The sequence below is a fragment of the Aythya ferina genome (assembly GCF_964211825.1).
Source record: "Aythya ferina genome assembly, chromosome: 17".
In the NCBI taxonomy this organism is placed as follows: domain Eukaryota; kingdom Metazoa; phylum Chordata; class Aves; order Anseriformes; family Anatidae; genus Aythya; species Aythya ferina.
In genome coordinates this window covers 3140922-3251597 of record NC_140316.1, presented here as the reverse complement: position 1 = coordinate 3251597, position 110676 = coordinate 3140922, and the positions used below count along the sequence as shown (strand labels likewise).

The following is a 110676-nucleotide window of genomic DNA, read 5'->3' as shown; positions in this document are numbered from 1 at the left end:
TTCTTTTTTTTCAAACCGTTACCCTATCAAAAGTAATTCTGAAAGAAAGTATTTAAAAATAGAGGCTGCTTCTGCACCTAGCGGCAAGAGCTGCCCGGCTGGGTGTAACGGGAAGCGATTTGAACATATTTTTTTTCTGGGAGGCAGGAGCGGTTGGTGCCGTGGGTACACGCGTAGTGCTTGTTGCACACAGTAACCAGACGGCCGGGGTGCTGGTATCTCGGTCCGTATGTGAGGGCTGCCTTGGAACTACAACGAAATCAGCCGCGGAAGAAGGAGGAGGAGGAGGAGGAGGAGGAGGAGGAGGAGGAGGAGGAGGCCGCCCAGCGCCACCGCCTCCCCTCAGCGAGCGGCCGCGCGCTCCCGCGGCCCCGGCAGGCACGCGCCGGCCGCCTCCTCGCCCGCGGGCACGCGCGGCGGCTCCCCCCTCAGGAGCTCCGCCCGGGGCCGTACCACCGCCGCCCCACAGGGGGGCAGCACAGGGCGGTGCCACCTGCGGGATGGGGGGGGAACGCGGTACATGCGCGGGGCGCCGCTAATGGCGGCGGTGACGGGGCTGGGGCCTGTGCCGGGAGCTGAGGGAGCCCCAAAGAGCCCCCAGAAACCCCAAAAAGCCTCAAAGAGCCCCAAATTGCCCCGGATCCCCTCGCTCCGGCAGCAGCCGGGCCGCCGGCCCCAAGCTGAGCGGGCACCGCCGTCAGCCCGCCGCCCGGACAGGCGAGCGCCCCACACACACCCCAGGGGGCAGCTTCAAAGCCTGAATCGCTTCAGGGCCTCTGTGTATTTGTACGCACACCCCGAGCCACAAAGCCACTTACCCGCACTGAAACCGGAGCTCAAACACCCAGCTCACGGTCCCCATGAAACAGAACAGCACGCGTTAACAGCAGGTAAGAAACACCCCGGGTTTATTTTGTTTTCTCCATAGGCTACCAATAGAAATTCCTGTTGATTTCAGCTGAGCCACTGGTGTCAGTTTTGATGCCTCTATTTTTAAGTAAATAAAGGCATTGTTCTCAGATCAAAAGGGACAGAAAGACAGAGCTTTGGACAGAAGACTAATACAGACTAGGTCAACAGTATGAGTTAGCAAGGGATGTGAAAAGAAAATCCAGGTAGAGTCCCTCTCCAGAACACTTACACTGCTGTCATTCCTACACAGTCAGGCCTTCACATAAACAAAAAGCTCTGATTAAAATCCAGATGAAACAAGCAAATCCCTTTTCAAGGGACAGCTGTACTTTGGCCAAAAAATAAAAAATCCAGGAGGCATAAAATCAGAAGGCATGGAATGAAGGCGCAAAGAACCGTCTCCTATAAGAAGTAACTACCGTACTCAGTATGGACCCCCAGTTTTGATGCACATCTTCAGGCATGGGACTAGGCTGTATCCCAAGTTGACAGGACAGAAAGGAGAACTCCAGAGTATGCAGATCTCGGAACACAGAAAATTAAAACAATTTCCCAGAGGAAGACAACACTCAGACGTGCTCTTCCCTTACCACTGATCACTGCACACTCCTCTACTCTGAGCAGCTTGATAGAAATTACAAATTCACACATACAAAGCAAATGCAGACTTGATTAAGCCCCGAGGAAGTCAGCACCATTCCTTTCACACATGCTAAGTTGGATCAACCCAGAATCTAGCAGATGGCAAGCTAGTTTCCACTAGAAACAGAAATACTAAACCAGCAGCAACACATCTAGTGAGCCACCCCAGGGAACACTAGAACTTTCATAGCTGCACGCTTTGAATTGCAGTCCCGGCAATTAATTTACATGTGTTCCTCACATCTCAACTGCACGCCTGTGAAACGACGCCTCAGGCAGTGGATGCCCAACTACGTACGTAGCTGCGGATCTACCTTCTTGAGCCTGCCCAAGCATGAGGACAATAAAGGGAGGATGACACCTTTCAAATAAAAGGTCTTATCTTAAAATATGTGGTTCGTTCCATGTTCCAACATTAAGACCTCTCCCTGAGTAAGGAATCATTTCCTCTAGGCTTGCAAAGCTTTACAAAACATGGAAAGTTTGATTCAATAGCAAAAGAATTCATAGCAGTTAGCATGATAATGAACACGTGTTATTCGACAGGAAAGCCATGGATGACATGGAAGATAAAAGCTTAAAATGATGTTTAGAGATCAGGTTAATTAAAGGTGAAAGGAAAATAAAAACTAAATTGAAAGTTCATGGAGTTCATAATAATCATCAAAAAAGTATATTAAAATGGTTTTCCCCATCTTTATGTAAAGATTATACATATTTAAAATACTACTTCCAGGTAAACACGTAATAAAAATGTTATTCAAATAGCAATTAAGACATTCTGCATTACAAGAATCTTTTAGAAAGCTTCTTTCTTGTTACACTTTTTTCAAGTATACCAGGCAGGTGGATCAGTCAGTGGTACCAACAGCTTCTTTTACTCTTTCTACAGCACTGTTTTCCCCGCTCAGTTTTTCCTGGGTATCCAGTTCTTGTCCTGCATGCACGCAAACCTCTGCTTTACTGGGTTCTTGGACTAGGAAGGCCACTTGTTTGTAGACAAAGTGAGCTGCAGGCAGTAAGGGTCCCAGGTCCAGACGCTTATTGGCTCAGTCAGAATCATCACCACAACCATCACTGCCTTCAAGATCGCTGCTGTTCTGAAATGGAAAATGGAAAACAGTTTGTCAGTATTTCATATATAGCCAGAGACGGACCTAAGTCAAAAGACACTGACCATTGACTTTAAACTTCCCCAGAAGCATTGGAAAATGCAGCGAGATTTGCCAGTGTATGACTCTGCAGTCAAATCAGCCAGTGTTTCAAAGCATTCCTTCCTTCCTTCCTCCTTCCCTCAACTGCCCCATGCAAAAACCTGCGTAAGTAACCCTCTGTCTAACTCATGCCACCAACATCAAGACCGTGCAGACTGAAAAGATAAAAACATTTTATACTCCAGATGGCTGTCCTCTTCCACAGTCTGTTCATGGAAAACAAAAATATTAGTAAGCGAAGAGCCATTTTAACTTGCAGCTTCTGTTTGAAAACAACAATGGCTTCAATCATTACCTTTGAATTTTGTTGTTAGCTTGCACCTCAGCAGTAGAAGAGTTGAAGTCATGGATGGAGAGGGTGCTTAGCCAGTTCATCATGGATTTCTCCTCCCTTTCTGTGTTAATAATAGTAGGATAGATATACTGCTCTTTGAAAACAGCAATCTTTTCCTCCTCCTCTGTCCACTCCAGAGGCTCATGCAGCCCATCATTTCCAAACCGTCTGTTGTACTTTTCAAAGTGTACCCTTTCCAAGACCAGACCGAGTCCGGGAGCTTTGGGGACATCTACTTTCTCCTCTCCCCAGCTGCGCTCTATGATAGATTCAGCAGCATAACCTTTCACGATAGCTATCACCAGCCCAATCATCTTCCTTATTTGGTGCATCATGAAACTCTGACCTTTCACTTTGATCACTGCAAATTCGACGTTTTCCCGCACAAAGGGCTCTCCACAGTACATCTCCATTATGTACCGCTTGGCGCTGGGGTCCTTGGGTCCCTTCTGAGACGTGAAGTTGTGGAAGTTGTGTGTTCCCTTATAGCAAGCAAGCAGCTTGTTGACTCTTTCAAGGGTCTCGTTGTTCAGTCGATACGCCTCTTCTTGCACATCCTCGTCTTTATGGGCAAAGGTAAATGTTGGCAGCATGTAGGAGTAGGTTCTGGCATCACATTTGTTCTTGGAGTTGAATCCCCCAGTGACTCTCTTCAGCCCTTATTTTAAAAAGAGATGTTAAATTTCTGAATCAGTAGGCCATAACCCAATTGTGATTTCAACTTTACCAACAAATGTATTTTTTTTAAATAAAATGCAATTCAAATATACAAAGATTTATTTTATAGGACACTAATTTCAAAATAGCAGAAACATAGATTCTTGTTAAAACTAAACTGCTTTTGAGGAAAATTATAATAGTAAGGGAGAGACTTTGTGCAGGATAAGGCTTCTCTTTGAAAAGTTTTCTTTGCCCATTCTGGCATCCTTACCCAGAATTCTGATGTGAGAAGGAAGATGGTTATTGATCTTTTCTAAGATGTCATCTATTAGCCTGACCTTTAGTGACACAATCTGTCCAGCTGCAGACACACCCTATAAAAATCATAAAGCACATACACAGATAATTATGTACCTTGGAGGGTCTAGGATAGCACTTGAAGAACTGAAATAGCTAAAGAACAAGTTTTTTGCACAGGTCATTTCAGGCTGCAGAAAGGCAAATGCAAGGTCACAGGCAGAAATCCAAGTAAGAGTACTCCTGGAAGACCTGCTGGTGTTGTACGGCCACCCAGCACCTTAGCAATCTTAGAGAGCGTAATATTGCACTCCCTTTCCTGACGTATCTCGCTGTATTTGACTAGTAAGTAAAGCACCAGCAGAAAAGAAATGACTGGTACATAAGATCAGCCATGAATTCCAGTTCAGACTTAGAATCCTGCTGTGGCAGGGTTGAAAATCAACTGTGATGCAGTTACATTTCCAAGCTCTGCATCAACCAGGCAGCAAGAGCAGTGAGGAGCAGCAACAGGTTGGCAAGCTGGAGCAGATGAATGTGACAGCAATGCAAAGAGACACAGGGTAAGTGTGAAGCACCAGCTTTACAACCGCCATATAACCAGTATCTCACTCTTTCTAAATATTTGCTTTTTACTTAAATTTAGTAATGAATGAAGGGAGAAGTTTCAAGTAACATTCACTGCAAATAGGATTTGCTGTTGGATCTCATGCTAAACAATGCTTTACCAGGCAATCACAACAGCACTGGTGGGAACAGACCACATTTTATGAGAGCACAGGCCCTAACCAATGTACCTTATCTGTTCGAGCACACCGCTGAAAAGACATTTTCTTCATGTTTTCTCCATGGTTTTCTGGGATGCAGCCTGACTGAACAAGGGCGGATACCAAGTCGTCTTCAATTGTCTTGAACTGTGAAGATCCCATATTCCTCTAGAAGAGAATATAAAATCAGAAAACAAATAGTAATAATGGGGTAACTGTTCTGAAGAACATCATTGAAAAATGTTAATTGAATATCACCATGCAATCTTTTTTAAATCTTCCCTTCATAACCCTAAATTATTTACCAGTGCCTGCAACAGTACCAGCTGCTGTTCCAAACCTGGCCTCTGCAAATCGGGCTTCCAGAAATTAGTGGACTCTTTTGGTCAGGTAGCCCAAGCTGTTACATAACTCAGACTACTGTTTGCTCCAGCAACTTCTGCACTAAACTTGTAGATGAACTATGACAGAAGCATGCAACTCTACCTCTGGAAGGCTGCTTGGCACACCCTCCAACACACACCACTTGGGAACAAACGCAGTAAAGCTGAAATGCACTTCTACAGACATGCCCATGCATGTTGTTCACTGCTGTTGAACAAAGCTACTTTGCTGTGTAAGCATGAAAAATTCTTCTGTGTTCAACCATTACCAGTTATCCTGTAGAGCTTTTAAACTACACCTCAGCAATGTGTACAGAGCATGCAGTATGCTGAGAGGAGCAGCAGATGGAGCAAAACCACGCTGTTGCTGCTAAGGCTGTACCACGAGACCATTCCTGCATGAGCAAGTCGGGGGCACTTTGCTGCTGCAACAAAGCAGCATCCCACGTGCAAGTGTAACAATCTCACAGCAGTTTTCCTGCTCCTAAATTGCTACATGTCACCCTATTGAGTGCACTAGAAAAGGGACAATTTACAATGTCTTTGAGTACAAACAACCTTTTCATAAATCCAATAGCTGTCAACACATACGGCAATTTGTTTCATTTAAATACACAGCTCAGTTCTCCAGGACCTACACATTTTGCAGAACACAGTGAGACAACCTGAGGTCTGACCTAAGGAAAACTGCCCAACTGCTTTGAAGCGTGAAGCTTCAATCTGAAGCTGGTGCACGGGTCGGGAGGGATCATGAGACAGCACATCAGGTGCTGACAGAACTGCAGTGCCCGTGCTTGCAGCCTCCTCAAGAGCCTTGTCTGCAGCACAGCTTTTGGAAGGTCTGCTGATGCTCTGTGCTGGAAGGCACGGTCAGTGGCCCTGGGACACACCAGATGTGCAGCTGACAGCTCCCCACGTGCAGCTGCTACCGCAGCATTCGGCCCCAGGAGCCGCTGCATTCGCCTGTTCCCGCAGCCCCCCAGCCCCCCCCGCTCCTGCAAACCCCGCAGCCCCCAGGTGCGGCCGGGCGCGGCGCGTTGCCGCCCCCCCACCTGCATGCCGTGGTAGCCTTTCCCCGAGTACGCCATCAGCAGCACGATCTTCCTCTTGGGCGACTTCTTGCCCTGCTCCTCCTCCTCCTCGCCGCCGCCTCCCTTCAGCCTCTTGCTCTGCCGCCCGTTCTCCTCCGGCCTTCCCGGCCCCTCGCCGCCGCCGCCGCTCAGCCTCTTGGCAGCCGCCGCCCGCAGCCCCTCGGCCATGCTGGGAGCCACCTGCGGGGAGCAGAGCTCAGGGGGGGGCCCGGCCGCCAGCCCCGTCCCGCCCCGGGGAGCCCCCGCTGAGGCGCGGGGTGCCCGGGCCCTGCCTCCCTCCCGCCTTGCCTCCCCCCGCGGCCCCCACGCACGTTACGCGGCCGGGCCCCGAGCCCGAGCCCCGCGGGGCCGCAGCCGAGGCCCAGGCCCCAGCCCCAGGCCCAGGCCCGCGCCCCCCAGCGCAGCATCGCGGCCCGGCCCCGCCGCTCACCCGCCCGGCGCGGCCCCAGCGGGCCCGGCCGAGCCCTACGGAGGCCGCGCGGGGCCGTGCCGAGGCGGCGCTGGGGCCGGGGCCGGGGCCGGGGCCGGTGCTGCGCGGGGCGGGGCGGCGCCGAGGGGAGGCCGCGGGGCTGGCAGGGGCCTTCAGCGGGCGCTGGGACCCGCGGCCGACCCCATATCACAGAATCACGGAATTTCTAGGTTGGAAGAGACCTCAAGATCATCGAGTCCAACCTCTGACCTAACGCTAACAGTCCCCACTAAACCATTTCCCTAAGCTCTACATCTAAACGTCTTTTAAAGACTTCCAGGGATGGTGACTCCACCACTTCCCTGGGCAGCCTGTTCCAGTGCCTCACAACCCTTTCAGTGAAGAAGTTCTTCCTAACATCCAACCTAAAACTCCCCTGGCGCAACTTTAGCCCATTCCCCCTTGTCCTGTCACCAGGCACGTGGGAGAACAAACCAACCCCCACCTCGCTACAGCCTCCTTTAAGGTACTTGCAGAGAGCGATAAGGTCGCCTCTGAGCCTCCTTTTCTCCAGGCTGAACAAGCCCAGCTCCCTCAGCCGCTCCTCGTAGGACTTGTTCTCCAGGCCCCTCACCAGCTTCGTCGCCCTTCCCTGTGTCGGCCTGGCGCTGTGTCGCCGCAGGGCCGCTCGCACACAGGCTCCGTGCAGCCAGCACGTGTGGAAGGCGTGAGGGGTTGTTAATCCAAGCAGGGGAAAAGGCAGAGGAACGAGCGCGTTCCTGTGATAAGCATTGCCCATGTGAGCAAAACAATTTGTGCCTCACAAACTCGCTTGGTACAGCAGCAGCACTCGCAGCAGTTCAGTCACGGTGAAACACAGCAAAAAGTGGTGGCATCACTGTCCTGGGGGTGTTGAGGGAAAGGTCGGACGTGTTGCTATGGACATGGTTTAGTGGGTAACGGTGGTGGTAGGGCATGGCTGGACCAAACAATCCCAAAGGTCTTCCAGCCCTAATGATTCTATTCTGTTCTAAACACCTCACGTGAAGCACGGGTCACTCACTAAAGCTCAAGGTCGCCCTCCCAGAGGGGTCCCTGCTGGGCAGTGGTCGCTGTCCCTTCATCATGCAGCTGCCACCCGCACCAGCATTGCCCACTGTTGAGCAGAAGCCCCATGCTTTCACTTTCCTGTCAGGTTTTCCTCCCTCCGGCTTTCTCAGGCAATCATTATTTTCATGTCTCCTCCAACGAGTTTTATCTGCGCTGATGTACTTAATGGGAAAGCTTAGTACAATAGGCACCCTTATCAGGCAACAGCATGTACCTCCTAAAAAGCCAAATGCACCTGGAAATTGTTTTGTTATGCTGTGAGCTTCAGTGCTTTACGGGAGGGAGCTACCCAAAGAGGATGCTGCTCCCCTGGCATGGCTGTGAGATTAGCCTAAGAAAGCTCCATTTATTCATTCAGATGGAAAATGGAATGGTTGACAATTCCAAGCAGGCCAGATTATCAAACGCAGGCTTGTTATTTCTGCTAATAAGGGGAAGAAATGCAGCACATCCTTTTTTGAACTGACACATCTGAGTTATTTCAGTAGCGGGACAGGGCAAGGGAAGATTTATCACATGTTCCCAGCTGCACTTTGTTTAGAGAAGTGATAAAAGATAGGCTGTCAAATAGCAGCACTGCTGCCAATGGAAACAGGAATATAAATGTCTGTATTGCTTAGACTGGGGCGTCTGAATCCCTTTTTGCCTTGCTTCCTTAGGAAGTGAAGCATGTGCAGTCACACTGCCTGTCTGTACAACACCGTCTCTTCCTCCTCCCTTCCTGCTGTGATTGCTGAATTTGGCCCATTTCGAGAGAGGGAAGAAGGCCTCAGCAGATAGGATAAAACAATGGTATGACAGGAGAAGAACTTACATGGATGGGCCCAAGATGGAAAAAGCTTTGCTATCCCAGCTCCTTATCCATTCTAAGGGCAACAAAGGGGCTTCAAAACAGCACAAACCTTGCTCTGAGCCTGCCAGAGCACACACTGACTCTTTCCCAAGATAAAAATTAGGCAGGTGGAAAGGAGCTGGAGAAAGTTGTTGGTCCCAGTGCAGAGTTGTAGGACACACAGGTGCCTCACTGCTTCACTGTTTATAAAATGACTTGGTTCGTAGTGTGAACCCCATTGTCAGAAAATATTATGAGTGGTTAATGTCATCTTCTTGCTCAGTCCCTTCAGTCAGTCTTGCTCAGTCCCCTCCATTCCCAGGCAGATGGGAATCACCTCTGTGATCTGCCTACCCTGCCGTAAATCCCTGCCCTATCCCTGAGCATGTCACACCCCTGCAGCTGCAGCTGGCCTCGGGTCATGAGGAGCACGGCCACCAGCGGTAAGCAGCACTGGGGATATCGTCACTTTACTCAGTTAAACGTAATGACAGGAGTCCGGGTGACAACAGGAATCAAAGAGGAGGTGCTTGCTCTATGCAATTAGCCAGCTTCTTACAGCCCACCAGTAAAGTGCTCCCTACGGCACCACAGAGAATGACTGACTTGGATTTTCTGAATGATTCATTTAGCCTTCAGGTTTTCTACCAGAGCAGAACTGATGAGCTGCCAGCAACATCAGAGGTCCCAAATGAGGTTGGGACCATGCTGCAGCACCTGTCAAAGGAGCATGCTTCTCGCAAGGAGTTTGCAGTCTAAATCCTCCAAATGAAGGATTATTGTCCTGTTTTCATTGGTATTTTATTTTATTTTATTTTATTTTATTTTATTTTATTTTAATTTTATTTTATTTCCAAACAGTAGATAACAAAGGCAAGGAGAAATTAAGTGACTTGCCAGAGCTGCCACTGTACATCAGTTCCGTGGGAATCTGCACTGTGAAGCCAGTACCTCGGGGGTGTACATCTTGAGTGAAAAGGCAGCAGAGCCAAGGCTGCAGTTGCTGGGGTAGTGCAGAAGGTCCAATTGCAGATCACTGCGTGAGGTCCACAAAGCCAGTGCACTTGCTTGGATTTAATTTGCATCACACTTACCTAGTGTCTTCAGGAATTTGCCTAATCTTCAAGAATTAAATTAGCAGGGGTTTCCTTCCTCTCGCAGCCGTACCCAGGGTTAAATTGGAATAGGCACAAACAATTCATGAAACTCCCTGCTGTTTGTGTGAGGAGCAGAACATGTCATGCATGTTTAATAGGACTGGTGAAATTAAAGTACGCTTGGCCTTAAGTGAGAGTGCTTCCATCAAGTTTACTCAGCAGTGAAATCATCCTCATAAAACGTTTCCAGATATACAAGTGACCCTGGGGACTGCAGCCTGTAGCTCCAGGAATGGGCCATCCTTGAAGTTTCAGGACAAGCACACCTGCTGCTGCAGAACTGGTGGCTGAGCTCTATCTCTAACAGGTGATTTAATACCTTCGTGCCCTGCTCTGATGAATCACTCCAATGTCATCTTTACAAGAAGAGCAACATTAACACCCCAACAAACTACCACTGCAGCTTCAATACCCAACCCCTGGCCCAGCATAGTCCGTGCAATGCCCGCCCCGACAGAGTGGTCCTGTGGTGCCATCTCTGGCAAAGCCCCCGTGCCTTGTCTGTGGGGTGCCCAAATCCCCCCCTGGCCAGTAACAGCGTGGGCCAGAGCACAAAGGCTGCCCACCGCCGGGAGAGTGAAACCTCCGGGGTGCAACCCCGCATTTGTGCTTCCTCCACCAGACCCCCTCACTCTACCACAGGCCCTTTCTGGCTTGGAAGCGACGTGACTGCCTGAAACGAGCCTTGAACTGAGAGAAGCGTGGCAACAATTCATCCGTGGTGGCGTTGTGACTACCTGCAGCAGGAGTCCCAGCAGGCCTGTAGTTCACCACCAGAGTGCGTTGCTGATCCTGCTGCCAACATTAACAGGCGCACCAGGTGCTGAGAAGCTGAAGGCAGGACCCCCACGTGCTGTAGGCCCGCAGGGTGCTGGGGGTGCAGAACAGGCCCGGCAGCAGCACCCTGACTGCTGGCAGCAGAGCTCCGGGCCCGTGCTGCCCACACAGACATCGGGGTGGAACTGGTGTAAGCCCGTGGCTGCTGGGACCAGCACCGGGGGAGCTCTGACAGCACTTGGGTGCTAGCGGGGGTTCACGTCAGAAAACCATTTGGAAACTCGGCCACCTCTGTCCACAGTAAGGAAAGAAGCCCACATTTGACTTTATTTTCTTAAGCTTATTCTAAGAACTGTATTATTTAATGCATTTTCCGAGAGCATCCTGCCAGATTTCAGCTCCCAGGAGGAGTGGTTCTGACTCCATTGTCCCTAAAAATGCTGTTTTTAGAACAGAAACGTGCCAGGGACATTTGTATCCCTGCCCTACGTGCAGTTGCTCAGCCAGGGAATGGCACCTATCCTCAGCGCTGCATTTATGGGCACAGATTAAGGGTGTCGAGAGGCCTTTAAAATCCTCCTGCGGGGATTTGTCGGCAGGGCATTAACTCCAGCTGAATGAGTTAACTCCTCCCATGGAATAAAGTTTTTAAAGGACAGGGCTTGGTAACAAGAAGTGGGGTACTTGATCTTTTTATCGCCTTGGTGTGAAGCACGCCCACCCGTTTGTACTTCCTTGATGTCACCAGGCTACGTCTGATCTCTGGGAGCTGAATGAGCAGGTTTTTGCTGACGTACTTGCAGCAACTAAATATAAAACATGGGAACAAAGCCAAACACACTGGAAGAATCGCTTGGGTTTGGTTTTCTCCTAGAATCAACAGCAATGCAACGTCACCATAAACATCTTGAAAGTTGTGCAATTTTTACTGGTGATTTTAAGCTGCTCAGGCCTGATGGTTTGGAGCTTTTAGAAGAGACTTTATTTCTGTTCAGCCTTCCAGCCAGCTCTAGCCTCCTTTGTTGCTGCCCATGAAAGAGCCCTCTGGATCCAGCTGGGTGTTTTCTCTCCACATGTGGCATGTGGCGCACACTGCCCGCCTTTCATCTGGCTGTAGGTTTTCCACATGAACCCTTAAACTTCCTCACAGACAGCTCCAAACCCAACCCTTTAGCTCAGCATCTGAAACACGTTTATTTAAGTGTTCTTTAGCCCAACCCCACGCCACAGGGAACAAACATGATGTATGATGTCCTCCCCCAAAGGGTGCTGTTCACGTTAAAAGCAACACAAAAATCCCAGCGTGCCAAGCTCCAAATGCTACGCACCATCAGCAGTTGTGTTTATTCCGCTGTGAGCAGCTTCCCGAGGTCCTGCCCGGGTTGTAGCACAGGGTTGTACCATGCCGTGCCCCACGACACGCAGCTGTCCCCGTGAGCGAGGCAGTGTTAGTGGCAGCACACCCGGGCACGGCCTCCCTGGCAGGACCGTTCTCACGGAGGGACCGCGTGCTGCCCCGTTCCCTCGGTGGGAAAGGCAGGGACAGGAAACAGAAGATATAAATAGGGCTGAGGAAGAAATAAAAACAGTTCCAGCTCAGGGTAAACTAAGATTTTGAAATAGGAACTTTTCTTACAGAAATACAATACAGCCCAGTGACCGCATGGGGTGATGCCGAGTCAGACAGGCCGGCAGGCGCGACTCTCCCCAGGGATGCTCACGGCCAACAATAACACGCGTGGCACAGCAAGCTGAGTTTTGGGAAATGTTCGATGGCATTACAGTATGAGGCTCCTGAGAGATCACACCTCTGTTGCTTAGTTTCTGTCAAAGTGGAAGGACTGGAATAATTCACATCCCAGATGCAGAGCTTTGCTTTTCATGCTAAATATTCTGCTTCAGAGAAGACACTACAACTACCAGCCCTGCACCAAAAGCCAGGACCAAGGTTGGCAGCAACCTGACTGTGGTGCTGAAGGGCTGCTCATGTCTACCTGTCAGGGATAAGGATGAATTGAGCACTCAATGCAGTGCCTCCTACACGCAGGTTTCACATAAGGCTCAGAATCACAGAATCACAGAATTTTCTAGGTTGGAAGAGACCTCAAGGTCATCGAGTCCAACCTCCAACCTAACGCTAACAGCCCTCCACTAAACCATATCCCTAAGCTGTACATCTAAGCGTCTTTTGAAGACTTCCAGGGATGGTGACTCCACCACTTCCCTGGGCAGCCTGTTCCAATGCCTCACAACCCTTTCTGTAAAGAAGTTCTTCCTAACATCTAACCTAAAACTCCCCTGGCTCAACTTAAGCCCATTGCTCACATGCTCCATGCTGCTCACAGGGCATCCTTCTCTCAGCCCACAGCTGCACATTCAGAGAAGATGCCTGCACTGCTCTGGCTGCTCCCTGCTGCCCAGGGAGCCATACAGTCCAACCCCTGCCTTGAAAGCACATCTGAAGTCTCCTCAAGCTTCTTTATGGTGTTCCTTGCTACCATTACCCAACCACTTCCCATGCCTCAGACACCCCTTCGGCAGTGCTGGACTGCACAGAGATAAAGAGCTGCAGCGGGTTGATCTTGCAAATCTTGAAACATGGACGAAGCTTCATGCATCAGCCTAATCGGATAGGAAGGGGTCTGCTATCAGCTCCTTATACATGTAGTTTCTATCAGTAGCAGCAAGAGAACACAGCCAGATAAGGACAGATGTACCAGTGATTACAGCCCCAGACAAGAAATGGGGTTCATTTTTCTTAACTTCAAAGGCTGTCTGTAGCTTTAGGCAACATAGCTTTTTTGTCCCAAGCTTCACCCTCTTTGAAAAGAAGGTAACAGCACTTCTTCACCTCAAAGTCACGGCTGGTAGAACCAAACACATGAAATACCATCCTCAGATCCTGTGCTAACTGCATTATGTAAGTACTGAAATCAGGCCACTAACAATTTCAAAACATTTTTTATTTCTTAAATTGGTGTTGTACAATTTAAAGCCAAAAAAAAGTCACACAAAACACAAATAAAAAATGTTGACAAAGTATCAAGCATTACCTTATAAAGAACATCATCATACGCTCTCACAAACCTGAAGATACATGTTATTAGACTGAGGTTTCTTGAAATCTATTAAGACGCTACACACAAACGCTGCAACAGTAACAAAGCCATGACAATAGCAAGTGGACTATGCTAGCAACTTCAACAATGGTTGGGGATTTTTTGTGTATTGTTTTCTTTTTTTGTTGCCTTTTTTTTTTTTTTTTTACTTTGCATTCCTTATTGTCTACAAAGCAATAAATATTTTTCACCAAAAAAATTGGTTTCACGCTACATGCAATTAGATAAAAAATAAAGTCACCAAAGTGATGGCAAAATAAATCACCTGATTTTTTTTCTTTCTCCTTTTTCTTTTTTTTTTGTTTTCTTTTTTTTTTTTTTTTTTTTAATTCAAGCACAGTGGCTAAGTTTCAAGTATCGAGAGAAAACATATATACACGTTTGTGTTTGTGTGCATATATATACATACACACACATACACACACATACTTGTATGTATATATACAAACACATACATATATATATTGGTTGTAGGTCTGTAAACCACAATATTTTGGAGCAATATATACTTGTGTACATTGAATGTGGACAATTTTGATACATTCAAGTAATTAAGTACAGCTGGAAGGTTAGTGCTGAGCTTGCCACGTACAAGGATCGTTAAACCTGCGGCACAAACGTGGGTCCTGGGCTGCGCTTCTCCTGGGCAGGAAGCTCTCAGCGTACGCTCGTGGGATTGCCGGGAGGGTTCAGGGCAGTAGCAGGTGTCTGTATTGCAGAGTCAGTCCTGGCTCGGTGCTTTTGTGCTGCATCCCAGTGCACTCATCTGCGGCATAGCCCTTTGCAGAACTGGTAAAATCCTTTCAGAAGCAGTCTGGGTCTCTTCAGCATTTCTTGCCACAGGCTGGGAGGTTGTTTCTTTGCTGTTATTTTCTTTTTTTCCTCCAGGCACAAGCATAAACAGCCACAGAAGCAGCAGGCTGTGAACGTATGATGTAACAGAGGCCCAATACTGAAGCATTTGTGTAAGCTACGCTTAAAACTTCCCTAGTAGGGGGAATCAAAAATTTTTTTTAATTTCCTTATTGGCATTTCTGCTCTGCTATCAGAAGTACCCATGTTGCCAAAGACGATGCCAGCTCAAGCCAACTAAGTTGCTCCTGAAACCCTTGTAAAGTATCACACTGAACGTGCCAATATTGAGAGAAAAAGCAGTGAGGATTTAACCACCATGTGCAAATTATTATTAAATCCCCAAAAACAAAGCCTGAGGTTTCAAGTTGCTTTCAAAGATATTTTTCTGCCCAGCACTAACAAAATACTGCCATGACTCTGATAAATTAAGACACACACTTGCGCACGCAGACAGACAGAAAGGCAGCCAGCTATCCTCTCACGCACATGCTCACAGCATCCGAAGCCTCAACCAGAACTCGAGCCACTCGCACCCGCAGTCTCATTTGGCTACAGAGTCTCCTTAAAAGAAATGCTGAACATAAAACCGAACACTACAAGATTTCTTTATAAAAAATGTAAGCAGCAAATAAACTTTTTTTAAAAATGCATTTCCAATTGTAAGTGTGTAGGATCTTAACGCCTGTTCTTGAGCTCTTAAAAAGCATGGAGCTGTATATTGACTGTCCTTTAAAGAACATTTAAATAAAAAAAAAGAAGAAAAGAAAACTATCTTGGTACTGCCAGACTGCAAGTCAGCTTTGCCTGGTGTGGAGGAGGAAGAGCACAGACTCCGCAGTGCTTTTTGCCTCACACTCACAAGATACAGTACAGTTAAATACGTACAGTTACACACAAACCAGATATATCAATATATATTCACCCTTAGGAATACATATTAATATATGCACACACGTAGTGCAATAAAACAACCAGGAAACAAGGGAAGGAATAAAAAGAACAGCATTCCTAACAGTCGTGATGTTCCTGGGTTGTTGTGTGATGCAAAGTCAACTTCTCAAAGTTCCCATAGTGTGTAAAGTGCTCCTTTGATTCACAAAGCTAGTGTTTTCAGTTTCAGGGGAGGGTGAGGGATACAGGAAAGGGCTGATCTAGCCAACAGCTGAAAGCAGGACAGCGCTAGTGCTTCCTCGTGGTAGATATGTACTGACAGGCTGAACCAAACAGCCAGGAGTCTTTAATGCTGATCCCAGTGAGCACAGGGACCAAGAGAGGAACGGATTCATTTTGGCTTAGACATACAGGAACATTGCGTTTTCCGTCATCTTCCTGTTCTCCAGGCAGAGGCTCTGTCCCCGTGCCATGTGCCCGTCTGCAAACAGAGGCAGTCCGCGTGACAGCCACAGGAGGTGCAGACTTCCCCAGCAGCAGCACGCTCTCAGCCTTGCTCAGTAAGTCTGTAGAAGGTGGCAGCAGCTTCAGCAAGGCTCAGGCAAAGTAGAGCAGATTCCCTCCTCTCGGCCATTCAGCAAGCACTCCAAGGCGGAAATGAGTATGAGAAAGGATAAAGGAGAAAAAGGCAGGGAGCCTCGGGTTGCCAGGAAGCTCGAAGGTGCCTGGCTATCAGCTGGGGTAGGGGAAAGTACACAAACTGGCCTTGATTTCTGAATGACATCCTCCAGCATGAACTGAAGCCAGCAGTTTCAGCACATCCATTGCCTGCAATGGAGACAGCACGGAATACCCTGTTCTTAAGCAAGAGGACAGGCAGCAGTCTTTATCCTTCAAAGTGCTGGGAAGAAGCAGACTTCTATCCTTCATCCCTGCTGCCAATGAGGGAAACCTTTCCACATCAGCTACGTCTTCGCCCAACCTCTGGGCAGGGAAGTATTTGTGCTTGCTGCAGTCACACCTCCCCACAGAAGAACTTAAGTCTGTGGAACAACTTCCCAAAACAGCAAAATACAGAACATCGAGCAGTTCATCCTCCAGGTATCCTACTGCCAAAATTGATTCCTGCCACAGCAGCAGGCTGTCAGAAACAAAAGTGATCAGCTGGGATGAGGTGTGTGGAGAAGAACACAACTGAAATCAGGCGCAGAACCCCGACAGCAGGGCTGACAGCCTGCGCTCGATGCAGAGTTTACCTGGGAGAGAAAAAAATAACACAACAGATCAGCTTCTCAATTTCCTGGCAATATAAGGACCACCAAAACATGCTGGAGATTTGGAAAACAAACAAACAAAAACACAAGAGAATTTCAGCATGCCTAAGCAACCCTTCTGGAATCACTATCACGTACTGACTTAGACTAGGTGAGGACCCAGCCACAACGATCGTGCTGGGAAGCAACAGACCAAAGAGCTGAATGATCAGAGATCCAGGACCGAAAGCAGCGAGGCAGCAGTTCTAACACAGTTATCACCATGTTCTAAAGGACCACCACCCGCTGGAAACAATTTATTCATTTTTATTTATTGGAGAGGCTTTTGTCAGCAGTGAAGATAACTCACGGTCTCCTATACCATTTTTAATGGCTTACAACTGAGAGATGGAGCAGCCATAGCCCAGCACAGTCAGGGCCAGATTTTCACTGTCTGAGCCTGAGACCCTCTCAAAAGCTAAACATTTGCTGTATTTCTACATTCATCACTACTTTTCTGAAAAAAAAAAAAAGTAATCAAGTATCTAAGATCTAAAATGCAATGTGCACGTGCTGCAGCCTATCAGAGAACAACTCAATCAGGAAGCTGTAACACTGGGTAAAACAGGGAATACCAGGACATTGGCTGGGAAAAGTAATCCATTAGCTGCATTCACTGTACCTCTGGACAAAAGACGTGATTTAGGTTTGTTAAGAAACAGCACAATAGGAACTACTTGGTGTTCCCTATTCACTTAGCCCTCCGGTACCACACACCACCTGCCAATCTCCTTTTGCTCTCCTTCAGCGAGCCTCATGTCAGCTGTTAAAGTTAGTGATAATTAACTGACTGATTGCCTGGGAGCCAGAAAGCTCTTCTCTCATTACCTATCCAAGAGCTCTGTCCACACGGACGACTAGAGCAGTCTGGCAGCACTTTGGATGCTGGCCCAAGAAATGCACTCAGTAACCAGCAGAGGGGGAGAGGCACGGTTTGCCAGCTGCATCTGCTCCCCTCAGCTGCACTGGCACGGATGGGCTGGTTTAGCTGTGATGGAGCAGGGCTGAGGGTGGAAGGGGATGGGGAGCAGGATGTGGCCCTCATTATCCATGAAGAACTGGTTGGTGACCTACTACGGCACTTAGATGTGCACAAGTCGATGGGGCCAGATGGGATCCACCCAAGGGTACTGAGGGAACTGGCAGAGGAGCTGGCCAAGCCGCTGTCCATCATTTATCAACAGTCCTGGCTATCGGGGGAGGTCCCAATCGACTGGCGGCTAGCAAACGTGACGCCCATCTACAAGAAGGGCCGGAGGGCAGACCCAGGAAACTACAGGCCTGTCAGTTTGACCTCAGTGCCAGGAAAGCTCATGGAGCAGATCCTCCTGAGAGTCATCATGCAGCACTTGAAGGGGAAGCAGGCGATCAGGCCCAGTCAGCATGGCTTTATGAAAGGCAGGTCATGCCTGACGAACCTGATCTCCTTCTATGACAGAGTGACGCGCTGGGTGGATGAGGGAAAGGCTGTGGATGTGGTCTACCTTGACTTCAGCAAGGCTTTTGACACCGTCTCCCACAGCATTCTCCTCAAGAAACTGGCTGCTCTTGGCTTGGACTGGCGCACGCTTCGTTGGGTTAGAAACTGGCTGGATAGCCGGGCCCAAAGAGTCGTGGTGAATGGAGCCAAGTCCAGTTGGAGGCCAGTCACTAGTGGCGTCCCCCAGGGCTCGGTGCTGGGGCCGGTCCTCTTTAATATCTTCATCGATGATCTGGACGAGGGCATCGAGTGCACCCTCAGTAAGTTCGCAGATGACACCAAGTTAGGTGCGTGTGTCGATCTGCTTGAGGGTAGGAAAGCTCTGCAGGAGGATCTGGATAGGCTGCACCGATGGGCTGAGGTCAACTGCATGAAGTTTAACAAGGCCAAGTGCCGGGTCCTGCACCTGGGGCGCAATAACCCCAAGCAGAGCTACAGGCTGGGAGAGGAATGGTTGGAAAGCTGCCAGGCAGAGAAGGACCTGGGAGTGATGGTGGACAGTCGGCTGAATATGAGCCAGCAGTGTGCTCAGGTGGCCAAGAAGGCCAACGGCATCCTGGCTTGTATTAGGAACAGCGTGACCAGCAGGGCTAGGGAGGTGATCGTCCCCCTGTACTCAGCTCTGGTGAGGCCGCACCTCGAGTACTGTGTTCAGTTTTGGGCCCCTCGCTACAAGAAGGACATCGAGGTGCTTGAGCGGGTGCAGAGAAGGGCGACGAAGCTGGTGAGGGGCCTGGAGAACAAGTCCTACGAGGAGCGGCTGAGGGAGCTGGGCTTGTTCAGCCTGGAGAAGAGGAGGCTCAGGGGTGACCTTATTGCTCTTTACAGATACCTTAAAGGAGGCTGTAGAGAGGTGGGGGTTGGCCTGTTCTCCCACGTGCCTGGTGACAGGACGAGGGGGAATGGGCTTAAGTTGAGCCAGGGGAGTTTTAGGTTAGATGTTAGGAAGAACTTCTTTACAGAAAGGGTTGTGAGGCATTGGAACAGGCTGCCCAGGGAAGTGGTGGAGTCACCATCCCTGGAAGTCTTCAAAAGACGCTTAGATGTAGAGCTTAGGGATATGGTTTAGTGGAGGGCTGTTAGCGTTAGGTTGGAGGTTGGACTCGATGACCTTGAGGTCTCTTCCAACCTAGAAAATTCTGTGAAATTCTGTGATTCTGTGAAGATGCTGTAACGCACCAAGGCTGTCCCCCATCCCCTCTGCCTCCCTCCTGTAGAGAGGGATAACAAAGGTGATTAAACCCCAGCTAGAAAGGCAGGGAAAGTTCAACTCTGAGCAAGTGAGGTCAGTCATTTCCAGGCTGCATGCATTAGTTGTGGAGCCTGCAGCAGTGGAGTACAACCCCGCCTCAGACACACAGCAAAGCGAGGGTACAAGAGAGGTGACAGCAAAGAGCAGCCAACAGAGGGATCCATCTGTCTCTGGGAAGGGAAGCCAAACGACAGCAAGCAGGTAAAAGCTCAGCTTTCACTGCTACTGCAGTCACTTCCTAATGAGCAAAATACTTGTTTGCTGCCTTCTTGGCCTGTCCTGGGGAGCGCAGACGGGTGAGCAGTCTGCCCCATGTTAGAAGGGCTGGAAGGAGCCCGTGCTGTGCTGATCAGCCACCTCTGCCTGACAGCCGCTGCAGTTTCACGTTCCCAAGTGCTCTGTGCAATCGGATTGTTCCGGCTGGAAACCAAACCCGTGTCTTTGCTACTGCCAAGTCACTTCCTTCAGCAAGTTCTTTCACACATCAAAAACTCCAACAAAGCCCTGGCAATTGCTCTGCATTGCAGCTCTCAAAATAAGGCTCAGAACAGGGACCTGCATTTCTAACATTTTCTCCCTGGGAAAATAGGAGGCCGGGCTGCTAGGAGCTGGAACACGTCGAGAGATCTGTGCTATGTCCACCAAGATGTAGCCAAAGGAAAGGCAGATGATGGATACTCAACGTTCCGATCCATGCAGCTATAAAAACACAGCATGACCTAATGAGGGGAAAAAGAGCCACCGAGCACTCACATTTATTGATGTTTTCTATGTCCCCCTGTTCAGTGATGATGTTCAGGAGCCCTTCCATCAGCAGCAGAGCCTTGTGGTACCTCTGTGCGCAGTCCTCTCTGTGGTGGAACATCTCATCCAGGGCTGCAGACTGCACCTGCAGGCAACACCCCCATACAAAAGGTTACTCCCAGACCAAACCCAGCTTTCCCAACACGGCCCCTCAGCTGTGCAAACACCTCCATCATCCAGCCCCCAAAGACTGCACACAGCTTCATGAATGAAACCACCTGCTAAGGCCACCAGCAGGAACTGCCAGTGCTTAACGCCTGCTCTGTGCCAGCCCTGTTCCCAGGCACTGCATGGTCATTACCATTTGCACGGCGTAGCTGAAGATGAGCTTCTCTGCTGTGATGCTGTTGATCCGATCCATGAGTTTCTGTTTGTCTAAGAAGAATCTCTGCAGTCTCATGTTGAGGCAGTGGCAGGACGATACACTGGATTTATAAAGTTCATTCAGCTTCTTCACAACTAGAATAAAGGAAAGAAACGCATTGGACATTCTTCTAGTTCTCCCTATGCCTCCCAATCTCTGTGCACAGGACCCCAAATGAGTAACTTCAAGACAATCAGGTTATATTAAGGCCAAATGTAAGTACTTGCTGCACCGATACAGGGTCTTTTTCCTTTCCTTTGTCAGCTTCACCAGTTACAAGCCTGCATGTTGCAACACCTACGTATCTATTTCACCTGAGGCCAGGCCTATTTTTGCTTCCTTCAGCTGCCACAAGCTACAGAGCAGTTTGCATGGTGCAAGATGTCTCACACATCACCAGAAGCAGCAGACAGGCCAGATACAAAGCTTCTGTTACTTGACGGGTGATGACGTGCTGTGAAGAAGTACGTGACTTGTATGTGGTTGCTGTTGGAGCTCAGTGTGGCTGAGCAGTCCTGAGCAAAAGAATCTCTCTCCTGGGACAATGCTGTCCCAGAATGAAAGGTCACCTCCTTTCCTGCACCGTGGCAGCTAGGACAGGAAGGTTGTGACAGAGAACCAGGAGTTAAATATGATCTAAGAGATTAAATAACCCAAAACAGCAAGCGAAGCCATGAGCTTGAGTCTCACTAGCTGTCTGGCATGACCTACACAATGTACCTAGCACAAAGCAGCTGATGAGTATTAACCAGTACGTGCATGTTTGAAATCCCACCCTACTGCACAACTTGCTTCTGGGGGAGGGAAATGAACCCACACCACGAACACACCTATCTCGGGTACTGTGCAGAGAGGCAACTTCACTGCCAGCCAGGCCCTGTGACTAAATATAGCCTTCCTACGTAGAGATAAGAGAGCAGAAAGCCAGAAAAGAGACTGGCTCCATGAACAAAGGCAGTTGAAACTCTAAAGGACTAAGGCACAAAACCTTAACCCTGTTGGGGTCAGACTATCACATTACCCTGGTTCAGAAGAAATTTGAAAGCGAGTTGGAACCCCAAAGCTCGTGGGTGACATCAGAAGGGCAAAATGAAAACCTCCACAGGAGAAGAGAGCCAAGACTATTTAAAAACAAACAAACACACCAAACCAACCAACCAAAACCCAACAACAACAAAAAACATGCAAATAAAGCAATATCCTCCGCCGGGGAATTCAGTCAGAGCTCTGGGCTGGGTCCAAATTACCAGGAAAAAGCTCATGGCTGCAAGGTGAAGACCCTGCTTGACACGCACTGCCCAAGGACACTCCGGGGCAGTGTCTTGTTGCACTTCCACCTTTTTTTCCATACACATGTGAAGAAGTTACACAACTGCCTTGACAACCCTCTTGTCCTCACCGTGCCCTAGAAAATCTCAAGGGAGCAGTACTTTGTGGGGAGGGAAATAAGAAAAGCCAGCCTTATCCAATTCCCACACACTGAAGGAAGAGTTATGCTATGAATCTACAAGTTGCAATTGGCCTGGAAAAGGAAGAATTTATTTGGGTTACGTTAGCCCACAGGGCACATGTGGAAGATGCGTAGCTAAATCCATACATTTTAGTCCATATTGCCCCCCAGAACATGTGTGTGCTCACTGTGCCAAGCTCCTGCTTTTTGCAGCCCCACCCCAAGTCAGCACGGGTACTTCCACAGACTAAACCCATGGGGAAGGAGGCTGAGGGGTCAAGTACTTCAAGTGTTTCAAAAAGCTGCCTCAGTAATAATGCCATTGTAGTGTTAAAATTATTTTTTCTAATCGCTGAATCACAGCCAGCTCACATCACAAGCCAGCCAGTCAGATGCAAATGTAAGGCTGTGAGACTAGCAAATCAGTGACTCCTGCATTACCAGGGTTTTACTTCCTGTGTTTTTGTTTCAGTTGAAAACCTTCATTGCCAAGACATGTCTCAATTTGCCAAGTAAGCACTTACTAGGCCAGGCACTGTGTAATTAAGTTAGATTTGCGTCGAGTACAAATAAACACCTGAGATAGAGAGGTACAAGGAATCAGATAAGACGCATTCCCCTCTCACTAATTAGCAACAAAGATTCTCACAGGGGCATGGGCAGGAAGGAGTTTGAACCTGAGGCAAGCACGGAGAGAGGAAGATTCCTCTCAGCAGGAATGAACAACATCCCAAAGGGAAGGCCTGGCCATGCAAGGGCACAATGAGGACTAAGCCCGTGCACTCACAGCTGGGGGATCACGCTCACTCAACATCCTCCCTGCCTTTGTAACGTTTCCCATTCTTCCATCCCAGGCCTTTGTACCGTGTGCCAACGGCCCCTTACCTTGCTTGACAGTGGAGGACAGGCACAGCTTGCCAGCTTTGATCTGCTCTATGGCTGTCTGCAGGCCCGACGACAGCAGCTCTGCGACTTTCAGGTACAGCACCAGCTGCTCTGCATAGCTGCAAAGAAAGCATGTTGTAACACAAACACACCAGTGGAGCAGCACTACGTGTCCCGAGGGCACAGAGCGACACGCTGGGGTGTCAAGGAGTGACCTGGGGGCTCTCTGCCCGGTCCTTACCTCCACTCCCGGCTGAGAAGGCTGATCTGGTCAGCCACCACGCTCTCCTGCAGCTGGTATTCAGACGCCGCCGAAGCGCTCATCTCGCTGGAGTTGCCTTTCAGGGCAGCGATCTCCATCACGTAGTGGACAAAGGCCAGCGTGAAGCGGAGGCTGCGCAGGATGTCGGTGTGCTCTTGCTGTGGAAAGAAATGGCAAGGTGGGGTTACAGAGGGAAAACTGGCATGCAGGGAGGCTGCTTACATGGAGCTGTGCCAGTGGCTCATCCCAGCTTACAGAAATAACACCTGGGCCTGAAATCCCCCCACACCTCTTCTTTGGGCAGGGACAGCCCAGCTCAGCGCTGAGCCCACACACCCCACCAGTTCCTCCTCCACATTAAAGGCAGTGACAGCCCCAGGCCAGAAATTCCCAGAGCAGTCCCTGGAAAAGCCGGTGAGACCTGCTCCAAAATGCCACGCTCCCTTGTTAAGGAGCTTTCCCAGCAACGTGGGACTGTTTCAAAGGTCAGCCAGGAAGGGGACGAGACCGTGGGCACAACTGCACAGTCCTGGTCCACACCACACCCGTGCTGGTACACAGTGAGGAGTGTGGATTTCATGAGACCGACAGCCTCTTGCAACCCCAGCCCTCACGTAGCTGGGTCTCTGCGTGCTCCCAGCCCAGTGCAGGAGCCCTGGGTGAGGTCCTCTTAAGGGACAGCAAGGACAGCCTTTCAGCTGCAGCCCCTGCCCAGTTAGTGAAGGGAGAGACTCGCACTCAGATCACTGTGTTCATTTCAAAGCAGTTTTTCCTCTGCTATTACAAACCAAAGGGTGTTATCCTGTTTCTGGGAATCTCTGTTGCTTAAATCATTGCAAGCATTTTGGGGAAGTTAGTATTTGTGGAAAAACTGCATAGTTGTGGGTCCTACAAAACGAATCGCTGCCTGGATCAGATGCAACTCCATTGTTTGCACCCTCTGCAGAAATGCAGCTAACCTGCTTGACCTTCAAACACGTAGTGGATCAGTTCTCTTAAAGGGGCTTGGTAAGGATGTTTTCTACATGAATTGGAGGGGAAAACAAATAAAAAAGCACATGCTCAAGTTCTGCATGCTTTTGTTTTTCATTCACCAGCTCAGGCACTCAGCTGCTAAAGGAGCTTTGACTATCTGAAATATTAATCTCTCCTCTATCTTGCAACCTGGAGAGTCCAGTAAGGTAAGGCAGTCTCAGACTTCCTCTGTTTTCTTTAAAAGCAAAGGAGGAACTCAGGGATTAAGTAACTGCCAAGTCATACAAGAAGTTTGTGGCAAAGCAGGAACCTGCTGAGATCTTGCAAGTCTCAGCCTTGTATCTCTCACCAGTGCACAGCCCTTCCTCTCTGCAAATACAGTTGGCCTTATTTATTACACTTGTGTTTCTGGCCTTATTAGGCATCACAAGAGTCTTTCCTTCCATAGCCATCTCTACTGTGTTTCCAAAGCACTGCAAAACAGACTAAAATTTAGCATTCAGTTTGCCTTGTCTGCACCTAAAGAAACTTTTCCAAAAGATTGAAGAATGACCACCTATCTGAACACAGCAGCTCTGCTCAGGATAAAAAGGGGTGCTTAAATAGCAAGATTTCAATGCCCTGACAGCATCAGAAATCAGAAGATCTGCCAGGTTTGTATTCTGGCGAACCCCACAAGAGCACAAAGGAGTCTCCAAATATGCCGAAAAGGTTTGGTGCCAGAAAGGTTTTGTGACGTGGATCAATTATTGTGCTCAGCAGAAATTATGAGCAAACTCAGATGACTCCTTACAGACACGAAGCTGAACTGAATGGGTTTAATAAGATCAAGCTGATAACTTCTTTAGCATGCTTCTCTTCAGACCCTGAAAAGCAACAGCAGCTGGCAGGGCCCCATACTTCTGGGACCTCAAAGACAGGATGCTCAGTTAAATTCAGTGCTGTTGTGATACATCAATGCATACCAATCAATCCCAGCACTGGGGTAATACAGCAAATTGATGCAATTCAATGCATAATTAACAACAAGAGAAAAAAGCTAAATAAAATCTGAAGCAGAAAAGCAAATCCACATCCTTAAAATGACGTATGAAGATCTTCGTAGGTATCTAAGGGGTTTTAGCAACACCAAAAAAAATCTGATATGAAGAGCCTTTCCCAGTCCTGGGCAGCCCAACGCCGTACCACGAATGGAGCTGAATCCATCGCTGAATCTCTCTCCTACCTCTACCGCAAATGGGCAGCCTGACCTACATTTCAAATATATCTCAGCTACAAAAGCATTTGTGTTGCTTCAGCTGGTCTTCAGCCCGCAGAGGGGGAGCCTGGCAGCCTTACAGCTTGACAATCTGGTTCAGCTGTTCTGGTGCAGAGCATATCATGTCCCCTGCCCTCCATCAATAAACGTGTCAGGTTTACTTTTATTTCAGACTCTTTGGACAGGGGCTGTATCACTGACTGACTCCCTAAGTGCATGCAGCAGGCAGTCATTTGATACACCAAGCTACTCATTCTCTCAAGTCAGCTCTTCTGATGCTGAGCCTTCTAAAAAGAAGAAGGCCTGAAGTAACCACATTTTATTTAGAAACTGTTCATGCAGGACACACCAGATAACTGATGTTTCCAACGTGCAAATGCAGCTTTTGAAATGGTAAATTTTAATCCTATTCATGGGCAGTCCCAAGGACTACACGACTTGATAATAGGCTCAAAAACCACTTTCCTCAATACATCCTGGGCTTCCTGAGCACTGTGTTACCTACCTCTCCTGAAGCCAGCTCACATTGTCTTTGGAAGCGATGGCCTTGGCCACAAACATGAGCCTCTGGATGAACCAAACACTGGCCCTCTGGATTTGCTTTCCCTTTATTCTTCCGTCTTTTGCCCCCAGCAAGTCCCTGGGGGGATATACCCACCTCCATGAGGGTCTCTTCAGGCAGCTCTGGAGCCTCGAATGTAACAGCACTTTCCAGGTTAGCAGTGATTGGATCAGCAAAAGCGTAGCGGAGACTCGAAGGGCCTTCCACAGCATCCCCACCAGTTCCCACTGCCAAGTGCCTGCCGGTGAATGAGCCTCCAGAACTGAGAGAGCTGGAAGACCCCACTGGGAAGAAAAACAGGCAACGGGATTACTTCAGATGTTAATATTAGGCCAGGTATTCCTTGACCAGCACAGGGGATAACTGTAACTGTAGGATCCAGGCTCTTATGAGAGCCAGCAACAGGCACTCCAGAAAAGACACAAGGACTCTTGATGCAGAAAAACCACTCCGCATGCAAGCTCCTCAGTGACTCAGCTAGACAGCTTACAAGCACAAGCAAATTTAATGCACCTTCCAGATTGCCTGTCATTTTTTGGGAACAATTCCTGAAGTACCTCCCCTCCCTGTCCCTAACCCTTCCTGAATCCTGCCACAGTATCTTGGGCTGCATTTTATTATACACCACCATAAGCAACCTCCTTATCATGGATCAGCGTGGCTTCAACCTTGATGCCTTAGTTTTAACACCATCACCGAGTAAGCACTTCTGGTAAGTGAGGTTTTTATCATGGTGTTAAATCATCAGCCACTTGCATGTAAACCAGGAAAGCTTTCTGTTATATGCCCTGCGCTTCTGCCTTCCTCTCTTTACAGACAGGAGTTTGGACAGAGTGACTGCAGCTCAGTCAAGAACCTAACCTCAGGATTCAGGAGTAAGCACTGTGCTCACCAAACAATTCCCTCATCATCATCTTTTCCCTTTCTTGGCCACTGAATCCACCCTGAGTATATTGCATTTAAAAGATACACACTTCAGAAGGAGTTTCTGTCTCAGGGTATCAGTAAGACATTCCAAGAGTGCCTCACACCCTGCTGCAGAGGGGTATATTCTATCTATCAGAGGGATGCTAATAGCAGCTGTGATACTCTGCTAATTCTCCACCATCACCGATCCTCTGGAGGCAGATAGTTCTCTTCTACCCGTGAATTTCATTTGCTGCCTACCCTGACTTCAGAAGGTTTAGCAATATAATGCACATTTGAACAACTAATCTACAGAGACGCACAGCCTCCTCTCCTGAAGATCTCTCCCAGTTGGCATGCTTCAAAGCTAAACGGATCATTAAAAACTGGTAGAGTACTTCCAGATCTTTCAGACAAAGACCAACAATACCACATTCTGGATGCCCTGTAATTCTGAGACGCTGCTTGCAGAAATTGTTATGACAACTCCTGACAAGGCTCTGCCTTTGTATCTGTCAAGTGATCTTAGTCACGGATTGTCAAAGCACTTGGGGTGTAGAGTTCTAGCTTGCAAAGCTCCCCTTTTCACCGTTCTGTGCATTAACTCTAACATAAGGAGCTATTACACAGAATAAAGCTTGTCAAGCAGCATTGCTTTGGCAGCCTTTACCCTGTGCTGTGCATGAGTTGTGGGCTCACTGTTCATCAGCCTTCTTTACCAGGGACTCTTTGCTACTCAGCAGACCCTCAAGTATCCAACCATCAGCCCACTAAAAAAGTAGTACTTGGATCTGCTTCCCAAATGTTATTATCCCTGCAAAAGCAATACAGGAAGGCTGAATTCTCTATTCACAGCGTTTCAGCGGTAGCCAGAGGCTCTAGCCAGGATAGTAGCCCCTTTGTGCTATAGGGCAGTCAGGCACTTTGTGTGAGTCCCTGCCTGCTTATGAGACAAAGGAAGGATTATGGTCCCAACTTTCCAGACAATCAAGGATCTGAGTGAGTTTAGCTATGATGGAAATCCAAGCCATACCCAGGAACTGAGCCATGTGTCCCCCTAGTCCCAGTCAAGCAGCTTATTCATGGCTACATCCAAACCTTCCCTGCAGTAATTAAGAACAGTTGACTATGTTCAGATGAGGAACAGTCAGGACAAGAACCCAAACAAGCCAAAAAAGCAAACAGAAGCGTCCAAATATTTTCTTAAACTGAATATAGGCTCCAGCTCCCAGACACACTGTCCCAATAGGCACAATTACCACAGCCTCAACTGTTGGCTGCTGAGGCCAGAGTGCTGGCATCTTAAAAGACATATCTGTCCACCAGGAGTGCACTTCCCCATTTCCTACTTAAGCAATTCACAGCGTAAGTAACACTGCTTGTACTTCAGCATATAGAGCCCTTTCGTAACGGTACTCCTGCACTGAAATTGTTGGGCAAGGACGGTCATGCTTGCCTTTTACAGCTTATCTGCAGCCCACGAGGAAAACCATCAGAATAGAGAACATTCTTTATCTTTGTTGACCTATCAGCAACAGTGGATCTATGAACAGCTGCAGTGTTATTCCTGAAGCAGATAGAAACGATGTAAAAGGACGGTTTGCCTCACTCTTCCAGTCCTGGAAACTCCTAGCAGGCACGAGTCCTTGTGCCAGTGTGGAGAGTTACCAGCAATAACTGGGGCTGGCATGAGCCAGCACGGGAGACCTCAAAGGCATTTAGACCAGCTGAGCTCTCTTTGAACAGCCCTCTGCCACCACTGGTACGCAGCAGCAAAGACGACAGCACGTTGCTCTGCCCCCAGACATTCCCACTGGAACAGGCAGGTATCAGCCCTTTACCTGAAAACATCCTGGTCCTCGTGGTCTGTGGGGGGGTTGTTCCACTGGGAGGGGATCCGACAGTAAAAATCACTGGGGATGGGCTGGCAGAGCCCCCAGCCCGGGCACCAGAGTGCAGGGTCCCTCCGTAAGCACCTGAGGGAGCTGGGGAGACAGTTGAAAGGCGCAGACTGGCATTACAGGAAAGTTACTCTGAGCACAGCGTGCCTCACCAGGCGGTTTTACGTTCCTGTAGACTCTCACCGTGGTTACCAGCACAGGGCAGCACTCCCTTTAGAGGCATCCTGCGATGGCACAACCAGGCCAGGCCGGCGCTGACCGCAGGACGTGAGCCTGGCAGCGTCACGCACTGCTGCAGCTCTTCTCCCCTCCTCGCTTCCCAACCTGCACGCGCAGGAAGACCCACCCCTGCAGAGCCACTCACATTCAAGCTGACTGGCAGGAAGTCCCCACTTCCACAAATCTCATTCAGAAGGGGCCAAGAGAGGAAGCCTTGCCTGCCTACAAAATCACACCGCTAGCCAGCAATTACACAGCACGTGGAAGCCCGCAGACCTTCGAGCGCTCACAGAAGAAAACAAGCAAACGTCATTGCACTCCTCATGCACAGCAGTCAAAAGCCATCAGAAAAGAATCCTCCCTTTCGTGGGAGGCACCCAGCCAAACTCTTCCGCCACCCAACGCAGCCCAGGCCATCCCCCCAGATCTGCCTGGCCTTTCCACCTACCTGCAATTTCCATTGGCTTCTCGTTGTTCAGGCTGTCATTGCTGCCAGCTTCGGAGATCTGCGCCCCAAAGGCTGCCTTGAGAAGCAGGTCAGTGAGCCTGCCTGTGCTCAGAGACCTAAAAAGAGAACATACAAGATGATGCAGAAAATCACCAAGCAAGTTTGGGGCAGGTGCAAAGTTTCAGCTAAGTTTCACTCCGTTTTGTGCCATTGCTGGTCCACAACAACTACAAAGCAAAGAGCCCCAAACTGAAATAACCACTGGCGCTATTCCTCTCTTAGCAGAACATCTGAAGCACCTCCCGCTACTTGCAGAAAGCTTATGACTACTTTGACTAACTGCAGTAACGAAAGAACTGAGTACAGAATTGCTGTAAAACAATTTTTCTTTGATGGAAGATACAGAAATGAATACTAGAGAACTCTTCCAGATCGCTGGAGAAAGTTGCTATCAGCAGAGAGGCAGATAAGAAAAGTTTAACACTAACACCTGAACAACTTTGTATCCTGCAACATTCATGTCAGTACCTGGCTTTCAAACGGATCTTTGAAGACCTGTGCCTGCAGTTTGATAGGCAAGGAACACCTCTCCCTCACAACAGGCACAGGATCCAAAAAGAGCAAAGCACACATTTGAATAATTGCAGGGAGTCTGGTCTAATAACCAGATCCTTGATTCCCCACTTGCTGAAACCCTGGGCACTGAACAGTGTGAAGCTGTAGGCAATCTTTCATTTTATAAAATCTAGGCCGCAGCCTGCTTCTGTAGAGAAAGACTTTAAAAAATCTGCATAACATCTGCCTGCAACCCAAGGGTGCTAGCAGATGACTGCAGAATGCTTGCAGACACGTTATAATTGAAGTTGTAGCTTTGAAATTTTCCCCACTCATGTTAGGGAATGAAGCACTACTATGTAAAGCAGACCATAGCTCACCTGCCCTTGATCTCTTCCACAGGCCTCAATCCAAAGCCAGTCTGCTGGCAGTGGAAATGACCGATCTCCTTCAGATCTGGTAGGGTCTTGTTCCGTGTTGGTGTCATCATGACCCCCTGATGGGCCAAGAGGGTGAGAAGGTTCTGGGAACTTGGAGTTTTGGGAAACTCAAAAGGGGACACAGCCTAGGAAAAAGAGAAAACAGAGATCAGTCTTCAAAATGAAGGATGAAGGTTCCGCTCACCCCTCATTTGTTAATCAGAATTAAATTGTACACTTAAAAACAAGCCTGAAATAGGAGGAAAAGAGGGAGAAATTCCAGCCCACACAGCTACCTGTCCCCTATCCCAGAAAGACTAAACTGAAAGGACAACAAGCTCTGCTGAAAATTTGTAGTAGCCTAACATAAGCACAGAGAAATGCCATCGCTGTGCCAGCTTCACATCAGGCACTGGGGCTTTCACCCACGTAACCGCCTGCAGTCTCTGCTGGGGATTCCTTCTGGATGCACACTTGTGTCACAGGCTGTGATGTACAAATCAACCCTGACACCACAGTGCACTAATGCGCTTCTGTCCTAATCTGGGCAGCTTCTTTTCATTGCCTGTTTAAAGCCCCGGACTCTGCTCAGATGGTGAATGCTGTTGCCAAGTGAGATCTGTCCACTAAGAACTAGGACACTGCCACATTTCACACAGATCACTAAACAGCCCTTGAAGAAAAGGGAACAAGTAGTGATAAATCCAGGTCAGAGATATCTGAGCAGTGCTTCACTCCCAGACAACCCAGCAAATCAAGCCATGAGAAACCCAAAGGCAGACTCCTTGACATACCTTTGTAGGGGAGCCCATGATAGTTGGCAATGGGCTTCTCTGCATGAACTCAGACAGCTTTGGTGAGGATCTGAGCTGCCGGCAGTGCTGCAGGCCATGAATCTGCAGAGGCTGGCTGACTGGGGTATGGCCAAAGTGAGCAACTAGAGGATCAGAGTGCTGCTTGGTTATCTTCTGCCTGCAGGAATGCAAATCTGACAGGTTGGGAGCACTGTGGAGCCGGGAGCCCATCCCTCGAGGAGAGTGTTCGGGCGCTGAGGCACCTGGAGAGCCCAAACACAGTGACAAACCGTATCATTCTCGGGTTCTAAAAATAAAAGCCAGCCTGATCCCAGGATTCACCGCGAAGACATCCAAGGAGGTACGTACCCAACCCTGAATGCCCTGAGACTATGGCTCCGGCCTTATCCATAGGAGTAACAAGGAAAGTAAGGATCAACTCACCAGCCATGGTAATCCGGCTTCTCACTTCTGCTCCAACAGAAGAGGGGATAACAGTCTGGCTGGGCTGCTCTGGGATTGTTCCAACTTTAAGGGAACAAAATCAAAGTTTATTCAGCATTAAGTTTTCATAGGCAATGACAATACTACACACCTCCTATTTTATAGAAAGGTAGTAGTCATCTCTCCCAATCTTCTCAGCCCTGGCTGTATAGCGAAAAGATCAACAACTCCTGTAAAAGGAGGACAAGAGCTCTGGCTGGTATTCATTTAGCCAGGTTTAGTCTGACTTTGCACAAACATTAATTCAGAGGAATAGAATATAAATATTCTCCATTTCCCCATCAGCAGAGACTAATAAATATAGGATGGGAGACTCTAGGGATATAGAATAGCTAGTTACATCAGTCTGTTCCTTTACAGGAAGCAGCAAATTGCATCATTTGCACACTAGGGTTTTTCTTATCTTCTTCCGCTTGATTTGCTCGTTAGCATCTGGATCAGGCTATCAGGTAATCAGACAGCTGCATTTCTGTAGACACAGTGAAGTTTCAAGCCCTTCCAGAGCCAGTCAGAATTCTGCTCTGAAGGCAATTGGCTCATATTTTTCTCACTTCAGCCCAAACTGGTAAAAAAAAAAAAATACTTTCCACTTACAGAAGCCCTCTGGAGAGGAAAGCAAAATGTTTCACACAGACACCAAAACACAGCTCACCTCTCCTGAGGCTAATAGGTATTTTCCTCTCCATTTTACTGAAGCCAAAACACCTGTCAAATATTCTATTGAGAAGAGCCATGGGGGAACACAACAATCTGAATTCCTTATTACGCAGAGGTTACAGCTGGTCAAAACCTCCTTTTTACAGGAGAGAGACATGATTTTATTAGAGCAGCAATATGCCAGTTGACATCTTACCTTGCGGTGATGGCATAAATGGCTTGGCACCGCCGAAGGAGAGCTTTCTAGAGCTGGGCACAGATCCATGCTCTCCAGGATAAGGAGGGGAAGCACCAGTTTTAGGAAAACCAAGAGGACTTGTACTGCTAGATCTCCGGACCGTACCAGACCTTGTAGGAAACAACAACAACATGCGCATCACTTCAGTTGCCAGTAAGGAAAATAGTATCACCAGACACTCAAACACACCCAGCTAACTCCACAGAAGTGGAGCTTCACGGCTGTTTATCTTAGATCAAAACCCGACTATACTAGGAGTGCATAAATATAGATTAAGATGATAATCCTTGTTCTCAAGAGTTCCAATCCCAATAAAATTTTGCAAAATGAATGAAAAGAATGAGAAAAAAAAAGAATGAAAAGAATGAGCTGGATTAGCTCAGCTGTAAGCAGGGAAGCTGTAAGCCTGTCATCTTCTAAAAAGTCACTTTTAGACACTTGCAGGTATCTAAATCAGTCCTGAATGAGACAATTTCCTATTTTGCTGTGTCCTGGGTGTTTATTGGAGGTAGTGTCTTCAGACTGCACTGAGAAGGTTTTATTCAAGTGTTCCTCCTGTACTGAGCCGTGCACTCCTTTGTCAGAGCAGCCTGTAAGTTAAAAAGCTCTGTGAGTGCACGTTGTGCTGCAGGGAGTTATGCTGTGCCAAAGGAACTGCTCTGTAACAGGGCTTTGACTCAACTCAGGAGAAGCTACAAAGCGAAACAGAGCAGTGCGTGGCTGTCAGGTTTGAAACAGCTGAGTACTACCCAGAGGAATTTCTCTTTGAGGTGGAATGGTCAGAATTGCCTGGGCTCCAAACTCCCCTAACTCCTTGTGAAACCTCACCTTAGAGAATTAGAATTAATTTGTACAGGCCACACGTGCAGGAACCTCAAGTATCACCTAGCTGCTAAAAAGAAACCAAGAAGAAACTAGAATAGGGAGAAAGTAAGTACAGCCACACCACCACTCTGGTGAGAGATGGGGTTTTTGTATATTAGTTATCAATATTTGAATGGTTTCATCACACTTTAAGAACACAGCCTAACTACTGAAATGCCAACCTGCCTCTGCAGGCTCCTTCACCAAGATCCCACTGCACTCCTTTATGTGAGAAAACAATTTTTTTATCAGACCTACTCTTGATTTGGAAACATCTTTTCCATTGTTGAAAGAACATTATTCTCAGCCAGTGGGTGGTTTTCTAGACAAAAATCAATGAATATGCTGAAAAAAACGTGTGCAAGCCACTGAAAGATGCTGTCACCAAGGTATCCTGCCTCCTCTCCCAGCAACGCACTATTAATCTGTCCGTGCATATCTGAACAGAAGGAACAAAGCCATAAAGGTTTCGGCAGTACGAGCAGGGCTAACTGCATTACAGGCAAACCCATCCTGATGAAGTGGCAGTATGTCTGTTCAACAACACTACCAGGCATATGGCATTACTTGATCCCATGCTTCAGAAAAAAAAATTAGTAATTGAGATATGAGTTTGATTTTTTTTCCCTTCTCCCTCCTCAACCCCACCCCAATATGTTTTTCTGTCAAATTAATCCACGCTACATTCACAGGCTAGGGAAAAAAAAAGAAATCATTTAAAGTTTTAACCTAAAAATCACTTCCGCTCATGTTGCTCCCAACTGAGAGGCCTAACACTCACTAAGTGCCTGGCCCTGAAGCAAAACTAATGTACAAAAAGAAAACACCCCTGACACAGTAAAAAGACACCTAGTGACAGAAAGAAAGCATTGCTCTGCCAAATTTTTAACTCTTCAGAACATCAGCCATCCAGAAGACTAATTGTTATTTATTGTGAGCTTGCAGGAAAAACCAGGAGCTGACTGCAGCTGCTGAAAGGTGTGGAATGTCAACCACCACCCTACGAGACATGGCATAGGCAAGGAGCAGACGAGCAGGACAGGTGATGTGGCCAAAAGCAAGCACACATAATCACCACCTCACCACATGAGATATCTACCCACAAACAAGCTGTGCTATACCGGCATCACCAGCCGGTCAGATGACAGCAGTCAATACTGCAAAACAGAGCGTATGTCAAAGCTCTTAGTCAGGCTACGTGCCAGCCGTGATGAGGCATTTGGCTGTAATGGCCTATTTGATACAGCTGATGGAAAAGTGGAATCACACACAAAACGCTTGATGAAGTTTTCTCCTTCCATTCCTGAAGTGTGTCTAATCAATTTTGCTGATTAGAGGAAGTGATGATGAGAGATAAATATGGCTTCCTGGGGCAGGAGACAAAACATGACGCCAGAGATTTTGTGATGATGCTAAAAGCAGAGCGTGAATCATCTGATTGGTTCCATTCCTCGAGTTCCTCTGCAGGGACGATGCTAATCTCATCATTACAGAGCGCTGACTAAAAGGAGCAAAACATGACAGTTTGATCCCAGACTTGTTTCCGCAGGCTGCGAGCCCAAACTCAGCAGCCTGTCACCGTGCCTGGTGCAGCCTCTGCACGTTCTCCAGAGCTTTTTGTACATCACATGGAGGGCTGGGACTCTTTTGTTAGGTTCAGCACTAACAGGGTGCACAAATACTGCTGTAAGAAATATAGGGCATGTAGGAAACTGGAAGGAGCTTACCACCATTCACGCATTCAAAGAACTGAGCATAGAATAGTATTAAACTAACACTGGCACAAAACAAATCTCTTCGCTGATCCGTGGCTAATATCAACATTGTGTCTCCAATTCTGGGTCCACTCTGAGTAAGCCTTATCCTTAATTAAGCTGGTAAGAAGCCCAAACTCAGGCTGACACAGGCATTACCCTACTTCTGAAAACTAAACTTTAAGCAATCCAGATACTTGGAATGTTCTCTGCCCTTGCTGTACAAACTCTCTTTACGATCCTGTACGCTCCTCCTTCTACAACATGGGCTGCCACCGTTAATCCAGATCTCAAAACTGTAGGAGTCATAAATTACATGTGTCAAGGGACAGAAGCTTGGTGTTTTTTGGAGGTAGAAGACATCACCACCAAGGAAGGCAGCTGCACGCAGCTGGAGGCTGGCATCCGGCTCATCCTGACGGCCCTCAGAAGGCATGCTCTGCCTCACAGGCAGGAATTACCCGTGACTTCATCAGGATGCATAACCACATTAGTATGCAACTCGTGTAATAAACATCTATGGTGTGACTAGCTACAGGAACTGATTAGTACAGTCAGGTAAGTTTTGCATCCCTATCCATTTCAGTCATTTATCTCAACGTTTTCCTTTCATAGAGGCAAGTGCCAAATGGATGATTGTCTCTGCTTGGCCCACCAAACTGTATCTGGCAGACCCCAAAACGCCCAGCCTACCCAGAAAGTTGATGGGAGCTATCTCGCATAAACAGATGCTGACAAAATGTACGGTACCTGGCAACAAATAAGTTTCAACATCACTACAGAAATACTCCAAAGCTAAATGTTACCACAAAACATAGCCTGCCTTGGCTCCCTACAGCAAGGGGAAAGGCCCACCACTCAAGAAGATTTTTAGAGATAGAGAGAACCTACTGTAAAAGGCCCCCCAAGATGTAATGCGGTGTAACACGCTGTGACCCCCTCCTCCCAGCCCCAGCACTTACCGAGGAGAGGCGTATTGGTGGGGAGACTGCAGGTTCTGCTCGATCCGCCGGTAGTTATGGATCTGTGTCGGGACCGGAATGGGCACGGAGTGTCCGTACTTGCTGCTGGAAAACTGCCCCGGCCGGCTGTGGAAAGGAGACAAAGCCTCGCGTCAGGGGTGGGCCTTCAGCCAGGTACCTGCAGATATTATCTTCCCCAAGCAGCCTCACGCAGGGAGCGCCCCCTTCACTGCTCTCAGGCTGCGGGTTTGTACGGGGTGGCAGTTCAAAGCCATGCGAAAGGGAAGTGGCAGCACACATCTCCTGAGAGCAGGCACCTTTCTTCCAGCACACTTCCCACCCACAGACTGAAGCCAAAACACACACCCAAGCGCACCACTCCCTCCAGGAAAATTGGAGCCCTGCTGGTTCATGCCACAGCTGGCCCAGTTTCCAACAGACTCAGATCCCCAGCCAAAGAGCACATCACCGAACAAAGGCTGAACGCTTGTGGCTCACACAGGACACCAGCAAAGGTTTTGCTGCCAAGAGCTATCTGCAATTCATGCAGGGACACTGCTGCACCAGTGGCGCCTCCGTCAAAGCCTCAGCACACCACGAAGAGAACACACACTTCTGGTGCACTTCAGAGGATTTGCAAGTTAACTACAGCGTGGAGAAGGCAACTCGGGAGAGAATAAAATCCGGGGACAGGAGCTGGTATCGGTATGCCCATCAAGGTCAGGAAGAATATCATGCACACGAAATGGGACAGCCCCATTCTGCAAATCTCAGACTTTCCAGTTTCATCTGGTATATCAGCTCTATGCAGGTAAATCAGCTCACATCTGATATCTGTTCCCCCAGGTGACAGTCTCCCTGTTATTCTTAGCCTGTATGCACCACTCAGCAAAACCCATGCTATACAAAAACCATGCAAACACCACATTTAACTAAGTAGCTGCCTAAAGTCTTTTCCCAAAGGCTCCAGAATTCTTGGATTAATTGCCATGGTGCTGTTATTTACAGCTGCCAACATCAATTGCAGGGAGGCTGCACAATTACAGAAAGACCTTATTGGTAATGAAGGCTTCTGCAGTCTTCCTTGCTGTCAGGGTAGGACACACACCTTGGCTTGAACCCTTGAAGCAGGAAGTATTGCTTCTTTGGGTCTAACACTCAGAGAGGAAGTGTTTTTCGTAAGGTGAGGAAAGACGTTTAATTCAGCAGGAGTGTACACATGTGCATAGGGCACAGGCTGTGTCTTATTTGGCAGTTCAAAATATCCCATCACCAAAATTTCTTTTTTGGGGAAGGTCAGCAGTACTTTGTGGTTCATGGTGACAGCATTCAACAAAACTGATCTGCAGTTCTCCACACTGTGCACATGAAGACACTCCTCATTCACAAAAGAACTCATTAACTAATAAAGGCTGAAAGATCAAAATGTGATTCTAATTTCTCTCTTCCTCTCTTAACATATCTACTATTTTTTTCTATTATTTTTATTCATTTAAATTCTACATATTCTTCTTTTCGTGTTCTTATCTCTCCCACCAGAAAGACTTCACCAACAGACTCTCAGTCTGCCTCTAAAAGGCATCACCTAAGCTTTGATTTTTCACTAGCATATAGTAAAATAAAGACATTCAAGGTTTCTAATTGCTCAGTGGAATGGTGAGGGTTTTGGTGTCTCTGCCTTCCATCAGTACTTGACACTGTGTCAGACAGACATAAAGCAAACAAGCTTTAACCAACAAATCTGAGGGCTGACGTCAGACTTCGCACACATCCTGACTTCCAACATAAATTTCAAATCTTCAATCTGGCCAAAATCCTTTAAGGGAAAAGATTTCTTGGGTGAAAAGTCTCTCCCTCTCCCCAGGATTTACATGAATCCTTATAGGAGCCAGGTGTCCTACACAAGGTACAAGTTGCAAAAGAAAGTGCCCAGCTGACATATACTAAATCTGCTAATTGGCCTCAAGCCTTAAAGACTACAATGGACAATAAATTTGCAAAGACAAAGAGATAAACCTGGGACAGGGAATTTAATTACTTGAGAGTAATTAAGAGCTCTTTAAAAATTGCATGAAATCAATTAGCATGGGATATATACAAGGAAGTACCGTTCGTTAGAATTATTAAACATTTTCAACAAGGAAGTATTAAAAAAAATATCAGCCCTCAACTGTCAGTGTATTTCAGTTCAGCCTAATCTTCGCCTTTTAGTTAACAACGAGGAGAGCTGCTCTAGAGTGCATCGTGACATCCTGAGGAAAACCCACCACTGGCCACTAAAATAGCTTTTGCTTTCTGTCCCAGTTGGGCCACATCCAAGCATTGCTTACTAGCCTAGAGCCACACACGAAAGGGCAAACTGCTGCCTTCTAGCAAGAAAAGACAGAGGAAAAGAAAATCAAGCATTCTTTGCACCAGTGAAGCTGAGTGCTGAACCAATGGGCCTCAGGAAATCTACAGCGAAGAGCACTGAAACTTGTGTTAATAATACTTCTGATGGACAGATCAAAGATCATGTTTTGCACTCCAGATTTGGAGTGACTGCCCCACCATTTCATTATCTATGTTTCGTTTCCCATCCTGGACAGGTTAGGAAGTAACTTTTCAATGTTTCTTTAAAGCAGATATAAAAGTGGGAAGTAGCTGCCGAGGGTGTGGAATCTGCTCCACAGAAGCTGCAGGAATGAGCAGGAAAGACGGCAAGAGCAGCAAGAGGTTTAGATCATAGCCACCGGCAGTGCCTTTCTGCCTTATGATCCACTACAATATGATGAAGAGAAGAGAGCAGTGAACAGTAGGCAGCATTTGAAGTGAACTTCCATGAATTTCTACTCACTGCTGTCCAGAAACAAGGCCAAATCCTTTAATAAAGACTGATCCCCAGAATGCAAAGGAATCAGTTTATTCAGAGTAAGCTGTTAAAAAGCTTAGCAGGCAATGGCATAAGAAGCCTCATACAATTATACTGCACACTGTGGTACGTGCCTGCCAATTAATCTGATCACGTCAGCAAGGCTTTGAGCTATATTCTTCTCCTTTACATTTATATGCTTTCAGGCTATGTTTTGTCATTTTCTGGACTCTCTTTATGTGACGAGTGTGTTCAACACAGACTAGGACTACATTTTCTTCTTAAAGATTTTAGGGTCATCCCTCCCCCAGTGTGAACTCCCCTCACCCAACATGTGCCATATTGACAGAAGAGAAGATTAAAGCTGTCCTGCCTTCCCAGCAGGCACGAGTGAGGTGAGAAGCAAACCTGTCAGCTCCCTGTAAGCTAAGCACGAACCCGAAAGCTTCAAGCTCTAAAGTTTATAGGATTACTTTCCACTGACCATTAACAGCTTCTGAAGAAAAATGCAACTGGACCTGCTGGCGATGCTGGGCAGTTGGTGCTGTTGTGTGTGGGCAGCTCTCACCTACCACAATTCTAAAGGCCAAAACTGAGTTGAAAACAACTGGTTCAGTTGGAACTAAACCTGTGACCACACCTGTTTGCGCCTGTTATGCTTACTCATGCATCCTCTCTAAGGGCCGTGTGTAGCAGCATTACTTTATACAGACGTAGAGCAGTGAGCTGCTTGGAGCTTCAAGGAAACTGCAGACAATTAAGTAAGCCCAGGTCTCTGTCCTTCAACAGCAAGGGGAGATGAGCAACACCCTTCCACACTTGTCCTCCTATCCTTTGTCCAGTAATTCAAGCCCACAGTAGTTTCAGCCTTGGCTAATGCATTTTGCTCTATTTCACTGTGTGAATTTAAAAGCAAGGGTCTTCAGCTGGAATAACTCACTGCCTCTGCAGGCTGAGCACGGAGGGGATGAGTAGCACATACATACAGTGGAGTAGATTAACTCTCTGCTTGAGAATAATACCTGCCCCCAGGGAACAGAGTTAATTCCAGTTCTACTGCATTCTCTCTTAGCCCCTTCTGAGGGCCAGTGGTGGGAGAGACAGGCTCTATATTTGGGATGGATCAGTGCCCAAGGCTGGGGAGTTTCTCCTGGGTGTTTCTTGTTACCCTTTAATTAAAAGAGAGATGTGGATCTTGCTCAGCACACCAACATCTCTTAAAATTCTATCCTGGAAGTCAATGGGAATTTAATTAATCAAAGTTGCACAATCACCACAAAACAGTCCTTCTTACCTGGAGGGGCTAGGAGAACTGCTGTAAGGGGGAGAAGGAGACGGTGTCCTTCCCTGGCTTTCCAAGCCTGCTGAAGTCAGCAGAGAACTCCTGAAAAAATGGCAGACAGAACCCAGGTGTTAGAGCCTGCGAAATAACTCTGCTCCCCGCTGCAGAGCACAGAACAGAGCTGTGCCTGTCCCGCACCCTCTGCTGAGTCCAGTCATAGCAGCCCTGGAGCTGTCATGCTGCCCCACCTACACTCCAGTATTCAGGCACCACATGCTGATTGTCTGGCAGTGTTACAGTACCAACAGGCATTTCTCCCATGCCGTTTCAACCTGGTGTAAAAGCCTTTAAGCAAATGAAATGCAGTTTAGTCCTGAGGGATGAGGAAGCCAAGCATAAATGAATAGCAACTCTAGAAGCTGTGCGTTCACATCAGCATACGCACGTTCTAGTTCTTATGCAATCCTTATATCATGTTAGTGCAACTCTTCCTAACCCCAAGAACCTAGAAAAGCATCACTGAAGTTTGTCTCAATGGCTAGTCTTCTAATCATGAATTTGACAGGAGTGAATGAAGATAGATGAAGTAACGAAGAACACCATCTTTTCATACAAGTTTCTTTACAAAAACAAGGGTGATGCAGAAGGGCTGTTTGCTGGCATTAGTGTGTTACAAACATAACTAGAGCAGAAAGCTTTGTTCCAAGTTGTTTCCAAATGCTGGAATACACAGTCCTACAGCTTTATTTCTGACTCAGACCTGACAGTGGAAACTGAAAATGGTCAGAAACAGGCAGGTAACAGTCATCCCTATCATGAAAGCTAACTCAGCAACATCCTTCCCCCATTCACCAGAACCCAGAAAGTCCCTAGTGTGCAGTATGCTCCAATGGCCTCATTTGCAGTTGCCCAGGTGCTCTTACCCACTGTACATCAGACTGTCTTGGATTGGTTTCCCTCCTGCAGCCTCAGCAGTCATATCACCTAAGGAATAAGGAAGTGAAGAAACATTAATTTGAGATCAATTCCTCAATTGGAGGAAATTTCAGTTTCAACTGGAAATGTGGCTAGCACTAAGCATATGTACATTGGTCCCATTGCTGCTCCCAGGAAGAATAAAAACAACATTGAGCTCTTCCTTATGTGAGGATTACACAGCAGAGACCTGCCTGTCACAGTTCAACCCTTCTAAATCCCTCTCTTAATAAAAGCAGTGCAACTGTGGAAGGAGGAATAAAAGCATTTATCACTAGTCCTAACTCAGCAAATCATCACACACATGGCTGAGATTGAACAATATCCTTCTGCTGGCTAAGTACTAATGCATGAACATACTTAGGTGTGTGCCTGAACTGCAGCCCTGGACCCTGTAAACACATCTATTTCATGCAATTCTTATCAAAGTATAAATACGCAGAGGTACTAATGTGAAATTCAAAGATACATGTACTTGAGCCTACTTATCTTCTTTCCCAGTTGGATTTCCAGTTTCAGTCTCTTACTGAATTCCCCAAATAACCTTTACTCTCAAATCCTATCTTTGAAGATAATTACAAAATATCCTATGAAGCTAACCAGGGAGACAGAAATCTCTTACAGTGTGAGAACTACAACTCTCCTGTTACTCAGCCAAAGCAGACAGGTTTAATCACTGTTTCAGCTGTGTATTAACTACCCTTAACATCCACATCCCCCCTTCTCCTCAGAACGTCTGCATTTCCAGAAACCAACTTACTTGAGAACTGTGCTGGGACCATAACGAAGTCATCTGTGTCACAGGATGAATTCTTACTGCTGCTTCCAGCAGAGTCCTTCGATCCATGCAGAAAACCGGGGGAATCCTGGGTAGGAGATGCCAGCGTCTTCTCTTGCAGCTGCTGCTGCATCTCTCCAAGGGACTGCTAATTCAAGAAGAAAACAAATACTGGCTTCAGTACAGCTACTTCTTCATTCTGCTGGATCCTTTAAATCGAGCCGTACAAGGCTACAGACAACATTTTGCTCATAAAGCAGGGCTGATAGTTTGCCAGGGGCAGCTGTTCAGTTTACTGAGAAGGAACAGTCTTTTATGCCTATGTCAGAACCGTGCACCTTTTGTTACAAAAAACATAGTATTAGCATGTCTGATGTTCCTTGGATAAGAAAAAAATCACTTAAGGTATCACAACACTCTGCCACTCCTGAGGCTTTCTGTATCAAGCATGCATTTGCTACCAGCTCAGTTTGTAAGGCCAAGAAAAAGGGAAGAGCCTTCAGCAAGTTTTTGGTTGTTCTGTGTTTTTTGTTTTTGAACATTACACCTTCAGTCTCTACTCACATCCTTGCAGTAAGCACTCAGGAACAGGTATGGAAGTGTCTCAGCATTTTTCCGACAAATCTGTTTTGCTGTAATGCTGATGAGGAGTTAGAGAGGTCTAAAGAAGACAAAGCATCCAAGAGATAAACACCTCACAGCTGTCAGAGGCATGACAGGCCCCAAAAGAGCTCCATTTTTTCTCTTTCAGCCAAATGACGGATAGTCCCACAATCCTTTTACAGATAGATGGAGGCTAGATGGTTTTAGAAAGTTGTAAGACATCTCAATTGCCCACTGTGCAGCTCATAAGACAATCTTCATTCTAATGCACTTTTGGGCTGAAAAAGATCAGAATCAGCTTGCACTTGGGCCCTAATAAAGCCTTGTCCTGTATCTACAGGGACTGACTCCCTGCACGTGCAATGCATGCAAGCAGAAGGACTTTCCCAGCTGTCAAAGCTGTCTCTTTTCCACATAGCAATGCTGGCTCTGCCTGCAGATGTGGCGTTTTTCACGTGCTGAGCCAGTATAACTCTGTCCGCAAAACTTCCAAACGCAGACCAGGACTGGTGCAGTACCCTTCTCACATGGAGACCCCAAAGTCTGCACCACCCTCAAGCTTCCTTGAGCTCAAGTGGAGAGAGTCTATTTTTCATAGCAGCTACCCATTCCTGGAGTCTTATGGCCAAGAAGCACCCCAGCCAACCACCCTTCTACCTATGGTTGCAGGGGGAAAAAATACAGTCAGGAATCCAATTATGTGCCATTCAGAGCAGAATCGACCTCTCCTCTCTGTCCAGTCCGTACCATGAGCACCCAGATCAACTGTAGATAGTGCCCCTCAAGCTTTCCCACACCAGCTCCTCACAGCAGATGCAATATCTTCCATGTGAAAACATGGGGAGAAAGGTTCAGTCATGGCACTTCCTGGAAGAGGCTGAGAAACCTTGGCCCAGGGAAACCTCAGAGAACAAAGCAAAAAAGCAGCAATGCCAGGCACAAGAAAAGAAAATTCAGTCTTTCTCCCTTTCCCATCACACCACCAGCATTCCTCAGTTCAAAGTCAAAAGGCAGCTTTCACCAAGAGCCTCCGAAAACAAGCTTTCAGTTCAGTGAGCTAGAGGAATGTCACTTCACTGGTCAGTTGATATTCTGCCCTCCAGGAAAGTTTTCATCATTTCAGGTAACCAGAGAGAAAAACCATCAGTTCAGATCAGCTCTGACAAGACCACCAGACTGTGGCAGGCCTGGTCTGGGCACACAGCTCTGCTGAATGTCTCTCTGTGGTGCCTGGGATTGCTGGTCAGAAAGGAGGAGGCTCACCTTTCAAAGAAAGGGTGGATCTGCTGTCAAGCTGCAGAGACTTTGCTTGAGAACAGAGAACCTCTAGCCAAATAAGCATTACTATGCCCTGAATTAGTGGCCAGTTTTTGGGTTGTTGTTTTATTATTATTATTTTTGGTTCCAAGGAGCTTTCTGCCTCTCCCAACACAAGCTAGCATTAACACCAACTCCTTTCACAAAGGTTTTTCACGTAATAGACAACGACAAATTGAAGTATTTCTTGTAGAGAGAAAGACAACCTTCAGAACCCAAACTCTGAGCAGACTGGGAAGGACACTGCACCAAGCACAGGCAGAACTACAGTGTTCAGTAACTTGCAGCAGATGACAGCAAAAGCAAGGCTGTACTTCAGAGAAGCAAGCAGAGAGACCACTAACATAAGCAGTGCATCCTTGGAGCTGTACTTACAGGAGGTGATGCCAGGTGGGAAGTAGAAGAGCTGCTGGAGGAACTACCGGAGCCTGAACTGGGATAAGAAGGCATTGGCACAGAAGCAGCTAAAAACAAGGAGAGGGAGAAAAAAATATAACATAAATTAGTTGTCAACCTGAGATGAGTCAATAAAAGAAGGTCTTTTTCATTGTTTCACATCAGGTTTACTTCACGTATCAGATGCTGCCAAGTAAAGGAGAACAGCAGAAAAATTAGCATGCTGTTCAGCTGCAAGATTTTCATCCAGCCCCTCCTCCCCACGCTATTTCAGTTACAGCTCTTAGGGTGGATGCAGAATATCCAACCGAGATCGGGGGTCTACCCTACGGCTGACCTATACAGGCACCAGGGTGGTTTCTGCCCTGGAGAGCCTCCAAAGCACCTTTGTAAATGAAGGGAAAGTTATGCAGAAAAACGGACTGAGTTACTCAGGCCAGTGACACAAGTCAGGAGCTAGACTGCTGCCACACCCTCACAGTTTCTTCTTTATCAGCCCTTGTGGCTCAGAGCACCTACCCCGAACGCTGGGAGCTCTACTATGTAAACCACATCTGCTCAAGCCAACACAGGCCCATTAACCTCTTCAATCAAGAGGCATTACTCCACACGAAAACATTATGAACTCGGTCAAGATACAATCACTGCACATTTATCAAGTCTCTGTGGGGAGGAGAAACGCACACTCTGACAGAGCGACCGCACTGGGTGAGAAGGGAGGGCAAACAAAAGGGTCCTGGCCCAGAGAGCATTCGGCATTTGCAGGCTGGGAGCTCCGGGCCTTCCTTTGCAGCAGCCCTTCGTAAAGGCCTCGCAGAGTTGTGCTCCTCAGTTCGCCTCAGGACTCCCAGAACACACTCAATATCCGAGACATCCTGTGGACACAAATCTCTTTGCTATGAAAAGGTAACTTCTCATTTTTGCTTTGTGCTTGCTGCCCCCCCAGAAGGCATTCAGGCATCCCAGGCCACGTACTATAAAACCCCACAGATGTAATCATTCCACAAGGAAACAGTCCATTGCTTCTTATTCCTCAGCTCATTCTTCCTCGGTGACACCTTCTGCAAGTTGAAGAGCTTTTGCTTATTTAATCTCTTCGTGCAGAAGTTGTTCCAGAGCGCTGGCTGTTCCTGCAGCCCTTCTCTTGGCGTTTCATGGTTCAGTATCAGAACCATTCGCTTTATTTAGTTCATTACCGAACTGTTTTTCCTGTTATCCTGAGAGAGGCACACAGCTCACGCTGAAAGGACAAGTTAGCATCGACCTTCAGGCAGAAAAGATGATGAAGGCATCACAAGAGCAAAGAACATTCAACTCCAACGACTCGTGCAAGTGAGGTTCAATAAATTGCTTGGGAGAGCTCAGCTCAGAAGGGAGACGAGTCAAAGGTAACAGTGACTCCTCAGTGGGCTTTGAAACTTTGAGTGCTTCAAACTTGCCAGTGCCCCAGCACCAGACTACGTGGTACAAAGATGCAAGAGAGTCCCAACATTCTTGCTAGGCTACTTAAAATCAGATTTCACTTTGCAACCACTTTGGTATTTGAATGACTTTAGACAGAGATCAGAGGTGATGATTAAATGAGAAGAACATTTTGCTTTGCTCCTCTTCCATTGTGCTGGCAGAAAATCAGCATCTTGTATCAATTTCTACCTTTACAGGACCTGTGTTAATGACTCCCTGCTTCATGCAAGGAGGAGTAATAACGCCTCAAAGAACACTTCTGTTTGAAGTAAACCTACTCCTGTCATTAACTGCACTGGCTGCTACAGCACACTTACTCCACTCAACTGGCTAGAAAAATAAAAGTACATCTCTCTGCAATTAATAGTTGAAACAGTGTTTTAATGATAAAAGAATGGGAAAATATGCCTTTTAATAAAAGGCTTTAAAACATTTAGCCTATCAAAGGAGTTAAAGGATGAGTAGCTGAGCGTGTCCCAGCACAAGCAGAGCAATCACCCGGCTGCTGAACTCCTCACTCTGCCAGGGACGCAACCAGACCCAGCAACAGAAAGACCAAGCCAAAGCAGCACAGACTGAAAACTGGAACGGTGTAACTGGGGTGACAGCAGAGGTTAGGCTATCCTACAAAGGGGGCGATTCAGCAGAGCACGGGCCCTCCTGCAGAAGTCCCATGGGGACTGCTGGGGTGGCTGCAGTGCCACGCGAGCAAGCACACACGCGGTGCCTTCCCAGCTTGTGGCAGAACAGCCGGGCAGTGCTCACTCCACTGCAGCTTTAGAGCTTAGGTCTATAACGAAAAAAAAAATCTTTGCAAAGCTTTGTTAGAGGCTACTTTATTTTTACGCCCTGCATCTATGCTGTACTGGGTGTGTCCCCAAAGTGGGCCCTGCAGTTACAGCACACCGGGCCCAGCACAGGAATGAGCACCGTGGCACCCTACAGAAGGACGTTGTGGGAGGTCGGTCAAGGACTTGGCATGGAGAGCCACATCGCCCACAGCCAGCATCCTCTTCCAGCTCAGTGGGCTTCCCACACAGCTGGTGCATGCTCCCCACGCTCAGGGAACACACACAGAGGGCTGAGACCTCGCCTGCAAGACGGAGAGCCCCGTCCTGCCTCTAACACGCTGCTTCTGGTCCCAGAGAGACTCCTGCAGAGAAACCCCTACTGCCTTCCCTATACAACTCCCAGAAACCAGGGGGGACGTTTCCCCCGTTATCTTGCCAGCTCCTACAGATCAATTGACCCTTGTGCAGACAGCCCTCCCCATTAAATAAAGGCTCTTTTAGGAAAAGGTAAGTGATTTTTGAATTATATCCACATGGACATGCTGCAAAACTTGTGCCACAGTTCATTTTTCCTGGAATTAGTATTTTCATTAGAGTCATTTCAGGGCTCTCTCAAGGTCCCTTCCACACTATTTTGGTTTCGTGTTTATTATTGATTTAAACCTGGCTGCAATTGAGACTTTTCTATTTCTGTCTATTTGCTTTGGCCAGCTTTCCACTAATCTCTAAAGGAAGAGAAGCAGACAGGCTTCTCTGCTACCAGCTGAAACCCAGATTAAAATTCTATCTGCATGAAGCACAACCTTTAGATACAGCATCTTTAATCATGTTCTTCCTTAAAACCCAAACTCCCCAAATCCACTCTGTAATGCTGTAAGGCCCAACACAAAAGCTCCCGATGCTAAAAATGAACTGTCAGCCCATGCAAGTACAGCCCTGGCTGCCATAGGCCTGGCAGTGCATTTCTCCCTGCCAGGCACCCAGGAAGGGTTGGAAGCTCGACACTCGCTCCCATCTCCTCCACACGCCCAGGCACTCCCAGTTCAAAATTAAAAAGGGTGCAAACACTTGGCTCATCGTGCTTTCAGCTCAAGTCTGAACGTGGGGAATATTAATGTGAATTGTAGGCCCCCACCCAAATCCAAAAATTGCTGGATTGTAATTGTAATGTAAATAAGTCTCTTCTCGTAATTGTCCTCTCCAACTTGTTCCAGCAACAAAACAGAGTGGATGTTGCATAACCAAAGTCAACTGGTTTCAAATGGGAGAGCTACGAGCTGCAGAGGGAAGCCTGTGCTCCAGCTGTGTGGATCTTGATCCTGGATCCTACACCTGCAAAAATCACTGCTGACAAATCATCCTACAAGGGGCTGGGCTGTCCTAAAAATAACTGAGCCTCAGGCTTTGTGGAAGCTTTATTTGGTATCTGAGTTTTACACGCATTGGAGAGATGCATTTTTGTTATTATCTGGGTGTAATCAAAACCAGTCATCAAGAAGTTATTTGACTGCAGTCTCTGGCAAGGCAGTATTTTGAGTGCAAAAACAAGGGACTTGCCTGAAGAATAAATTTGGTTTTAGAGTTAAAAGAAAAAAAAAAAAGTCTTACCATTAAAATCTTTCATCTGCACAAGTCATGATGATTTTTGCTAGTTTCTACCTGGGTATTTTATGTGCACTACGTTTATAAAGATGGAAAAAAAACCACGACAGACATCTCCCAGACACCTGAACCATCCCAGCAGCATCACCTCGTGCACTGCCGAACCACAACTGCTCATGTTTAAACTCTCTTAAGTCAGAGCAAAGGAGGTACCAGCTTTGCATTCATTAAAGACAGGAGCAAAAGAACTCCAAAATACTCTGCACGGGTACCAATTACAATGTGTTTACGGAGAGAAGACTTGCACAAGCATCTAATTATGCCTCCTCCTGTGTTATTACTGTAACGCACTGCCCCATCCCACGTGGCGATCAGAGTCCTGGCTAGAGACAGACGACATCCTGGCTAGACAGGGTATTTTAAAGACTTTATTAACAAAATTTTACACATCTATAGCACATTAGTCACATGTACAAAACCCATAATAAAATATAAATAAAGAAACAGAAACTAAAGTGCATGGTTTACTTAACACCCAAGGCCTTGAACCCACTCTCCAGGCTAAAGCCTGTGGCAATCAGAGCTTTGTGGTCAGCGCTGGCTATCAGAAGATTTAGGTCCTTCTTTCACTAAAGGAGTGAAAGAACGACCATCCCTCGAAATCTCAGGAGAGGACGAATTTGTCAGAGAAGTCATATTTGAAGATTTTTGACAGAAATGTTGATTTTGATGAAGCATCTTGAGAAATATGAAAATTTATTGAAATGAGGTAGCCTTGGCAACTTCAAAATTATCCACTCAGGAATATCATGGAACTCTTACATAGCATTATGAAATCCAAAATTTTCTTGCACTAGAAGAAATCTGTACGATTTCATGAGGTGGTAGACTAACACGTATCCCAACAGAACAAATAGCTGAGAGCTCTTCATTTTTCATCGCTGTGTTTTGACCAGGTCTAGACCAAGCCTTGGCAGGATTCGGAAGCCCGGGTGATGTCCTCAGCTCTGTGCACTGGTGGCAACTCTCCTGTTCGCCCCTCTGCCCAAGGGCGGATCTGCCTGCAGGGCCAGAGGCCACCGCGCTCAGTTCAGACTCCAGGAGTCCTCAGATAGAAAGTGAGCAGCTCACGTTAGAACTGGTTTGGGACCTAAAGGCATGCAGTTATCTGCATCTGCAGCACAGGCGTCCCTGGGCCGTAAGCTCCTTTAGGCTGCACACTGGGTCCCTGAGCATAGCTGAAGTCTTGGTGCGTTCATCATGCAACAGGTACTGTTCCAAACACAGATGCTTGTGCAGATTATGCAGATTGTATGGGAAACTTGCACGCTCCAATCTGCATGACCTACTTGTGATTTCACTGAAGTCAGCGGTAGCACGATTATCAGTTCTCAGGGAGAATGAGAACACCAGAGCGGGCTGTTCCTCCTCCCAGTTCTCCACTGTGCAATCCAATCTCAGCATGACCCTCAGGATTCAAATGCAGCCATCTCGTCTTCTTCAATGCTTCCCACACCTGTGATGCTGTGCCACACATTTATGTGAAGCAGCACAAACTTCTGGACTTGTTTTAGTTCTGCACACAAAGCCAGGGGGCTAGCCCTGAGCACCTCTGACTGTGTTTGGTCACCTAGACCTGTGCAAATATTAATCCCCCTCCCGTGTTAAGCAGCGCCATGTACAGCTGAGTTTTTCTTGAGACCACCACAACCCAGATGTTTGCTGACACACGGGTTCTTCTCTCGTGTGTTCAGAAGTCAACAGGACCACTACTTCCACACACAGCCTCTCATCCAGGCTCTTCCCTGCACTTCCCAGAGGCCTCCATCCAGCCAGCCAGCCAGCCAGCCAGCCAGCCGCTGGTGCCTCCGCAGCAGACTTCCAGAACGATCTCCTCCAGTAGCAGGCTTCTACCAGTGCACAACATCTTGGAGACTTCCAGCAACACAGAGGTATTGCTCCCCTCTTCTTTTTAAAACCAGTAGTAGTCTCTCCTGCTTGGAGAGGACTCCAAGCTGGGAACACAGACCTGGAGGCAGGGGCCAGCAGGGCAGCAGAGAGGTCTGGAGTTGGGACAGCCCCTACCTGCCCGTACAGGGGCCCTCTTAACCGGGCCTTGACCACACACCACTACCTTTGGTGCAGATGGGGGCAAAGGCTGAGCTAGAAACCGTGGCTCATAACAGTGCCTCTGGTTTCTGCACAGCAAGCGTGCAGAAGTCGGAAACTGAGGCCAAGCCAGCAGAATCCTTTCATGTTTGCAGGGGGTTTCCTGTTCCTCTGGCCAATGAAGCAATCGAGCAGCTGGAGGTAAGAGAGGAGCTGGTTGGCATGCAGGGCAGAGCCGTGGGAGCCCTTCCCTGCCCGCAGGGGGATCAGACTCGGAAGGCCTTTTCTCACACAGCAGCGGTACAGCAGGTGCTGAGTGCTGAGCTGGCTTCGGAGCAGTCCTGAACAGGCGGAGTCCTTTCCTGCCTGCAGAGGAGTCCCGCTTCACAGGACTCACGCCACATCTTGCTGCTTTGCCAGCTCCCCTAAACCAGAACCATCTTTTCTTGCCCGCAGGACGGTCACCTACATACACGGTTAGAAATCTGTATCAGAAACAATTGAGAAGTCCTGCTCTTCCCTCCAGGGGCATCCACTGTGCCACATGCCCAAGAGTGGCTCCGTGTTCAGAAAGCACCGGGCACGTTTCCTCTGAAACCTCCAGCCCTTGCGCTGGGCACCCCAAATCAGAGCCAAGGTTTCCAGCAGTGACTATCACTTAAGAGATTAAAGGCCCAAGAGGATCTTTCCAGAAGAAAATAGATGACCATATACAATTCCACTAAAACAAGTCCTTTGGCCAGCAGTATCATATCCCATGCACTGGCAGCAGTTCAGAATTGTTTTCCCACAAACAAAACTGAATCACAGTACGTGTGGCTGGAAATTTGCAAAGTTTTGATTCAAAAGAGGAAAGAATTCTCAATAGAAATCCGGCTTTGTTTTGGACAGTTCTCACAGAGCACCAGTAAGTAATCTTTCTAAAACAAGATTTTGCAAGACTTTGGAGGTAAACACGGCGGGTTTCAGTTACCAAATGTTCTTCCCATTTGGTACAACCACACCTGGCAAGCAGTGACAAGAATGTCATCTTCTTTCTGCCTGTTCACTATCCTGAATTGTCCTGCTGATGTGGGTGAAAACACATGATCTTGCTGCATAATCCTGTTTACCTACAAGCATCCCCACTGGCCAAGCACTTCATAGAGAACAGCTGAACGCATTTCAAAGCTACATTTACCTCTCATTTAGGTTTCTAAATAGCCCCCAAATCCTCCCTTTGAAGATGTCGGCAACATTAAATACATTTTGATAGCAAAATCTGGACATGACACGGTAATGAATCCTGAATCCACACCCAAATAACCAAGAAAGCAAAGCAATCTTTTTGTTTCCTTTTGAACTAGCAGCACAGGAAGACGCGTCATGGTTCAAAAACTGTTGTAATAGAAATGCGACACTTACATTTCTTCATTGAGGCACTTGCATCCAAGAATGGGTGATGGAAAAACTCATCTGAAAAAAGATCAAGAACAATGAGTCAGTGAAAGGAAATGACTGTTAGGAGTTTACAAAGCAGTTAAGCATAACAAGTTACAGTATTTTTACAGTGATTTTTCCACACAGTCCAGTCACTTAACCATGGAATCTGACTGTTGATGCAGATAACACTGGTCAAGAACGCAGATGCAACCGGATGTAGGACTTGCTCAAAAACATAAATTAGATAGTGATCCCAGGATCCAAATAACTATAGGGGAAAACAAACAAAAAAAAAACAGTAGCTCCTATGCTACAGGCATCTCTGCAACATCAGTTGGGGGCGGAAAGGGAGATCAGATTGGCCAGCTACATGAATGAAAAAAAAAGGTAGGAAAAAAACTTTTGCCAAAAGCATGGCCAAAAGACATGATCAACCAGCAGTACAAATGGATTTTCCTTCCCCATAGGGTATTAAACAACTTGGTAAGGTTTTGCTGCAAGCTACAACTTTGGGTTGCCAGGAGCATAAAACAAATTACTTGCAAATATTCCCGTCTTCCAACAGCTGCTGCAGATGTTGGAAGGGGAATCAGTTACCAAGGGCCAGAAACTGACTGAGCTAGCTCCTGACGGAGCTGGCGTGGTCATGTCATAAGCTTGTATCAGCAAGAAGGGGAATTCTAAAATGAAAAGCATTAAAAGCCCTATTTCATGACTGATCAGAACAACAAGGTACCCTAATGGTAGGAACCAGGTGCTGCCACTAATCCCATAGAAGAGAAACACTTCTACGGAGTGATCTTCCATGATACATAGAGCCAAACCCATCCTGCACTTAAGGCAGAAATGCGTTTTCTAAAAGGCCACCACAGAATTAAAAGCCCAAAACTCCCTTTTACAGCAGCACAACTGCCACAGATTTGCTTGTTAGAGGAGGATATTCTACTCGTCCAGGTCAAATGTTTCCATCCTGGCTTGCTGGTGACCCTCTACACGTTTCCCCATCCTCCTAACCACCTCTCCTGACTCTGCCATCTCCAATCCAGTGCAGTTCTACACCGAGTCCGAGCAGAGCCCTCCCCTCCTCTATCACAACCAGCAACCTGAAGCGACTCGGCCTTTCAGGAGCATTAGTCATGGCTCAGCGCTGGCTACTTGGCGAACTGCGGGAGAAGCTCAACTTGTTTTCCCAGCATGGATTTCCTATTGCAACACCCAACGTTTACAAACTGCTGAATTCTGTAAACAGCTCCTCTCCAGACAGTGAGCTTTCCAGAAAGTAGCAACTGGTTTTGACGTCTTTTTAAAAAAGCAAAACAAAACAACTTAATCCCTCTTTCCCAAGCTGCTCCTTGCCACGGCCACGCCAGGGTCCTGCAGTCAGCACACACTGGTTTGGCACTCAGCACAGCAGAAGCAATGCCAGGTTCCTCTGGCAGGGAATGTTGGAATCTCACAGATAAGATCTGCTGTGGATGGAGAACATCCCTATTCGTGAGGAGTTGCTCAGCTGCTGGACTTCCCTGCTGCCTCCTGAGCCCACTCCTCTAGAGGTACCATCCCCTCAGCTACGCTGATTCAGCTGGTTATGTAGTAACATCTGAGGGGGTGGAAATGACTACTTCTTCCATGTTTCCCCCTCCAAATTGCTTGTTAGCTGTGCTTACAAAGCAAAATTTAACAACCCTGCTTGTGATCATCAACAGGAAACTTCAACCTGAAACCCTCCCTGTACTCCTCTAGATAATCCTGGAATTGCAAAGCCCATCAGTTCCTGGTAGAAGAGCAGCTGAGACACACAGCAAGCAAAAGGAGCTTCAGCCTCGCATAATGAATGCTTTTGGGTGAACCAAGCTGTGCGGGAGCTTTGTGGAGGACACCACACACAGCTCCAGACGGATGGGAGGGGCCTCAGGGACCAAGAAGGAACAGCACATCGAGCTCCTCAGTGATCCGCCCTGACCCAGCAGTGCACGTGGACCTTCATCGTCAGAGCACAGAAGGGTCAAGGGACAGCTAACAAAGGCACTGACCATCAGCCAAACATTTTTTATAAATAGCATACGTGGACAGAGTAGCCTCTGGTTAGTTTGCCAGTAGCAGGAGACGGTACCGGTATACCAGGAGCCACCTAAGAGAAATGGTTTGGGGATCTGCTTCAGATGGGACCTTGAGCTTCAGGACACTCACAGTTTGTGCACTGCTGGCCACAGGCAGCAGCTGAAAATGATGATAGTTGGGCATAGAGAGGTGCTCCCATTTAAACACTGCTACTATTTTGGCAAGGAGGCATCACCTGGTAGCCTCCTGAGCTGACACTACGGAAAGCAATAAAGGATCATTCAGCAGGTGTATTTCAGAGTCTGAGCCCCCAGGAACATCAAGGAGCTGAAGACCTAGCAGCAGAAGACAGTAGGGAAAGGAAAACAGTTGTCACAAGCAGGGATGAAGCTCATACTTTGACAGAAGTAAGCAGAAGAAAGGAAGGAGAGGTGGATGAGAACGATGCCAGACAGCCATTGAGATCTGCCTTCTGTAAGGCACGAGGTCCATCTCAAATACAGGCTCCTCTAGGAATACACCTGCAAACCCTCCCTGAGAAACAATTCTATCTCACAAGGACATGCCAATCTGCAGAGAAAAGGATCCCTTATGTGATTAACAGGCAGCAATCTCAATCCAGCAAGATGTGCTGTAACTGTTGTCTTGAGTGAAATCAAAGCAAATCATCTCAAATCTCCAAGTGTTAGACAATGACTCATGCAGTCTACTCCCAAGAGGTACAAAACCAGCTGATAGGGTGGCTAAAAAGGCTTACCAGACTCCATTTCTGACAGCAGGAAAACAGAAACCTCAAATGTATTTTTCTTTTGAAATGTACAGCAGCATGACAGAAGCAGCTGAGATGCACAACCCAGAGAGAAGGTCTGCAGGGACTGCTGAGACACACTTATATTCGGTCTGTTTGTAGCTTCAGCAACTCCCTTTTGAAAAGGCTTGTGTTCTCACTTCCGCACTGCAGTAAGCAGTAGCCTTTCACATTCAGCCCTGGATAATTATGATCAGCCTTGGTTAATCCATGTACTTGCTGTACCCAGATGACAGCGTCCCCAGAAAGGCTTTCCCAATAACTCTAATCCAAAAGAATAACCGAGGCTGCAGAACAATTTATCTTCATCAACTAGCATGTGATGCCCTGCAGGAAACAATCCACCTGGGCTGATAAGCAACAAAGAATAACAGAAAACTAACCCCCAGAAAACAAATAGCAAATGCTTTTATCCAAGTCTGACTAAAAAGTAACATTCTGAAAGCACAAACAAGCACACTTTATTCTCAAGGAAAAATGCAATGGATGTGCAAAAAGCAGCTAATTGTTGGCTGCTGTTGTGATGCTGCCCAATGGATATTTAACACAGATCTGTGTGCTTTGAGGCCCCAGCAGCAAGAAAACCACTTAAACAGGCTTTGCCCAGCGCCAAACCTAATTCAAACGCAGATGCTGGAGGAGCAAACTTACCCATTCCATCAGCAACACAAGCTATCAGAAGCAAAGCTCCTCACTGCTGTTCTCCACATTCAGAGGCTAACACACCATCAGGACCAACTTCCTCGGTGAGAGACAATGTTCTTGTCCCAGTGTTCACCTGAGAAAGGTCTACACTCTCTCTCTCCTCCAAATGGAGGGGGGAACAGGAGAAAAGACCAGTGTTGCTTTTAGGTGAACTGGTCCTTTACAGCGGGCTTTAGGAAGAGTTCCACCTCTACCCACTTTCCTTTAGATGATGGCTTCAGTAGAGGTTCTTCAGAACCTTTTGACGGATTTGGAAGAGGCTGCTAAAACCAGAACTGCCTAGCACCTAACAATTGTGCTCAGCCTAGAAGGAATTAAGACGCTTAAAAAAAAGAAAATCAAAAAGGAAGTCTCCATGCCAGTCATGTCAGGAGACAGAGACAGGTCTATAGTGAGAGTCAGAGCGTATACATTAAGTGGATACAGCTTACAGTGTGGGGAAGAAACTATGACAGTGAGAACTGGGATGCACAAGAAGCACATTTCCCCTGATAGCATGCTTAACTACAGAAGTTCAGAGACTACAACAGCAGAAGGTGGGAGAGGGAATGCAAGTAAGCAGCCAGGTACTACCAGTCTGGATGCTTTTCCTAGCACCGGCCAAAAGCACAGAGGTTTGTGCAGTGCAATAGCTCAAAGGAAGGCACCGACAAGCAGCACAACTAGAACTGGAAGGAGGTCTCTTACCGAAGTCCATGCGGTCCTTATGATTGCGCTGCAGAAGGCCCAGCAGCAGCTGCCTCAGGTGGCTTGATGTCTCCCTGGGGATGCTAGGATTGAAAACAAAAGCATGTAAGAGACCCTCCATCTACTTAAGCTACTTCTGCGTATTCACGAAGGCAAACTGCAAGTGCAAGCTCACTTTCTGCCTGCTGGGCTAGGAACATCATAGGAACTCACTGGAGAGAGGCTGGGCAGGAACATCTCTGCATCCATCTGGCTTTTACCCCCCATTGTCACTGCTAAGGCCACAGTGAATCGAGCTTTAGCGGCCTCTCCCACGAGCACCTGCAGATCCTTCCCTTCCACTGCGATTCCAGCCCTCTGGTTCTCAGCTCAGCCTGGTCTATATGCAGTATTTTGCACATGCTGAATAAAATATCTTCTGCTTGCTCTAAGAGGAATAAGGAGGTCATGAAAATGAAGCAGTTACTGAGGGGAAGCTCCCAATTAGGATATTCGTGGTGAAATGTATCACCAGTTACTGCCATTTTATTAAGGCATTTCTTTTTAAATGCTGCTTATATAAGACTGGCAAGTGACCTTTGTCTATTTGCTTCTTGATATACATCATTTATTAATCAAAGGCCAGTAAGATCTGAGCATCTGGCACTCAAGCAAGCTAAAATTAGTGCAGCTATTTCCTTACTTTCCAGTTTAGCTAGGAAAAAAAAAATTCTTTTCAATGGCCACTGCAGCACAGAAGAGGCAGTAAATCATTGCTCTCTCCAACCCCACAAGCAGACTGGGGAGAGGCCAGGTCAGCTCGTTATAACCCTGATATACTGCAAGAAGCAGGGAATAAATGAACGGATTAAGGAAGAGAAAGTAGAGTTCAGCTCTTGCATAAGTGGATTCAGTTCTGCTGACTTTCCTCTGTAACCAGCAGCACTGGTAGGGGCTGCAGCGGCAGCGTCCTGCCTGCAGCCAGAGCAGAGCTCTCCAAACTCAGCGTAGGTGGCTCCAACTCCTTGCAGCATTAACTCTGTTTATCGTGGCTGTGCCCAGCACGGCCCCACGGTTTGCCAAGCTTTCCCCTCTCCCCACACGAGGGTCAGCCGAGGTGAAGGCATGTGTGCTCAGCACAGCAATGCCAACTGCGCGGAGCCCCAGCCGGCTCAGTAGCACAGCACGTGGCTCACTCGGGCAGTGCTCACCACCCTGAAGCCAAGGCTGACCACCAGGGGTGAAACAACTGCTCCTGCACCATTTCCACCATGTCGCAGACAGGCTGAAAAAGAAGCTGGGTCAGAAGTGTGAGTGTGGGGGGAAAAAAGCTGACCCTACCAAAATCTCGTTTGGTTTGGAGTGAAACCAGAGATGTTGGGCAAGGTGTGTATTTATAAATATTCTGTGAAGTCCTAGGCCTCGCTGGTGCAGGAATTTGAGCCCAGTGATTCCTAGAACAGAGGATCACGCCAAGCATCCGTCATGCTTGTTTGTGCTGGAGAAGCTGCTTTCCATCCCTGACACTGTAACACTTGCGTGGGTCTTCCCAGGCTGACAGAGGGGGGCACTGGGGCTCTGGAAGGGATGCAGGTAAACCAAGACTCCGTTTGAGCCAAGAGAAAACAACATCTTGTCAAAAGAAGGCGTGCCTCAGAAGCACACCACGTAATGGAATAACCCAGGATACCACAGCTAACAGTCTCCTGAAAAATACATTAGTGCAGGAGTCCTGCAGTCCTCCAGTGTTATCGTCATAATTTATTTATCCACGACACAAACTGCTCATCCAAGATGAGTGTGTTTCCCAGCAATGACTTGAGCTTTTGTATGATTTTAAAGCCAAGAAACAGGCAGGTCAAGTACTAGACCTCAGATGTCAGAACAGGCTGAGGACAGTGCAGATTAACAGCCTGTTTGTCTCCTCATACCTCTCACCTCTAAACCATCAAGCTTCGAAACCTGCAGTATTATTTTCGAAGGCCATCTTTTTAAACATAAGCAGCCAAGCTGCCTCCTTCCTCCCGTGATCTACAACATACTTTGCCATGCAAATCAGGCAACGAATGTTAGTTATTTAGATCGGTGCTATTAAAATTGTGAGGCCTTTGGGCTTGGTCCTACTGACATGGGCTCCCCGCCTCCAAATGGCATTTCACCTGCCCACAATAGCATCGGCTTGGGAGGCAGAGGCTGCTGCTGAGGGTTTAATCAGCTTCTCTTCCCCACCCCACTCCCGGGCCAAAACACACTGCTTTCCGTGGGGATGCTGGGGAGGTGGGTGCCAGCATGCCTAGCCCCAAGGAGAATGAAACCAAGCCCTGGCACTGCTGCCGTCTGGGAATGAGATCTCTCGAGCGGTTTCGTGTTTCATCCTGCGCTGGCAGGGCTGAGGGAGGCAGTTTGGTCGTGTTTACTCAGGAAATAGCACAGATTGCGGCTCACATTGAAGACACAAATGGACAAACTTTGGGAAGCATTAACGAAAGGCCACTTTGGATCCAACTTCTATGGTGGAAAAAAATGAGCTTGGATTTAAACTTCGGTGATATTTGGGAGTTGAGAAGCAGAGATGAGTGAAAATTGTGAATGCAGTGGGTGCAGCGAGCTTCTAATGAAGAAAAAGGACTAATCCCTACACGAACAGACATGCTCGCCTCTTATAGCTGAGTTTCATTCCTCCCCTTGGCTGTCTCCTACTGCATACATGAGCCAAGGCAGCAGCAGGGCAGCACGATCAGCACAAGGGAACTTATTAATTGTAGGGATTTATTTCTCTCTTTGTAAGAGGCACTGCCTCAAAGGTGAGCAGCCATGTTTTAGGCTGTGTAGGGGAAACAGAAGGGCTGATTTCTGTTCACACAGACTGGCTCCAAGGAGTGGTTTTGTTCCAAAGTGTTTTGTTTGGGTGTTTTACTCCATCACAACCTCTGGTTCAATCCAGAAGAGTAGGAAGGTACACCAAATTTAATTCTGATTGAAGGTCGCCCCCTTCACCCCAAAAATCAAAAAATGAAGTATTTTAAAGGGAAATTAAATGCATAGCAGGAGCCATTGATAAGAGGTCTGGCTGCTTTGTAGTTCTTCCTGCCCTCTCTTAAAGCTGTCTGAACTAACAAGGAAAAATCCAAATCAACTCAATGAACTTCCTACATATGTGGTTGCATTAGCAGCTCTGCCAAATGGAAGCTAACTTTCTGGTTAAAAATGCCTTCCAGAATTTGGATGTGTAATCTGGAACTTCAGCATTTGCTCTGTACAAGACTGAGGTTTCAAAAGCAAGCATGAGGTTTGGCTTTAAGAGCTCACAGTTCAAAAGTGAAGATCACAGCAACAAAACCAAAATATACTGACAAATCACAGCACCACATAGCAGCTAGTTACTGCACTAGGTAACATATACCCCTGGGATAAGGGCAGTTATCTTCCCTCCGTGTCCCATGGAGACTGCAGCAGTGTCCATTTCCACAGCGGCTCTAGTATCTCCCTCCTATTAGCAGGATGGACACAAGCAGTTGCTATCCTGACACATGAAAACATGGGGATGTGATCTCCAGTCAGGTGTGACAGATTGCAGGAGAAGCTGATGTTTGGCTGCTTGCATGAATCAAGAATTGCCATGATTTCTTCTTAATAGTGGCACCCAGCTGTAGGGAAGCCATACGTGGGAAAGGGCCACCATCTGGCTCCTGAAATCACGAACCACCCTGAATTATTTTTTTTTTTTTTTTTTTTTGCAGTAGTAATATCTAGAGAAAGTAGGAACACCATCTCTGGAAATCTGCTGCTCTCTGACTTTCTCTGAGCCACATCACTGCTGGTTTAAGGAACAGGGCAAGGCAGGGAGCCAAATATTTTATAGGCACCTCCCCATGTGACAAGCCAGAAGCACTGGGGATAGGTGTAAAGACAGTAAACAAGTGCATACAAACATGAACACTGGAAGAATGCTTACTTCGGCATCAGCATCTTGTTTTTCTCATAGAAGAGACGAAGATCCTGTGGGCTGCTGGCCTGTAGGGGAAAAATAAAAATATTGCATGAAGCAGTTGGCAATAAAGGAAGGGGATTAGCATTTCTGTTTCACAGTTACTCTGAAGAGCAGAGAGGCACTTTTCAATCGCTGAACCAACAGAGACAATGAGAACCTGCAGCTTGCTTTAGTCTAAAAAGCCAGCACTGTGGCAGAGTGAAAATACCTTATTTCAGCCTCCTGCCTTTTTGTCCCTGACCTGGTTCTGCCCTGCGCTGCCGTTCTGAGCCCTGAGCTTTGTTTCAGTGGGCTCTGATGCTCAGGTCTGAGCTGGCCTAATAGCCTCACCCAAGAGGTGAAATAATTGCAGACGTGAGGAGTCCCAAATGATGAATGGCAGCTCCTGCTGAGAACAGGGATTACTGCTGCAGGGTATTTACAAGAGTGCAGGGAGCCTGCTGATGGGCAAGGAATCTATGAAGAAACCAGGAACACGGGGAACCAGCAACTGAATTAGTTTTCTCCTTTAATCCTAGGAAGCCAGAAGGTCTCAAGCCACAGCTCCTATTTCTGTAGTAACATAACTGGGGGGGATGTTGACAAGATTTTAAATTTTGAGAGATGGGATTAAAAACAAAAAAGGGCTCGTCACAACTAGAGCTTTACAGCTGAAGTTAAAAATAAGTATAGAAGCACAGACAAGTCTCCTAACATAATTTCTCCATTTGTTTTTATACAATCAACAAATGCATGCCAGTCAATTAACCCTAGTGTATTAGCTTTTCTGCTCAGGCAATATCTCTTTATTAAAGAGAGAGCAGGCTGGGTAGCATGACACAGACAAGGTAAATATAAACAGGGAAGGAAGATCAGAAAGGTTTGTGTGCAACCAATTACTGGTGCAGCAGAATGCTTAGGAAAGTGTGAACCAGGAGGCAACAGGCAGCTCTCCTGGTGTTGCAGACAGAAAACCCTCCAGCCTTCCACCTACTTCCATGTCTAAATTAGAAGCATTTAAGGTCGATTAAGATGCTTAAAGTGGCAAATCAGACAAGCCAATCTGCAGATGGCCATCACAATACCACCAACACGGCACGGCTGGAAGAGCAGCCACATAAGATGCTGTTTCAACATCACCTACTCCCTCTGACTAAAGATGAACATGAAGTTAAGAACAGCTGAGAAAGCTCAGTACTGAACTCAGAGAAACCAAGAGGTAGCTGCTAGTATCAGTAAGACTGGTGTACTACTGATCAGGACAGCACTTCTCACATAGTGTTAGCAACCCAAGCCTTGCAGCTTTGTTATCAGTAAGACCATAATGGGCTCTGCTGTTTACACACACCCTCCCACCCACCCAGATCCTTGCACAAACAGAGCTACTGGATTCCTAACAGAAGGAAATAAAGGTTTCCTAGTTCTCTCTGCAATAACCTATCCTCTGCTGTTCACAGACACAGCAGGGACCCAAACAGGAGACACAAAAGCACCGTTTTCAGAAGCCATGAAATGGATGTTGTTCAGCACAGCATGTTGTTATGTAGATGCCAGTCTGCATCAGCTTTCCAGTCACCGCTGTTCAATTTGATTTGGTTCAGTAAAATTCCATTTTACACCTTTCCCCTTGCAGATTTTGCCCTGTAATTAGATTCTTAATATTTGGCAAACTTTAACGAGGCGAGTGTACACACTGCACCAACTGGCTTGGCCACAACACTGCGTAATGAAAAATATGCCTGACACACGGCGTACAAGGAGGAACAGAACTCCACTGCAGGGAAGCTAAGTGTCTGCTCACATCAGAGAGATACAAGCCTTGGCTGTTGTCTCTGTTCATTTCCTGTCGCAACAACTCAATTGTTTCACAAATACAATGAGGCTCTGATCTATTTCAAACAGTGTTTTGTCAGAAATTTTCCTGGCAATAAAGATGAAGTATATTAAAAGCAGCACATATGCAAAGCCCAGTTCATTACAAAGGGTTTCTAAGCACTAGCTTGGGTGGAAACAAAATCCTCAATTAAGCTCCTCTCTTCTTTGTACAAATTAAAAGAGAGACCCATTTAGGGATGTTCTTTCTCCCCATTCTACTTTCTCAGTACAATCTGCACTTGTTCTGCCAGGATCGTACCCACGCCACCAGGCCTCTCTGCCCCCACACCGTGCTTTCTCCCTGGGGCTTGTCCCCAGCAGCCCAGAGCTCAAGGCCGGGCCTGACACAGGTGGCTGTCTGCTGGGGAGCACAGTCCTTTTAGTGAGCACCCTGCACAGACGCCTGTGGATCACCGGGACTTTGGAGAAACCAGCGGCACCTTCACAGAACTGCAACCATGAAGCGAGCCACGCAGCCCTGCTGGCAGCAGCAGGCTCCCAGCAACGAGCCCACTGTTGGCAGCCACTTCACAGAGCACTGACCACTTCACAGAGCGCCTCAGCCACTTTGCCCAGTTCTTCCTACAATAGTGCCGTGCTTCTCTGATAATCCTGCGATAGCGTAGTGCCTCTCTGAACACTGAGACGCTTGTAAGACACTAAAAACACCACTTGAATTCCTTCCTCTAGGATTGAAGGACTCAATATGAAATCTACCTTCCTGGTAGATACACACCCTGTCCAAGAAAACCATCAGAAAAAAGCAAGCAAACATTTCAGGTGCCTACCAACTGCACCATTCAAGGTACGCCGAGCCAGCTGCTGCCCCGTAGGGCAGCACCCACCTGCCAGAAACCGGGATACAGAACGGGCAGTTCAGTTTTAGTTTCCCTACAAATAGGAGACACACCAGCAGGCCAACTCATACCCTTGCTCCCCCTCTCACGTTACTATGGAGCAGCTGCTTTGGTGTAACTGGGTCTGTTTTTGTCTGCCCTTTCTATATATAAGACAATCAGACAAATCCAATCCTGCCCCTCTGGTACTTTGTCCTGAGCAGCAATGGAAACATGTTTAGCCAGCAAAGGCATTCAGCACAGCCCTGCCAAATCCCGCCCGGTGCTGGCTGCCTGCGAGCGAATTGCACCCAAAAAAGCACTGGGGTTTCCAAAAGCGCTCAGCACTGGGCTTGTTGTGCTTGGGGAAAAGCTGGAGCTGCACAGTGCTCAGTCAGAGGGGGCAGAGGCAGTCACACCCCCAGGGAGCAGCACTGTCTGGTCAACACCTCACAGCACATGTGATGGTACCTGCTCTCCTCTCTGAAGCCTTTCCTGCAGATTCCTGGGGATTTGAGGGTGCAGAGATGCAATTCAGATACATTAAAAAGAAATGAGTAATAATGCCTCCAGCTCAACAGTTCTGAGGAACAGCTTGAAAACCTGCTGCAAATACCTCTTCCTCATGCAGAGCTACACTGGGTGTTTTAAGACTCCCAGAGCTAAGTGGCAAGCATCCAGAGGAACCTGAAAGGACAAGCAGCAGAAAAAAAAAATCTCTCTTTTCTTTAGCTGTCCATGGAGGTTTTTCTCTCAGTTCCTGAGAGAACAGGATCTGGTCCACAGGCACAAGGCAAAAAGATGATGGCTCTTACTACAAGAAGTAGTTGATCGCTTTGTCAAATCTTAGCACAGCAGTCCAGTGCCACTTTTAAGCTCAGCAAGGAATACCTGTCTGCTTGGACACAGGGAGCTGCTTCCAGAGGAGCAGCTTTGGGAACACAGGCCTAGCAAGTAAACCTGGAGTTCCAATTCTGGGTATAAAATCCTCCTCCTCCAGTTTTCCTCAGAGCCCATTTTACAACACGGTATTTCTTTTTATTTTTTTAAGTGCCACGTAATCTCAGTACTTACACCAGAGGATTTAATTCAGAAATAAAGCAGGGGACTTGGTACACCAGGCTTAGAGATGAAGTGTCTATCTACCAGCTAGCTGGGATGAGAACATCCACACACAGGTTGACTGGCTCAGAGCTGCCAGACAGACCAGCAACTTGTGTTACAGCTCCTGCTCCCTGGCCACAAAGCAGCGAGGAGTTGCTTACAAAGGCTCAACCAGGAGACAGCCAGGTTTCACGTTCCCTGTCAGGACTGGGTGTCTGAATGGACTCGGTGCCACTGCCAGGTACAGCCCTGACACGTGTACGTGTGTCTGTGCATCTCCTTACCGATAGCTGCCCAGTTTTCAGAAGGGTCACACAGTGGGACCCATCAGGGCATCAGTGCTATTCTTCCACCTCCCCAAAAAAGACTTGAGTCATTTAACTAATCACATTTCAATCATCATCTACAAGGACAAGATAGCTTTTGGAAATTATTTTTGACCTTGTGTGATTTTTTTCTCCCCTACCTGTCTCCAGTTTTGTTTCTAGTTGTCACCTGTCTACGCAGCCTCCGCCTCCCCATGGTGGGCACTGGGTCCCCATCTTTTTGTCTCAGCTAAGCACAAGAGAGGGCTGCTGTACTCGAGGCATTTCTCAGTGCTGGTCTGCAAGACCTGGAAACCCTGTTCCAGTCCTGTCCTCAGTGACGGCAACGAAGAATTGCAAGTGCAGACCACTTATTAGGCAAGGCAAATTAACAATTCCACATTAATACAGCGCTCAGCAAATCTGTTTATAGGGATTATGAATCCTGTTAATCTCATCCCTATGGCAGCCTCACTGTTTTGTTTATGGGCATGTTTAATACGAAAAGCTCCTTACGACAGCTTCACCAGCCATCCTAGCAGCTGTTCACATCTGAGCATAGCAGTTTCTTGTCTGCAGGCAAGGTGGCAAGAAAGGGACAAGAATGACTCTGGGAAGTTGCCTTGGGTGACCCAGCTACAGTTAAAATTAACTTTGAGACAGCTCGAAAACACACACACATACACATGCACTCACTTATCTCTGTCTAGATTTACAGGCACTTTTTGGATTGACAGCTGCCTCAGCCTTTCCACACATTTGATCTTTTCTTCATCTAACCCAGCCCCCTGAAGCCTATTTATTTTTAGGCAACTAATTCCTCCTTGCTACAGATAACACTGGAGTGTAAACCTTTTGGTTTGCACTCTCCCGAAGTAACATTGGCTCACACAGCGAACAGCCAGAGAGCCCAAACGCAGCACGTTTCATGCTGTGCTCCAGATTCCCATGGGAATCTCAGCCAGACAGAGGTCAGGTGCTGTCTGGGAAGGAACACACCGTGAGGATTTAGCCTGAAGAGGTTAACACGAGAAACCCAGCTCCTGGCTGCTCACAACTGGCTGCGCTGCTGGCACTATGCAGAATGAGCCTGTTCTCTCTCCATCCGTTTCTAGACATCCCCTCCAAAAGCACGGTGTCCCCAGCACCTCTGGCCACAGGTGCATCACCTCTGTCCGCTACTCTCCTCTCCCCAGCCCTGTAAGCAATAGCTTCTCACCTGCTCAGTGCCTGTCAGCAAATTCTTACAACACAGTCATGCCAACAACGAAATAAAGCTTGTTAACCTTTAACTAGCTTTCCAACATCTGCCCTAGACAGGCTTCGTTCACCTGAAACTTACAGCTGGGAGAAGGCAGTTTGTGACACACACACAGTCAAAACAAATAGATGGAGCACAGAGAACCATCTGGGTTGAGCTTTTCTTTCTCCCTGATCAAACAAATCCACAGCTGCTACTGCAGTAACAAATGGGGCTGGGCATTTTGTTTCAAAATACAAATGCCAAAAGAAGAAGGGGAGGTGGGGGTGGCAGGGAATATAGGGAAACAAATGACTCCTAGACCAACAGATGCCAGACGTATATGGGAAAGAAAGAAGTTCCCCATTCAGGCAAGCACAAAGCAAGGATCAGAACCTGCTGGGCAGGAGCCCAAGTGCCCCTCTATTGCCCACTGTGAGGCAGGGGACTGCCATGGCTCAACCAAAGGGACACAAGCATCATAGGACTGCCTCACCTCTGTATGAGCCTGAGGACACAGATACAGGCAGGAGGCCGAAGTTATTCTGACCATCTTCCTGCCCAAAACCTTGGCTGAGAAGCTGAATGAAGCTGCCTGGTATTTAATTTAATTCTCTTGAAAAATGCTTGCTATAAAAACAAATGTTTTTAGAAGCACATTTCTGCAACATGCTTCAGTGACCAGTAAGAAAAGCCACCTAACTCTTTGCAAAGCAATCAGATGCGCGAAGGTTGCGTGAGATATTAAGTGAAAAAACTTCAGTGAAAAACACTTGTGGAAGTCACCATGTTAGTGATAACTACATCATTTAAATGAATTCAATATTAAGGGGCCTTCAGAGACTAAAAAGGACCAAGTTACAAGGCCAAATCAGTGAAAAGCTCTCCTATGCATGTAGTCAAAGCTTGCTTTCTCCACACCCACATTTTTTCTTACTGCACAAATATTTTCTTTTATCCTAACAGTCATTTTCTCCTCTCAAACAAAGATACCAACACTAATAACAAGTGCATGCAGCCAGCAAGTGGGACCCATTCAGGAGTTTCCATGTACTTTTGTAGGGGTGTTTATAAAAAAGAAACATGGAAAGGAAATGAAGTCTTGCGCTAAATACAGATCAAGCTGGTGGGTAGAATATAAAGCACTGGAATGGAAGATTCTCATAGCAACAGGGAAAAAATTACCCTGAAGGAAAAAAAGGTTCTTCACACTGAGACAAAACCAAAACATACCATTACTTTACTTCTGTATTTGCCCACTGTTTCCTGCAACAGATTCAGAATTCATTTTATTCTTCCTGATGATTTAACTGCATAAATATTCAAGGTCTCATATGAAATTGTAAAGAGCTATAGAACTAAAGCTCAGAAAATCCTGCAGATTTTTTTTTTTTTTGCCCTAAATGATCTAAACCTGCAGAGCTGGCACGAACTGGAACTCACATCAGCATACAAATTTGTGGTTTGTTTTTTTTTCCGTGGATTAGACAGAGATGAGCTCTAAAGAGCTCAAATATTAAAGCAGCAAAGAATTATCAGGAACTTGAGTCTCTGCTCTGCTGCAAGTCAGAAAGGAAAAAAAACCTGACAAGTACAGTACTTTAAAATAGTGGTTGTAAGGAGGAGTCTGCAAATCTCATTCAGCATGGAAGAAAAAAAAGTAACAGGCAGCGTACTCTGTGGCTCGCTAACGATTAGGAACAAGAAAAATGCACTGAGTTTAGATTCATTCCAGCTATACTTAAGATTAGAAGTACGTGAAGTAATCCTGAAGCAACTTGCACAAGGTTGCAATGAGTTCTCCATTATTTGGAAGTTTAAAATCAGAGAATGCCTTTCACAAAAATATATGCTCTAGCTCAGTCAGGAGTTATGGCATAAATTACAGGGTGGAGTTCTACTGGACTGTGTTATATTTAGAGGGGTTTGGACTTGATGAACAAACATTTCAGGCTGGAAGGGGTTGCTGTGAGATGACAGATAAGATCCTGTTGATAAGATCCTACTTAGCTGCTCTAAAGACAAAGTTGATTTAGCTGCAATACACCAGTTACCACCAAATCATCCCTAACATTAACTTGCAATTAGTCTTCCTTGTTGTCCTTACATCCATCAGAATTATAATCACAAATTACACAGTGAGCATAGTTGCAAATATGAAGTGTTCTCCTCTGCCACCTCTTTCTTTATTAAAAATCTGCCTGGAAATATTACTGCTTAACTGATCCATGACAGTCTTCCTGAATAAGTGACCTTCCCTAAGGATTTGTAACCACAAAACGCATTTTACTGAGATACAGCCCAGAGGAGAGGAGAGTCATCCTCTAGTACCACTTCCAGCATTAAAACGTGTGAGGCACCACATTGTCAACGTGCTGGGCAGGCAGACCTGTATAAGGCTGGCTCTATTGGAATTTGTTTTGTTTTTTTTTTTTTAAATCCACTTACTCTGAAGTAGATGTCATCTATACTACTACTACTAATTCAGAAACATGAAATCGAAGCTACTCACCTGAAAAGGAGCCTTTCCGGTCAGACACTGATAAATGATGGTTCCAATACTCCACAGGTCAGCTTTGGCATCGTAGTGTTGAGACATGATGACTTCAGGTGCCTTTTTGGGAGAGAACAGAAGTTTGTTTTATAAAAGATGCAGGCTATTTTTGGCAGCTGCAGGAAAGAAACACAAGTCACTGATAAGTTTTAAAAACCCCTGACTTGGATTTCCAATAACCACAAAAGATTTGCTCCCAACAAGGCTAACTACCTCGACAAGGCCAATTCCCTCGTTAAGCTGGGGAAGCAGAAGCTTTTGTTCAGGCAGACAGAAGAACACCCTATGCTGTTATGCCTACTTTAGGTAAGCGCAGTACTTTCTCTTCTTGAGCATACCATATTCTGCTGAATCAACCTGTACTGAGAAGGCAGCTCCTTGAAATCACAGAGATCTAAAGCAAAGCAAGGAACAGATAAATGATCAAGAAAAGCAAAGGCTCAAACCACACAGGTAAGCTCCAGCCTCTGCCCTGATCAGCAGCACTTGTGTATTTCCCTCATTTAGCCCAAGATGACAGTATATTAAGTATGCTCCAGAGCCTGCTGCCAAAGCCACAGTTTGGGTTCAAAGGCAGACCTGGGCATTGCAGTCCAACAGCTTGAGCCCTGCTGTGCCTCAGCCTCCGGTTTCCAGTCTCACACCCTCGGCTGCTCCCTCCCTGGCTTGCTCCAGAGGCTGGAGGCAGAGTGAGCCCGCAAGGCCCCGTGGTTCAGCACGCAGCCTGCCTGGGGAGCAGTGCTGGAGGAGGGGCAGAAGGGCAGGCTGGCTAATCCCACACATTTGTAACGACAGATTTCATCACAGTGCTGCCAGCATGGAACGGGATCAATTTTTAGCTGTTAGGAGCAAAGGCTGCATGTAACAGAAAAAAATGGCAGCAGAGAAGTCAGGAACAGACCAAGCTGCTGTCGCCAAATGAAGCAGGAATGACACCAAACAAAGCCAAAGAAAGCTAGAGGATGAGAACTACAGAAGGTTTCAAGTCACATGTGACATGGATTGTATCAGGACTGAGCCACAAAGCTCACTGTGGTGTTGGTTACGTGCCTTTCTTTGTAAGAGAGCAACATGAAAACAGCAGCAACGGGCTAGGAGCTAAAACAGGGAATAAGGGCTTGCCTTCTGTACGTTTTCAGTGCTAATGCACAAGATCCATAATAGCAACAGGGACAGACTTCAAAGCATCCCCTAAAGACCACCTTCACCCTCCCTGCACGAATTTCCCTCAAACCTATCAGTAAACAGAGAAAAATACGAAACACTGAGATTCCCTGTAATGTCCAGAGTCATTTAAATTAAAAAGATAAAACAGCAAAAGGTCATTCGTAGCTTCTTTCAGGCAAAAACAAAGAAAAAACACATCAAGCTGGGTGTTTTGATTTACTTTCATAAGAGACTCTGAAAGAAAAGTATCACAAAAACAGACAATTCCGGAAACTCTCATAGGAGGGAAAAAAATGACATCATCTTCACATATAGCATAGTTCAAATAAACATCAGGCTTCAAAAAAGGGAAAGAGAGGAAGTCTGTTTTGCTTGAGTTTGTACTGTGGAACATGCTACCCCTGTGCATCGTAGCACAGTCCAGCTTAACTGTTTGACCTAAAGGTACAGACAAAACTTAAAGGTATTAGAACATATTGACAATCAAGGAAAATCAGGAAAGCTGGGGAGGGACTCATTGTCAGGGAAATGTAGTGATAGGACAAGGAATAATGGTTTTAAACTAAAAAGGGGTAGGTTTAGATCAGATATTTGGAAGAAGTTCTTCGCTGTGATGGTGGTGAGGCACTAGAACAAGTTGCCCCAAGAAGCTGTGGCTGCCCCATCCCTGCCAGTGCTCAAAGCCAGGCTGGATGGGGCTTGGAGCTACCTGGTCTGGTGGGAGGTGTCCCTGCCCACAGCAGGGAGTTGGAAGTAGATAATCATGAAGGCCCCTTCCGTCCCAGGCTGTTCTATGATTCTGATTCCAAGTGCCTACTGTCCTCAGGGCACTTGTAAAAATTTCAGCCTAAACTGATCCACATAAACTTTTTTTTTACTTTGAGCTCAGACACCCACCCCCAGGGACTATTACATGGCTGGTTTTGACATTTTTATTCCTGTCCTGGCTTTGTCATTTTTAATTTCATTGGCTTACTGAGACACTGAGATCCTGATTGCTTCCATGAAAACAAACAAGAGACTACGTCCTCACATCCCAGTCACAGACGAGGAAGTTCAAAGGAAGGGAAAGGGATCAGTTTGTTTTTTGAAACACATCTGGTTCTCAGGCTAAGAAGTCATCTCTGAAGTAGCTGGTTTGCTGAAAGAATCAGCATGCAGAGGGTGGAGAACAGGGAGTGGCAGTGCACAGAACAAGAAGCAAGTGGCCTTTACATTTACACCCATTTCCCGAGTACAAAATACACTTAGCAGCAGTAAGTTAGCAAGAAGGCAATATCTGTGCCTGAACAGTCCGTAGGCCTGAAAGGATTTTGCAAGACCAAACAGCTAAAAATAGTTGGAGAGTTTACAAAACTGCTGTTTAACAAGGACCTTGCTCCTGATATTCTGGCCTTAGCAAAAACAACTGAAAGGCTCGAGGTGACCGTAGGCTTGTGGAAACGGTCTCAAAAAGTCCTGCCAAAGCAGTGATTTATTGAGGTTCTTCAACAAGGAAACAACACTGCCAATATAGTCAGGTGTGTGGAATACCGTCCTGGCCCTCACTCTGTTGCTTCACCGGCAGCAGAGAAAATACATTTCATTTCTCTGCACCTTCAGTGGTAAATGCTCTGGTAGTACTGTTTCTGGGAGCAGAGAGCAATTAATACTCTGTTCAGTTCTATTTATCAACAGCTCACCTGAAAGTTAGATGGCAACACATGCACCTGTTGCCTGACATTACCCGCAGCTAGAACTCTGAAGCAATAGCTGTGTAATAGCTGTTTTCTAACACGTCATTAAAATTTCACTTTTTGGGGGACGATTAATGAAACACAAAGCCTTGCCTCTGGGAGTGGGAGGCGAACAAAGAAGCAAGACCAATACACAAAAACGTGTCAGCAAAACACACTTACCATGTACATTGGTGAACCACATAAAGTCGCTGCCATCATATTATTCTGCAGGTATCGGGCAAATCCAAAGTCAGCTACAAAGAGAAACAGAGAGGTGGGCCAAGGTCAGACATGAGCTCTAGAGAGCCTGCACCTTCCTAAGTTCCCCTGAGCCCTTCACAGCAGGTCATGTACCCCACACAAATCACAAGACTTCGACAGCTCTCTCCCTGAGCAGTAACATCCGTGTGCTCATTACTGACTTGTAACGGAGACACTAGAACACAGGAAACCAAACTGCGCACAGTATTTAGAAGAATGAACTCCCATTCATTTTGAGAGATCAGACACTTCTTTCTGTCTCTGTTTGCTTGCGTTCCAAAATGTCAGCTGCTGGAATCTTCTTGACTTCAGAGAGAGCGTGCCAGTTCTACCAGCCAATTCATCTGCTGCCATCCCAACTTTTAATCTGGGGAACTCACAGTTCCCCTCCACTGAAAAGGAGTGCAGTGCAGCAGGCATCCAAGAGAAACCACTACTTGCCACCACCCACATTTGTAGGAAAGCCCTAATGAAACACAGTCTTGCTCTATTCCTTCAGAAGTTTCAGCAGCGCTAACTCCAGGATGAAGGGAGAAAGCTGAGCCATTAGATCACCTGGTAGCTGGAAAAGCCAAGGGCTAGGAATACAAATACGAGTTACATCTGCAGGTTACTCAGCATCTGATCATATGATACTTGGAGGTTCTTTCAAGGTTAGTAGATATTTCAAGCAAGGAGATGATTTGGCACAGCTGTTTATACTGTCATCTGCCACTGATTGATCTAGCTAGCTATTCCCTGGACCATGTATCTCTCAGGGAGGTGGGAAGGAGGGGTTGCAGGGCACATCACACCGAAGAGCAGCAGTGCCCTGGTGGTGTGCTGTGCCCACAGCCCTCCCGCCTGCATCTGCATCTCCCAAATAGCTTACTGCCACCTTCCAGATAATTCTACACTTCACAAAAAAGTAACTTTCTTAGAGATGCAGCTGAGAAGCCTACCTCTAATTCAGACTGTAGAAACATCTGCTTTGTGATGTGCCTGACTTCCTTTATGCTCTGAAGCCAGACAGTAGAAGAGCTACTTTTAGGACTTAAGACACCACTTAGTATTTATCCTCGGTTCTACTAAAAGCCAAATAGAAAAGCCACTGCAGCAGCTCCTTTCTTGGTAAGCCTAGAGACTGCAAGCCAATTAGGGCAGGTTAGTATTTGTTTTTACAAAGGGAGGCACCATTCTGCTTGGAAATGGAGCAAAGCCTGACCAATTTATTTTATATTAGCCCATGTCTTGGCAGAGCAGAAAGCTCTTGTTCCTACTGCTTGGAGGCCCACTGAAGTTAGCTGAACTCGGTTATGTCTTGCAGAGGAATTAAGTGAGGAAGTGGAAAAACATTAGGGCATATTAAGAAGCAGAGAAATTTTCTTCTAGACAGTTCCCAAAAGAAATTGAGGCTTGCCACTTATCTGTTACCAAGGTCTCCTGAGAGCTGTTAGAGTGACACTTGTAACAGGGTCTTACCAATCTTTATGCGTATGTTGTTGGGATTTGATTTCCTGCCTCCAGCGTAGGAAAGGAGGATATTCTGTGGTTTCAGATCCCGATGGATGATGCCTTTGCTGTGCAGCATTTTCATGGCACCTGCTATCTGCTGAAGAAAGAGCCTGATGGTGTCTTCACTAAGCGTCCGCATAGCTAGGGAGGAGGGAAAAATAACCACAGATGAAAGAATTACAATGCTAGTTCTCCAAAGAGCCCAGGGGGTAGTTTCTCCAGAGCAATTAGCAATAATTTGGCTTTTTTTTTCCTCCACGCATTATTTCTGAATGCTTAGTGCTGGCATTAAGAGAGAGCTTTTGCATTCCCAGCTTATGCTGTGACCAGGGCTGTTTTCAGCCCTGAGAGTCTAATAGTGAACTCAGGTCAGTGGCAAGTGCTGAATTTGGGTTATCAGCTGTGTCCAAAAGTGACATTTGATGAGGTTTAGGACTTCCCTCAGCAAGAGCTGCCAGCTTGCTTTAAGCATCCAGCCAGACACAGCCTGCAACCTGATGAGTGAGAGGGTCACCTCTGAGCTATGGTCAACAGCCATCAGACATTACAGCTTTATCGAGAAGACTATGTCTAAACCTGGAGACACCATTAGGATTAGGATTTGTGTCTGCAGCAACCATTATGGCTCAGGCTGGGCATGGAAAAGGCTGGCAGATTCGGGTACATGGCCACCAGGGATCTGAAGCCAAGTCCAGGCCTAATCCTTGTGCATCAGCACTCACTAGACCCAACCATAACTCTAATCCAAATCCAGTGTTAGGATGAAAAGCAGTCCAATACCTAGCAAAAATCCCCCTACCAAATGTCCCCTGTGAGGTCTTTTTTATAAAGAAATATTTTTTAAAAATTAATAATCAAATTCTGGTCATACGGAAGCACTGAACTTACTCTCCTTAGCTAAGGGCTTCCCAAGAACTGTGGTGTGAGAAATAAATAACACTGAAGGGATTAAAATAATGTTCATCTGGACCTTCTAATCAGACTGGTGCAACATTAGCTTCTGTTATTTTAAGAACTGCACACATGAAACTTGTCAAAGCTCGGAGCAGCCTGCTGAACAGACCACAGGACCAGCAGCGCTACCAGCCTGCTTCCTTATCAGTCGCTGAATAAGGCAGGCTTAAAGAAAGCACCGTTCCACTTGAACTTAATCATTTCTTTTGTAGAAGGCCCGGTAAATTACTCGGGACTTCATTAGTATTTTTCCAGCTGTTCTCTAGTAAAACCTCAAAACAAGCTGGCAGGAACTTCAAAATGCTACTCTGCCTCATCAGCTAGAAGGGAGGAATCCTTATGAAAACACAGATGAGGTTGCAGGCAGCTTTAACACAACACAGGAAATTAAAAATCTAACTTTTGAAATATGCGCATGGGAAACAGATAAGTTAAACAGCATTTAGAATAGAAAATAAACTCCCACCGCTCCCAAACCCCGCTGTTCTAGGAAGAGGCACAAGCAGAGCTAAAATGTCACCACGGCCATCAGCCGCTCCTGGATGCGTACACGTGACACAAGTGCACATGTCTATAGAGTTTCTCTCCCCTTGCTGGGCCTTTTTCCTCATGGACTGGCACTCGGCTGGAATTCAAAAGGCTGCTCTGCAAGAGGGGGCGATTCTGTGAAGAGATCTTAAAGATATAAGAGGCAGCTTAGATGCAGACCTACCAAACTTACTTACATCTTCTGGGGAAAAAAAAAAAGAAAAAAAAGAAAAAACAACAAAAAACCCACTCTACTTCCTCCTCTTTAACAAAGCTTTCCCCAGGTGGACTGGGACACCTATTTGTGAACAGCTAAAACCCCATCCTTCTGCAAAACAGCAAGAGCTCCAACAAGTTTTTCTCAATTCAGCTCAGGCCCCAGGAAGGAGAGGCTGTCTCATCTTCCCCCAAACAAGAAACAAGGCTTGGAACTTGGTGGCTCTTAGCGTTATTAAGCCAGCAGGCAATTAGGAACTCCTGGCTAAATACGGCTCGCCTCTCGCAGAGCTGTTTTCTGTAGAGCCTTGTCTTGACCTGCAGTTCCAGCAGCATGCCACATCTTCAAGGCGTTACCCTCCCTTTTATATAGTGTGGTGGCAATAAGATGAACACCACACTAGCTGCCATTCCCTCAAACCAGTTAAGCCTCCCTAACCTTTCAAACTGGGGTAAAAAAAAAAAAATATATATATATATATATGTATATATTTAAATCATTATAGCTGAAACCAGAGAACCCATTCCCCTGAGGAATATAGTGCCTCTAAGCTACCAATTTCAGCTTTTTCCACTTCACACTTGAAGCTTTTAACCTTTCAAAGGTGTTGTGTTCCTAACACACTGAGCATCTATGCTCCTGTCTTTAGCCTGTAGAGAGATTCCTCCAGTCAGTCTGCGGTGGCACAGTGAAGTTACCACAATGCAGCATAGAAAAATTAGGCAGAGGGCTGCCGGGTCCTCTGGCAGCATTACATCTCAGGAATCACAGTAGCATGGCAAGGGAGGACTGTGAAATTGAGAAGATGCCCTCAATAACAGAAGAGGGACAGGCGGTTACACCGGGAGCACAGGGGCATACCCTTTTACTTCACTTCATTAACAGACACATCACAGAGAAAAACAAGAGTCCTTATCTCTCATACTCAGCCCATCAGTCTACCAAATGACAGCAGCAATCTCTAACTGAAGGACAGAGAAATAAATGCAACTGTCACTTTCAGAGACTCCTGAAGTCTATGAAGAGTAGGGCAAAAATTAATGTCACCTGTACTATCAAGCTCAGGGATTCAAAACCCCACAACAGAAGAGCTAAGGGTCGGACTCCTGTTCCCTTCACAGTTTGCAGCACCTGGATTTTTCTGTGTACTGCCTGTAGCTCATTTTGACACATGCTTCCTACTAACACCTTTCATTTACTTCAGGCTAGCAGGTTTAATATCAGATCAAGTTGTCTTGTTCTACAAAAATCAGGAAAAGCAGCATTAGCATGCTCCAAACAGGATGATTACCAAAACCAGGAAGTTACACATCGGTCTGCAAACGGTCTTCAGACCGGCCACCATCAGCAGATGGAGAACATACAGAAGACTCATTTGATTTAGACGTCACCAAACAGATGTGGCAAATGAGACAACTCACTGTCTCCATGACATCCCAAACAGGAAACTTGTACTTCTGTCCCTGCAAAAAAAAAGGTCACTCTCTCATCTTCCCCAGAGAACTGGCAAAACACTGAGGCTGCACTGAAGTCCAGGCCTCTCCATGGAGGCCTGTGGTCAGCAACACATTCTTGCAGAGATCACTGTTTCACAAGCCTCCCTTTGCCATTACTGAGAAGTAATAATATCCCCTCTGTTTATTTTCATGGGCTCCACTTGAGTGAGGAGGCCCTCAGTGTGCTGCCTTGGGAACAGGTCAGGAGATCAGAACAAACATTTACTGCGGGTCAGCACGAGGCCTGCCTGCCTGGTAGCTCTTGAGGCATAGGAAAAGGATGAAATCACCTCAAAAGGTGGCTTTTGGTCAGCACTGTGGAGAGATGTAGCAAATGTTCAATGAGCCCAGAGGCTGCCTGGGAAAGCGCAGTAAACACGCCCTGACAGCTGATCCAAGGGTAACAGACTGGAGCATGCTCGCTGATGTTGAATGACAACACCATTTTGGAAAAGTTATTTAGGAAAAATAACTTCTCCTCTTACCCACAGGTGCACAAGCATCTCTTTAACACGCGTCCAATCCAAATCATGCTGAAGTCTGAAAGGCCAGGCTGATTTATTTGGGCCTGTCTTGCAACCCCCCCAAGGCCATGTGCACAGAACATGGCCAGCACGACTCCTGCAGAGGCCCTTCTATTTACACCAGGAGACTAACGTGACCACCCATAACAGCCTGTGTCAATGCCAATTCACAGAATTTAAAGAAATCGTAGATGAACCTGCTCTGATCTCCTGTCACAAGCTACAAAATTTTAGTTACTCCTGTAGTAAAAACAGTGACTTCTGGAATGCTTCCTACAGCTCTACCATACATCGCAGAGATCTGCCACTGTAAGCTCGAAACATACCCTGTGATGGGCTTTAAACGACAGCAACATCCCCAGAGATCTATCAGAAGAGAAATGATTAAAAAACACCACCACCACAGAAGCTTTGCTCAGCAGAACACATACAACCTCAGCTTGTATCAGAGGTGGGGTTGACCAACAGTTTAATCCAACACAAACGCTCACTGCACTGAAACGTGCACGTATGCACGTCGTCCAGTTATGAAGACAAGGGGAATTAGAGTGCCTTTTGATTCAACACAGGATTACCATATTGCCTAATGCTTGTAATTAGAGGGCAGAATGGATTGGGAAGCTTACAAGCATCTCATTCAATCAGAAGCAGTGGATTTGCATGTGCTGCTTGTTTAAGTGCTACAGGAACTACCAGGAAAAATGTCAGAGAAGCCAGTGGAAAAGTAGATGTTGCAATGAAATATAAGCATGCGATTATCAAAATAACTGTAGCAGCACCATAACCTCTCAATAAAGATGTGCCTCATGTATACTAGAGAAATATCCTGGAAGAAATCTGAATTTTCCAAGATAATTTCATCCTAAAAGAAAGCTTATCATCAAAAGCACTCGTCAAAAGTAGGGATCTCAACACTAGCTGTAGGGCAAATTTAAATTTAGCTTTTAATCCTTCATTTTTTGCCATTTCCAGGCATTACATCCCTCAAATAAGCAGCCCGAAGTATTATCCAGCTGACTAACTTTAAATTCTAACAGTAAAACCAAACTTTGTTTAACCATGATGCAGAGCCACATTAGGAAGTGAGATTAAAGGATGATGTCAAGCCCCAGCAACTTTAAGGAGTGAGAACCATCAGTGATTCCTTACAAATACCGAGGATACTTTCCATGCTGTTCTACTTACTGTGAAGGTAGTCTGCCAGGTCACCACCATTGCAGTACTGGAAGCAGAACAGAAAGCTCAGTTAATGCAAAGCAAATTAAGGACTAAAAACTTCAGTGAACTTCACTAGCACTGCAAGCTTATCACAGTATTTAAAAACAATCACATCAGAATATACATTCAGAAACTGGCAGAAAAAAAGCTATTCCAATAGCTTCCTCTTCTGGCATATTCGCCCTACATGTGTACATCCTTGTGCATGCACAGAGAGAAAGACAAAACCAAGAGAGCAGAAAGGTCACCGCTTGAAGACCACCAGGAAGCTGACTAAGGAAAATCTGGGAGCAGCCATAGCTGAAAACTGAAATTCCCTACATTATGTTCCACATCACTAAGGAAAGGTCAACAGACCTCAGAGCAAAGACTGCAGAAGAAAGAAAACATACAAAAATCTTTGCAGCTATACTGTGTGAATAAAATGTTCTTTCCATGAATCTTTGAAGCAGATACTATCCCGTAATGCTCATTCGACCCTTGAGGTAAGGCATCCAACTGATTAAACCTCTGCCAGCATGACCTTCTAACAGCAGCAATATAAAGAAATCCCACTGCTATCTTCATCCACACTGTTCCAGTTCTCAAAGGTATGCAGCTGCATATTAGATTAGCAAAAGCATTGCAGGTGAGACTGAGCAGAAAACACTTCTTGTCTAATGAACTGGTCTGCTTAATCCAAGTTAAAGATGAAAAAAGTTGAAAAAACGATAGACACTCACCTCCATAACCAAGTAGACAGAATTTGCCATCTCCTGGGGAAAGAGAAAACAAAGGTTTATGCATCAAAATATTTCACACACATTACAACTGCTGTATTCCTTTTTAAACAGTTGAACTCTTCTCTACAAGACAGGCTTAAGAGAGGGAATGAACTTCCTTACAGATCAATTCCTGGAGCGCCACTTACTTTTTAAGAATAGGGTATCTCATACCAATTTAAGTGCACTATTCCTTTCTCAATGTGCACCTGTTTAACAGAGCAAATCTGCTATATTGTGGCTTAGATCTTCGTGTTCCTTTCTGGCTCTTGGGATTACCAGCAGAACACACTGCAGATGCTGGTACGTTATTATCTTAGAGTCTTAATCGTTTCCACATTTAACACTGCCCTTTACAGCAGCTATTCTGCATGAGCGGCTCTAGTCTGAATGAAATGATAAGAGCAATGCAACTTTGGGACCTGCATTTCAACCCCCACGGATGAGAGGTGCTTAAGAGCTCCGTCCACCTTGGATTTCATGGAGGGAAAGAAAAAAAAGAGAGAAAGATCTCAGCTGCCTTCGAGCTCAGAATGTTTGGCTATGCCACAGGGATACGACTAAGATATTTCTGAGGACGTTTCTGAGGAACCATGCACAGCTGGGCCCTTGCTCCATTCGAATAACATTACGCAGTGGGAAGTCAATGCTTAACTGGCTGAGGGGTGCTCAGGCTGTCATTTTAGGTCTCACGTACAACCCACAGCACACAGCACAACTGTCCATCTGACAGCATTGACACAGGTCAAAAACGTAACACCAGCCAACCAGTTCCTACACACGCGTTAACAGAGCACCAATGAAGTTAGGAGCCTGCTAGTAGTGGTAGCTGAAGCTTTCTGCATTATTATGTGGTCGATACTGACGAAGTTCAGACCAAATGCTTGTCTTCCCAAATGTGTTACTGTGCTGTGGTGTTTCTTCCAGTCCTGAAAGTTATCCTCAGCCCTAGCTCATCATCTCCCCTGGCTCCCTGGGCACTGGAAGCACGTGCTGGGTGGCATACTCTACAGGCACACCCTACTGCAGAGAAGAGCCCCCCAAGCCCACAGCACCCAGCAGCAGGAGCTCCAGGGGCTGTGAGCAGCACGCTGCCTTAGCAGAGCTGCCTAACCAGCAGCAGAGAGCAGATGTGCAAACAGACAGATGTTTCAGCCCCAGGTAGACCAAGAGCATCTAAATCCTCTTGAACCCAAGCAAGAGAGGAGCAGATCCACTACAAAGAAGCTCGTATGCTAAAAGCCCTTCCTAAATGCAAGGCCAAGTCCCGGCCAGGAGCAGGCAGCAGTTACCTGGCTGCAGAGAAGCACTGAAGGCAATGGTGGAGCAAAAGACTTCGCTGCATTTCCATAGCTGCAGGGCAGCATGCCTTTACTTACAGGCTGTTTAGACACCTGCCTGCCTGATTCCCCTTCACAGCCCCACTACAATTTCAAAGAGCCCCACACCATCCTTCCAGCATTTCAGTTTTCCGGCAGCCTTCACTGCCTGCTCTCAGCTCCTTTCATCTTGCTCTGCACGCCGGACTACCCGGACCAAACCCACCTCTGCAAGTGCCTGGAGCTCTGCCTGCCTCCCATCACCTCTCCTGCAGTTCTCCTGACCTCACGGCATGGGACACAGATGCTAGCAGGCTGGCTGGAAGAGTGCAGAGGGCAGGGAGACAAAGTCCTTGCCCCATGAAAGGCACCAGGCACAGCTGTCCGCAGCCACCATCCCCCAGGAGATGCATGTGAGCACTTGCAGCCCCACTGCCTCATCTCCCACAGCTCCCCCAGCAGGACGGGCTCACCAGAGCCAAGGCTGGTGCTCCCTGCTCTCACAGCTGCTCTCACCAGCTGAAATTTTGAAGGTCTCCTCGTTTGTCCAAAAAACAGTTCCCTGGGATGCTTCAAGAGTGCATTTGTTGTATTTTCACCCGTGGTAAGCACTGCTTTAACTAGGCCTTACTTTCCCATGGCTCCACTTAAAGGCAGCACGTGTTATCTCCTCCCACACGTGCTTCAGATGCAGCGACCGGTGCCCAGTCCTGCCCCATCTCCTAGTGCCGCAGCCCCGCTCGCACACACGCGGCAGGGACACGCGGCCCCACACATGGCTGCAGCCCCTCGGCTGTGCCTGCAGGCCACGGAGCTGGGCACAGGGCAGCTTCCAGGCACGGAGGAAGTTTCTAAAGCAGTGCTTGCAGCCTGCACCGAGTTCACCTCTGCCACTGCCATTTTGCAGAGCCAAGTCTTGCTGAACGTGCTGGAGTCACAGCAGCTCAATACCAATAACCCATTAATATGTACAGTGCCAGCAGGGCACTAATATGTTGTTGCCTGTATAGAAAATGAGGAGGAAGTTTAGCTTAGACAAGCTAAATCCAAAAGATATTAGTAATAACTTCTCAGTTATTAGCTAAGAGCTAATGTACACTGTGTAGCTTGGTTGTTTTTCCTCTGTACGTTATTTAAAGACTCTGCAAACACACATCATAAAGCAAGTCATTGATTTTTGGCAGTAATGTGCACAGTGACGGGGTTAAATAAGGACCCAGGCAGGCAGGGGAGATTCTCTGCCCGACTGCCCTAGCAACAAAGCCACCCTGCTGCCTGCTGCCTGCATCTGCCCAGCCCAGGGCCAAGAACCAGGGGCAGCGCCTGATGGCAGCTGGAGGAAAAGGTGGCTCCCCCAGCCCCCCGCTGGCAGCGGCACCCTCTGCCATCCTCATCGCATCAGGAACCCTTCTCCGCTGATTAAGGTTAACACAGGCCTCACCAAACTTGTCTTCAGTACCCCCTGTGCTGGCGGAACTGAAATCGCCTTCCTGTAATTTGGAAAAATGCCTGCAAGGGAGAACTGGAAGCGTGGCATTCGCCAGGGCTCTGTGTAAATTCACGAGCAGCAGGTACCACTGCAAAACAGAACTGGTGCCCAGACCCAACTCCAACACCAGATGCATTTATTTCAGGGGGTTGTTTGGCAGCAGTATTTTGCCATGACTGTCAACCCCTACAGTCCAGTAGCTGCTGGCACCAGTGAGCACCCTGCTGGAGCCCACCTTCGCATTTCGGGGCTCACCTCCCAGGTAGAGCAGTAGGAATTTTACCACCAAACTAAACATTTATTTAAGGAAGGGCCTCTGAAACAAACTCCTGTTTGGAAAAAGCCTTCAGCCAATAGCTTACTGTGGCTACAAAGGAAACAGACATCTAAAGAGACTTCTGGTTTTTCAAATGGGCTGACTGACTTCTCCCATACCAACTGAGCAGCAGAAACTAGTTTTTTACTTTTTTTAATCCTTCCACAGGCCTTACTATTTGTTAATGAACAGACCAAGGAAAAATACACCGAGCCAAACTTTGCAGGCCAGCCGTCTCCCTAAAGAAACGAGATGCCCGACCCACCCGTTCCCACATCAGAAAGAAGAACAACATTACGATTTGCTGTATTTCTGCAGAGGCTTATGTCCAAGAAGCGCTGCAGACGATCTGTTCTGGACTCCCACCCGCACGTGGCAGCCCCTGCAGCCCAGGCCAGCCCTGCCACTGCGCAGGGAGCGGCGCAGAGGCGACCCCCTGACTCCTCTCATCACGACACAGCAGCAGAACCCTGACTGTGCTCTACAGCAGCAACGACGGCCTCTGCCAGAGGCATCAAGCTGATAATTAATCAGTCTGGATCGCTGCCTGACTCGCAGCTCGTACAGCAGAGGCCTCAGCGCTTCATTACAACTTAATTGAGTGTAAAAACAGGCAACAGGCTCTACTGCCTACAAGTAACACATCTGCTGATGGAGGAAAAAGAAGAACTTCATTCAGGAACACAGCAGCGATCACCCCAGGACAGCACTGTTAAAATCCCTCACTGAGGCACTGAGGGATGGGGTTAGGGGTGTTACGACGCAGCAGTCCTGTCTCCAAAGCGTTCTCTCCGCCCATACTGGAAGGTGGCATGATCCTCTTCTTGGAAAGCCTGTGTTTAGGTGTGTCCAAAGGGAAACATCTGGGTGTACCCGCAGTTAGTCATCCTCCTACCACAGCTTAAAAAGTCCACGAGAGGAAACTTCCTCAGAGCAATCCTCCCCTGCACTCTGCCCCAGCACCTAGCCTGCTACCAGATTTAGAAAGATGCTCAGGAAGGAAAAGCGTTTAATTACACAGCGCTCCACAACCCTCGCAGCACTGCTGTATTTCCACCCATCCGTGTGGGACCAACATTGTAACAGATGCTGGGGTATGAACTTGGCAAAAAGCAGCTCCCACCTCACCTAACTCATCTCTAGGAGAGCTGGGGGAGCAGGAGGAGGACTCAGATGAGCACCGCCCTGCCCTGCTGCTGCACACCGCTTGGCTGGCACGGCTGCTCGGCAGAGGTGTGGGGACTCAAGTGCTCAGAGCTGTTCTTGTTCCTCTCCTGCAGAGAAGCACACGGCTGCGCGTTTCCTTAGCCTCCCCCGGTGAGATTCCTGTCCTGCACCCCCAGGAAGATCCCCATGTGCTGCCTGACAGCCCAAGCAGCGCCCGCAGCAGCTGCTAAGGGAAGATAATTGCCACAGAGACCTGCGTGAGCACGGCCAGGCCTCACCGACTGTGCCACCCAACAGAAGCACAACATGAAGCCCGGAGTCCAACCTGGCAATGGAAGATAAAGGTGACACCAACTGAAAGCTAAGCTCTACTGCTTTGAGGTTTTTCTGTTTGTTTGTTTTTTAATGCCACTTCCCCTGCTTGCTGCAGCAGACCCTCAGCACCGAGGCACGCTGCGTCCTCCTGCCCCGCCAGCGGGATCTCACGGAGCTGGTGCCCTTTCGACATACGATCTCTATTTTCTGTTCATCCCTCTTCTGAAAGGGGCACTGGGTTATGCACACCAGCTGTAGCAAACAAACCTTGCTTCACAGGAACCACCTGGAAAAGCCTTTAGCTAACATCGTGGCTCCCAAGCCGGCTGGGCTTGGGGACAGAACCTGCTGTTCTCAGAAGCACGTTTCCGAGCAGTAATGCCTCTCGGGGTTATTTCACTCTGGCCCAGAGCTTGGCTCGAGCAGGTTAACCTCTGAAGAGGAAAACTTTCATGCTATGCAAGGATTATCTCTTGACGCAACGATCTGAACGGAAGCAAGATAAAAGACAATAGTAACATTAGTAGGAATTGTGGCAGCACCTACCAGCCTTCACCCTTAGCAGAACAGATCTAAAGCAAATAGCCAGATATTCATGTGGCTCTCGACCTCACACAAAGAAAAACATCTCAGAGCCTATTGTGCTTCTGTTCCCTTGCCCTGCTCCTTCTCTTCACTCCCTCTGAACCTTGCTGATAAAGAACTCAGGAACACTTCAAACAGTTCTTTACTCAGGAGACAATTAATTCGGATGAAGAAAGAAAAGAAGTACTCGTTTGCCACAATACAATCTCTTCTCTGCATAGACACGGCGTCACAAAGTGCTTCTTACACCCAGACGAAGCTGTAAGGCCAGACAAAAAAGCACGTTTCAGGACAGTTCGCTGGGATTCACGCCGTGCAGGCAGCGAGGTCCTGCCCCAAAGGGAGTGAGCATGGCATAAGCAACAAGTGCTCACCTTCCTCTCGTGCACGGGCTACGCTGCAGGGCAGAAACTTGGGGCTGCAGTAGCAGTCGCACACGCACAGCCTGGTAGATGGGATGCGAGCAGCAAATGCCATCGTGCCACAGCCCACTCAGTATCCTTGCCTGTTTTGGCAGATCCAGGCCCAGTAATAAAACCTGCTGCTACTGTCTGGAAAGTGTTACAGCGAGCTGTGCGGAGTCAGCAGATCTGTGAATTCCCAAGGGAACGAGGGCTCCCAGTGTCCTCACACTGACCCTAAGCGTAAGAGGCAAGGCCCAGAGAGGACTGACTTCTGCAGCAGCTCTCAACTACGTTCTGCTTCCTACAGACCTGAGAGCTTGCTCCAGGATTTGGAGCACCAGGCAAGATACAGGGCAAGCAGAAGGGAGGTCCTGCAGTGCAGAAGGAGTTTATGGCCACCTTGCTGAACGTGAATTTTTGTAGGCTCCTGAGAACAGCAATGCAAAATGCTACACCCCCATTCCAGGCGCTACAGCATTCTCTGCTTATGAAGCAGAACCGTTTTCGGGATGGTCATGCTTCAGTGTGGATTACAAACAGCAGGAAAGCTGTCCTCTGGTTCTGCACGGGCTGCAGGAAGGGAGGGAAAGTACTTCCCATACAATCACATCCCCCTAGCAACAGTCCTGAAGTCCAACTGTGTGACCGTAAAAAATGAACAAGGCACCGTCATGTCCAGGGCCTTCGCACGTGCCAGCCAGCTAACACCACTGCAGGCAAACGGCAGGATGGCTTCTTCAAGAGACCCGAAGGAACTGCACCATCCCCTGCCACTAACACGGGCTTTCTGCAGCTCCCTTTGGACCAGGAGCTGCACCTCTCTCCTGCCTGCAGTGCCATGGCCCCACCGGCGGCTGAATGACGGGCGACTCCCATGCTCGCGAAGTGCCCCGACAGGAAGATGCGGCCGTCCTGCAGGGGCACGCCGAGCCTCCGCAGAGCAAACACTGCAGCAAGCCCGAACTGAGCTGACGTTAACCACGGAAACCGAAAGGCAGGATCACTGTCATGAGAGGAGAGAGGCAAAGCAGCAGGTTCAACAAGTCACAGAGCTTCGAGGCGAGACCGGAGACGTGTGCCACAGCAAATTAAAGACTCTTGCTGCGGGGACACTGAGGAGCAGTCGCTTCTTACAGCGCTGTCTGGGGGCAATGCTGTGTCACCCGTGCTGCTGGTGACAGCACACAGTCCCGGCTGGCCAGCTCTCAGGGAAGCCCCAGGGCCTCTGGGCACGCAGTGCAAGGCTGGCTCCTGCTGCACAGCCCAGCAAGGATGAGAGAGTGGAGAAAAGAGCAGCAGAATCCCGAAGAGTCGGGACTTGCTGCCATGCGCCCCTTTGCTAACAGAGGGCTAAGACCTGGGAGCTTCTTTGAACTAAAGCATCTCTCTGCAAGTGGCAATGCATTATGTTAATGCTGTCAGGAGAAGTGGCTTCAAAATCCTGAGAACAATGATCCAAATACTCTAGATCCAATTTGAGTTTCTGTATTTATTCCTCACCTCCTTTGCATATCACAGTCATTTTATTAAGGGTGCATTTAAGGTTTGTCTCCCCATTACCTCAGGGTCAGTCACGCACTGCAGCGGAATCCCCGCACCCTGTAACGCTGCCTTGCACGAGCCTACACGAAGCGCAGGAGCAGTGCTGTGGGTCGAGGCAGGCAGCAAGGCAGGCTACAAGGACAGGCTTCTCCACAGACCTGGCACCGCGCCGAATGCTGCTGCTGGCATCGTGCTCGCTGAGCCAGCCTCGCTTACCGAGACACGCTCAAGTACCAGCGGAGCCACGCAGACTGAAGCTGGATTTTAGAGCCAGTGAGTGCAGTTGTGAACAGCGTGGGTGTGTTTGGGATTTGCCATCACAAAACCTAATCTGATATCCCGCAGGAGGTTTTTTTTTTGGTTTTTTGTTTTTTGTTTTTTTTAAATATGCAACTGTTGGAATTAGAGGCCCAACCCCCACTTGGTTTCCTATGGCAGATGCACGAGCTGGCCTTTGCCAGTCTTCTTTCATATTCATTTATTTCATACTTCATTTACCAGATTTAGGAAAGCACGTATACACCATCACAGCACAGAGGTTCTAGATCAAGGAATTTAAAGAAAAAAAGTGAGTTTTCATTCAAATAAAAATTATCTTAATTTATTATGAAAAAAAATCCAGTTACCAGAAGCCAGGTACCACGGGCTTCAATCTGCAATATTTCTAAGACAAAGAAAGCAGAGTATGTCTGAGCAGGCTGGCTACAACCGCCAGCTGAATTAAGCATACACGTATGTGTCAAACACAAAAAAGCCTCCAAAGAGAAAGTTACTGAACTGCCCCGTTGTGCGTGCAGGGTTATCACAAGGCACAGACCCAGCAACAAACCACAGGCTTTAAGCCGCTGAGCGGCCCCATCTGGGCTCAGCCTCGCACCGCCTCACGCCTGGGGCAGCAGCCCCCGTGCTGCGGGCATGGAGCTGCCGGGAGGCCCATCTGCTCCTGGACACGGGGATGCTTCGCGAAACAGGAGCTCTGATGGCTTGAAATTCAGCATCTTTCACTGCCCACAACTGAAGCGTGCTGCCTGGCTGATGGCTAGCATGCCAGCTGAGCTGACCTAATTCCTCCTGTTACTCTGATGCTAGGAGACAAGCCGGGTGTTCTCGCAGCCAGACTGAACGTTGTTGCCTTCAGCAGCCAGCGATGCAGGATTTGATTCATTTCTCTCAATCCCCCACCTTGAAACAGCCTCAGACATCAAAGCCAAGGCAGCTTTGAGATCCTCACTTTGCGTGCGGAGAGCATCCTTCCACATTTACAGTGGTATTTAAGGCCTCACATCATAAAGCAGGCGGCATCCCGGTTAAAACACCTCTTTGCTATACTCTAAGCACAAAGAGGCTCTAAAGCTATCTGTTGGCAAAGATTTTTATTGGATTCTGCTGTGGACATTTATTTCTCAGGGAGGAGCCATAACATCTGGCAAAGATAATTAAGACAGCTTCTCTTAAGTAAAGTAGATTTAACTGCTCTACACCTGAGAAACGCTGCTGCCTTGGAAAACCACCCCACTGATCTCTCTTTTCCATCAGGTTTGCCATTTCATTGTGCTACACGAACACAAGTTAAAGCAATAAAAAAAAAAATAATCCCCCAACAATGATAAACCCACACGCAAAAGTTTTGAAACAAACCCACAAAAACCCACCCTTGTACTCCTGACTGGGCAGATCAAAGACCACCAGCTCTGCTGACCACCCCGGGCTCAGCTTTTCACTCCCTGCTGCCTCGTGCTGAAGGCTGTCTGCCTGACAGAAGAGCCGTGTCCTCTTCAGAGGAGCAGAGCTTCTCTAGCAGCTTGCCCAAACCAAGGGAGGCATCCAGCTCAAACTCCTGCCTTCAGCACTGCCCTTACCCTTGCTGTTTGCTAGTCTGACCGTTGTGCAAAGGCTTTTTGGTTGGTATCAACACGTGGGACGGCGTGGGGTGCAGAAAAGAGAGGAAAAAGGAAGACACATGAGAGTGAATTAATTACCGTTAATTCTCTATACCCTCTCAAGCATTGAGCTGAGCCTTTGCAACACACACTTTGATTGCAATTTCCTGTTTTAGGGTTGAGTCCAATCCCGTCTCAAAACCAACAGGGTTTTGGTCTGGACCTACAAAAATTTGGAAGAAATTCGAGCAATGGTTCTCCGTCTGAATTCAGCCCCAGTCAGCCATTGCTCGGGGACATTCTTCCCCTGCCAACACAATTAGAAAGCCCCTCTTCCCGTCTGCCTCCCAAACCTCTACCTCCTTGCTTCATCCACTTGAAGCAACTGCATTCAGTCACCACAAGGACTCGAGCAGTGGAAATTTTCATGATGGAAACACGGATGAAGGCCAAAGAGCAGCAGCGTGAACAGCACCTCAGCCGCTACCAGAGCCCTGCTGTCCAAGCGAGCACACCTGCCTACCAGTTTCCAATTACTCCTGGGAAACATTCCTTCATCTGCCATTACAGCCTGAGTAATGCGACCTTCCAGGGCAGCCTCAGAGGCCATTAACCTTCCACATCGCTGGCTCTGCCATGACATCGCCACCACGTGCGAAGGACACAGGTATGTGCTTTACATACAGGATGAGCAAACCAGGGATGACCATTTCAGAAATGCAACAAGGCCACTCCCTCTAAAAAAAGCTCACTGACTCCTCTAAGGTCTATATTTAGTGGTCAACATTTGCTAGACGTTTGTCACCTGCGCAGTGGAGTACCCAGCTAACGAAGCCAAGATCAGATAGAAAAGTAAGACGATAAAATACAGTATAAAATACTCTACTTGCCATAAATGTAGCTACTTCAATTCATTTAACTCTCAGGCCTCACCCTACAAGCTTTCTGGCAGAGAACAGATGGATTTTCCATCCTCTCCCCCTTCTAGCTCTAAATTAGGCCAGCCCAGCCTCCAGTAACAGCGACAGCCTCCAGCAGATGCGAGGATGCTGACAGAGCAGGACAGCAGGCTCCCCATTCTCGGCCGCAGCACAAACAGGAGGAGGATTGCCGGATTGCCTGGCAGTGCTCAGAGGAGCCTGCACCTCACACCCACTCAGGAGGCAGCTTGCCAGCCTCACTCAGGGATGGAATTAAAACAGGATTTAACCAGGCAGTCTGCCTGACCTCAGGAGCGTGATCTCCCAGGCACAGAGTGCCTCCTGATTCATCCCAAGCATCCCCATGGAGCCCCGTGTCCCCTGCGACACGGCACCTGAACGGCAGTGCCCAAGGAGGAGGAGATCCTGCGTTAGGTGGCACGAGCAGTGGCAGGAGGGAGGTGACGCTGCAGCAGCACTGATTCATCCCCCCCAGCAGATTAGCAAAGCACCACAGCAGAAGTGAGCGGTGCTGGAGGGCACAGAGGACGCTGCTGCTCACGGAGCTGTGCCAGGGGACACGAGATGGGGACTGGCAGCTAAAAGCTCTGTGTCAGAGCAGGATGGTGCAGGGAACACAACAGCACGTGGCAGCCCAAACAGCCAGGATCCTACTGATCACCGGGACTTTTATGGAAAGCAGCAACAGAATGAGCCTGTTGGTACCTGGCCCCAAGGACGAGCCCAGGGCACCTGATCCTTCAGCCCAAGAACCTTTGTCCTGCCACCCCAATCCTTGGGTACAAGGAAAACTGCGCTGCAAGGACTCCCTGGTCTCTGTCCACTCTTTGGGAGCTCGAGGTGATACAGTCACCCCAGCAGACATGTTTTTGGTGAGACTTCACTGCACGAGTGATTTAAGCATTCCTCTGAGCTCATTCCCAGCTGATGAGCACAACCAGCCAGCTCGACATTAAATTATGGAAAGCAGACCCTCGGGTAACCGGGGCTGAAATAGAAACTCAGCAGTTCCGTGCCCTACGTGGTGTTAACGACTGCATTTCTACTTCCCACCCATGGGGGGGGAAAAAAACAACAACCAACAATACCCACAAAAGCAGTCATGGCTGGGCTGTTTTAGGAAGCTCAGATCACAACACACAACTAGGGAAGATGTGCTGGTAAAGCAATTCTTCTGCCCAGGTCATGCAGGAAAACACTTTTTTTTTTTTTTTTTTTAATATCTAAAGCATGATTTATGTCCACAAGTAGAGGATTTTCTGCAGGCTTTGAGCAGCTGGGCTAGGGTTGCTTTGCTCTGCAGTACTGGAGTAAACCTGCCCCAGCACCAACACAGTTACACGTAAGATCTTTACTTGGCACCTATTTAACCAAGCTTCCTGGTGAAAGAACAGCACGGGGGGAGGAATCTTTCAGTGTCAGCATGCACAAAGAGCTGAGCTGGTTTTGAAATCCGTGTTCTAAGAAACCTTTCCCAAACCAAATCCTCATACAATGGAAGTGAACATTTCCTTGTTGTCCCTGATTTCCACCTCAGAAACAAGATCTCATTCAGCTGTCTTCAAAAACAGTAAAAACCCTCCTGGTCTCCAGATGTCTCTCTGGACTCTTGCACTCCTCTGGACCACTGCAGCCTGGAAACCCCAACTCTAGCTCCCCTGCAAGCCAGAAGTTGTTCAGTAGCAACTAACACACCCTGCACATGGAAGGTTTTTACTCTATGCCAAACAACTCCTGTGCCCAGGAAAGATCTGCAGCACAACTCCGTACAGACACTAAATGTGTAGTACTTTTAGGAAAGCAATAACACGTGATTTATCCTCCCCTTGAGCAGGGGTTGTCTCATTAGGCTCCTAGACTATTCACAATATCTCTCATTAATACATGAGCACATAATAATGGGAATATGCATATTTCATTTTGTGAGCCATTCTCATTTAATGATGCTGCTCTTAGGACCCTGGTGAGGGGATCTATAAAAGCCCAGACACCACACTTCTCTGCATTAAACATTCACCAGGATCATTTATTCCTGGTAAGTGTCTTATTTTGTCACTGTATATGAGACAGTACCACAAAGACCTATGAAACAATAAGGAACACAGCAATTTTCTACAAATTGAAGGATAAAATACATGTGCAAGGGTGTGAGCTGCTGTCAGTACTAGGTATCAGCTCTGCAAGTGCCTGTCTGGGGGCAAATCTGGCATCACATCAAAAATCTTGATGTATGGGGCCTGGTTAGCATTAGCTTATAACTAGGAAAATGGGAACGAGAGCATTGCTGGGTGTAATCGCTCGCTTACAGCCTCTGTGGTTTTGGCAACCATTTCCTTGTGTGTAAGGACGATGCAAGTAAAAGTTCAAGTCACTGCTGAGAGGAGGTGCAGAGGAAAGACAGACAAAATGCAACATTGAGATTCACAGGAGCTATTTTTTCCTTTTTGCTCTCTGATGTTGTAAGAGCAGAATAAACCTCTTCACTTTCAGAAAGCCTAGAAGGTAAGGGTTCCCACGACACTCTGAAGGGTAAACATATATACATCTATGAACGAAGCAACTCATCTTTTTTTTTTTTTAAACTCTTCTTCTGAAAGGAGTCTTTTCCACAAAGTAAGGAAAGGATGGCAGAAGGCAGACTTCTGCAGAACTGCACTGCTACCTCTGCAGATAGTTTGTTTACTTGTACAACTCCTGAACACAGAACAGGGCCAAACACCAGGCACCACACACACAACCTGGGCAGGTGCCTGATTACAGGCCAGCTTACACCAGAGGGGATTCCACACCCTGGTAACATCCCTACTCACAGGGTAAGTCACCTCACTTTGTCCAAGAAACCAAATTGCCCAGGTCACACACAGAGCGTCTGACAATGCCGGTAGCTAAATGCACACCCGGGCATGCCCTGAGCACAGGGCCGGTCCCAAGTTTCTGGTTCGTGGCATCTTACACAGCCTCTTGCAAATACCTCACCAGGCCATGCTGCTATACACAGAAGTTAACTAAAGCTCATTTGCCATCCCATGAGGAGAAAAATGCACTGCTGCAGTTATGAAGTCATTCCTTTTGCAGGAAATATCTTTGAGCTGCTTCCTACCAGGCAGCTACTTGAAGCAAGGAGAGTTTAACACAACACACAGGTTTTGAAAGATGTGCAAGAAGTAAATCCAGCACTGTAACACTTCATACAAATGCACACTACAGAGGAAGACAGAAGCAGCCACTTGCGCTCTCAATGGAAAAGTTACAGAATAAGCACACTTAGGCATGCAGGGAAGGAAAATTAAAAAAAAAAAAAAAAAAAAAAAAAAAAAAAGAGATCCTAAAGCCTGGGGTGGCCTGTGCTCAGAGGGAGCTTCTGCAGCCCTGTGCTTCTCTGCAGGGTGCATCAGGCCAAAGGCAGTCACTGCCCTGTGACTCTGCAAGGCCAGCTCTGCAGGGTGGTTTGGGAGCAGAGAACAGGTGGCCTCCTACCCAAAGGGCATTTCCAAGAAGCGATCCTGTTCCCAGTGGCCTCACCTCCCTCCCAGAGAACCTAAAATCCCCCACGTCCACCCGCCTCCAACAAAAACAACGCCAGGCACTCGGTGCTTTCCAGGAACCTGACCCCAGCGGCCCCCTGCAGCACCTGGCCGTGACCCTGTCCCCAGGGAGAGGGGCACAGGGGAATGCAGCCCCCCAGGGCCACAGAGCCAGGGCGACGCGGGCAGACTACAACACCCAGGAGGCACCGCGACCAGGCTGCACCGTGCTGCGGTGACGTGGGGCCGCCCGAACCAATCCATGCAGAAGGAGGAATGTCAACAAACATGGGCCTCGTGACACCAGGGACACGGCAGGCAGCCCCCCGGCACGGGACCGGTGGCTACCGGGGTCTGGCATGGGGTCCTGGGCCCCCAAAACCGACAGCCATCACTTGCCAGTGTGAGGCCTCGGGGTAAACAGCGCTGCCGACAGGCTGCCTCCAGCCCCTGCCTCCACAAACAGAAGGACTCCACTTCATGCTGTTATATCCTGCAGTGTTTTTCTTAAAAAGCATCACTAATGCTGGAGAAAAAAAACTCACGCCACCAGGCCACGCAGCAAGTTAACCAGAAACTCAAGGAAAAAAAAGAAATGTCACTGGAGAACTTGGGTTTCAGAGTAGATCAGTTTTAGCCCCTTAGATTAGTCCTTCAGAGCTGACTTCGAAGGAAAAAGCAGCTGTGGGAAACCACAATAATCTAAAAACGTCTGCTGCAATTTTTAAACACTTACTGATTGCCACAAGGACAACAGAAAAATGCAAATGAAAATCCTCAGGAACCAAAGGCAATCATATGCTACAAAGTCACGGTCACACTATTTCTACATTGTCTAGGAAAATTAAGTTTTCTTAGGCATATCCAGACCCATGGAAGAAAAATAAAAGGCGGGTGTGCCCAGAGTAACTCCTGTAATTTTATTTTATTTCTGATGTTTTGAGAACTCAAGAGCTTCCAGCACAAACATATTCACCACACACTGCATTTGTATCCTGGGAACAGGAGCTCCCACCTCAGCTCCCAGCTGCCTAAGTTTTATTGTCCAGAGCACAATTCATACATGAGCTGCTTAGCCATCTTTGTCTACCTTTCCATAACTTATGAGGAGACTTTTTTCTCAGAAATATATTTGATAACAAATTGTTAAATTACAAACTGTTTAAAAAAAACAAAAACAAAAACGAACAAAACTCCAACAATTCCATTCAACCTCTCCCAAATCTAGAAAGCTTTGCCATAAATGAATGTATTTACCTGGAAGTCATACAAGGCAACGATGTTTTCATGTTTCAATTCCTAGAAAAAGTAAAACAAAGACAGTAAGTTAGGAGCAACAATGGACATAGAGAACAAAGACTGAAGAAAAGGACTCTGTCTGCCTTTACCTTCAGGATTTTAATTTCCTTGCCCAGCAGTGTCTGTGATTTTGCAAGGTTCTTCTTGTTAATGCATTTCACAGCTACTTCCAGCTCAGGTTTCTGAAAGTGAAGAAGCGCACATGTAATTCAGAGCTAGATGCCAGTTTCACCATAAATGTAGGCTGGGATAAGCGGCCTCTGAACAGGCTGCGAACACTACAGAAAGAAGCGTCCTGCAGCCCCACAGAAGGCCCTGGTGCATATCCCTCACTTGTTCAGACTTGCCCTCTCCTGAATTACGCTCGCCAGACCGAGGATAAAATCCCAAGGTTCGGGTTTTTCTTATTACTCGATACGCCGGTTATCCTCTTATTTAATCGCTAGAAATAAACACGCCGCGGGAGCCGCGGCTTATCCCAAGCCCTGAGGATGGGAAATCCAGCGCAGGGTGGCTCTCCCTGGAGGGTGGCTCTCCCGGTACGTCCCCGGCTGTCAGGGCCGAGGCGGGGGGAGCCCGAGCTCGGCAGAGGCAGCTCCCAGCGGCACCGGGCCCAAGTTCAGCCCGGGCGAGAGGGGGGGGGGGCGAAAAATAAAAATTAATAAAAAGGAGGAGAAGAAGAGCTCGTTCACCTCTTTGTGCCTGCCTTTGAAGACGACGGCGAAGGCTCCGTGCCCGATCAGGTCCTTCCTGCTGAACTCAAACTTTCCCACCGTCTCCATGGCGCTGCCGGGGCGAACTTCGCGGCTGGGAAGCGGCGGTGGCGGCGATGCGGGAGCTCCCTGGCACGGGCCGGGTCTCCCCCGGGCCTGCCCCGCTGCCGAGGGCGGTCAGGAGCTGGGTGCCGGCCGGCGCGGGGCAGCCCCGCTGCTGTCAGCCCCTCGGCAGCTCGGCGTCTGGCTCCTCCGCCCGCCCTCGCCTCCGTCCATGGGCTGCCTCTTCCTGCAGCAGGGCCGGGCGCCGCTCATCCTCGGCGGCGGCGAAGGAGCCGGCTGCTCAGCGGCGGGCCCTCCCCGCGCCCCGCTCGGCACGGACCGGGCTCCGCTCCCCGGGGCGGCCGCTTCGGGCGCCTCTCCCCGTGCCGAGCCCCGGCCCGGCCCGCCCGGCAGGCGCGGCTTGGCCGCGAGTCTTCAGCCGCGCTCCGCCTTAACGCCGCTGCCACCTTAAGCGCGGAGCCACCTTAAGCGCGGATCCACCCCGAGGGCCGCCCGCGGCCCGACGCCCCTCCGGGCTCGCCCGCGGGGTCCCCGCCGCCTCCCCGAGCTCCGCCGCCCGCTGCGGGCCCACACAAAGCCCGGCGGAGCGCGGCGCGGCGCGGCTCGGCCCCACACAGGCCGGCTCCGGCCCCAGCTCCGGCTCCGGCTCCGGCGGCGCAGGCGCAGTGCGCGGCGCTGAGGGGGGGAGCGGCCGGCACGGCGGCGGCGGCCACCTGAGGCGCAGGGGGCCGAGCCCGGCGCGTTTAAAGGCGCCGCCCGCCCCGGCCCTGAGGCACCGACGGGGCGCTGGGTGACCCCCCGCAAGGAGCTGGAAGCCGGGGGGGTTTGTGCTGCCGTCTGCCAGCTGCCCCCTCCTCCAAAAAAAAAAAAATCTTTCAGAAATGTTTCGAATAACTAAGTAGATGTTGAGTTTCCTTCCCCCTCCCCAATAAAAGTCTTATAGAAGTGTTACAAATGGCTAAAAAATAGCGAGTTTTTCAAAATTTACCACAAAAAAGTTGCTAAGGGGGCAGTGTCAGGGCCCCCATACCTCTCTCCCCCCTCCCCAAACAAGTCAGAAATGTTCAAATGACTAAATAAACACTGAGTTTTTCAAAATTTACCATAAAAACATCTCTGTGGGGGCAGTGGTGGCAGCCTCCTCCCGCTCCGCCCCCCACAATAAAATCTTTCAGAAATGTAAATAACTAAATAAATGGCAAGTTTTTCAAAATTTAATATAAAATCATCCCTGCAGGGGCAATGGCCGGGCGCACCCTGAGACCCCTCTCTTCCACAGGCAGCTTGTGCTGCACACCCTGGGGCCCCCTGCTGCTTCTCTCCGACATCCTCCGAGGGCATCGGAATGGCTCTCAGCCCCACATCCAGGGCCGTTTTCTAGCCCCCACACCCTGTCCTTGTCTGCATCCTTATCAAAACACAAAAATCAGAACACGCTATTCCAGCTGCAGAGACAGCACGCGTCTCGGGTAGCGCGTCTGTTTGTGCCTCGCAGTGTGGGGTTTGCTTTTTGCTCAATCGTGTGGCATCGATCCGTGTTCGGATCCCGGCCCTTTTCCTCTACCCGTAGCTGCCAGGTGGGCACGCGTCAGGGGATGGCATCCAGATGTCGTCAGCTCACCCAAAATGTCATTTTGTCGTAATCTGACAGTGCAAACAAACACAAGGCCGGCCGGCTCTGCAGACACGCAGGGCTGAGGGTACTCAGTGTCATGACGCCCAACAGCTGCAGTTATCGCTGTTTTCGGCAAAAGTGAGGAACAGGCAGCACCTCACAGCGTCAGGCCTTGCTCAAAGGCAGTGTCTGGCTGATACGGTGCCTGGCCTGTGCTCTGTTGCCCTCGTCTGCTAGATAACTCATGTTCAGGTGCTGTTCTGAACTTAAAATGTATCTGGAAAAATGACAGCTTGTCCCAAAACCAGATACAGAAGCCGCAGTGTCTGATCAGTGGTAGTTTGTGCCTCAAACTCCAGCAGAGTTAAGCTTTTAGGGGGAATTGTGCGAGTGAAGGGTATTCTTTATGTGAATTTGCAATGGCCTTCAGTCCAAAACGAGCCTGGTGTATATTTGTGATTTCAGTACTGACAACCCTCAGAATTAAAAACTTATTACATTTTAAAAAACACAATATGCTTAAGCTACTTGTTTGCTGTATCACTTCTAGGCCCATGACATCCACAATTTCAGGCTTCTGTCAATGATCACAAGCAGTTAATTTAAAAATGAACTCAGAAACTAGCAAAATGGCAAACATCACAAAACTTGCAAAACTAGAAAATAAAAAGTAAAGCTACTTGGCAAGTGACAGACACAGGAATTTACCAGCTGTTTCAAAGCTGCTGTCTTTAACACAGAACCTAACAGTTGCAAAAGCTTAAGTCAGGAAGTGAAGAAAATGTTTTGAAACTTCTGAGATAATTTCTAGGTAGGCAAAATCTTGTATCCCCCCTTCGCTGGAATATAGCCAGGGTGCCAGGGCTTGCAAGCCTGCTCTTGCAACAACTGTGGTAAAATCTCTGGTGACCACAGGTGATTCTGCCTTTGTTTTGCTATCTCAGCAGAGACACACAGTTCTAGTTAGGGCAGAGGAGGAAGTTGATATGAACGCTGTTCAATTGTTCTGTACTGTGTGTGCTTGTTATTTCACGTGCTGATGGCTATGAAAAAAATGTGCAACCTAAACAGATTGTGATTAAACCTGGGTTCTAAGGTAGCTTTTTGCATGCAGTTGCCTGCTTTGCAGGCAGCAAAGTCAGCCTCCTCTCCACTGACATGTATTTTTCTTTTAAGCAAAGTGGATTTGTTTATATGCAGGCCTGAAGGCTCAGTGTGTAACTTTCTAGTGGAAAAAGTTAAACTTCAAAGCAGCACAAGAAATTTGAAGGCACTCAGCGATCACTACAGGGATCAGGACCAAGCTGTACTGGATGCCCTGTGCACACCTGAGGCACTACACGATCTTTGTACTGACAGCTTAACACCTGTAGCAATTAAATGGCTCAAATACATCTTCCAAAAATAGGCTAGTGAAAAGATTTCATCAAATTTCTACAGAGATTTTAAAACTTCGCAAGGATAACTAATAAAACGTAATGCCACTTGACAGCAAATACGGTTTTGAGATGTTTGGAGTGCAGTCTGTAGACACATAGTATTAACAAAACATTTGTTCATGTTGGAACAAAGAAAGCCAACTGAAAAGCTTTTTAATTGAAAGTAGGATTTTTTTATTTTTTTTTTCTCCACTGTGGTTTGCTGATTAAACACTTATGCTCTATCAGTTCTTCCCCAATGTCCAGAATTGTGAGAGATTGTATTTAGGCCAGCATCCAACACATGTAAATTCTGTTCTCCTCTGATAGTCTCCCATTTGTTAATGATGTAAGTACTACCACCAACAGGTATTCAACTGCTTCTCAGATGGAGGCATTCATCTTTAGGGGACAGAATATATAGATCAATTTACTAATGCATGGCTGGGGGAAGATCTGCTGTGATTTATGATGGGTGGAGAACTGTACAAGCATACACCCAGCTGTGGGAAACCTTCGAATATTTTCTTGAAATTCTTTTGCAAGTTAGTGCAACTTTTTGTCATTCACATGTGAAGACAAGCAGTGAGATAGCTGATATCCTGGTGATTCAAATGAAACTCTTTTCCAATATGATGTTTTAATTAGCAGTCATAAATATGTCCATTTCTATCTGCAGGAATCCAAGAGTGCCATCCTCACCTCAGTGCTGCAGAGGTACTGTGTAATTACCTATGACACAATTCTATTCTGTCGAATTGGCTAAAGCAACAGGATTATGAAGGAATTGTGTAAGAACAAGCAAACACAGAATAAAGATTTAGAACAAAGAATAAAGATTTCCACCCAGAGATAATTGTTCTCATCATAGTCCAACCAAAGGAATAAATGACCTATATACACAACCAGTGCAGCCCAAGGTGCGAATGAAGCTCATGTAGGTACAGTAACACTATTTTTAAACCAGCTAACTTTTACCAGTATCCTGGAGCAGCATAGACTTCGCCCTGGACTGCAAATCCTACCTTAGGAGCTGGGTGGATTCTATGGAGGGCTAGCACACACCAAGCTTCTTGCTGCTGTGTGTACTTGGCTATATGTACCAGAGCTTCGGTGGAAGATGTATCCATTAGACTATTTCTTCTAGACAAGTAACATTTTACACTTGCTGCTATATAGCAGAGTAAAGACCCATATTCACATCTCAGAGAACCTATGCCAGATACACGACATGCTTCTTAATGCTTCTGCATGGGCCAGACAGCTGTCTTTCCCAAGAACCTAGTGTTTTTGCTTTTCTAGTTCAGCAACTCCATCCCAGTGTTCCCCACAGTGTCTGATGAGAGACCAGAAGCATCACAGAAATAAACCAACATATCTGGAAGGTGTGGGGGAATCCTTGGCTGGATATGATCATAAAGAACAGGTTATTTAAATCACTGTGTAACTCTGTTTTGAAATCAAAGTTCTGTGAGACACTGAGGGAATTTCCAGGGCACTCCTCTGTAGTATTTTTTTTTACAATGACTGCCTCACAGAGACGATAAGGACCCAGGAAAACATATCCGTGTTTTTGGAGGAAGGGAAATGCCAAACTATCAGGCTTGGGCACATGAGCAAGATGTGACTGCACAGGGACCAAGCCTGTTAATTGGCCACACATCTCCTCACATGAAATGAAAGCTTAAGCCTTGAGATGAGCTTTAGCATGAGCTGTGTGGTACAGTCATCGGTGGACACAGAGGTAGTGCTGCTGCTGGGTAATTCATTGGAAACTTTTCTTGATATTTCATAGCCAGAAAAAGATGGACAGCCTAGCACAAGAGGATGAATGAAAAGCAGACACTATTTGTGTAGATTCAAAATTAAATTAAAATTTGGACATGTTAAAACCAGTTACACATCTCCTTTCCACAAACCGCCTAATAGCTGAGCATAACCAGAAGTATCTGGGCAGAGCCAACAGTAACCTGAATACTGGAATTTTTACCAGATTCATCAGGAAGGAGTAAAGGAGATGAATATCCAGTAATTGACTGGAAATCACTTTGGTGGAAGGAAAACACATACGTACACCAATATCCGTAAATGGTAAAAGCAAATATTAGCTTAGCATTAATGGAATACAAGACAAGCTGCAGGAGTAAATCAAAATTACATCTTTTATTCTCACCTCTTTCAGCTGTCTGCAAGTGGGTTAGATTCTGGCTCAGCTACAGTAAGGGTAAAACACAGACCTCAGTGGAACTTCAGCAGGGTTATGCTAAAATGTGTGCTTTGAACACAGCCATGTCACATTACCTTCCTGGAGAGGCTGAATGAGTAAATTTATCTGGAGTTCTGAAAACATAAGTAAATTTACAGCAGTGGTGTAAGCTATGTTAAGAGTATTTGTTCATACCTCACACAGGATCTGCAGAAACAGCATTCTGGCTCTGCTGAAGTACTCTTATCTGAGAGAGGGAATGATCCTCCCTCTCACAGCATCAGCTTTTGGTGATGGAAACTGAATTAAATGACGGAGTTAGAATCCACTCCCCAGTGCTCACAGCCAGCTGCTCCCCCCTCACACACACAGCTGAATCAAAGACATTTAGGTGACGTCTAAACATGGGCCAGCACGGCTGGAAAGGTTGAATGTTTGAACTCAGCTGCAAGGAACTCAGAATATGGAGTGCACTCAGATGCCAGTTGCTCTAGCAGTATGGCACCTCGCGTCATATGCAGGAGAGGAAGAATCACTTTCCATGCACTTCCCCAGCCCTGTCATATTACATTCGGGATTTATTTACACTGTGGGCCCCTTTATTGATTAATACTGTTGAGAGATTTAACCAGCCACTCAATTATCCTGGCAGGCCAGGTCTGAGATGTTTTATTACCCCCCTCCCCACACACAGACTCCAGCTCACTGAACAGATTTCATGAATTATTGAAGGCAGTGTTTTAATGTACTCAGCAAGGTGCTCTGGCAAGGGGCTTCATAGGTTCCCTTACATTTTAATATCAGATGCATTTCAGCTGCTGGCAGAGGGCTCTGGGGGCTGTACTCAGTGTTCAAATCTGTTAGTGCCCACATCGAGGACCATTACCTAACCTGCCTGTCAAACAACTGATTATATTAAATTGAGATTTGCCAATAAATAAGAGAGAGTCTGCAAATCTTCCACTCGGAGGAGTCTGTTTTCAGGCTAATTGGAAGCTATTGCTTGCCAAAACACACACTGCTTGTCCGTAAATCAGCAGGTATTGTCGTGCAGTTCCTTACAAGACGTGGGCTCCCTCCAGGGTATGAACAACTCCGTCCCCACCACCTTCATCCTCCTCACCCAGGTCCATAACATCCACTGGGCCCCTCAGGCCGCTCCTGGGGAAGCCGAGGTTTTTCAGGAGGGGACATGGGCCTTGACTCAGCCTGCAGCCTGCTCCTCTGGGACCTGCTCCAAAACCGTCTAAAGTCAACAACATCCTCTCCAGCAGCCCCAATACACTTCACCACCGGCCCTCGGTTTGGTGATCTGTGTGTTAAAAATAACCTCTCACCTCACGGCAGGAGGAGGAGGAGGAGAGGGAGGAGGAGGAGTGTCATGTCCCTTCTATTTCAAATCTACAGAGTCGTACGTTTCAGAGAATGTCTGCTCAGCCTTTAGGCTTGGCTTCTCTCCAGATGCAGGACCAACATGGAAAGGCTGCCCAGGCAGCAGAGCACCATCACTGTGGGAGCATTTTTGGAGCAGTTTGGGCAAATATCTGGCAGGACTGACACAGGCAAGGTTAAAGCGTGACCTTAGATGAGCAGGCTGCATAATGCTCAGCTCTCTCCTGCTTGCTGTGATTTGTCTTCAGTGTACTAATTTGGGGCAGAAGCTGAGAACGTCTCTCCTAAATCCCCAAGAAGAGCAGTTAAGCGTAACTCAGACCTTGGATGTTATCATCCTTGTCCAGCTCCTACAGACACACAAAAAAAAAGCGCTTGGGAAAAAACAGGCTCTTCCTCCGGACCTGTTATCAGCCAGCTTTTTCAACTGACTGCCAGCTTTTTCAACTGACTGCCTCACAGAAATATAAAATTAGGCACAGATGAACATTGTAGTGAGTTTCAACACTGCTGTTTGCAACAACAAGAAGCTGGGATCAGCACACTCATTGCAATCCTCCAAAGCAATGATCCCTTGTCCTTGCACGTTTCTAGGAAACCAGAGAGGAACAGTACTTCAACACTGACACCTGAAGCAACGAGGGGAGAAAAGGTTTTCAGCAGAGTATCAGAAAAGTTTTAGTGCTGAATTCCTCTGGGCTCATTTTATAAAAAAACAAAAAAAAAAAAAAAAAAAACAAAAAAAAAAAAAAAACAAAACAAAACAAAACAAAACAAAACAAAACAAAAAAAAACACACACAAAAATAAACCAACAACAAGAACAACAAAAATGCGCCAGATTTGCTAAGGTGTCCTACCTGGCCATATCTGTACCCCAGCACTTATGCCTCACGGCAGAAGACCTAAGTACAAGGAAGCAATGAAATAAGTTTTGTTTTGTTTTGTGTTTTTTTTTTTTTTTTCTCTTTTGTTTGTTTGGCGTGTTTGTTTGTTTTAATTGCTCTCTCTCTCTTGTTTTTTTTTTTTTTTTTTTTTTTTTAAAAACAAATATCTGAGCTTTTTGCTCTAGGAATACAGAAGGCAACTACCCAGAAATGCAGTTTAGCTGAAGCAGTTGACAGGGCTTGGAGTTATCTAGATGCTGACTTCCTGCCTCACAAAGGAGAGATGCATTTCTGAAAGGTATTTAGTTACTTAACTCCTCTCGATGCCTGCCTTTTCCTCTCATCTGTGTAAATGGTAAGGTCTTTGAAGACTTAATTTTTCATAATTATTTCTGTACTACTTTGATTTCAGAAGCAACTATAATACAGTAATTGCTACATCCAATTAAAGATCAGAAATGTATGTGTCTCAGCAAGCAGCCCTGCTGTCATTTGCCCTTTGTCAGGTAAAACAGGGTACAGTCATGAGTTAAAAAAATAATAATAATAATAAAATAAAGCTGAATCAAAATAGGAGAAAAAAGGCTAACCATGATTTAGGAATTCTCTGTCCACAGTTTTGTTTTTATTGACACTATAAAGTGTTGCAGGATGCAATCATGGTACATCCAGGCATTGGGAAGGCACTCGACCTGGCAGTACTGGACAAGATCGTTCAAAACTATGAAGACTACAGAGGTTTTCCATGACTCATGAAATTTAGTCAAATGTTCCGTGACTCATGGATTAACCTCACAAAACCCAGAGGGAAGGAAAGCTATTGGGCTGTTGGTTGACAAGAGCACGTTTAAAATTAACATACCATAACAAGCAGGACACCAACATCATCTTTTCAACTCTTGAGAAACTTTTAAGGAAGAGTTGTGTCCACCCTCTCATTAACAGGGGACCTGAGCTGAGGTTGTGTCGTTAGGATGGGACACTTTTTGCAGCTCCGAGGCTTGAATAGCAGCATTAATATAATCCAATTACAGAAAGCATAACCAAATGCAACAAACTGTTCATACTAGCTGGTACCTAAACACAGTCCCCCTATATTCTACTGCAAACATTAGGTGAGGAGACAGAAACCAGAAAGTAGCCTTAAATGAACCATTTGATAAAAATACTGTAACCACTGTTAACTGGTCCCCCTTCTTCGAAAAGGTTATACACTTGCTTAGCCCTGTAACAGGAACTATATGCTGTGTAGCTGACCCTGTGGACAGGGCAGGGAAGTCTGACTGCATCCAGGACTTTGAAAACGTGGCCTCAAGTTCCCCTGTTTTGCCACGAACTTCCTGGGAAGCTCCGCACAGGTTGCTTCCACCTCTGCAGCTACAAGCGTGTAACACACTGGCAAACTAAATAGTGTAGGTGAGCCTCTCTATGCCCCTGTTCTCTCTTTAAACTGGGGAGAGTGGGATTGCAGAGTAGAGTGGATGAAATACATTAAATACTGGGGGGCACTGCTTGACTGCAGTACCAGAGGCCATAAAAGCACTTAAACAGGCATAAATCCAAAGGAGCACGAGGGGATTGGCAGAGGAAAGCTTGTCCACTGGGGGACTTGCTGGGGATAGAAAGTGCTCCATTATTTTTAATTTGGTATTCAGTCTCAACTTGACACTTAACATATCTGACATCTTGATGGCCTGTTTGAATTCTCTTCTATAACTGTAATAATACAGACCTAAGCCCAGGGAGCAATGCAATGCATTTTGCATTTAAAACATCACAGCCAGTCCGGTTTAATTTACATCATTTCAACAGTTCTGGTTAGATGTTAATAGTGATTTTATTCTCCAGAATTGACATATGGATAAAGGGGGAAAACAGGCAAAAGAATGCAATATAAGTGGCATCAAGGGGAAAGAAGAGAACACTTCAACTGTTTGTTTTAAAAGAACTTATTTTCTTGATGGTGAAATTATCTTCTGGTTTATCAGATTAAGATTTGTGTGGCATAACTTCCATCAGATCTCATGGTTTATACTGAAAACCAGATTTTTCTGTCAAGAAACAAACTTCTAAACTAACATGAAACAAATTCCAAGCACTTCACAGACCTCAGGTCACAAGTTTTAAGACCAAACTAACAGTCTGATCTTGCAGCCTACCCTCCTGAGAGCAAAAGCCAGAGAATTTACCATCTTGCTTGTATCCAAACCTAGAGTCTCAGTCAGAAGCAGCAAACCTGACTTCATTGACCTGCACAAGCAGAGGATCAGGTTAATGCCAGCCAGCATACTTAGGAACAGAATCAGCTTGGAAGACATGTAACCCCTGTGGCATCAGTTTAATGTGTCATGAGACACCAAATTAGGCCATGATAAAAAAATCTGCTGCTACACGTATGGGTGCAGATGTTGCATGAGGCACAGAAGCACTATCCCTATGATGCTGACACAAAACGAGCCATTATACATGAGCAGGAAGGACAGCCATAGCAAGGTGCACCCTCATTTTCTCTCCTGTGTGCAAGTCTCATGCTGATCATTGCATATGAATGAGAGCTAGGAGGATTATGTCTTTGTAGATGTGAGGTTTAATTTTTCTTATAGTGAGCTTCAGAGGAAGGGTCCCTTTATATGCAAATAGAACACCCCAACAGCATTCAAAGAAATACAGAAAAATATATATATTCCAGAAACTATCAAGATACAGCCATTATCAGCCACTGAAAGTCAGCACTATCACGAAGAATGAGTTGCAGTCCGCAGCCCCACTCATGTCAAACCAGCCTAATTTGATTAGAGAAATTCTTTGTGGTTGGATTCAGTTAGAAAGACTGTAGACAAATAGGCCCTGAAGCAAATGATACCATTTTAATAACGTAAGTATATTCTTATCTGAATCATAGAGGATCTGCTGTTGCATAATGAATCAGATGCCCTCCCTATAATCAGTTAGCCACTTCTTTCATGATACAGAAGAGGCACATGCCTGTCTGCATCACGCAGGAAACATCCCAGCTCTCCCTCGATCAGCACAGCATCACCCGCATAAAGGCAGCACTATGCATGGCAGCAGCAGTGAATTATTCCGCATCCCTGCCAATAGGTCCTGAATAGCACACCATATTCTGGATTTAGGCTAGCCTTTCATTGCTTTTCTTTAGCAAAGCTCTTGCCAGCCCTTTAGCTTTTAACAGGCTTGCCGATATTAGGCTATTCTGATGGTGGGAATGAAGACTACAAGGCTGCTGGAATACCTGTCCGATTACCTCTGGCAGGGGAGAAGAGGTGAAAAACTTCAGGAGAACATACGTAATGACGATGTTCCAGGTTCACAGTGTGCAATAATTAAGGACGGCATTAAACCTATTTTGTAACTGCACATAATGACCGGCTTATGCACTGCTGACTTACATAACGCCTGCTGTTTTTTTGGTTTTGTTGTCGTTGCTGTTATCCGAGGAGCCAAGGCCTCTTAATTGTTTACACGTTAACTTCATTAAAGTGTAATGCCTCTTATCACCCAGCTCGTTGTAACAGGTTGGCTGTGTACGTGTGTTTTCCAGGAAGTTTCCAACGGTACTCCTTGTGCTGATTGCAGCAGCAGTTATCAATCAACTGTTTTTACCTAGACAATGATATATGCATAACCTCTGCAGAGGCTTTGTTTTCAGCCTGAGTTCCCTATGTGCTGGAAAACAAAAGCTGCCTGGCAGTTTTCTCCCTGCACCCTCATGTCTTTGACCTTAAACCCCTGCCAGTGCAAAGGGACCCAGGAACGTAAAGGACTTAGCCCTCCGCTACCCAGCGCCTCAAATGTCAGCAAATGTTGGGGTCAGGCCATGCCATGCCAATAAACTGAATTTAAGCATTTCTAAAGTGGGCCACAAAGAGGCTACCCAACTTTTGCACTCTGCCTGGAATATCTATGTTTTCATATTTACTTTCCTTATATCCCCGCTAGGCATGATTTTCAAGTGTCAGATGGAGCCTGGAAGAAGAGTACGACACAGCACTTGGAGAAGCAGGCTACTGGGAGATTCCTCAGCTCTTACGCGGCCTCAGAAGTGACCTCAGTAAGAAGCAGGGAGCTGGAAGTGCCTGCCAAAATTGATCCTTTTTGGAAATGCAGACAGCAGCTGAAGCAGACAAACAGTGCTTCTTGTCTCTGTTGCCTGTAATGAGTACGACAAAAAAGCAAGCCAGGAAAAGCCTCATCTCTGACACTATTTTTTTTCCTGAAGTTCTTGAAAATTTTTAATATTTTTTTCAGTTAGCTCAAGTAGAGATGATTTAACTTTATGTTATAGCATAGAAATTAGGGGAATACTGCATGCTGTGTAAAACGAAACACTAGAGATACCTTCCAATGTACAGCACAAAGAGGAGGGAATTATAAAAGGTATTTAAGCCTGAAGACTCAGTCCTTTACATTTCAGGGCTAACAAATTCCTGATAAGAAATTTCAGAGAAAAAACAAACAAACAAACAAACAAACAAAAACAAACAAACAAAAAAAAAACAACTCACAGTGGAACTAATGGAAAAATCCCAAATTAACTTGAGAAAGCAACCAGAATTTGTTAAGCAAAAGAGATCATCCAGTCCAGGCTGATGCTAGGAAAGGCCAATGGGACTGGGATGCTCTGGGCATGATCCAGAGCCATCTGGGGTACCCATGGCAGAAACATCCACTGTCCTTCCCTCTGTTACAGAGCCTTTCTCAAGAAATAACCCAGCGAGATGCATGGAAGCAAGGAGAGCTCCCAGGGCAAGGCAGAAAACCCCCCACGGGCTTTCTTGGGGCTCTTCAAACTCCTGGCAGGCTGGCCTGTGAAATCCCATACAAGCGGATATGCCTTTCCCACCTTTATCCCCAGTTTTGAAGAGGCCCAGTGACACCAGTGCAGCTCAGTGTCTGAGTTCACACTTGAACATTTCACCGTCCCGTTCCCAGCTTTCCCAAGTGCTGAAGCATAGCAGCTTCCCAGGGACCTAGAAGCAGAGATCTGTAGTTCATGAATTAATTACTTAGCAAATCTCTTTGGCTCCTTCATCAGCTCAGCCAAATGAAAATAAGAGCTCCAGTCCCAGAGAAACGGAGCCCTCCACATGGCTTTGAGCTTGGGACTTTCCAACAAAAGGCTTTTTTTTTTTTTTTTTTTTTTTTTTCTGGGCTCTCTGAAGTATTTGCATGCAGGCTGACAGCTTGCATCCTAGGCAGTAGGACAGAAAGAAATCAGTAACAGAGCTCCAAAATTTGTAGTGAAAATGCTCTTCTGCAGGAAACCATGCACAAAGAGCAGACACTATCCATTTGACACAGGAAAAGTCTGAGGACTTCTTGCAAAGGCCGCATTTCAACCACACTCGGTAATTTCCCCCAACTTAGAACCCAATTGTTACTTGTAGGTGTTTCAGCTCAGTGAGGCTGTGAAGCCAGAGCCAGCACGGTGGAAATCCTGCACCAGCAGGCTCTGCAGAAGCTTGTCATGTATTGCCTGAGTGGAAAGAGTAACAACTGAACACAAATATTTGAGTTCCTCTTTGTTCCTGGCAGGGCTCTTGCAGCATACATGTGAGCAGATTGCATTTGTTTTTGCTGGGATGGGAGAAGTAATAGAGACAGCCGGGTATGAGCCGAATCCAGCCCACAGCAGAGGCAAATGTTGCTCCCAGTGCCGTGCCCACCAGTGCACCAGCACAGTTACTTTTATCAAGCCAGGACGAGTTGCTTCCTGGAGCCTTATCGAGCTGAAGATCTAGGATGGTTGTTTATCAGGAAGAGCAGCACAGGGCAGAACCTCCACTGGGTAAATCCTCAGCTTGTGGGTGTGCGCAGAGCCAAACCAAAAGGCTCCAGCTCCAAGTAAACATCCAGGCAGTCCAGACTTGGACCTGCCTTAAAACTGCTCCAGCTTGGCCACATGCCTCTTGACTAGAGCAAGGCACTAGCCAAACAGTAGCACCCTCCAGAATAATGGCACATTCCTGTCCTTATTTCAGAGCAGGGACACTGGAGAGCTCAGTGACCCCAGCTGCGCGATCGCACATGTTTACCCCATTCATCTGCAAGTCCAAATACACAGCACTGCTGTTGCTTACAGGGCTAATTTATCTGTATGAGCAGTTACAGTGTGGTCACCTTGTTCCTGGCACGGTGGAAATCTGTGCAGGATGTTCACCCATCACAAGAAGCCCAGGAGCAGCAGCTCAGGTCGCTGCCATCTGCAGAACCCAAGGCCATGAGCAGGCTCGGTTTCGCTAATAGCACTGCTGCAATTCAAACAGGCTTTGGAAAAACAAACCCAGCCCATCGGTCAGTACGTCTGATTCCCTGGCTGGTGGCCCAAGGAGAGAAGCTGGAGAGCAGAGCAAAGTGTGCAGAGGAAAGCCCTCCAGGCAGACACTGCTGCAGAGCTTCAGCTCCCCAGCTGGCTGCTGCTCCCCTTGCCCTCCCACCAGAGGACAGCAGTGACCAGAAGGGGCTGCTCATCACCAGCTTAGAGTACAAGTCTTTAGTGGCAGAATTTGCAATAGATATAAGAGGTGAGATTAGAGTTAATTTCTTATATAAATACACATATATACATGTATTTATTAATATATATATTATTTCTACTGCTCACCTTGCCTGAATTGTGCTTGGCTAATGACTGCACGGGTTTTTGCTCTGCATTTAAAAAAAAAAAATCTACACTCCTGACTGCAAGAGGAAACAAGCAGAGGAGGAAGCCCAGCAGCAGCGTTGTCTTTGCTGCTCTGCCCATAAAAATGGTCTCAGACAGACACAGCAGCTGCACAAGTTGGTCTTCTGCAGCAGCTAGCTTTTTCAGCACTGGGAAGAGCAACCCGAAGTGTCCACCTCCAAAAGCTCAGTGTTATGATGGATATTAATTGATACTGAATTATTCCGTAGCATTTGTCAGAGCACTTCACACCCATCTATACCCGCCTGCTTCAGAAGCTGGGTTCAGGTGAGGCCAGTGCCCTGACGCAGCTGCAGAACAATGCTGTGCTTTCTTCCTGCTATCTGCACTGCAGTCACACCCCCGGCACCCCAGCTGCCCGCACCTGCCAAGTCCAGCCAAGCCCAAACAAAGCTGGAGATAGCGATACGTGTGCCACAAGGACGGGCAGCCAGAGAGTTCTGCCTCTTGGAGCCCGTTTGCAGGTGTTTGCTCACACTTAGCAACATGGAAAAGCAAGTGGGAAGCAGGCTTGAATTAAAACTGAAAGCCATAATTGTGTTTGTGTGGCTCAGGTGGAGCTGGAGAGCACTCCCAGGAGCACTGCGTGTGGCCCCTTTGGATATTTGTCATGCCCGTTTCTCCTGGCAGCCTCCTGCCGGGACCCAAGGAGCCAGGAATTGCGAAGGGATCAATGGCTCCTGGTGAGCACTGGCCAAGCCAGCCCATATCAGTCATTCCCCAGCTACTTATGGAAGGAGGGACTGTACCCTTGAATGGCATTGCCCAGGGTCCGTGGAGGTGCCAGCAAGCACAGCTGCAGTCCCCATGTCCGCAACGAGGGGACAGGCAGGACAGGGCCAAGCATGGAGCCCTGCCCCTACTGAGGCACGGGAGGTGAGGAAACCTGGCCAGGATGCACACAACAATCAGATCACAGCATGCTGAAGACCATTTCACTTTGCTAATGAGAAACTGCTCATGCCCCAGGGGCACGGCAGCACTGGGGCCGTTGCCCTTTGCGAAAGACAGCCCGATGCAGGTCTGGATGCAGCTGATGGATGAGCTGCACTTCACAGCCCCACTGACAGCACACGTGGGACTACAGGACCAAGCTTTTCCATTGCATCACTGCTACCCTGCTTGACCCAAGGGTTAAGAATAGCAGCCGGGCTCCACCACCTCACACTGCCAGAACGAAGCTATTTCGGGGCAGCAGCGGGCTGGCTCCCCTGGCAGAGCTGCCCCGAGGTGGGGCCCAGCAGCACCCCAAGGAGCTGGGAGCTGATGGGGACATGAGTTCATTCCTCCAGCACGGGATGTGCCGAGTGGTTGGCATGTGCTTTGCAGGGGAGGGTTAGCACAGACCTTGCGAAACTCTGCCCACCCGAGCATGGCTTTTGCTTAGAGGGGTTCTGGCCTCACTTGTTTATCGCAGTTGTACATTTTCATGAAAGCCTTCCAGAGCCAGCAGAGCTGAAGAAAGTGCATTCCTGACAAGCTGCTGTCAGCCCCTTCTCTTTCAACACAAGACTCAGCAGCATACACAAGGCATTGTGTTTCTTACCAGGCTAGAAGAGGATCCATGTGCAGTTTCTTCTTTAAAGCTATCCTGAGAGCCCAGACGTGGTGCTTGCTACTGATAGAGCAGCTCTGAGCTGTTGCACGAGCTCTCATTGTAACACCCAGCCCCTGCACTGACCACATCCCATGCAGGCAGAGGTAATGGAGGAAGCCACAGAACGGTGAAGTCAGGCCCAGGACCCAGCGAGAAGCCTCATTCACCAACACATTCAGCTCCTGCCTGCTGCAGGCCCCAGGCTGGGCCCCTCACTTGTGTTTGGTGTGCTGCTGTTCCCCCTGCCAGCCACACTCACGTGCCGAGGGAACCTCAGCGTCCCTCTCACATCTTCCTCATCAGAAAAGGGAGATGGGGAGCTGGATGAGGGAGATAGACACTGTGGTGCTGTGCAAGCACTGCTGAGCACTTGAAATGCTCTGAGGAGAGACATCTACACCCCTCTGAGACCCAGGGTGAGGGAAAGCAGGAATTCTGCAGGTACGTGAGTACCTCAGGAGGAAGAGACGGCTAAGCAACCAATATCATTGTGAAGTTGCTCCACTCTGCTTGTTTCTTTAGACCCATGTTCACTGCAGCCTGGGAACACTGTTGTGGCCCAGTAGCACTCCGGTCCTGCTCACTCCTGGCCTCCTGTTCCCAGGCTGGGCCATCAGAGGGTGGCTACAAGTGAGGTGGGGCTTGAGATCCTCATGAGCACAGGCGGAGAGCCTGCTGTCCTCTCCTGGGTGGTGTTCCCCCATTATACAGAGGAGCAAGGAGCTCTCTAACCACAGGTGCCTACAGAGCTCTGGGATCTTTCCTAACAGGCCGTCAACTCCAGCCTGAGCTGTGCACATTTGTGATGGGGGCAGGACTTCATGGCAAATGAGGAAAAGAAGGGCAAATGAACACAGCAGTGGAAAAAGGGACTGTTAAAGCAGATAATTGCTGCAAAACACCTTTACTTTTATGTGCTCAGAAAAATAGAGCAGTTACAAGCCTGGGCTGAGCATAATGATGACATTTCA

The 110676-nt window shown here is 47.3% G+C and overlaps 2 protein-coding genes and 1 long non-coding RNA gene across 3 annotated transcripts; 1 reads left to right on the top strand and 2 right to left on the bottom strand.

Annotated features, from left to right (window-relative positions):
• Positions 1-891: 891 nt before the first annotated feature.
• PUS1 (pseudouridine synthase 1) lies at positions 892-6720 on the bottom strand. The gene is given in 7 exon segments (XM_084491682.1): positions 892-2654; positions 3064-3074; positions 3077-3760; positions 4034-4136; positions 4857-4994; positions 6262-6480; positions 6612-6720. Coding segments are annotated over 7 exon segments (1302 nt in total). The 5' UTR covers positions 6708-6720; the 3' UTR covers positions 892-2603.
• A 6807-nt stretch (positions 6721-13527) lies between these two features.
• Positions 13528-94027, bottom strand: ULK1 (unc-51 like autophagy activating kinase 1). The gene is made up of 28 exons (XM_084491671.1): positions 93802-94027; positions 93199-93291; positions 93068-93109; positions 78290-78322; positions 77535-77571; positions 72598-72771; positions 71056-71129; positions 67949-68050; positions 60062-60120; positions 56128-56210; positions 51849-51899; positions 44458-44546; positions 42145-42310; positions 41333-41393; positions 40422-40511; positions 36277-36402; positions 32655-32806; positions 31742-31825; positions 31298-31560; positions 30465-30649; positions 29530-29645; positions 28803-28946; positions 26152-26339; positions 23240-23418; positions 22999-23117; positions 20601-20758; positions 20249-20384; positions 13528-16706 (listed from the first exon to the last, which is right to left on the bottom strand). The coding sequence occupies exons 1-28, from the start codon at positions 93889-93891 to the stop codon at positions 16651-16653; spliced, it is 3150 nt and encodes a 1049-aa protein (XP_084347797.1). The 5' UTR covers positions 93892-94027; the 3' UTR covers positions 13528-16650.
• Positions 94028-94133: 106 nt separating this feature from the next.
• Positions 94134-107828, top strand: LOC311420618. The gene is made up of 2 exons (XR_014684432.1): positions 94134-101700; positions 105363-107828. It is a non-coding gene; the product is annotated as an uncharacterized lncRNA (long non-coding RNA).
• Positions 107829-110676: the final 2848 nt, after the last annotated feature.

What these genes read in the sequence shown, in the direction of transcription:
- ULK1 (XM_084491671.1), bottom strand. Translation starts at nt 93,891, where the DNA reads ATGGAGACGGTGGGAAAGTTTGAGTTCAGCAGGAAGGACCTGATCGGG. An exon ending in CCGGAAAGGCTCCTTTTCAG is followed by an intron (nt 60,121 to 67,948) that starts GTGAGTAGCTTC and finishes TTTCCCCTACAG; the next exon opens with GCCAGCAGCCCACAGGATCT. An exon ending in GTCCTCCACTGTCAAGCAAG is followed by an intron (nt 20,759 to 22,998) that starts GTAAGGGGCCGT and finishes CCTTTATTCTAG; the next exon opens with TTGTGAAGAAGCTGAATGAA.